We start from the raw sequence: 144179 nt of genomic DNA, 5'->3' as shown, positions 1-144179 counted from the left end.
TCTTTCTTTCTTTCTTTCTTTCTTTCTTTCTTTCTTTCTTTCTTTCTTTCTTTCTTTCTTTCTTTCTTTTTTCCCCTGGACCCCCAGCTGTCTTGATTATGACTCTCGTGTATGCTGGTCAGATCCCGGGATTAATGACGGCTAATTTGCCGGAGGTTGGCGAAGCCGAAGCAGCAGGCACCCTCCGCCACCAGCTTTCACTGCCATATGGGCTGAAGCAGCTGTTTCAATTAGTTTCCGTGCCCAGATGTGTCAGGCAAGACACCGACGCTCGGCAGGGGTACGCTCAGCCGCTTGGCAGCTAATTGCTTCTACCGCGTGTCGGAGCGCCAGTTCGGGATGCTTTAAGAAGGGGCCGTCGGAAAACAGGCGAATGCCAGCTGTCATGATGCCTAGGGTTGCCAACCTCCAGGTGGCGGCTGGAGATCTGCTATTACAGCTGATCTCCAGCCAGTAGAGATCAATTCCCCTGGAGAAAATGACCACTTTGGCAATTGGACACTATGGCATTGAAGTCTCTCTCCTCCCCAAACCCCGCCCTCCTCAGGCTCCACCCCCAAAGTCTCCAGGTATTTCCCAACCCAGAGCTGGCAACCCTAATGATGCCTCACCAGGGTTGCCAACTTCCAGGTGGTGGCTGGAGATCTGCTATTACAACTGATCTCTATCTGGTGGAGATCAGTCCCCCTGGAGAAAATGGCCGCTTTGGCAATTGGACTCTATGGCATTGAAGTCCCTCCCCTCCCCAAACCCCGCCCTCCTCAGGCTCCGCCTCAAAAACCTCCTGCCAGAGGCAAAGAGTTTGTGTTTTAGAGGGAGAGGGAGGGAGAAGCTAGGAAAAAGAAGGGGGCTAGGGAGGAAGGAAGGTCAGAAGGGAAAAGAAAACGAGCAGAGACGGATGCAAACATATAAGCCAGGCCTGCTACTGTTGCCAAGCCTCCCACCAATCGCTGCAAGCAGCAACGGGAGAAAAATAAAAACGCTGCCAGCCTCTGTGCCAGTACGTCATTTTCAAGTTCAAACCAAAAATTACAGTGCAAGGCTCTTGGCCGCTTTGGCGTGGCCCAGAAACTCTATGGTTTTTACTCTATGGTTTTACCATAGAGTTTCATGCAATTCCTAGAGCTACCTATTGTCCCTTCCAGGTTGTAGCCGGGAGCAATGTAGCGATGTCACCAACATCTCATGTGCCCCCCATGTCCCCACCCTCTAACTGGAGTTGCTAACCTCCAGGTGGTGGGTGGAGATCTCTTGCTATTACAACTGATCTCCAAGCGACAGATCAGTTCACCTGGAGAAAATGTCTGCCTTGGAAGATGGGTTCTATGGCATTGGAGTCCCTCCCCAAACCCCACCCTCCTCAGGCTCCACCCCCAAAATCTCCAGGTATTTCCCAACCTGGAGCTGGCACCCCTACCTCTAACCAAATGCATTCCTGTGAAGCTGAGAAAAGCCAGGATTGACTGTTTTATTTGGGGAAGATGCATTGGAGTTCCATCTCTGAGGACCATGACATCCAAAAGCATCATGTCAGGAGATATGGAGAAGACAGTACTGGGCTGAGGGTTGCCAGAACCGCCTCATCAAATACCTTGAGATTTTGAAGGTGATTCCTGGGAAGGGTGGGGTTTGGGGACGATGTGACGTCACTTCCAGAGAATGCCCTAGACGTTTTCCCTTAACCTCTGTAGTAAAGATCACAGAGACATGGAGAAATTCCTAGGTTGTTGCTATGGAGGCCATTTTCTGGCCATTTTGTTCTCTCACTCCTCTACTTCCAAAGGGTAGGGGACTGGGCCGGAGGGCAGGGGTTTCCTACCAGCAGACAGACTTGGTATAAGGCAACTTCATATAGTGTTTTGGGTGAATCCAAGAGTCTTGCACCAACATGGAGACATCTCTACTGGATTCATGCCAGTCAGATTAGGGTTGCAAACTCTCTTAAAAAGCTCCTGGAGATTTGCAGGTGGATCCAGGGAAGGGCAGATTTGGGGATGGGAGGGATCTCAGCAGCTTGTGATGCTATGGAGTCCTCCCTACAAAGCAGCCATGTTCTCCAGTGGCACTGATGTGTGCCCTCTGGAGAACAACTGTAATTCCAGAAGACCTCTAGGCCCCACCTGGAGGTTGGCAACCCTCCATCAGACGAAGCCCATTGGCCTTCACTGCAAACAGATGCTCCAAAGTAGCTATCGCATTTTCTATTTTATATGTTAATGTCCTTTTTCCCTCCTCTCTTTCCCAATCCTTGGTGTAGAAGAAGCATTATGAGGTCCCTTAGCATTCCCGCGATGGACTTGCAAAATCTATTTTTGGGCACGTGAGCATGTGACAAATCGCGAAATGGCTCAAAATCGATTTGTTGAGTTTAGATGAAAAAGCACCCGGGGTGGGGTGGGGGGAGGAGGAAGGAAGCTAAAATAAGACTGAAGACTGTTGAATCTTCCAGGGCATTAATAACCAAGAACCACTCGAAATAACCATGGCAACAAACAGTCTCTAAGTACAGTACAATCACCCTGATTACCATAGAATTAGCACAAAGCAAATGTTTATTTTCCTAAATATGTGTATTATGGAGGTGATGAGCACATTGGTAGCTCCCCCAAATTACAGAGCATTGGTGTTGCAGCAAAATCTTCTACTCGGCAACTTGTTCTGATTCCGTGTGAGGAAATGTATTTATAAATGAACCTTTCTGCTCCCGGAGAGCTCAGCTAATTTGACAGCTGAATCTCGGCTGTGTTTTGCCACTTTGCCTGGCAGACAACTGAGACCGGCGCGAGGCCCGTCGGCCTCAGCCATGACAGTAGCATTTCCGGTCAACCAAAGGCCTGAACCTACTTTGTGGTAAGGACATGGGGCAATGGGGCATCCTCAGGGCACACCCCCAGGGGAATCCTGCCTGGATTCCAGCCCTCTGGCCACCTAGTTGCTGGTTTGCTAGTAGGGTTTCCAACCTCCAGGTACTATCTGAAGATCTTCTGCTGTTACAACTGATCTCCAGCCAATAGAGATCAGTTCACCTGGAGAAAATGGCCGGCCCCGCTCTCAGAGGGTGCTGCCTTGGAGGGTGGTGGAGTCCCCGTCTTTGGAGGTCCTTAAGCAGAGGCTAGATGGCCATCTGTCCGGAGTGCTTTGATTGTGGGATCCTGCATGGTGGGGGGAGGGTTGGGGTCACTGGTGATGTGGGGGGAGGTGGTTGTTAATTTCCTTGCATTGTGCAAGGGGTTGGACTAGATGACCCTGGTGGTCCCTTCCAACTCTATGATTCTATGATTCCTCAGGCTCCGCTCCTAAAACCTCCCGCCAGTTTCCAAGAGGAACCTGGCAACCCTGTTTGCTAGCCATGGGTCACCAATAGCTAGGGTTGCCAGCCTCCAGGTAGTAGATGGCGATCTCCCACTATTACAACTGATCTCCAGCCAATAGAATCATAAAATCATAGAGTTGGAAGGGACCACCAGGATCATCTAGTCCAACCCTCTGCACAATGCAGGAAATTTACAACTACCCTCCCCCCACACCCTAGAAGCTGCTACTGTTGCCAAGCCTCCCGCCAATCGCTGCAAGCAGCCATGGGGGAAAAATCAAAATGCTGCCAGCCTCTGAGCCAGTACGTCATTTTCAAGAACAAACCAAAAATTACAGTGCATGGCTCTTGGCCGCTTTGGCAAGGCCCAGAAACTCTATGGTTTTTACTCTATGGTTTTACCTTAGAGTTTCATGCAATTCCTAGAGCTACCTATTGTCACTTCCAGGTTGTAGCGATGTCACCAACATCTCATGTGCAGCCCATGTCCCTACCCTCTAATTGGAGTTGCTAACCTCCAGGTGGTGGGTGGAGATCTCTTGCTATTACATCTGATCTCCAAGCAACAGATCAGTTCACCTGGAGAAAATGCCTGCCTTGGAAGAAGGATTCTATGGCATTGGAGCCCCTCCCCTCCCCAAACCCCACCCTCCTCAGGCTCCACCCCAGAAACCTCCTGCCGATGGTGAAGAGGGACCCTGCAACCCTAGCAATTGATGATAATGGGAAGACTTGCAGCTGCCCTCAAGTATAGGTCTGGTGGAACAGTTCTGTTTTGGCATTTGGAACAGTTCTGGTGGAACAGTTCTGTATGGCATTGAAGTCCCTCCCCTCTCCAAACCCCAACCTCCTCAGTCTCCACCCCTCAAATCTCCAGGTATCTCACAAACTGGAACTGGAAACCCTACCAACAGCTTGGCTGGGTCTGGCGCCCACCTGACCTGAAAGGTGTGACACATGAACACATGAAGCTGCCTTATACTGAACCAGACCCTCGGTCCATCAAAGTCAGTATTGTCTACTCAGACAGGCAGAGGATCTCCAGGGTCTCAGGCAGAGGACTTTCACATCACCTACTTGCCTAGTCCTTTAACTGGAGATGCCGGAGACTGAACCAGGGACCTTCTGCATGCCAAGCAAGTGCTCTACAAACTGAGCCACAGCTCCTTCCCTAGTTAATCAGCGCCTGGACCAGCCACAAGAAGTGAGCAAAAGTCAGATGTTCCCCGTCCTGTCCAGGGTAGGGTATAGAATAGAAACAATACAGCCCAAGACATCCAACAAACAGTGTAATTTCTCTCAGCCTGGCATCTATGGTGAGAAACTTATATACCTGACATGAGCATTTGACTGGATGTGCCAATAAGATTGTGGAGGTTGGGCGTCACTAATATTTTTCGATCTCTCGGGTCTCCTCTTCACACCAGTCCTATAAGATGGAGACCATCACAATGGCAATTACGCGAGGCTTAGTCATATGACTTACCAAAGCTCTCCGGTGATTTCCATGGGTGACTCAGAATTTCACCTTCGTTTCGTTTTGAGAGCCGCCGTGGTATAGTGGTTAAGAGTGGTGGACTCTAATCTGGAGAACCGGGTTTGATTCTCCACTACACCGTGTGAGTGGCGGACTCTAATCTGGAGAACCAGGTTGGTTTCCCCACTCCTACACATGAAGCCAGCTGGGTGACCTTGGGCTAGTCACAGTTCTCTCCCAACTCTCTCAGCCCCACCAACTTCACAAGGTGTCTGTTGTAAGGAGAGGAAGGGAAGGTGATTGCAAGCCAGTTTGAGACTCCTTAAAGGTAGAGAAAATCAGGATATAAAAACCAATTTTTCTTCTTCTTCTTCGTTGCCGTTCAATCTCTTCAGAGCTGTCCCAGTTCCTAGCTCCTTAGACATCCTTCATAAAATATGCAGTTTTCAGACAGGCAGCCGCTCATTCAGAACTCCTGCCGAACGTCAGTCTGTTCTTTCCAGTGGCTGCGGTTGACTGTGTTTCCTTCCAGGAAGCCAATTGTCTGCACAGCCATTTTGAGCAGAGTTCTAAGACGGCCACTACGACATCCTGGGCTGTACCGAAGAGGTGCTTTAATCATAAGTCTGGAAACCACGGCCCCAGCCAAGTCAAGGAGAAAAGGTCGCCTCCTTTACCTCAATCCACGTGCCAGTGATGGAATCAATTAAATTCTGAGAATGGAGGTTGGAGGCGGGTGGGATGAGGGGCACCTGGAGGTCATGCAGCAGAAAGCTGGCAAGGAAAATCGGAGTTAGTCGTTTGCTAAGGAAGAACACCCCCATGACCCTGAATTTCCTGGAAAAGGTTTTCTAGACACTGACATGTTTTTTTCTGAGCTAGATCTCTGTTTCATCCTCTCTTGGGCTGCCCGAGTTGGGCTGCATCTGTAATCCATCGAAACGAGACGTTGCTTTATCTCCCAGAGAAGCTATCCCTTTTCTGCTTCTTTTTTGTAACCCTACCTTGGAATGTCTTCAGATTTCTCAAGGTGTCATGGAAGAAGAGCTATGCAGGCCCTGATTTACGAGGTGAGGTCCTCAGACTTTACTACAGCAAGAGTATCAGAAAAGCTCTGCAGACAGACACACCTCTGGTTTGCAGGAATGTAGCCTATTAGTTCCTTTGATAGTTTCTCATTGTTCCAAACAGTATCATTCAAAAGGAGTTACAACAACGTCTGCATACAGAGCCCGATGAGGAGGAGTGGAAGAGGAAGAAGAAGAAGAAGAAGAAGAAGAGTTAGTTTTTATATGCCGACTTTCTCAACCACTTAAGGGAGAATCAGACTGACTTACAATCACCTTCTCTTCCCCTCCTCACAAAAGGCACCCTGTGAGGTGGGTGGGGCTGAGAGAGTGTGACTCGCCTAAGGTCACCCAGCTGGCTTCGTGTGCAGGTTTGGGGAAACTAGTTCACCAGATTAGCCTCTGCCACTCATGTGGAGGAGTGGGGTATCAAACCCAGTTCTCCAGATCAGACTCCACCGCTCCAAACCACCGCTCTTAACCACTACACCACACTGGCTCATGTTTTGGGATTTGCGAACGGCCACAACTATGAAAGTGGGTTATAGATCAAATCAAGCCTGAACTGACCCTAGAAGCTAAAATGACTAAACTGAGGCTGTCGTACTTTGGACATGTTATGAGAAGACAAGAGTCACTGGAAAAGATAATCATGCTAGGAAAAGTTGACGGCAGCAGGAAAAGAGGAAGACCCAACAGGAGATGGATTGACTCTATAAAGGATGCCATGGACCTCGGTTTGCAAGACCTGAGCAAAGCTGTTAAAGATAGGACGTTTTGGAGGACATTGATTCATAGGGTCGCCATGAGTCGGAAGTGACTTGACGGCACTTAACACACACAACTGCTAAAATTCAGCAAATGTGTGTGGTTAAAAATCTTTTTGCTCCCCTAAAAATCTCCCGGCTATCTTACCTGTGCAAATACATTACTTCAAATACTGCTTGAGGTGAACCCTGATGACTGCTGAGGGTGACTGGGAGGCACAGTTCAGTGGCAGATCATTGGCTTGGCATGCAGAAGGTCCCAGGTTCAATCCCTGGCACCTTCAGTTAAAAACGACCAGGCACTAGATGTGAAAGACCTCTACCTGAGACCATGGAGAGCTGCTGCCAGTCTGAGCAGATGATACTGACCCTGATGGATTGATACAGTATTAGACAGCTTCATGTGTATTCATGTGAATTTCTTCTCCATGCTGTACTGACCCCTGAACCCATGTTTTCTTCTCCCTTATGCAAATCAGCCCGGTGATTCTTTATTTTTCCACCATTTTCTTTTTCCTAACACTGGATTTTCCCCATTAAAAAATACCTAAATTCAGTTTATGCCATCAATACATCAGCTTTGCACATTACATGTATGAGTTAAAATGTTGTATGTTTGTTAGGGTTGCCAGCTCCAGATTGGGAAATACCTGGAGATTTGGGAGGTGGACCCTGAGGAAGGCCAGGATTGAGGAGGGGAGGGTCTTCAATGGGGTTTAATGCCATAGAATCCACCTTTGAAATTGACCTTTTCCTCCAGATGAACTGATCTCTGTTGTCTGGAGATCAGCTGTAATGGTGGGAGATCTCCAGCCACCACCTGGAGGTTGGCAGCCCTAATGATTGCAACACTGTATGCATACAAAATGCAAACAAACTACAAAAGGATGCTGAAAATTGAAACCTATACAAAATGTATATCCCACCTTGCCCAATCCCCCAAAAGGGGGAGCTAAGACTTATCACAAATATACCACCAAATATCCCAGTTCTGTAATATCAAAATAAAACAATCCATAATCAATCAATCTACTGACAATTAAAAGTCACTACAGACAGGAATCAACATCACACAGAAAACAACAATAATAATCTACAACTGCTGTTCCACCAAAGCCCTCTAAATTAAAACCACGTTGCATACGTTCCCGAATGTCATCTAGTCTGACAGACTCCTAAACTTTAGTAGGAAACAGTTCCATAAAGTTGGGATGTGAAAGGGCAGAAACCGTCCTAACCTGCCTGGGAGATGGGGTCACCAGAAGACGTTTTTGTGAGGAGCATCACCTCTATCATGATGGAACCTCTTCAGATTCCTTCTGCTACTCCTTTCCAATCCAGGGTTGGTGAGAAAGCACCATCCCAGATGAAGACTGAGTAGGGCTGCTAACCTCCAGGTGGTAACGGAGTCTCCAATATAAAAGTAGCAAACAAGTCTTATTAGTGCTTACACATAAATGACATCAACAGAACAGAGTGAAAAATACATATAGGAACAACCAAAGTTATATACAATATATACAGTTTAAATTAAGTGCAGTCTTTATGCACCAACTGCCATGTTCTTCCAAGTATGTATTAATTTTTCTTCAAAGAGTCCAATAACAGGTACAGTCCCAAAAGAAACGCTTTTTGGGAAAAGATGGGGGATGGCCGTTTCACGTCTTTTCTTCAGCCCCAATCAAAAAAGCATTTCCAAAAAGTGAACCCAATAATCAGTTCTTTCACTCAGTTCCACGAGGGATACTCAAAAGTGCAGCCGAGAACTGATTATTGGGTTCACTTTTTGGAAATGCTTTTTTGATTGGGACTGAAGAAAAGACTTGAAACGGCCATCCCCCATCTTTTCCCAAAAAGCGTTTCTTTTGGGACTGTACCTGTTATTGGACTCTTTGAAGAAAAATTAATACATACTTGGAAGAACATGGCAGTTGGTCCATAAAGACTGCACTTAATTTAAACTGTATATATTGTATATAACTTTGGTTGTTCCTATATGTATTTTTCACTCTGTTCTGTTGATGTCATTTATGTGTAAGCACTAATAAGACTTGTTTGCTACTTTTGTATTGGAGACTCCGTTGCAGTCTTACTAACCATTTGGTATTGGCACGGAGGTGCCTATTTTGTACTGTAACCTCCAGGTGGTGGCTGGAGATAAAATCACTAATACAACAGATCTCCAGGCGACAGAGATCAGTTCCCTTGGAGAAAATGGCCGCTTTGGCAATCGGACTCTAGGGCATTGAAGTCCCTCCTCTCTCCAAATCCCACCCTCCTCAGGCTCCACCCCCAAAATCTCCAGTTGTTTCCCAACCGGGAGCTGGCCACCCTAAGACTGAGGCATGGCCTGCTGATGGTCAAGGAGGACTTTCCCCTCAATTTCGTTAGCTCCCTCAGGAGAGGATCTAATCCTTTTCAGAGGTCCAAGACGGTGGGGAAACCCTGGTCAAACTGAAGCATAAAGCTACAAACTGAGAGTAGAAGGACTACCTTGTGAAAGAGGAGACAACCACTTGTATTTTATATCTTAAGAAAAACAGCTAGCAAGGATCTTTTTCCTTCCTTCCTTCCTTCCTTCCTTCCTTCCTTCCTTCCTTTCTTTCTTTCTTTCTTTCTTTCTTTCTTCCTTCCTTCCTTTCCTTCCTTCCTTCCTTCCTTCCTTCCTTCCTTCCTTCCTTTCTTTCTTTCTTTCTTTCTTTCTTTCTTCCTTCCTTCCTTCCTTCCTTCCTTCCTTCCTTCCTTCCTTCCTTCCTTTCCTTCCTTCCTTCCTTCCTTTCCTTCCTTCCTTCCTTCCTTCCTTTCTCTTTCTTCCTTCCTTCCTTCCTTCCTTCCTTCCTTCCTTTCTCTTTCTTTCTTTCTTTCTTTCTTTCTTTCTTTCTTTCTTTCTTTCTTTCTTTCTTTCTTTCCTTCCTTCCTTCCTTCCTTCCTTCCTTTCTTCCTTTCTTTCTTTCTTTCTTTCTTTCTTTCTTCCTTCCTTCCTTCCTTCCTTCTTTCCTTCCTTCCTTCCTTTCTTTCCACCCACTCTGAAGATTATGGACGAATAAATTATTTTCCAATTGCCCTTCCACAATTGTTGGTTGTCGGTTGTGTGTGTGTGTGTGTGTGTGTTTTTATATACAGCCGGAGAAGTTAAGAAGCTATCTCAGCAACCACATGCAGACGTCCTTTTCTGCACAGATCTCTTCCCCCCCCCCTCTTTGCCACATGGATGAACACAAAGAAATAATCAGATAGGAGATTTCTCCCCCCACCCCTTCTAAATTAGGCCTCTTGTTTGTAAACTGAAAGAGCGCTAATGTCGTTCAAAATCAGCTGCGTTACCGCAGAACGCATACTCGGCCTAGGAGTATTATGAAGTGTGGGAGAATGGGAGGTTTTGTTCTATTCTTCAGGGTCTTTCTAGATGAGAGGGCCGTTCATTCAGTCTCTTTGCTTCTCCCACTCTCTCCCTCTTTCTCTCTCCCTCTCTCTCTGTTTCTTCTCATAATGCCGGCATTAGCTACAAGCTGCTAGCTGTAAAAGGGCTTTGATGTTGACCTCCTCATACCAATGACAGACCTGAAATGGCGGGTGAGTGGTGGAGCAATAAGGGCATGTGTGGGAGAGATGAAAGCCCAGACGGCTCGGAAGGGATAATATGAACAGATCCGGCCTGTTCGCTTAGGTTCTTTCAAGGCGAAAGGAGAGGGGGGGAAACACCCCGCAACTGGATCTTCGGATTTCAGAGGTCACAGACCAATGAAACTTCTGAAGTGACCACTGAATCTTGCCCGACGGGAAGAATCGGATCATTGTTCCGGGTCCGGCTTTGTAAAATTAAACCAAGCCACAGGCTAGTTTCTTCGTCGTGCGTTGCCGTGTGCCTGTGAATGAGAACGTCGGCACCTACCGATGATTTTTGCTGTGCTCCATATTAGTGGAAGGCGTGTCTTTTTGGTTTGGAGCGGTGGATTCTGATCTGGAGAGCCGGGTTTGCTTCCCCACTCCTCCATATGAGCGGTGGAGGCTAATCTGGCGAACTGGATGTGTTTCCCCACTCCTCCACACGAAGCCAGCTGGGTGACCTTGGGCTAGTCACAGCTCTCTTAGAGCTCTCTCGGCCCCACCTACCTCACAGGGTGTCTGTTGTGGGGAGAGGAAGGGAAGGTGACCGTAAGCCGGTTTGATTCTTCCTGAAGTGATAGAGAATGTCAGCATATAAAAACCAACTCCTCCTCTTCTTCTTCTTCTTCTTCTTCTTCTTCTTCTTCTTCTTCTTCTTCTTCTTCTTCTTCTTCTTCTTGTTTCGTTTGAGCCCGGGTTCCCAATGCTGTCTTGGCAAACACTGGAGGATTTGGGGGGTGGGCAGTGCCTGGGGTGGGTGGAATTTCAGGAGGGTGTGATGCCTCTTCTAGATGATACTCCTTCGAGAGAGGGTTGCCAGCTCTGGGTTGAGAATTACCTGGAGATTTTGGGGGTGGAGCCTGAGGAGGGCGGGGTTTGGGGAGGGGGTATAATACCATAGAGTCCACCTTCCAAAGTGGCCATTTTCTCCAGGTCAACTGATCTCTGTCACCTGGAGATCAGTTATAATAGCGGGAGATCTCCGCCCATCACCTAGAGGTTGGCAACCCTGCTTCCAGACTGAGCATTCGCATGCTGTCTACCCATTTCTTGCTTTAACATTTACATGTACAATGCTTGATGCTTTGTTTTCATATTTCTGTAACCCTAGTTACATTACAATCATTGCTTATCAGATGTCTCATCCTATTGACTTCACTGATTTACACTGCATAATCCAGTTTGAGTCTCAGTGCGAAAGGCGGACTATAAGGGTTGCCAGGTCCCTCTTCGCCACTGGCGGGAGGTTTTTGGGGCAGAGTCTGAGGAGGGTAGGGTTTGGGGAGGGGAGGGACCTCAATGCCATAGAGTACAATTGCCAAAGCGGCCATTTTCTCCAGGGGAACTGATCTCTATTGGCTGGAGATCAGTTGTAATAGCGGGAAATTTCCAGCTAGTACTTGGAGGTTGTGTGTAAGAAAGTAACAGCAAAACACCAAAAGCCAGAAACCAATCCAATATTCAAGGTTTATTAAGCGTGCATACGCATATAGCACAAAACATAATGAAATAGTCTACATGAACTGAACAACAATTCCATAAAAGGGGAAGGACACACTTAGTCCAATGTCCCAATAGAGCCAATGGCCCCAAAGTCAACAAGAATGTTGTATATGCTCCATAATGATGGCAAGTAGTGAAGACTTGTAAAACATCTGGAGCAAGACAAGTGTGGTTCCTGTCGTCTGTATGTAGATAATCGGTACTACAGGGATCCGGTATTTTCACCTGTTTCGATCATAGGAAATCTTCCTCAGGAACAACATGGACTGCTCTCTAGCCTGTTCTCATGTTGTAAATGTGTTTCTCTCTGTTAGTACCTGGAGGTTGGCAACCCTACGGACTATAGATAACATCAATAAATTAAAATTCCTATCATAGTGGCAGTTGTTCTCTGAAGTCAGGAAGAACCCAGCCAATGAAAGGAGCCAAGTGCCATCTGTACCACTGAAGATCTGAAGAGATGTCAAGATGGGGGGAGTATGCTTGAGAGAGTGCCCAGCTTTGTATTTGAAAGTTCACAGATGGCAAAGTGTGGGAATGGCCTGGCTGGGACCCACAGACATTTGGCTTCTCCCTGCAGCAGCCACTCTGCCTGATTATTATATAACTATGAAAGACTATCTCATGAATAGGGTTGCCAAGCTCCAGGCAGTGGCTGGAGATCTCCCGCTATTACAACCAATCTCCAGGTGACAGAGATCAGTTCGCCTGGAGAAAATGGCTGTTTTGGAAGGTGGATTCTATGGCATTGTGCCCTGCTGAGGTCCCTGCCATCCTCAAATCCTGTCTTCCTCAGGCTCCACCCCCAAAATCTCCAGGTATTTCCCAACTAGGGTTGCCAACCTCCAGGTACTAGCTGGAGATCTCCTGCTATTACAACTGATCTCCAGCCGTTAGTGATCAGTTCCCCTGGAGAAAAGGGCCACTTTGGCAATTGGACTCTATGGCATTGAAGTCCCTCCCCTTCCCAAATCCCACCCTCCTCAGGCTCCACGCCAAAAACCTCCTGCTGATGGTGAAGAGGGACCTTGCAACCCTATTCCCAACCCGTAGCTGGCAACCCTATATACAAAGCATGGTCTGAGTTTCCTTATTTTCCTCTTCCCTCTACATCCTCCCACCCCCTTGTGTCATATAAGAACTGTCTGTTGATACTGTGATTTGCACACTTCCTTGAATGTGGAGGCAGAAAAGCAGAATATAAACAACAAGGGGATAGTAAGAACAGTGAGAATTACCCTCCCAAATCTTCTTGGAGGCCTAGCACCCTGTTTTCAAGAGCAGCCAACCATATGCCTCAAGGAAAAGCCTCACATGAAGACCATAGCCCTTCCTCCTGGTTGCCAGCTCCAGGTTGGGAAATACCTGGAGATTTTGCGGGGGCAGAGCCTGAGGAGGGTGGGGTTTGTGGAGGGGAGGGATTTCAAAGCAATAGAGTCCAATTGCGCAAGCTGCCATTTTCTCCAGGGGAACTGATTTCCATTGCCTGCAGATCAGTTGTAATAGCAGGAGATCTCCAGCCACCACCTGGAGGTTGGCAACCCTATCCTAGAATGTCTCGAGGGCTGGTTCAAGATATCTTGTTACCCCAAGCAAGATATTTTGACTGACTGATAGCTCTGACTGCTGAGGTTTGGGGCTTTAAAATGCTTTTAAAAATATCCTGTGGAGCCCTTCTTCAATGAACAAACCCAACTGGCCCCAAATTGGAATCAGAACTTCAGGCATGCACAATTTATAGGGTTGCCAACCTCCAGGTACTAGATGGAGATCTCCTGCTATTACAACTGATCTCCAGCTGATAGAGATCAGTTTGCCTGGAGAAAATGGCCAATTTGGCCATTGGACTCTAAGGCATTGAAGCCCCCTCCCTCCTCAACCCCTGCCCTACTCTGGCTCTACTCCAAAAACCTCCCACCGGTGTTAAAGAGAGACCTGGCAACTCCAGCGGATAGAGATCAGTTCACCTGGAGAAAATGGTCACTATGGCATTGAAGTCCGTACCCTCCCCCCAAACCCCACCCTCCTCAGGCTCTGCCCCAAAAACCTCCCTCCAGTAGTGAAGAGGGACCTGGCAACCCTAGACAGCACCCCACATGAACACATGATGCTGCCTTCTACTGAATCAGACACTGGGTCCATCCAAGTCAGTATTGTCTACTCAGACCAGCAGCGGCTCTCCAGGGTCTCAGGCAGGGGTCTTTCACATCACCTACTTGCCCAGTCCCTTTAACTGGAGATGCCGGGGATCGAACCTGGGGCCTTCTGCATGCCAAGCAGATGCTCTACCACTGAGCCAAGGCCCCTCTCCATGTTCCTGCTCCCCCAGACTCCTGCAAGTTGCTGTGCCTGGCAACCCTAGACGCCAACACCAGCACCAGTTGCCCAAACGCACAAAGCGCAGAGCAGCCCAAACGACATAAACAGGAGTATGCCAGAAGCGGAAATCGATCCATTTTCAAGACTGTTCCCCACCTTCCCTCACAGTTGGCCTGCTGTTCAGTCGCCAGAGGACCAGAGCCCCCTCCGCCGCCGGAGGTGTGCTACCCCGAGCATCGCAGCCTATTCTGAATCTGGGCTCTTCAGCATGTGGTGATTAAGGAACACACATCTTCCGGGGAAAACAGCAGATAGACGGTCGGCAGTTGCTTGCATTCCTCAGCTGAAAAGATGAGATGACTAGATCTCCTCGGGGGGGATCTAGAATCCTTGGCTAAGTTTGTGATTGTACAGGGGGGAAATCCCTCTGGCATTTTTAATTTACCACATTAGGGGACAGGGAGAAGCAAATCAAAGCTCCACCTGAGAAGTGTGCACGTGTGTTGCCACAGGTACATTTTGAGTAAGGGGGTTTCTATGTGGCCCTCTGAAATCTCAGCAGAATTATAGGCCTTTTATGCAGGGTCGTTTCCCTGCGGTCACCCGCACCGACTGCTTCGGGGCTTCCTTATGATTGTGCGTGCCTTTCCCGCCTGTCAGAAGTCGCCTCGTTTCCCCCCGCGTTTTGCAAGTGTTTCCCGGATGCTGTTTTAGCCAGAATCTTGACAACGCGGACAAAACGTGCAGGGAGAGCGAGGCGACCTCTGACGGGAGGGGAAAGGCACGCACAATCAAAAGAACGCCCCGAAGCAGTCGGTGGGGGTGACCGTGGGGAAACGTCCCTGCATAAAAGGCCAGAGAGTTGGAAGGGACCACCAGGGTTATCTTCTGCAAGGGCAGTGGTGAGCTCTCCTTCCCTGGAGGTTTTTAAGAGGCTAGATGGCTATCTGCCAGCAATGCTGATTCTATGACCTTAGGCCGATCATGAGAGGGAGGGCATCTTGGGCATCTTCTGGGCATGGAGTAGGGGTCACTGGGGGTGTGTGGGGTGTGTAGTTGTGAATTTCCTGCATTGTGCAGGGGGTTGGACTAGATGACCCTGGTGGTCCCTCTCATCTCTATGATTCTGTGATTCTACTATTCTAGGTGAAGACCCTTTTGTTCCATTTGGCCTTCCCAGCTTGACCCTTCTTCCCATTTATTTTTTTAATTGTGGGGGGTTTTAAACAGTTGTAAACTGTTCGCTGCCTCAAGGGCCCTGAAGGGGTGGAAAGGTGGGGTGAAAATGTTTGAAAGACACAAAAACTAGCTGGGAGGGGAGGGGAGGAATGCCCTTACCTGTACACATCACTCGACAGGGAAAATGGCAGCGCAACTCTAGAATGCCTCTAGAATGGCCAGCAATGGCCTCTAGAATGTAACAGAATCTGTAACAGATGGAAGTCATGATCCAGTGTCGATGCTGTAAGTTGCTGGCTGTTCATCAGGAGATCAAGGAAATTCATTGCCGATCAAGTTAAGGGGAGACTATATAGTGCCACAAATCAATTCCCACTGGTAAGGGGCCTGGGGTCTCCCTCCTTCTCAGCTCCCCCCTGCCCAGCCGCATCTACAGAAAACAAGAATAGCCAGGTACATTCAAGAAGCAAAATGGAAAAGCAGAAGCTCTTAGGCAAACCACTGGCAATATCTCCATAGGTAGGGTTGCCAGGTTGCTCTTCGCTACCAGCGAGAGGTTTTTTGGGCAGAGCCTGAGGAGGGTGGGGTTTGGGGAAGGGAGGAGAGGGGCTTCAATGCCATAGATTCCAATGGCCAAAGCAGCCATTTTCTCCAGGTGGGCTGATCTCTGTCGGCTGGAGATCAGTTGTAATAGCAGGAGATCTCCAGGTAGTACCTGCAGGTTGGCAACCCTATCCATAAGCCATGCTGGGAACATCAAGGGTTCCAAATACTGCCTCAGCAAATGCCAGGAGATTTGGGGCGCAGAGCTTGCGGAGGATGTGACATCAGTTCTTGGTGACACTCTAGGCCACTTTCCCTCATCATTATGGTTTTTTACCATAGAGACTACAGGGAATTCCTAGAACATCACTGTATGGGGGCCCTTGTTTCCTCCTTTACCTCAGGGGTGAGAAATTGGGGCTGTGGGCTGGTTATTCCCCATCTCACACAAGTAAATGTTAGGCCTAGGAACAGACTTTTGACTCCTCCCATCCCAGAACCGCGAAGCCTTGTGGGGCATTTGTCACAAGCATTGCCCATCAATGGCTTGTGGGCTTATTTCCTTCCATCTTTTCTAGGCTAGAGGAGCCTTTATGTGACAAAGAACCTTAAAGCAGCTGAGGAAGTCAAAATGCCCACAGACCTTCCTTGATGAACTGTGCCAGATATTTGCAAAGGACCAATTTCAAGCTTTATTATCTCGCTACAATGCCCACAACAGGGGCGGGTTTGCTGTCCAAACTGTAATGCAGACAAAGAAAGATGGATTTTTAAATTATCTACCTTTGCCTTTGCAACATGGATGTTTCAGGGCAATTATCCTGAGATAATGCCTTCCAATTGCTGTCGACTTTGGGTCTATAATTGCTGATGCTCATTTTAAGGTTCCCAGCAGACTAACGCAAGAGCTCCATTGCCAGTCAAACTAACGTGGATAATATACGGTAACTGGGGTTTATTTTGTAGAAGACAAGATACCCACATCAGCTTTAAAAAAAAAAGGGAAAAAAGAAAGAAAGTCACCAATCTAAATAGTTTGCTTGGCTTTGTCGCTTTTTGAGAGTACAAGATGAGAGGGGGGGGGGGTGATTCAGCCAGCCAAGAAGGAACAGTGGCGCTTCTCACCCGAGGAAGACCCTCAATAAGCAAGCCCTGCTGATTGGGCCAATTTCTCGGGATGCTTTAAAGTGGGGAGGAAATTACCGTCGCGCACTCTTTTTCAGATCCCCCGTACGGCGCATGAGAACCGGTGGCCCGTCAATTAATCCTTGCACGGCGAAGCGTTCAGCCAAACGGCAGGGAACAAAAAAAGCGGCTTCTAAATGACTGGCGGCATTCAGAAATCCGCCCGTCGCCTTCGATAGCGGTAGGGAGGTGGCCTGGTCGAAAGAAATGGAACGTCTCCAATTTGGCGCTCGGAATGTTGTCCTAAGCACTTTGCGGCGGGGGATTAAGAAAGAGGCTTGCCAGCTCAGCCGTGAAAACCGGCCTCCGAGGTTGAGCTGAAACTAAAATGCATTTGGTTGGAGAGAGAGAAAGACAGTTCTCTTAATTCCAACAGGCTTGCAAAAATTCAGAGCTGCAGTTAGCAGTCTTCAATGCTCAAAAAAAAAAGGTAAAGGTAAAGATCCCCTGTGCAAGCACCAGGTCATTACTGACCCACGGGGTGATGTCTCATCCTGACGTTTCCTAGGCAGACTATGTTTACGGGGTGGTTTGCCATTGCATTCCCCAGTCATCTACACTTTACCCCCAGCAAGCTGGGTACTCATTTCACCAACCTCGGAAGGATGGAAGGCCGAGTCAACCTTGAGCCGGCTACCTGAAACCGACTTCCGTTGGGATCGAACTCAGGTCATGAGCAGAGCTTGGACTGTAGTTCTGCAGCTTACCACTCTGCGCCATGGGGCTCAAAAGGGTTCCTTATTTCCTAGAGGCCATTTATGCAGGGCTGTTTCCCTTGTGGTCACCCTCGCCGACTGTTTCGGGGCTTCCTTTCGATTATGCGTGCCTTTCCCGACTGTCAGAGATAGCCTTGCTCTCCCCACGTATTTCTATGCGTTTTGCCTGTGTCTTCCAGATGCTGTTTTAGCCAGAATCCAGAAAATGCGGGCACAGGGTTTTTTTTCATAGTTTTGATATTTGCGGGGAATATTTGCATTTGTATTGTTTTCACTGACTTTTTCCAAAAAAAATTAATAAATAAACCTCCCCAAGGTTCTATATGAAAGCCAAAATACAGATGAAGCAAATAAAAATAAACACTATCTTGTTCAGCATGGTATAGTGGTTAAGAGCAGCAGACTCTAATCTGGAGAACTGGGTTTGATTCCCCACTCCTCCACATGAGTGGCAGCCTCTAATCTGGAGAACCGGGTTGGTCTCCCCACTCTGCCACATGAAGCCAGCTGGGTGATCTTGGGCTAGTCACAGTTCTCTCTGAACTCTATCAGCCCCACCTACCTCACAAGGTGTCTGTTGTGAGGAGAGGAAGGGAAGAAGAATGTAAGCCGGTTTGATGATGATGATGATGGTGATGATGATGATGATGATGATGATTCTTCTGCACAAGTTCATCATAAGTAGCATAGATAATTGAGTTGTAGATATTAAGGAAATCTCTTACAGCAGACCCTCGCCAGTTGCAGATTCATGACTCTCAGTTTCACTTACAGATTGCGATTTTATCACATGACAACTCAACCATACCACCATTCTAATCATGACGTCCTTAAATTTTGCAGGAAATGTGGGGAATTTTTGCAATTGAGAGACAGAAAAACCCTGCCCCTCCCTACACTCACGGATTTCCCAATTCACAGTGATCCGGAGAATTGATCCCCCTTCAATGGTGAGAATCTACTGTACTTCTTCAAATAGAGTGAACGTGTCAGGCCTTTGCTGGTTCAGGCCTGATCCCTTGACATGACTCTGTCAGACCATGGCTGGTTCTAGCCTGGCTCTGGCTCCGTGTCAAGCGACCTTGGTTCACATGCCTGTAAATACTGTGTATACTTCCCTTCCTGCAGCTGCCTAGTGGTTTGGTCTACGCTTCATGAGAATTCAAATCTCGGGTTTACCTCATTGTGTTTTCCTTGAGTGGCTAAAGTGCTTTTAAGCTAGAGCTTTCCCTGTTGTGGTCATTAGCAGCCTTCATCTGTTTCTATACAGTCAGTTCTTATATTTACCTTTTTGCTCCTAATAAAGTATGCTGCTTCAGCATCACCTGCCTGAGTGTGTTTGCTTATGGGATGCTACAGGCAAACGCCTGATTCTGACAGAACCGTTGTACTTAGACCAGAACATCCTAGGTCCTTTGTAGCTCTGCCAAGACACATATTTGGGTAAAGGGGATTATTAGTGGATAGGATCGCCAACTCTGGGCAGGGAAATTCCTGAAAAATTGGGGGCGGAGCCAGGGGAGGAAGGGAAAGCAGCAGGGATGTGCTACCATAGACTCCACCCTCCGGAGCTGCCATTTTCTGCAGGGGAACTGGTTTCTGTTATCCGGGGATCAATTGTAATTCCAGCATCGCTACTGGCAACCCAATTGGTGGAGCTTTCTTCTGATCTGCTTGAAGGGAAATGATGGAGGCGACGCCAACGAAGAATGGGTTAAAATTTCATGCCACTTGTTAGAAAGTCAGTCTTGGGGATTACAACTCGGCCTCCACGCTCGGAGTTATCAGGCAATGAGTATCAGAAGAGCTGAGCTCCGGATTCTCTGCAAAGAAGATAACAAGGCCTGCTGCTGGCTTTTCAGGCCCTGCACTCCAGCGATCCTCCCAGCAGAAGATGCTTTTTAATTATTCTCTTTCTCTAGTGCGCTCTTCCTCTCCCTCCCTCCCTTTCTTTCTCTCTCTCTCTCTCTTTCCCTCTTACTTTGGCCCCCAGTTGGATCAGCTGGGCTGTGCCTCCCCCTGTATCAGCCCGGCAGGCTGGTTGATTATTACGATGCAGTTTTGCTGGGGGAGATTACGTATTTATGAGACCCGTCTGGCAACCCTGAAGGCACAAATCCAGATGTGACGAACAGAAAGGGCATCCTGCTCATTTCGAAACGAGGAAGGTCATCTGTCCAGCTCTGGTCAGTTGTGAGCTTTTAACAAACGTCAAATGCACTTGGCTTGCATAACCCATTGGATTTTGGGGAGGATGTTTCTTTCCTCTTCTTGGCACTAACAACAGCCCCAATCAGTTTCCTAATCGCATTCAAACTGTGGGCAGGCTCTTCTTGCTGGGCATAGTGTTTAAGAGCGGTGGTTTGGAGTGGTGGACTCTGTTCTGGAGAACTGGGTTTGATTCCTCACTCCTCCACATGAGAGGCAGATGCTAATCTGGTGAACAGGATTGGTTTCCCCACTCCTCCACATGAAGCCAGCTGGGTGACCTTGGGCTAGTCACAGTTCTCTCTCAACTCTCTCAGCCCCACCTACCTCGCAGGGTGTCTTTGGTAGGGAGAGCAAAGGAAGGTGATTGTAAACTGGTTTGATTCTTCCTTAAGTGGTGAAGAAAGCACATAAAAACCAACTCTTCTTCTTTCACTACTACCTGAAGATAGAGAGGAATTTCCAAAGTGGTGGGGCCTTATAATCTAAGACCCCTGAATGCCACTTGGCAGGAGACCCTCAAGGATCCACTTTGAATTTGTGGGAACAACCACACTGCCAGTTTCCTCACCTTCCATCCTTCAGGTTGCCAACCTCCAGGTAATGGATATCTCCTGCTATTACAACTGATCTGCAGGCGACAGAGATCAGTGCACCTGGAGAAAAATGGCTGCTTTGGAAGGTGGACTCTATGGCATTATATTCCATTGAGGTCCCTCTCCTCCCAAGCCCCACCATCCTCAGGCTCCACCACCACCCCAAATCTCCAGGTATTTCCCAACATGGAGTTCGCAACCCTATCCATCCTTTGGTTCTCGTAGGTTATCTGGGCTGTGTAACCGTGGTCTTGGTATTTTCTTTCATGACGTTTCGCCAGCAGCTGTGGCCAGCATCTTCAGAGGAGTAACACTGAAGGACAGTGTCTCTCAGTGTCAAGTGGCTATTGTTGACTGTAGCCATGCAGATTAGCTTTGGATTTCACACATTAACAGATCACTTCAGGATACAATGGTTCCATATTAACATACCACACCCTCATTAGCACATTATCTTGATACTTACAGGACAATGGTTAGCACATTACCTTTGTTACTTTTTGCAGGACAATGATTCAGCTCAAACCCAACCCCTTTCTGACTATATATTACTCTTCCTACACACTTGACACTGAGAGACACTATCCTTCAGTATTACTCCTCTGAAGATGCCGGCCACAGCTGCTGGCGAAACGTCAGGAAAGAAAATACCAAGACCACGGTTACACAGCCCAGATAACCTACGAGAACCAATGAACTCTGACCGTGAAAGCCTTCGACAATACCTATCCATCCTGTTTCGGGAAGTCTTCAAAACAACTCTTACATTATTCTAATAAGAGTTTGCAGGAACAGATGGCACTGCCTTGAGCACACATGAAGCTGCCTTATACTGAATTGGTCCATTGGTCCATCATGGTCAGTGTTGTCTACTCAGAATGGCAACAACTCTCCAAAGTCTTAGCTAGAGGTCTTTTATATCACCAATCCTTTTGAATGAAGATGCTGGGGATTGAACTTGGGATACCAAGACCACAGTTACACAGCCCGGATAACCTACAAGAACCAATGAACTTGGGATGTTCTGCATGCAAAGCAGAGGCTCTTCCATTGAGCCACGGCCCCTCCCCACCTTTGCCTTATACCAAATCAGAACTTGAATCCTTCCAGCTTAGTGGGATGGGTCCAACCATTCTCCAGTGAGCCTTCCACCAGCTTCAGGAGGCTTTCTCCAATTTAAGTGACTCTGTCTCCAGTGGAGCCCTGACCTGGATAGCCCAGGCTAGCCTGCTCTTGACAGATCTTGGAAGCTAAGCAGGGTCAGCCCTGGTTAGTCCTTGGATGAGTGACAACCAGGGAAGTACAGGGTTGCCACACAGAGGCAGGCAATGGCAACCCACCTCTCTTGCCAAGAAGAAGAAGAGTTAGTTTTTATATGCCGACTTTCTCTACCACTTAAGGCAGAATCAAACTGACTTACAGTCACCTTCCCTTCCCCTCCCCACAAGAGACACCCTGTGTGGTAGGTGGGGCTTAGAGAGCTGTGACTAGCCCATGGTCACCCAGCTGATTTCATGTGTAGGAGTGGGGATCACCAGATTAGCCTCTGCTGCTCATGTGGAGGAATGGGGAATCAAACCTGGTTCTCCAGACCAGAGTCCACCCGGTTCTCCAGATCAGTGTCCACCCGGTTCTCCAGATTAGTCTCCGTCGCTCATGTGGAGGAGTGGGGAATCAAACCCAGTTCTCCAGATCAGAGTCCACCGCTCCAAACCCCTGCTCTTAACCACTACACCATGCTGGCTCCCTTAAGGGGTTGCCATAAGTTGGCAACCTTACGGGGTTACCATAAGTTGACTTCACAGCACTTTCCACCACCACCATCTCCAATGGAAGAACCACTTAAGTTGGAGGAAGTCTTTTTAAGCTGGAGCAAGGCTTCAAACTCTGTGCAGTGGATTGGTAGGATAGTGGTATGATCCACCCTTCTATTGTCTACTGTCTCAAGCACAGAAAAGTGTTTCCTCCGACTTATGCAACTTCTTTCCTCTTGAGGATTGAACCTGGGATCTCAGACATGCAACGTAGATGCTCTACCACTGAAGCACATGGTCCCTCCCCAAGCGTTCAGTTTAAGAAGTGAGATAGAGATGCCCTGTGCTATCCCTCTTCTGGGGCCCCAATATGTTTACTTGGTACCCTGATCCATAAATCACTGTAGGCAGCATTACCAAAGGATGCAAGTGTTGTGTTGTGGGAGAGCCAGCTTGGTGTAGCAACCGTGTTTGATTCCCTGCTCTTCCACTTGAAGCCTGCTGGGTGATCTTGGGTCAGTCACAGTTCTCTGCGAACTCTCTCAGCCCCATCTACCTCACAAGGTGTCTGTTGTGGGAAGGGAAAGGTGATTGTAAACCGCTTTGAGACTCCTTAGAGAAAAGTGGAGTATAAAAACCAACCCTTCTTCTTCTTCTTCTTCTTCGCTTCACAAGTATGTGGGAGGGTTTAAGTACAGTATTGTGCTATTCTTGAGCAGTGCTACCAGTTCACTAAAAACATTTTAAACATTTTGTGATCTCACTATGGTAATGAAGTAAATCTCTGAACTCACATGGATTGCAGGATGCAACTCAACTTCTTTATTGCAACTAAAATAAAAACTAAAACAGGAAACTAAAAGCAAGAAAAGAGAACAATCCAGGAGGTGGAGTTTTCCTCCAACTCATAATAAAGTTCCAATTAACTCTTTACTATCCATTTTACTACAAAAAGTGGGTGGGGAATCATAACAGTGGCATGACCATGGTGCGGGGGGGATGCAATCTGCATCTGGCATGAAAGGGGAAAACATGGCTAACACGGGTAAAAACCCAGATTACTCTGTGCCATGTGTTATCTCTGTTGCAAGTGGAGATTGCAACCAAGGGGAATGAATAAAGGGGAGATTGAAATGAAGGAGAACTAATAAATAGAATTATAAAAACAAAACAATAATGGAAGAAACAGGAATGAAACGAAACCATATTAAACAATCCGATAACAGAATAGTCCCTTTTGGAATTAATGACCAAAACTAAAGAAACAAAACAAAGTCCCATGCACAAATCTAATTTTCCAGACCAATCAGACTTCACGATAGGTTAATACAAGGAAAACAGTTCTTTAAACTTCAAGAATTAAACTCCTTATCTTCAGTGTTCATTGATTCTTATCTACATTCATGAAAACACACTCTTTTTTATTTATTTTTTTACTTTTTAGCCTGTGGTTAGTGCTGTAAATTTTTGACCATTTTGCCATTTCATTTTTTTTTCTTTTGCAGCAAGTATAACAACCTCAAATACCATTTCTTGGCAAAGGACCTTTCTTTCCCAAAAACATGAAGAAATTTGGGGCGATCGGTCATTTCTTTACATTTGGCATGTTGCGCGTACCACAAAAAAGCACGTGCATGTTAGTAATTCAAGCTTTTTTTTTTAATCAACGCTGTGCAGTAGATGTTAAAAGGGCCAGGAGTGTAAATTCACGTCGAAAAGCATTTATTTCAAAAGTGAGGAAGATTGACAAGAACAAGGGCTTCCGTGCATCTTAAAAACTCGCACAAATTTGGTAGCGAGAGTTCAGAGAGCAGAGTCTACATTTTTAGTTTTTCCAGAGAAGGGAAGGGGGGCATAGTGTAGCGCAGGGGACATGCACTGAATACAGAAAGTCTCCCAGTTCAGACACTGACTGGCACGCACCCACAATTTCCTCAGAAGGAAGGAGTTTTTTTCATCCACAGAGCTGGTCTTCCCCCCTCCCACTGCATCAGTACCCAACCAGATTTGATTCTGATTCAGATTTATTATTAATACAGCATAAGCCAGTAAAAACACATGTGTCATTTATACAATCAGATCTGGTTTATTTAAAAAGAACCTTTCTGTTATTTTCTCCCATGAACAGGGTGAATCAGAGTTAGGGTTGCCAATCTCAGTGGAGATCTCCTGCTGTTTCAACTGATCTCCAGGCAACAGAGATCAGTTCCCCTGGAGAAAATGGACGCTTTGGCAATTGGACTCTATGGCATTGAAGTCCCTCCCCTCCCCAAACCCCACCTTCCTCCAGCTCCACCCCAGAAACCTCCCTCCGGTGGCGAAGAGGGACCTGGCAACCCTAATCGGAGTACTGTTTTTAGTGGAAATTTAGTGGAAATTTCTCTCTGTCTTCAAGTACTTTGGTCACATTGTGAGAAGACAAGACTAACTAGAAGAGACAATCCTGCTAGGGAAAGTGGAAGGCCCCAGGAAAAGAGGAAGACCCAACATGAGACAGACTGACTCTATCAAGGAAGCCACGGCCCTCCGTTTGCAAGACCTGAGCAAGGCTGTTGACGAGGGGACGTTTTGGAGAATGTTGATTCATGGGGTCACCATGAGTCATAGGTGACTTGACGGCACTTAACACACACACATCCCCTCTGTCTGTCTGTCGGTCTGTTGGTCTGTCTGTCTGTCTTGCCCCGAGTGAAGAGATAACTTTTTTAGGTTTTTTTGCTTTCAAGTCACAACTGACTTTTGGCAACCCTCATGGGGTTTTCAAGGCAAGAGAAGTTCAAAGTTGGTTTGCCTGCCTCCGCATCATGACCCTGGTATTCCTTGGAGGTCTCCCATCCAAGTACTAACCAGGGTGGACCCTGCTTAGCTTCTGATAGCTGAGGAAATCAGACTAGCCTGGGCCATCCATAGAGTTGCCAACCTCCAAATGGTGGCTGGAGATCACCTGCTATTACAACTGATCTCCAGCCAATAGAGAACAGTTCACCTGGAGAAAATGGCCGCTTTGGTAATTGGACTCTATGGCTTTGAAGTCCCTCCCCTCCCCAAACCCCGCCCTCTTCAGGCTCCGCCCCAAAAATACCTGGGTATTTCCCAACCCAGAGCTGGCAACCCTAGCCATTCAGGTCAAGGCAGATATAATATTTAGCAAAGGGAAAGAGAAAAAGCTGCCAAGGCCAGCTGTGGCAGTTACAATGCAATCCCAGAAACAATTTCCTGGGAGTAAACCCCATTAAGTAGACTTGAGTAGGATTCCAAGGAGACTAGGGTTGTCAGCTCGGGGATGGGAAATACCTGGAGATTTTTGGGGCAGAGCTTGAGGAGGGTGACGTTTGGGGAGGGGAGGGACTTCAACGCCATAAGTATGTCCCTGTTTCGACCGCAAAAGGTCTTCATCAGCAGCCAACTCCGGCTGTATAGTAACAAGCTCCTGCGTTGGATAGGAACAAATGTCCTTACATTTGTTCCTATCCAATTCAGGAGCTTGTTACTATACAGCTTGTTACTATACAGCCCGAGTTAGCTGCTGATGAAGACCTTTTGCAGTCGAAACAGGGACATATCCGGCCCCCTGTATTTCTCTTATCTTATCGGCACGGTCCGCCATTGCCACTCACGTGAATTTTGAGTTATTATACTCTATGAAGCGGCTACAGAAGAAAATCATTACCTACACTTCAAACTACTTGACGCTTCGTGACTGCAACTGAACGTCTCCTTGTTGCAAGTTAGCGATATATTCGCAAAGACTTTCTTGTTACTTTCAATGTTTAATGCATGTGACTGAACAACGCATTTAACCATATGATTTTGACTTTCATGCATACTATTGTACACATAATTTATTCATAATTGTGTTTTTGTACATGCCTAAATTGAATAAGATTACCTGGAGGTTGGCAGCCCTAAGAGTCACACTCTTTGAGGAGCTGCTTTTGAGGCACAGAGAAGCCTCTGCTGAAAATGAAAGTAAAATTCAGGTGCAAACTGATATGTGCAGGATGTGATCGAGGGTGGGGGTGAGTACTCCCCAGTGGTGGTGCTCAGGGTTGCCAACCTCCACATGTGGCCTGGAGATTTCCTGAAATTACAATTGACCTTCAGAAGACAGAAATCTGGAGGAAATGGCTGCTTTGGAAGGTGGACTCTATGACATTATACTCCTGAGGTCCTTCCCCAGGCTCCAGCCCCAAAATCTCCAGGAATTTCCCAATCAAGAGTTGGCAACCCTATGTAACCTTATAATTGTCGCCAAACCCTGCCATCCTCAGGCTCCAACCCCCAAGGTTCCAGGGATTTCCAAGCTCACAATTGGCAACCCTAGGTACAGATAGGGTTGCTTGGTCCCTCTTTACCACTGGTGGGAGGTTTTGGGGGTGGAGCCTGAGGAGGGTGAGGTTTGGGGAGGGGAGGGACTTCAATGCCATAGAGTCCAATGGCCAAAGTGGCCTTTTTCTCCAGGTGAACTGATCTCTATCGGCTGGATATCAGTTGTAATAGCAGGAGATCTCTAGCCAATACCTGGAGGTTGGCAACCCTAGGCATGGATCTCCTACGAACTGGCCACAACCAGCATACTTGCTAGTTCATTGGGAGAAGGCCAAAGACTATGATAAGAACCAAAGGCGAACTATCTGTGGGGGGCTGAATTATCCAAACCTAACCTTAGGATCCAGTGAAAACATTACTTCAGTCTCCTGCTAACAAGGAAAAACCTTCTGAGTCATAAGCTAACAGACTCTTCAGACACCTTTGACCAGGATGGGCCCAGGGGCCTCAGATGTCAGTGATCCAATGTGAGCCATTGTGAAGTACCCCGATCCCCCAGAGCCAATCGAGGGCCACCCCCTCCCCCAAATCAGGCCCATTTCTTCCAAGTGTGCTGTTAAGACCAGGATCAAAATGCAACCCATCAATCTGTGCTGCCCCTAAGAGAGGAAGGAAGCTACGAAGGGGCAGGTGTGTGGACGGCTGCCCATCACGGGTTGCCTTGTTTGTGCAAACCTTAAATAATCCCTCTCCTCCATCCGTGCAGCGCCAGTCCCCGGCTTGACGCGAATGGACGCGTCTCCATGGCCCATTGTTGCAAAGCGCAGGATTGTGGAGCGAGCAGGAAAGATTGCGGTGACGGAGGGAGATACACGCAAGAAGGTGACCTTTCGCCGTGGTACCTAGAACCAATCTCATCAAATTAGCGCGCTGTATATTTTCCTTAATAATCTCTGATTAGGCTCGGGGTATGAGCGGACACGATCGTCCGCCATTGCTATGCAGCGGGAGGCCTCCTCACCACCGGCCGAGCGTTTGGGAATAAGTGAGCAAAATGGTTTAATTTGATAGGGTTAGAATCCTGCAGGCTCCGGGAGGAAAGGTCGCCCGCGGCCTCGCTCGCACTGAATATGCAGAAATTAAAAAAAAGTAAATTGCTTACATCTGCTGCCAGCGGCCAGGAAAACGATCTGATTGGACGGGCCGAGGGCTCTCCATCTCTTTTGGGGTTGGAGAGAAAGGTTTCTGAGCGTCAAAAGCTCGTAACTGGTGTAATTCTGAATTAATGGACACACACCGACCAGTTTGAAGCAGCTGTCTGTAGGCGACCGCATGTTTAGGAATGCTTGGGGATTGGAATGACACAGCTTAAATACTTTGATGCAAATGGTCCTTTATTCCTGAGCAATGATCCATGTGCCGCTTGAGAGAGCCAGCATGGTGTAGTGGTTAAGAGCGGCGGACTCTAATCTGGAGAACCGGGTTTGATTCCCCACTCCTCCACATGAAGGCTGCTGAGTGACCTTGGGCTAGTCACAGTTCTCTGAACTCTCTCAGCCCCACCTACCTCACAAGGTGTCTGTTGAGGGGAGAGGAAGGGAAGGAGATTGTAAACTGGTTTCAGACTCCTTAAAAGGTAGAGAAAGTTGGCATATAAAACCCAACTCTTCTTCTTCCTCTTCTTCTTTTTCTGTTCTATTTGCGGAATGTTACAGTCTGCTTTTCTTGACGCAGGACATTGGCTCTGACTTCACCCTGATCTGTAGGACAAGATTTGGCAAAAGGGGAAAATGCGCAAAGGTTAAAGTCAAATCCACCTTGAGAAAGAAATATCTGTTAATAAGCATGCTTCTGTTTGATGTGGCAGTGTTGTTTCACATTCATTTGTACCAGGTTAATGGGCTGCTTTTAATCTGCTCTCATATCTGTGTCTGCACAAGTCTGGTTTAGCCTGAGGCGCCTGGTCTTCCTTGGAGAATCACTGATGTGTTTTGGTTTCGTAGCCCTTCCCTTTTTCTCTCTTTTCTCACTCTCCATCTTTGATGGTCTCTGGTTACGACGGATGCCTTTGGACATTTCCACATGCCAATCCCACCTGCTGATCAATAAACCAACTCTGTATGTTTGATATTCGTTTCCTGATTGGGAAAACCTATCGGGCATGTCTAGTGAATGGCTTCAGTTGCAGAGAGACAGACACAGAGAGAGAGCACTAAAGTAAATGGATACTAGTAAAAATGCATACTAGTCATGATGCATACCTCTTCTCTCCAGGATCAGAGAAGCATACCTATTATATTAGGTGCTGTGGAACACAGGCAGGACAATAATGCTGCAATTGTCTTGTTTGTGGGCTTCTTAGCTGCACCCTGGTTGGTCACTGTGGGACAGACTGCTGGACTTGATGGGCCTTGGTCTGATCCAGCAGGGCTTTTCTTATGTGTGTGTTTGTGTGTGTGTGTCTGTGTGTGTGTGTGTGAGAGAGAGAGAGAGAGAGAGAGTTGAATTTTTATATGCTAATTTTCTCTGCCTTTTAAGGAGTCTTAAAAGTGACATGGCTGTCGCTCTAGCATTTTGGGAAAAAAATCTATGGTTTTAAACAGAAGCAACCTGAGTAGGTGGTATGACACTGGCGCATCAGGCCCCACCCCCTCACCCCCATTTTCCTCCCAGGAGTTGCCTACTGACTTGCAAAACGGACTCCAACGTTCATACACTAGACAGGGAGTGATTGAAAATACCATGACCCGTGCCGTGTTTTCAGGCAACAGATCTCTGTGTGCCTTATACTCATGCTGGACTCACCAGGGAGACCCTATTTGAGAAGAAAGGCAACAGGTAAATGCTTAAATAAATAAAATAGATGTATTTTCAAGATAGGGTTGCTAGGTCCCTCTTTGCCACCGGTGGGAGGTTTTTGGAGTGGAGCCTGAGGAGGGCGGGGTTTGGGGAGGGGAGGGACTTCAATGCCATAGAGTCCAATTGCCAAAGCGGCCGTTTTCTCCAGAGGAACTGATCTCTGTCGGCTGGAGATCAGTCCTAATAGCAGGAGATCTCCAGCTGGTACCTGGAGGCTGGTAACCTTCTGGTCACTAGGGGTGTGGAGGGGGCAGGTAGTTGTGAATTTCCTGCATTGTGCAGGGGGTTGGACTTGATGGCCCTGGTGGTCCCTTCCAACTCTATGGTTCCAACCCTATTTCAAGATGGCGTGTTAACATGCTTAGACCAGTCCAAGCGACACCCCTGCCTCCGGTTTAACACCATAAACAACCTTCAGTGCCCGAATAATGCTGGCGGAAGCTCCTGTTAACACATTTTTCACCTCTGTGTGTATTATATATAATATATATGGTGAGTCTTCTGAATTTGGTCCCCAGAACGAAAGGGTCATAGGATTAGGTGTTTGCCGCCGGCGTAGCAATGGCATCGTGCGACTTGCAGCCATGACCCTTCCTTGAAAAGAAGCCTGCCGTCTTTCTGAACTGTTTCCGATCGCCCCTGTCAAGAGAAGCCCTGCTCTGTCATCCTCCTGATGCCTGTCACAGTCTCTTGGAACGCATTTATGAACAATTATGGGTCTATTAAGGGCAAGTCAATCAGTCCATATGCAAATACTCAGGCCTCCAGAGTCTCCCAATTGATAGGGACCTGTCGATAGCCAATCCGGTCCCCCTTTCAAGTGCCAAGAAATTAAACCCTCGCCCAAATCTTTGCGGTCTCAGATCCCCCGAAGCCCATCCTAACACTTCAAATATGACCACCCCTTTTTTATGATCTCCTTTCTGGCCTGTGTCTATTTGGAAGGCGCTAAAGAAATGGGGGGAAAGGCAGATAGATCCCTAAGGAGAGTCTATTTTTATTTTGCGTGCAACCGTCAAAACCGTGTCCACGTCCTGCAATTAAGACGACTGCGCACGTCGGTGGCATGGAAGATAATCCTCGCGGCTGCGGCAGTAGGCAGGGAATTAATAACAGAAACTTTAAATTACCTTAAGCGTAATTAAATATGGCTTGGTGTGTAAATATCACTTTTCCCGCCGACACAAAACGCAGCCTCGCTTTCTTCACATGAGCAAGGGGGAAAGTAATCACATTTGATAGTAGTTTCCATGTGCAATTAGGCTTTTAATACATATATATTAATATATACACCCAGGCATATATATACATACACACACACAAGCTCAACCGTTGATTTTATAATGGCGATTACTGAATGCGAACACTTCTCTGTGCCGGCATGGACTGGGTGAATCAGACGGTTTGCTCACTTTCAACAAAGGCCTCTGGCGAAAGCAGCAACATGAAAAGGGGGGGAGAGAGGGAGGAACATGGGGCCGTTGCTTTTGAACCGGCACATCTCTTCCATATCACAGGAGACACTGGCTTTATACAACAAAAGGCCGCTTCAAACACCTTCGCGCACAAACCCTGAAAGGGCCACAAATATTTAAAGCAGATGTAATGCGTGGCGCCGACAGGAGACGTGAGACCCGCACGCGGGCGCAGAGAGAGAGAGAGAGAAGGCCTTTTTAGACACATCACAGCCGGTTTTGTTCCGAATTACAGAAACAAACAGCCTCTCCCGTAATGTTCGGCTGCTTTGCTCCCCATCTCTGCCTCTGTCTCTCTCTCCCTCTTGCGCCGATCTTCATCTGTCAGTCGATACCCCGCAAACAAGAGCTTGGACAATTGGTCAGAAAACACTAATGCGCGGGTGCTAAAAATGCAACGTTTCCTCCATGCTCTCCCGTAACGTACCCAAGGAGGATGCCCGTTTCCAACGGCAAATTCTCCGGCTTCATAACCACAAGCATCCTTTATTACTTATGAACAGGATTCGGCCACCCGAGACGTCTGATCCATTGTTTTGTGATGTGGCGGTTGTCAGAGGGAGGGGTCGTTTCTTTTGGCAAACGTGACAATCCTTGCAGATATTTTAAATCCTCTCTCTGATTTCATAATTTATTATTGTTCCTATTGTTACTCCATACCAACAACAGGAGGAATGGCCATTCTAAGGCCATGTTTTGGAACTTGCCTTGTCTTGCAGTATCAATGTGATGGAGTTTGACGTTGATAAGGCTGGGTTTAAATGATGATGGTCACTTTTCTTGGGGAACGCACACATACCCCACCCCTCAAGATCCATCCATTTCCTACCTATGTTCAGTTGGGAGGGGGCAGCAGACACCCATAATTATTCCATTATGATTTTTTTAATTGATATTGCAAATCCAATATACCGGTTAGTCAGTCAGTCATTTATTCATACAGCACATAGCCAGACATATACCCCCCCCCCAAAAAAAAAAACATTCAACATTAAAACCAGGAAATCCAAGTATAAAATATACTGGAGACTACATAAAATCCTAAGAGGACACTGCTATATACATTGGTAATAAGGAAGTCCATCCCAACAATTTGCCCCTAATTTTGGATGCAGCAGCAGAAAATTTAGCAGCGTCAACAGAAACCCTGATTTTAATCTGAGAGCAACTTCCTGGCCCTCTCCGACTCCGAGTTATCTGAGAGCCTGTTAGTCCAAGGCCGAATAAATTTGCCATGAATCTCTTCATAGTAAGGGCAGTGGATGAGAATATGCTCTGAAGTACCGGCTGCTTTTACAGTCGCAGAAACAAGATCCTGCCCTGAGGAGCTTACAATCACCATTGAAACTTTATTCGCCTCTCTCACTTCAGCTCTTTCTCTCTAAGAAAGGGAAGCTCTCATGACCCACCTCTTTGGGTGCGGTAAGATTTGGTAAGAGAGAAAGCAGGGCCTTCTCTGAGGTGGCTCTGATGCCCTGGAACATTTTTGCCTAGCATCTTTTTCAACGGTATCCCATGTGGGAAAGCTCCGCTGTCCCCTTTTCTTGAGCATCTGTGGTCACTTTGCCTGGGGAACCCAGGCCCTGTCCCGCATTTAGAAAGCCGGCAAAAAATGTTTGTATTCCATTTTCCTAGACCTGGATGGCCCAGGGTAGCCCGATCTCATCAGATCTCAGAAGCGAAGCAGGGTCAACCGTGGTTAGTACTTAGATGAGAGACCACCAAGGAAGTGCAGGGTTGCTATGCAGAGGAAGACAATGGCCAAACGCCTCTGTTTCTCTCTTGCCTAGAAAACCCTACGGGGTCATCATAAGATGACTGCCACCTGACGGCACTTTCCACCACCACAGATGCCTAGCTGAAAGCATTCCTCCCTGTTACAGCGTGGTGCCAGTGTGGTGTCGTGGTCAAGAGCAGACTCTGGTTTGGAGTGGTGGACTCTGATCTGGAGAACCAGATTTGATTCCCCACTCCTTCACACGAGCAGTGGTGGCTAATCTGGTGGACTGGATTTGTTTCCCCACTCCTCCACATGAAGCCAGCTTGGTACTTTGGGCAAGTCACAGCTTTATTAGAGCTCGCTCAGCCCCACCGACCTCACAGGGTGCCCGTTGTGGGGAGGGGAAGGTGATTGTAAGGCAGTTTGAGTCTCCCTTAAGGGGTAGAGAAAGTCGGCATGTAAAAACCAACTCTTCTTCTTCTGCAGTGATTAACGTTTGAAGGCAGATAGAATTAAAACTGGTTTAAACATTCCCTATGTGGAGGGAACGTTGGTAACTGGAGTTGTGTGAAGAAGATGAGAGATCGCTCACAGAGAAGTTTCAGTATCTTCTGCAAGTCTCTTCTGCAATTCCCAGGATCCTTTTGAGACAGTTAAACTGGCAGACGACTGATTTGACTTTGTAGTGCAAACCATGGCATGCGAAAGAGATCATTTTCCTTTACTGAACGTCAGGTATTTTATCACTACCCTTGCTTTGGTTATACAGAAATGATGGTTGCAGATTTGTGGTGTGGGAGATCCAAGGGACAATGCCACCTCCCAAAAGATCCCAAGGTGAAGAGCTACATGGGGGAAAAAATCAAACTGTTATTAAAAGCGCAGGGAACGTTCTTTTCTGTGGCAACAGGGCACCAAAATAGCAGGTGGTGGGTGCGGATGCTGGCTGCTTTGTATTGATAAGGGAGGTATTGATTAATTCAGTCTGTCCAAATGGTAAATAATCTCCTTCATTGTTCGTCTTCTGTGCAAAAGAATTCTGCTATCCATTGGGATTCTGTTTCTTATGGGGGAGTGAATACTGCTCGGAGACCAAAAAAAATCCAGACAATCTGTCCTGCGAAAGCAGATTCCTTGAGACGTGGGCACCTGAACTGTCACCCATTCATAAACATAGGAGGTTAGGGGGTTGAATCTGGCCGGCTTTTTTTGGGGGGGGGTCCAATCTTGCTTTTTTGGGTACAGCTCCCATTCCATGTGGCTTTTGTCTGCGCAGGACCCATGACCCCCGACAGAGCCTCTTTGGCAATCAAAGGGGATCCCGTCCTCCATTCTTCACTACTGGAAAAACGCAATGGATCCAACCTGGGGACCAGAGATCAATTCTGAAAACAAAGATGGTAGAGGGGGGAAAGATGGGGGGAAGAGAGAGTATTGAAGAGGTCTGAAGGGTTTTTGTTTCCTGTTTTGGAAGGAGGGAGTTGCCAAATTCATCCTGTCCGCACAGGTTGCCCGTAGGGTCACCTGCTCTTGCTGTGATTTTAAACTTTCGTCTGGGCAAAACTGCGCTTCTCCTCTCGACGAGTTTAGAAAGCATCGCCTTTGCTTTGCTTTCCTGAAAAGAATGGCGAGGACCTCTGGCCCTGACGGAGCGGAGCTTAAACCATTCTGCTTCTGGCGTGACACAGCTATCTCATCTCTCAAGGCCTCTCGCAGCATGCAATATAGCTAGGCCGTTTCATCCTCTTTCCCGGCATTGGAAAGCTTATTCACAAATCAAGCTGGACAGTGAGAGAAGGGGATGTAAGCCCGAGACTTATGGAGCCGTCCCTCCTCTGCATAAATAAATGACATATATACATCGAGGGACGAAGATGTTAATTTTGCAAATGATAATGCTGCCACCACACAGTTGCCCCTGTCGAAATCCCCATAAGGTACGCACACCGTCGTGGCGCTCACGGCCCGCTCTCCGGTTCTCAAACCTTATCTGCAGTCATCGAGACGTTTTAATTTTCAGGGACTTAGCCAAAGAATGATTTTTGCCTCGGTTCGTTTGACCGTGACGGGGCCCAGAAACTACCCCGAGACCTGATCAGACGATGTCATCCAACTGGAATTCCATTTTGCTGGTCCACTTTGCCGGCCTGTCCTATTCAGCCGTGTACAATGCAATCCTAAACACAGTTATACCCTGCTCTGGTCAACTAAGTGTGGGGGAAGCCCCCTAAAAGTTCTTCTCTGGCGCATTTTGCTTAAATAAATAAATCTGAACATTTTCTTTGGAGCTGAAGCCTTTCGAAATCTGGCAGCAGAGTGATAGTGAAGAATATAAGCTTTTTCTCATTGCTTCCCTTAAATGGTTGTTTGTGGTGGTTTTTAAATCTCTGGTGCTTTTAATGTATGTTAATTTTAGAAATTGGTTGCATTTTATACTGCGATTTTATATCCTTTTGCAAGCTATTTTGAGGGTCTCATTGGACTATTCAAATAATAAATAAACTTCGAGTAGATTCAGAATTCTCAATTTTATTCTTTCACTGTTTATACGTGTCCATATATTAAAAGGCCCTTTAGTAACCTAAGCTAGCAGTAGATATTGGTATGACAATATATCGTTTTGCATTTTCTCTCTGCCTGCCCATTGCATTTGCAGTAAAAATATTCTTCCTATCTGGTCTTGAATTTTAATTTCTCTTTTCACTCGGTAAGTAGCTATCTCTCCCCAGCTGTTCCCGAAAGGAAAAGTAGAAAGAAAACAATCCAGATAATTCTAATACCCCTTCTTTAAAAAAAAAAAAAACATCGTGAAATAACGAATGCTACTTTTTTCCTCCACCATACTTTTGAAAAGAGAAAAAATAAATGAAAACTTTGCATTCTGCTCTAGTTCTTATCCTCAGCTGAGTTTTGGTTCTTAAAATCAGTACAGTTATCTCTCAACAGAGATAAGAGAAAGGTATTTTGGATCTTGGCGGGGGGGAATCCTAAAGGCAGCCGTGATAAAAAAAAAATGTCTATGAAACTATATTGACAGTATCTGCAATCTCGCCTAATCCAAACTGTCTCCCCTCGCCTAGAGGTAAAACTATCTTCATCTTCCAAATGTTCCAAAATCTATGGAGAAAACTTCGAGAGTGACAACCCCCCCTGAGTAGTTTATGTTTGTGTTTGCTTGGGTACGTATGTTACCCCAAAAAGGATAACGATTTTTAACACACAAAAAAGACATAAACAATAATTCCTCCCCTGTTAAGTGGCTAAATTGATTTGGACGCAAACTGCATTTAAGATGTGTTCCATAAATATTTGGTGTGAAGTCAATGCCTTGGGTAATCTATTTTTTTCCATCCATATTCATATCTATACTAGTAGGAATTCCCACGAGGGTGTGTTTTTTTCCCCCTGAGATTTTTTATGGAAATCTGATTCTTTCATGTGTGTTATCTGGGATGCACTTTAAATAAGTTTTAAAAAAAACAGCATAAGGAAACAGAACTCCATCTCAATAAACTCAGTTGCCGACAAAGGCTGTTTTTTAAACTATCCTGCTGAACATGAAAATGTTCTTCAGGTTTGTGTTAATCAGGATCTACCCCACCTCCTGCCCTTACAAAAGATTGTAGGCCTTGCCAGCGAAGAACAGAAACTAGAAAGAAATCAGTTACTCTCAGCTTGTTCACAAAAGTTTTTTTTCTGGGCAAAATTACTTTTATAATGCTGCAGTGCCATCTGCTGCTCGATTTTGGAATTTACCTCTCCCTCCCCCATTTAAAGAGACAATTTTTATATAAATTAAACTGTAACCGGCAGGCTTGAGTTCTAGAGAACTCAAGCCTGGTGTGGTTACGAGCGGTGGTTTGGAGCGGTGGACTGTGATCTGGAGAACCGGGTTTGATTCCCCACTCCTCCACATGAGCGGCGGAGGCTAATTCTGGTGAACCGGGTTTGTTCCCCCACTCCTGCACATGAAGCCAGCTGGCTGACCTTGGGCTACTCACAGTTCTCTTAGAGCTCTCTCAGCTCCACCTAGCTCACAGGGTGTCTGTTGTGGGGAGGGAAAGGGAAGGTGATTGTCAGCTGGTTTGATTCTGCCTTAAGTGGTAGAGAAAGTCAGCATATTTTAAAAATAAAACCAACCAACCAACCCAAAAAACCAACAACTTGGGGGGGGGGGGGGTTAAAGGAGCTATTTGTTTATTTAAAATATGTGTGTGCCACCTATTAATTGGGGGAAGGAGTGATATCCAAAATACACAATTTCAAAGAATAAAAACACTGAGAAACACAAACAGCCGTGGGAAGCAAATTATCTAGGATTTTGCCATGAGGTAGCCAACTCTGGGTAGGGATATTACAAGAGATCTGGGAGTGGAGCCTGGGAAGTGTGGATTTTGGGGAGGAGAGGGACCTTAGTGGGATATAATGCCATAGAGTGTCCATTTTCTCCTGGGTAATTCATCTCTGTCGTCTGGATATAATTCCAGGAGATCTCCAGGCCCCACCTGAAGGTTAGCAACCCTAATTTTGCCAATATCCAAAGACTGATTTAATGCAAAGGTTCCCCACATCTTTCTCAATGCAGCTTGCAAGCAAACAGCCCTTTCTCACATTACGTCAAGGCAATCCCAGGTTTGTTACCCATAGGGTTGCCAACCTCCATGAACTAGCTGGAGATTTCCTGCTATTACAACTGATCGGAAGTCAATAGAGATCAGTTCCCTCCTTCATAAGGTGCCTGTTGTGGGAAGAGGAAGGGAAGGGGATTGTAAGCCACTTTGAGACTCCTTAAAAGGTACAGAAAGTTGGCATATAAAAACCAGCTCTTCTTCTTCTTCTTCTTCTTCTTCTTCTTCTTCTTCTTCTTCTTCTTCTTCTTTTCTACTCATTCACGGGAAAGGGCATTCAAAAGCAACAGGACCCAATCTGCCAAGTGTTTGAGTGGCGCTGAAGCTTGCTGGACATTTGGTCTGAGGGTAACCACTGAAAAACAGGCTGACTTTCGTGTGGCTTCCTCCCAAAGCCATGTGTTTGGGATTTTTTAAAAAAAAAATTGCCAAGCTACACTTGAAATGCATCCCAGACTTGATTGTTTTTTTTTAAAAAAATCACCAAAAGAACTCCCGATGAATCTGAATGAACCTTGCCAAACTTCGGAGTCTGTAGGGAAACACACATCCAGAGCAGGCAAAACAGATTTTGTTTTTCTGGGTTCACAGCTAGTTCTGCGCATTGCCTGTGCATGAATTTTCCCCTTTCCCCCCGGATCATTCACTGCGTGCTGGCGTCGACAAAAGATTTTTTTTCCAGCCTCTCCTATTCTTTCGGGTTGCTCTCCTGCTTCAGAGATCAAACCGAGAGCTGTTTGGAAATAAGGCTTTGGGCGCTGATGAGACGGTTCAACGGGGTATCATAAAAGATGGGGGGAGAGACCCAGAGGAAGCAGCCCATAAATATCTGCCCAGTTCCACAGAATCGTGAAACCCAAAAATGCTGCAATTCTTCTTGTGCGCTCTCTGCCAGGTGTTCTTTCTTCTCATTCAATGATGCCAGGCCAAAAAAAAAATGGATGTAATTCCCAATGCTGATAGGTAGACATGACTGGAATTCTAAGTGATCGAAACCACCAACTCCCCCAGTAACATCTAGTCAACTACTCAGCTTCCTAACAAGATCTTTAAAAGTGCACCGTGGCTCTACTATGTACGACAGAACCACATAGCCACAGCATTTTATATTTTATGGCCCAGAAGGAAAAGGTGGGAAGAACTAGTTGTCAAGAGAACATTGGTGTGGACTAGTTGTCAGGAGGAGAATGGTGTAAAGGACTAGTTGTCAAGAAAAGGATGGTGTGAAGGACGAGTTGTCAGGAGGAGAATGGTATAAAGGACTAGTTGTCAAGAAAAGGATGGTGTGAAGGACTAGTTGACAGGAGGAGGATGGCGTGAAGGACTAGTTGTCAAGAAAAGGATGGTGTGAAGGACTAGTTGACAGGAGGAGGATGGTGTGAAGGACGAGTTGTCAGGAGGAGAATGGTATAAAGGACTAGTTGTAAAGAAAAGGATGGTGTGAAGGACTAGTTGACAGGAGGAGGATGGTGTGAAGGACGAGTTGTCAGGAGGAGAATGGTATAAAGAACTAGTTGTCAAGAAAAGGACTAGTTGACAGGAGGAGGATGGCGTGAAGGACTAGTTGTCAAGAAAAGGATGGTGTGAAGGACTAGTTGACAGGAGGAGGATGGTGTGAAGGACGAGTTGTCAGGAGGAGAATGGTATAAAGGACTAGTTGTCAAGAAAAGGATGGCGTGAAGGACTAGTTGTCAGGGGAAAATTTATGTGAAGGACTAGTTGTCAGGAGGAAATTAGTGTGAAGGACTAGTTGTCAGGAGGAGGATGTTGTGAAGGACTAGTTGTTGTCAGGAGCACCACTGCTGAGGTTTAGCAGGGAGGAAACCCACAAACATTGTCCAACGAGAACAACCAAACTACAGTAGAACTGTAAGGGGGAAGAGATGGCAATAAATCAGGGGTCACCAACCTTTTGAGCCCGTGAGCACCTTTGGAATTCAGATACCGGGCACAGCCACAAAATGTCTGCCACAGGAGGTGGAGCCGGCCACAAAAAAAGGCTCCTGCAGCTTACTTTCAGTCACACAATAAAGATCCTTGTGCTGTGGTGGCCACTGTAGCCAAAGCAACATTTTTGCCAACCTCCAGGTGCTAGCTGGAGATCTCCCGCTATTACAACTGATCTCCAGCCGATAGAGATCAGTTCCCCTGGAGAAAATGGCCGCTTTGGCCATTGGACTCTATGGCATTGAAGTCCCTCCCCTCCTCAAGCCCTGCCCTCCTCAGGCTCCGCCCCCAAAACCTCCTACTGGTGGTGAAGAGGGACCTGGCAACCAAATGCACAGCCAATCAAATCTCCAATGATCAACCAGAAGCCTTGCTTGGCACAGCTCCATGTGGTCCCTGCCCACTTTCTTAAAACACTTGGCAGGCACCAGGAAAGGTGTTGGTGGGGACACCGGCACTGAACCCTTTCCTTTGAATCCATAACCTATTTCTGCTTTCTTCTCCAAGCATCAAAGGCAGCGCATGGAGTGTTTCCCTGCCAATGCAAATCCAGAATCCAGTCGCCTTCGTATCCCCAAAAACATTTCACACAGGGGTAGAAAGGCCCTCGGAAACATTTAAAGAGGAGGAGGAACACCTAATCAGAGGGAAGTGAAATCTTCGCCTTTGGAAACGCCATACCATCCTTGAAGGAGAGCGAAGAACACCAGTTCATACGCAGAGGAAGGCCGAGGCGTTTAAAAAACACACACACAAAAAAACCCAACCAAAGGCAAAAGACTTCTCAATGGCAATCCAAGTTGAAGAACTCAGCTGGGAGCCTCGCTGGGAACCTGAGAAATGCGACGGGAAATAACGGAGATCTTTAATACGCGCTCCTCTGGCAAAGATCACCGAACAATAATCATCAGCCTCCCACTAGGAAAAGTGTTCCTGTAAAAAAAAAAAAAAAATTACATCTCTTTGAGCCGGGGAGGAGGTGCGAACACACTGGGGCGGCTTAAAGCGCTCAAAATGGCTTTAAGTGCCTTAACGCCAGTGTTTACACTCCGAGCGCTTTCCGTTCGGCCCCCTTCCACGAACGTCGAACCCTGTCGATTTTGCAGACTGCACTCCGGGGACCTTGAGGGGGGCCCTCGGATGCCTGCTCTCTCCCTTTGCACTCTCTCACTCCTCTTCTCCTTTCGCCATTAACAAATTTAAGAAGAAAATGGCGGTGGCGCGGCAGGCGTGGACCCCCTGTGGTTCGGACGTGACCCAGGCAAAGGCAAAATGGTCGCGGATGCGCCAAGCCATCAAATTACCGGCGAGAGAAAAGGCAGTGGCTGAAATCTCTGAAAGGGGAAGGATGGAAGATCGGCCTGCCTGTCTCCTACCCCCAACTGGAGACAGATCCAGCTTAACCACTTGTCTGCAAGCCACCGCGTGCAAGAGCATTTGTCTTAAGCGCACATGAGGCATGATGGGGTTGCATGCCATTTGTCCCCACCCCCTCTGCGAAAGGCAGCCAATGAAGAGGGGAGGGGTGTGGAAATGCCAGGCACAATGACATAATGACAGCCAGTCACATTGTATAGTGGTTAGCATGTCAGATGAGGATTCGGGAAGCCAAATTTTTGAATCCCTGCTCTGTCTTGGAAGAAGAAAAGTTTGTTTTTATACGCCGACTTTCTCTACTACTTAAGGAAGAATCAAACTGGCTTACAATCACCTTCCCTTCCCCTCCCCACAACAGACACCCTGTGAGGGAGGTGGGGCTGAGAGTTCAGAAAGAACTGTGACTAGCCCAAGGTCACCCAGCTGGCTTTGTGTGTAGGAATGGGGAAACCAACCCAGTTCACCAGATTAAAGCCTGCCGCTTTTGTGGAGGAGTGGGGAATCAAACCCGGTTCTCTAGATTAGAGTCCACCGCTCCTAACCACCGCTCTTAACCACTACACCATACTGGCTCTCAATGGAATCGTATTGGCTGATATTAAGCCAGTTACTTTCTCTCCACTAAACCTACCTCACAGACAGGTGATCACGAGGAGAGAGTGGAGGAGGTTGGTAGAATGATGTTGAATTCTGCTTTGGGGACCCATTCAGGAAAAAAAGCATAGGTTGTGGCTCATTGGTAGTATGCTTGGCCCACAGAAGGTCCCGGGTTCAATCCTAAGCATCTCCAATTAAAAGATCAAGTAGTAGGTGATGTGAAAGGCCTCTGCCTAAGACCCCGGAGAGCTGCTGCCGGTCTGAGTAGACAATACTGAACTTGATGGACCAAGGGTCTGATTCGGTATGCAGCAGTTTCACACGTTCAAATAAATAGTCACACGACTGCTTTAACAAAATGCGACAGGATCCATGAGAAGATTTGAGGCAGCCACTCTGCTAAGATGAGGTTTGGGTCAAAGTTCTGTCTTCATGTTTGAGCCAATGTGGAAGACTCTACTTAAGATTGAATGAATGGGGCTGGGTCAGGGGGAAATCTCGCATGTATTTTCGAATACAAAAATACCTATAAATAATTAGTGATCAGGGCCCTCCTTTGCCTCCACTTTGAGGGTCTAATTTAGGTTCTTCATCAATATGATTTAAAATGACTCCGTCTCAAGGAAGCCATATTTCAGACCCTTTATTTATTGGACCCCTCCGAAAGTGTGCGCTTTAATGCACGTCCTGACTGTTTGCCAAACCTGTCTGTCGAAACACTTGAAACTGGAGCAGCCCTTTCCTGGAGAGTAATATTTATGTGATTTTTTTCCCGATGAATACAGGCCAATTCATCAAAATAAATCTTTCCCAGGGGTATATAAATCTCTCTCCTAGCACCCCAACTAACAATATCCCCCGCTGATATCACTGGACTGAATCTTTACCCAGCTAGATCTTGACCAAAGTCATAACCAGAAATGGTTCATTTCAAGAACAGAAGTTCTCAGGTGGAGTTTCTCCTCTTTTCGCCCTCCTAATTGTCCCGAGGTCCTTTTGACTCGGAATGTCATTTTTGCAACTGAATAATTTTTAAAAAACATGATGGTAACTTTACAGCGAATGTCCACAATTTTGGTGACTGTTTTGAACATTTGCATATGAAAGCAGATGACCTCTGGAGCCAAACCTGCCATTAGGCAGGGTGAAGAGGGCCAGAATTTGGGCTCAGAATATTGTCAGGGGTTTTTATTGCAATCCTAAACAGAATTAGGTAAAGGTCCCCTGTGCAAGCACCGGGTCATTCCTGACCCATGGGGTGACGTCACATCCCGACGTTTCCTAGGCAGACTTTGTTTACGGGGTGGTTTGCCAGTGCCTTCCCCAGTCATCTTCCCTTTACCCCCAGCAAGCTGGGTACTCATTTTACCGACCTCAGAAGGATGGAAGGCTGAGTCAACCTTGAGCTGGCTACCTGAAACCAACTTCCGTCATGATCGAACTCACGCCCTTCTAAATCCATGGTATTAGAATGATTTTTTTTTTGGATGTCAAGTCACAGCTGACTTATAGCAACCCTGTAGGGTTTTCAAGGCAACAGACGTTTGGAGGTAACCAAACTGCCATTGCCTGCCTCTGCACCACACCCCTGCTATTCCTTGGAGGTCTCCCATCCAAGTACTTGCCAGGGTCTCCCATCCAAGTACTTGCCAGGGTCGAGGCTGAGAGTGTGTGACTGGCCCAAGGTCATCCAAGCTTCCATGGCATGAGTGGGGATTCGAACCTGGATTTCCCAGATCTTAGTCCATCCAACACCTTAACCACCACCCCACACTGATTCTCCAACACTTGACAGGTGCAAGGAAAGGTGTGAATGGGTGCCACACTGAGGATCTCTGGACTGGTGCTGTCAAGTCACAGCTGACTTATGACAACCCCATAGGGTTTCCAAGGCAAGAGGCATTCAGAGGTGGTCTGCCATTGCCTGCCTCCGCATCACACCCCTGGTATTCCTTGGAGATCGCCCATCCAAATACTGACCAAGGCCAACCCTGCTTAGCTTCTGAGATCTGATGAGATCAAGCTTGCTTGGGGCTTTCGAGGTCTGATCTAGGGAGATGAGGACTGTCTGATCTTACTGGTAGCTGCTCTCCAGGGTCCTGAGATTCTGAGACATTTCACATCACCCATAGCCTGATCTCATCAGATCTCAGAAGCTAAGCAGGGTCAGCCCTGGTTAGTATTTGCATGGGAGACCACCAAGGAAGGCCAAGGTTGCTATACAGAGGAAGGCACTGGCAAACCACCTCTGTTAGTCTCTTGCCTTGAAAACCCCATAAGGGGTTGCCATAAGTCGGCTGCGACTTGACGGCACTTTACACACACACACAGTACCTTACCATCTTCTACATTCCAAGTGGATGCTCTGCCACTGAACCCGTAGTGCCTCCTTAAATGATATACGTTATATGTATTCATACCATATTACTTGAGCATAAGAACCATACAGCTTGCATACGCAACATGAACAAATCAATCCATGTAAAGCAGAAAGTGAAATTGTTACCCAAAAGGTTAATGAATATAAAAGTTACTGGAATACATAACATTTGTGTATACCTCTGATATTGTAAGGAAATATATTTAGGGGGGGTGTATATTAATTTGTGCCCTTCACCCAAACAATTCCAATTTTTTAGGCCAAGCATGTAAATCACAAGAATGCGCTAAATAAAACTCCCAACTCAGAAATTAATTTTTATTCTAGTTCATTATTGGATTACATAACATTTGCTCATATCGCTGATATGGTAGGGAAATATATTTATAGGGACTGGATATTAATATGTGCCCTCCACCCAAACAATTCCATTTTTTTATGCCAGGCACAGAAACCACCAGAATTTTCTAAATAAAACTCCCCATTAAGATAGCCATTTTTTACTCTAGTTCATTATTTGACCAAAGTCATTGTGAACAACCGAATAGGTCCTCGTGGACTTTCAAAAGCAGATGAAGCATCCGTAGGGGAAAAAAGAAACTAACAGGTTTTCTGGCCCTGAATGGCATGAGCTGAATTATCCATTTTACGCAAAGGTGGCATAAAAGACTTCCCTTACATTGAGCGACGGATCAAACAGGAGGGCGATAACTTGTCCCCACGAACAAGCCACACCTCTCGAATCCTGAGAACAAGAACGAGCGGTCTGCATTGTAACTCCCTCTCCGAGAACTTTAAACAGTAGTTGCCAGTCTCCTACTGAGGCAGCCTCAAGAGTACTTCAAGCTACAAAGATCGCCCGTTTCGTTCCCTGCCCTCTCTGCTTCTTCTCGCACCCAAATGACTTCTTTCCTCACCGGTTTCCGGTTAATTGAAACTGGCTTTATTTGTTCAAAAAATAAGCCAGGCTGAAATTCTGCTCACCTCTTCCCAGATAAGCGCATAGGGAGTATGGGTTTTCAGCAAGATTTCGTGGCAAATTTGCCCCCCCCCCCCCGGGAGGATTCAGAGGCTGCAGAACATCAAACTGGACCCTTCTCCACCTCCAGACTAGCCACAGTTTCCCTCCCACTGAGAAGTCCAGATTCCCTGCCCCTGAAGTCCCATTGGCCTACTGGACTGACCCAGCAGGGCTCTTTTAATAAGTATAGTGTCCAGATCACGCGAAGTGATGGTATCGCTTTACTCTGCTCTGGTTAGACCTCACCTAGAGTACTGTGTTCAGTTTTGGGTACCCGCAATTTAAGAAAGATGTAGACAAGCTGGATCGTGTCCAGAGGAGGGCAACAAAGATGGTGAAGGGTCTGGAGACCAAGTTCTATGAGGAAAGGTTGAAGGAGCTGGGTATGTTTAGCCTGAAGAGGAGAAGACTGAGAGGGGATATGATAACCATCTTCAAGTACTTGAAGGGATGTCATATAGAGGATGGTGCTGAGTTGTTTTCTGTTGCCCAAGAAGACCGGACCAGAACCAACGGGTTGAAATTTAATCAAAAGAGTTTTCGTCTATACATTCTAACAGTTAGAGCGGTTCCTCAGTGGAACAGGCTTCCTCAGGAGGTGGTAAGCTCTCCTTCCCTGGAGGTTTTTAAGCAGAGGTTAGACGGCCATCTGTCAGCAATGCTGATTCTGTGACCTTAGGCAGATGATGAGAGGGAGGGCATCTTGGACATCTTCTGGTCACTAGGGGTGTGTGGGGGGGAGGTAGTTGTGAATTTCCTGCATTGTGCAGGGGGTTGGACTTGATGACCCTGGTGGTCCCTTTCAACTCTATGATTCTATGATTCTTCCCAGGGCTCACCTTGATTGGCACTGGCCAAAACACCGCCCCACTGTTAAAGTGCCAATTTGCCCCCTGCAGAGTTGCCAGGTCCGGGTCAGGAAATACCTGGTGATTTTAGGGGTGGAGCCTGAGGAGGGCAGAGTGTGGGGAGGGGAGAGTCCCACAGAGCCCACCTTCCAAAGCGGCCATTTTCTCCAGGGGAACTGATCTCTATACCCCTGGAAATCAGTTGTAATAGTGGGAGAGCTCTTGCCACCACCTGGGGGTTGGCAACCCTAGAGCCCTGCTTGGCTCCTTCCTTCTTCCTAATGGGCCTGGATTTGTGGACCTAAAGATGAGCAGTTTAAGCATTCTCAGATTGGCATGCTATCATATTTTGTATGCTGGCAGTTTTTTTTAGACATTAGTACAACATAGAGTATTCTTGAGTTTGTTTTATGCTATCATAAGGACAACAATAAAGCAATGTTGGGGGATCAGCTGTTGTAGGGGCCAGCGTGGTGTAGTGGTTAAGAATGTCGGACTCTAATGTGGAGAACCGGGTTCGATTCCCCACTCCTCCACATGAAGCCTGCTGGGTGCCCTTGGGCCAGTCACAGTTCTCTCTGAACACTCTCAGCCCCACCTACCTCACAAGGCATCTGTTGTGGGGAGAGGAAGGGAAGATGATTGTAAGCTGGTTTGTATTGCACAAAATAAATATGTCACTCCCTGGAAAAAATGCTTTCTGAGACGCAGATACTGCGTTATCTGCTGTCACATAGATCAGTCAACTGCGTGAGAGATGTGGCAACTTTTCTCTTTATAGTGTCAAGGAAAAGTTAAATTTCATCTCCCCTTTTTTGTGGCTGATGGAGAGCCAGTGGCTGTTAAATCTAAGGAAAGGATTGTAAGCTGGTTTGAGACTCCTTAAAGGTCAATAAAAACCAACTCTTCTTCTTTGTGTGTGGTACAATCTAAGTGTTTAGGTCAGGGCCACCAACCTTGGTGAGCCTGAGGGATTTGGGGAGGAGGGATTCCGAGAATGGGTAGAGGGCACCACCATAGAATGGCTGCCTGTCTATGTGCCCCAATCACAAACTGTTGGGAGGCTGACTGGGGGGGTGGCCTGCCTTGGCTGGTGAAACCGCAGTGGGCCCCTCCAACCCAGATCGAGAGTGAGGGGGCGGCTGCCTCGTCTGGCTCGTGGGCCGGATAAGAGCTCTCAAGGGCCGGATCCGGCCCCCGGGCCATATGTTTGACAAGACATAGACCTTCTTCTGTTTCTTGAGATGGGGTGCGCCACTGCGCCTGCCCCCAGCCTGGCATTGACAACGAGGAATAAGAGGCCCCCAATTGCAAGGCAGGTGAGCCAATGGAAGGAAAAACACACGAAAGAAAACCTTGACATTTTGAGAGTGAAAAATGTCGAAAAGCTCTGCCTTGATCGTTTCTGACAACCTCATTGCGGCTCTCCCACAATTGGAACCACTTGTGTAGCTTTATTAATGTAATGAAACCTATCCTCCAGCAAAAACAGAACCCAAAGGTTGACATGAGAGCTGCAGGGCAAAGTGAAACCAGATCGGCTCAGGGAGCTCTTAAAGGAGATGGGAAGCTAATAAAATCCAGCCTTCCCTCCACCCCACACTTACTCCCTCCCTCCCTTCTGTCCATGATTTTGTACCAGCTATCGGAAAATATTGCCATATCTACTCAAAAGAAAGATAACCTGGGATGTAAAAGAACCCCTCTATACACAGAACTTTTTTTTATTAATGTATATAACTGTATATATAACTGTATATACTGTATCTTGCATGCAAATTTAAGATGAACCCCTACTTCAGGGGGCTCCAACGTAGTACCCGTGGGAGCCACGGCACTCACTGACACCTTTTCTGGTGCTCGCCTCGTGTTTTTGGAAAGTGGGCAGGGCCCGGTAGGACATTTCCCCTGCAAGGCTCCTGATTGGCCATCGGAGATCTGATTTGGCTGTGCAGATGTTTAAAACCATTGCTTTGGCAGTGGCTACCGCCACTGCTTATCTTATCCCGGCAGCATTTGATGGCTGGCTCCGCCTCCTGCGACAGCCATTTTGTGGCAACTGTTTTGCAGCTGCGGTGACCCCGCATTGCCACAATTCGAAAGGTGCCCGAGGCTCAAAAAGGTTGGGGATCTCTGCCCTATTTTTGTAACGGCGCTCCTAGAGAAAATAAATCGGTCTTTCTTAAAGGTAAATAGGGGTGAAAACTATCCCCGAGTAACTAACTCTGCACAAAATTATACGTTGGGCACTTTTTTCTTATTTCAAGAAACTGTTCCATATTTAGCTTCTCTCCTGCTGCTACACTCCACTGATCCCCCTGGAATTTTCCCCTTGGGGGTCACGGGACTCGCAGGGACAGTGTGGGGACCAAAGAGGGAACCTCCACTTGGAGCAGGGGGTCAGCTAAAATCGCCTTTCCTGCCTGCATCAACGGAACTGCCTTTTCCCTCACAAAATGGCACCTTTGGATGCAGCCCCTAAATGTAGTAAGGCCTCATCATGTGACCTAACCTGTTCTACATGTACCTGACGCTGTTTTTTACAGCTTAACCGTGACACAGAGAGACTAGCAGCCCAATTTTTATGGGAGCCTAAAACAACCTATGTAAAAATACTAAAAATTGCAAAAGTTGAAATAATAAGAAAAATTCTTTGCTGGAATTGATTTTGTATGAAACGGTTTATAACGCTCCCTATTCGTATGCTTCTAACACAATTGAGGCTGATGAAGCTATGCGTTGGTGAAAGCGCTACAGAATATCCGGAATAGCGTTTCCTCCTTTGATGGACTTCTTTCAGACTTTGTGCCATTTGATTTGATATTGCTGTCCACACTTGGATCTGAAGAAAAGTTTTTGCCTTGGATATAGACTGTTGCCTGGTTATTTGGAGTTTGCTGTTATGCTCGTGATAACTATCCGGTAAATAACTATATCTGTATATATTTGTGTGTAATTTTTTTGTAATCCTGCACTTTGTTGTGGTCGTCTTATTGTTAGCACTTTGTTAATGAATTTCTGTGAAGTAGGCTATTTTTGCCACCACCATTCCACATTTTCAGAGGTTTCGGAAATGGCAGCTTTCCCGAAGCCCCCCATCGAGTTGTGGGCTGCGGGTAAATCCAAATGGCAGACTTCCTCGCGTAGCCACTCCACCGGCTGTAATCTGTCCCACCGCTTCATTCCCTGGTGCCCTAGCGTTTGGTAATCGGTTCCGTCTTTACTCCAGCGATTCAGATAAATGTACATATTTGGATTCCCTTGGCTAGTTCCATCTGAGCCCGATTCAACATGCTGATTATTACCTTTCAAGCCGGCTGCTCCCGCGTGCGTGTGTCCATCAGTTAAGATCATCTACTGAGAGCAACTGGGAACAAACCAAACGTTTATTTAAATCTTGTAGCGTCTCAGGGGGCTGGATGCGGCCCCTAGGCAATCAATGGCCCATCTCCGGCTTAAATGGTTCCTCAATAATAGTGATGTTTGGATTTGCTCTTTTTTGTTTCGTCTTTTGTTTTCACATGCTTTTGTTTTGTCAATTTGTGGGTCTTCTTTAATGGGATTTTAAAGCTATTTTTCATTATACGCCATTTGTGTAGCGGTTAGAGTGACGGACGAGGATCAGGGACACCCAAGTCTGAATCTCCCCAGGGCCATGCAAGCGTTGTTGCATGAAGGTAAAATGGGGGAGAGGAAGAAAACTTTGTAGGTTCCTTTGGGTCCCTATCAAAGAGAAAAGCACGTCTAAATAAATAAAAATCAGCACCCCTTTGCACAAAAGCAGACATCCCTTTCAACAGCAATATTTCTGTCAAATTCAGGAAGTAGGCTGAGGAACAAGACAACTGCCATTTTGTCCCAAGTGGGCACTGGATCTTTTGAACCGAAACACTACGCTCCCAAAATTTTGCAATAAGCCACGACATTACGTTGGTGAAGGAAAACTAAGCCCACGATTCCAACTGCAACTCTACAGTGAGTAAAGTAAAAAAAAATCTTTTCACTCTTACTTTCAAAATGGAGCTTCAAAGCTTGCTCAAATTTAGTTTCCACACACATGGGGAAGAAAATCACACAGGGGGAAAAATCACTTGGTTCTTTCAGGAGTTCCCCCCCCCCTTCTTTTTAAAACAGCCTTCTAACTTCTAAAGGAGCAGGTGGGAAAGGCGGCTAAACAGACCTCCGGGGTCAGCAAGAAGGAATTTCAGAGTCCAGTTAACTCATTAACTTTAAGTGGAAAATAGGGGATGAAAGATTCGTTTAGGAAGAATTAAGGAAATACCTAGGAATGGGTTTACAAAGTGAAATATTTTCTCTCAAAGCCAAAAGGTTAGCAGGTTGGTCTTTACCATCTGTGACTGATTAAATGTGTTTGAGGGGGACAGGTGGCTTTTGGAAATGGAATCCTGAAAGAGCTTTTAAGATTTTTTTTTTTTCCCCTTGGCACTCGAGTAGGGTTATTGGATTCATTCGCGCTCACTCCTGTTCGGCAAGTAGGTGGCTTGGAAAATGACACCTGGAGCTGTGTTTTCTCAAAATTACCTCATGAGCCAAAAAAAAGAGAGGGCAAATCTTACAATTAGCATGTCCCCCAGACAGGCTAACTTTGCTTAGGCCCTGCTAAACATTTGCAGAAGCACTTCCCATTTACATTATCATTTCACTTAGGGTTGCCAGCCTCCAGGTGGTGTTGGGAGATCTCATAGAATCATAGAATCATAGAGTCGGAAGGGACCACCAGGGTCATCTAGTCCAACCCCCTGCACAATGCAGGAAATTCACAACTACCTCCCCCACACACACACACACACACAGTGACCCCTACTCCATGCCCAGAAGATGGCCAAGGTTACCTCCCTCTCATGATCTGCCTAAGGTCATAGAATCAGCATTGCTGACAGATGGCCATCTAGCCTCTGTTTAAAAATCTCCAGAGAAGGAGAGCTCACCACCTCCCAAGGAAGCCTGTTCCAATGAGGAACCGCTCTAACTGTTAGAAAATTCTTCCTAAAATCTCGACGAAAACTCTTTGGATTTAATTTCAACCCGTTGGTTCTGGTCCAGCCTTCTGGAGCAACAGAAAACAACTCGGCACCATCCTCTCTATGACAGCCCCTCAAGTATTTGAAGATGGTTATCATATCACCTCTCAGTCTTCTCCTCTTCCGGCTAAACATACCCAGCTCCTTCAACCTTTCCTCATAGGACTTGGTCTCCAGACCTCTCACCATCTTTGTTGCCCTCCTCTGGACACGTTCCAGCTGGTCTACATCTTTCTTAAATTGCGGTGCCCAAAACTGAACACAGTACTCTAGGTGAGGTCTAACCAGAGCAGAGTAAAGTGATACCATCATGTTGTGTGATCCGGACTCTATCCTGGGATTACAACTGATCTCCAGGCAACAGAGATCCTGTCAGGCCTGCTTTCCACTGCTCTCAGCAGCCTGTCAGACTCTGACTGTTTTAGTTTCGATTCCACCAGGTGCCTCTCAAGGTCGAACTTGCTAACTGCTGAATTCCTGTTCCAGTGCTATCTCCCGTGGGAACGGCTCCTCGGTAGAGGGGGGGGCTGCTTTGACCATTGTGACTAATACTTTCCCTTATAGGCCTGCACTGTGCTCCCAATTGCCATTTGTGCCAATGTACCTGTAAGCTCTGCATACCTGTATGTTTTCCAATAAATCAGCTCTCTTTTGGACTCCTTGTCTGTGGATGCTGTTTGTGGAAATACCACGGGGACAAGTGCTTACATTTTAGCACGAATCCCTTCTCTATTTTTTCCCTACCTGGCTGGAGCCCTGAAGGGTTCGCCGGGGCCTCGGATTGGAGCAGGGGATGTGCTCTCCGAGTGAATTGCCTGTGGCTGGAGCCCCGGAGGGTTCGCCTAGGCCCCGGGTGGGAGTAGAGGCGACCCTCCCCGAGTAGGGGGTTTCTGGCCGAAACCCTGGAGGGTCCTGAACCTTGGTACCCTCCGTTGGAAGCGTCGGACGAGTACCCCGACGACCCTTCTTTGCTAGACGACATTCTTGCTGAGGCGCTGCGGACGGATGCGGAGATCAATCGCCTGATTGTACTCCTTCGAGTTCAGTGGTGTCGCCTAGCTGACATGACCCCCTAAACGGACCCTGACGCAGTGGTGGCCAGTGCCCATTGCCAACCCGCGAGTGCGACAATCCACTGGACCCCCTTTAAAGTTGCTGCCATTTATTTGGGTGAATTGGATGGGAGCTGGCAGGGGCTTTGACTTGGCTTTGAGCGCTTTGAAAGTGGTTTCGTTGATTAGGGAGCGGGCACACCCAGAGTCTATGAGTGCTTTAACTTGTAATTGAGGGCCCCCTTTATGGCGTTGTAACACTACGTCCACATGCACAGTTTTTTCGACCTCACTCACCTTCACTGGAGCTTTGGGTTTTGCAGGAACAGCTGCGAGGGTTCGTGGTGTCGCTCCACTCACCGCAGACCCTGCCCGTTTTTTTGACAGATTCAGAGGAGATTCGAGATTTAAAGCAGGGGAGTCCCAGTCCCTGTCTTCATCCAAAGATGGTGAGTTGTCCCCAAGTGGGGCACTTGTAATCCGGGACCCCGATGGGTTCGCTGGTGCAGGATCGTGTGGCGCTTCTCCGACATGGAGAGCCAATGGCGCGGTCCGTCCAGGAGCAGAGCTACGGTTGGCCGTGGTGCCTCTGCGTTGAGGTCACCCCTGATTCTGGGGCGGTCTATCCTGTTGAGAAGGGACCAACCGGTCCGGCCAAAGTGGGCAGGCGGCTGCAAAGTGGCCCATGGTTCCGCAAACGAGACAGGCTCCCCTCTGAAACCGAAACGTGTGGTTTTGCGAGGGTAGAGCAGGTTTCCGCGGTGTAGGAGCTGCGACCTTAGTTGGGGGCTTTTGGTTGCTCCCCTCCCTGGCTCGATGGCGGGCCAGCGAAATGAATTGGTGACGACTCTCCACTTCCTTGGCTAATAAGATCCATTCTTCAAGAGTGTTTGGGTTTCGTTGCATATAAGTCCAGTTCAGTATCTCAGGATGTAGCTAAATTGTGGAACTCCCTGCCCCAGGATGTGGTGATGGCTGCCAGCTTGGAGGGCTTTAAGAGGGGAGTGGACATATTCATGGAGGAGAGGGGTATTCATGGCTATTAGTTAGAATGGATACTAGTCATGCTGCATACCTATTCTCTCTAGTATCAAAGGAGCATGCCTATAATTTTGGGTGCGGTGGAACACAGGCAGGATGGTGCTGCTGCAGTCATCTTGTTTGTGGCTTCCTAGAGGCACCTGGTTGGCCACTTTGTGAACAGACTGCTGGCAGCCATCACCACATCCTGGGGCAGGGAGTTCCACAATTTAGCTATACATTGTGTGAAAAAATACTTCCTTTTATCTGTTTTGAATATCTCGCCCTCCAGCTTTAGCAGATGACCCCGTGTTCTAGTATTATGGGAGAGGGAGAAAAACTTCTCCCTGTCCACTCTTTCCAAACCATGCATAATTTTATAGACCTCTATCATGTCTCCCCTTAGCCACCTTCTTTCCAAGCTAAACAGCCCTAAGCATCCTAACCGCTCCCCATAGGACAGTTGCTCTAGTCCCCTAATGATTTTGATTGCTCTTTTCTGCACCTTCTCAAGCTCTGTAATATCCTTTTTTAGGTGTGGTGACCAGAACTGTACACAATATTCCAAGTGTGGTCTCACCATAGATTTGTACAAGGGCAGTATGATATCAGCAGTTTCCTACTCCTAATATAGTTAAAGAATTTCTTATTGTTTGTTTTGATGTGTTTAGCAATAAGCCCCTCAAAATCTTTTTTTGCATCTCTAATTATCTGCTTGCATTTCCTTTGGGCAAGTTTGTGTTTGCTTCTGTTCGCCTCGTTTGGGCAAACCTTCCAGTCTCTGAAGGAAGAGTTTTTTTCTCTCTAATTGCTTCCTTCACCTTACCCGTTAGCCATGGTGGTGACTTCTTGGTCTTCCTCTGGTGGGTCTTCCTCTTTTCCTACTGCCTTCAGCTTTTCCTAGCGTTATTGTCTTTTCCAGTGACTCTTGTCTTCTCATAATGTGGCCAAAGTATGATAGCCTCAGTTTGGTCCTTTTAGCTTCTAGGGACAGATCAGGCTTGATTTGATCTAGAACCCACTGATTTGTCTTTTTAGCGGTCCACAGTGTTTGTAAAACTCTCCTTCAACACCACAGTTCAAAGGAATCTACTGTCTTCCTATCAGCTTTCTTCATTGTCCAGATTTCACTCCCATACATAGTAACAGGGAATATGATGACATGAATTAACTTGATGACAAATGATACGTAACTCTAAGAAAGTTTTCAATTAACCAAAATCCATTTACTAAAGTACTAGGCCAAACCATCTCAAGTTAAACTCTGAACTCAGGAAAACCAACAATGGCCAAGGAAAGAGTTACTCAGATTTATCTAAATTAAGGCAGCTTTATCTCATGCATCCCAATCCTGGTAACTGTCCAGATATATTTCCAGCAAAGATCTCACCCCCTTCCCCCTTTGATGCTTCATCACACTTTCTTTTAAAGCTGAAGCACGTGTTGATTTATGGGACTATACTAAGATTCAAGTTCCCTTTCCATTCTTTTTGTTAAGTTGTGTTTTGCTCCTCTGTGCTATTAAAGAAAAGAAATTGATTCTGTTGAAGGAGGGCCGCACAAATGATGGACTTAACAGAGTTTCACGTAAACCACTTTAAAACTCTCGTAGGTTTAGAAAACCACAGAAACCCCAAGAATGATACGTCTTTTGTCTCGCGTGGCATTAGTTTGATGGAGCACGATAAAATAACAACGTTGCCTGTCTACCCATTTTGAATACAAAAGCAGATGGCGACGAATTCACTCACTCAGATCGGCAACACAGATAAGGAAACTAGAATGATCCAGAGAAGATCAGAGAAACAGAAATATGTGTATGCGGTACATTTGCGGTACATTTGCGGTACAGTGGAAGTAGCCTGCAGAATCTTCCCGTCCAAGTACTGACTCTCCTTAGCTTCTGAGATCTGATGAGTTCAGGCTATACCATGCCGCCATCCCTCCCCCTTGAGACTTAACCAATTTTTATCCCGGCATAAAGTTTTTTAGATGTGCTTCAATGTATCAGGTCAGATTTTGTCATGTACCTGAGGTCGATGAACCGTAGAGTGCACTTCCACTGAAGCATACTTCCTAGGATAGATCAAATCAGACTTTCTCAGAGAGTCAGTGTCGTGTAGTGGTGAAGAGCGGTAGTTTGGAGCAGTGGACTCTGACCTGGAGAACCGGGTTTGATTCCCCATTCCTCCACATGAGCGGTGGAGGCTAATCTGGTGAACTGGATTTGTTTCCTCACTCCTAGACACAAAGCCAGCTGGATGATCTTGGGCTAGTCACACTCTCCACCCCACCTACCTCACAGGGTGTCTGTTGTGGGGAGGGGAAGGGATGGTGATTGTAAGCTAGTTTGATTCTTCCTTAAGTGGTAGAGAAGGTCAGCATATAAAAACCAACTCTTCTTCTTCTTCAAGAGGTGGGCTCAAGTCCACAAAAGCTTATGCTGAAATAGAGATTTGTTAGCCATTAAGGTTCCGCTCCTCAGGCCCCGGGGAAGCCAGCTCTACCTCCACCAGACCAAGCATTGCAGTTTCAAAGGGGAGCCTGCCTCGTTTGCGGGGGCATGGGTCACTTTGCTGCCACTTGTCCATCACATCCGGGGCTGCCGAGTCCCACTCCCCAGCCAGATGGGACTCCTCGCAGGAGAGGACGCACCCGGGGGAAAGGCACCGCAGCTGAGCGGAGCATCCCTCCAAGACGAACAGCGTCCCCAGCTCTACACGCCGGAGAAGTGATGACGGACCTTTCGCCAGCAGACCCGTCGGGGTCCAGGATTACAATTACTACTCCTGGGGAGAGTAGCCCCGCATCTTCAGAGGAGAGCGACCACTGGAACTCCCCAGCCCTTACCTTGGAGTCTCCTCTCGACCAGCCAAAAAACGGACTGGGTCTGCAGTAGAGGGAGCGATACCACAAACCTCCACAGGTGTTCCTGCGAAACCCAAGGCTCCTGTCATGGTGAGTGAAGTAGAAGAGACTGTGTACGTAGATGTGATATTACGACATTATAGAAAAGGTCCTCAATTACAAGTTAAAGCCTTAATAGACTCAGGGTGTGCCCGCTCATTAATTAACGAAACCACCTTTAAGGCACTCCAAGTGAAGTCAGTCCCTTTACTGACATATGTTCACTTTGCTCAAATGGATGGCAGTGATTTCAGGGGGGGGGGGCAGTCGACCGTCGCAGTCACGGAGTGGCAATGGGAATCGGCCACCATTGGCAACAAATCAACTTCAATATTGTGCCCAATGTTCGATATGCTGTGGTGTTGGGAGCAAATTGGCTCAAAGGGCACAGTCCCACCATAGACTGGGAAGCTGAGACCTTAACGTTCAATAACCCGCTATGTGAATTGCACCGATACGAAGTGGCTGTTAAAACCGTAATCAAACCAACTCCTGCTCTGGTCTCGGACACCTCCAGTCCGACCCAATTGCCACTCGACTATCAGGACTTTGCAGATGTATTTAATGTGCAGGAGTGTGATGTGTTACCTCCCCATCGCCGAACGGACTGTGCTATTGAAGTGGTGGGGGATGGAAAACTGCCAAAGAGTAAAATCTACCCAAGGAGTCCTACGGAATGGGCGGTGCTCCACGAATTCTTAGACAAGAACTTGGCTCGTGGTTTCATCCAACCCTCTACCGCGCCCTATTCGGCATCGGCTTTCTTCGTACGTAAGAAAACAGGGGATTTACGTTTGTGTATTGACTTTCGAAAACTCAATGCTGTTACTCAAACAAATGCTTATCTCATCCCCCTCATTTCTGATCTCTTGGGACAGTTGAAAGAGGGACACATTTTCACCAAATTGGATTTAGTTGAGGCTTATTACAGAATCAGAATCCGGGAGGGGGATGAATTTCTGACAGCCTTTTCTAGTTGCTTTGGAATGTTCGAATTTATGGTGATGCCTTTTGGATTAAAAGGGTCTCCGGGGGTCTTCATGCAACTCATTAATGAGATCCTCCATGATCTACTGTTCAAAGGAGTGGTGGTCTAGTTAGATGATATTCTCATTTACTCTAAAACCATGGATGAGCACATTGCCTTGGTTCGAGAGGTGTTGCAACGTCTCAGAGACAATCAGCTGTATGGTAAAGTGTCTAAGTGCGAATTCCATAAGAAGCAATTGACTTTCCTAGGATATATAATCTCACACCAGGGACTGACTATGGATCCTGAAAAGGTGCAAGCAGTACTCGATTGGGAACCACCCTCTACTCATAAACAGGTCCAAAGATTCCTCGGGTTCGCAAATTTTTACAGGGCGTTCCTCCCACATTTCACTCAGATTGCGCTACCCATCACGAACCTCCTTAAGACTAAGGGAAAGGGGAATACAGCCACCTTACCCAACACCCGGGTGGAGTGGACCACCCAGTGTCAAGCCGCCTTCGATAGTCTTAAGCAGCTTTTTACATCCGAACCTGTTTTGCAGCACCCGGACTGCAATCAACCATTCGTAGTGCATGTAGACGCTTCTGACGTAGAGATGAGGGATGCACTCCTGCAGCGGGGGGAGGATGGGCACCTGCATCCGTGCGCTTATTTTTCTAAAAAGTTCACTCAATCCGAACTCAACTGGGCCGTTTGGGGAAAGGAAGCCGCTGCGGTGAAGCATGCCCTGACAGTGTGGAGGCAGTTTTTAGAAGGTTCCAAGGTGCCCTTTGAAGTGAGGTCCGATCACAAAAACCTAGAGGCCCTAACGGGGGCTCGCAAGCTGTCTGCAAAGCATGTGCGCTGGGCGGACTTCTTCGCCCAGTTTCGATTCGTCCTAAAATATGTACCAGGGAAGCAAAACCTTCTGGCTGACGTTTTATCCAGAGTTCCCCAATATCCCACCAAGGTTGATCGGCCCACAGAGTCACACTTCACCCCTGCCCAACGAGGTCTGTTGCCCACTTTGGCCGTACAAACCCGGCTGTCTGATTCCTTTAAGGAGACTCTCCTTCGCAGTTGTCAAGCGGAACTGTCCTCGCAGACCCTTCCAGCTACTCTAATTAAACGTGGGGGGGGGGTACAAAGATTCTAAATTGTATGTTCTGAAAGGGTTGCGGGGGGAGGTTTTGGGTTTGGTTCATGACCGCCGGACATTTCGGATTCCTCAAAACATTGCATTTGCTACGGAGACAGTTTTGGTGGGCAGGCATGCGATCAGATGTGGACTCCTTCATCCTCAGCTGCCCCATATGTGCAGTGGCCAAACGATCATAGGGCAAACTGCCCGGACCTTTATAACCATTAGAGACTCCCTCGAAACCGTGGGAAGTGATTGCAATGGACTTCACGATGGACCTACCCCCTAGTGGGGGAAAGACAGTTTTTGGGGTAATTACTGATCTGTTTTCGAAACAGGTGCATCTTGTACCCTGTGCTGGTATCCCTTCCGCCCCGAAATTGGCCCGCCTCTTTGTGTCACATGTCTTCCGTCTACATTCCTTTCCACGCAAGATAGTGATGGACAGGGGGTCAACTTTCATGGCCAAATTCTAGAAGGCTTTTCTCAAACTGGTCAGAGTAGAACAAGGACTGTCTAGTGCCTTCCATCCCCAAACGGACGGTCAGACTGAAAGGGTAAATGCGGTGTTGGAATGCTATTTGCACTGTTACATTAATTACCATCAAGATGATTGGGTAGACCTGTTGCCTTTTCCTGAATATGCTTATAATAATGTGGTTCAGCAATCCACAGGATTCAGCCCATTCCAGGTTGTCCATGGTAAAGAGTTTGGCCCCGCTGGTCATATTGATGTTTCTGAGGAGGGGGGGGGAGTGGATGTGGCCAGATGGGTACATTCTATTCAAACAACCTGGCCATGGCTGGTTAAAAATCTAGAGCTGGCCAAACGACTTTACAAGGTTCAGGCTGACAAACATCACTCCCCCAGTATGGAATGCAAAGTGGGGGATCTTGTCTGTTTGTCCACCAAGAACCTATGATCCACCCACCCGTGTGATAAGCTCAGTGCCAAGTATGTAGGTCCGTTCCCCATTTCCCGGATTATTAATCTAATGGTGGTGGAACTTTCCTTGCCCAAGTCCCTACGATGAATCCATCCTGTGTTCCATGTCAGTCTTTTAAAACCATTTGTTCCTTCCCAAAAATGGCATCCTGAACCACAACCTGAAGTGCCTGAAATGGTGGGGGGGAGGAGCATTTTGAAGTGGCTAAAATACTGGATTCTCGCATTCGCTACGGTGCCCTTCAGTACCTGATCCGCTAGACACATTTTGGTCCCGCCCAGGATGAATGGGTGTGCGCCAGTGATGTCTCCGCCCCCCGCTTAGTACAAGAATTTCATGCAGCCTATGCTCACAAACCCATGGTGGGAGGGTGAGGGAGGGGATCTTTATGGGGGCAGAATGTCAGGAGCAAGCCAGGAGGATGGTATGCAGTAGTGCGATTGTGCTGCTCCCAGGTGCTGTTGTGCTGTTCTGTCCAAGGCCAGTCTGTGCCCCGTGTTTAGTCTTCATAGATTCCCATACTGTGGGAATCGCCAAGTGCTCCTTCCTGCCTCTGGGAGGGGGGGTTGCCTAGGTTACCAGTTATCTCCTTTTGCTTTTCCATTTATGCTGTGCACCTTGCCTTTACCCCGTACTAGTGTCCTTTTGAATATGGCTTCTGAAACCTGTCGATTCTAACCAATAAAACTGCTTTCGTGGATTTGCCGTCTGCTGAACTCTGTTTATGGGTTCGCCGCAGGGCTAGAGCTTACACAAGGCCTGACCTGGATAGCCCCAAGCTAGCATGATCTCGTCAGATCTCAGAAGCTCAGCAGGGTCGACCCTGGTTAGTATTTGGATGGGAGACCTCCAAGGAACACCAGGGTTGTGACACAGAGACAGGCAATGGCAAACTGCTTCTGGATGCCTCTTGCCTTGAAAATCCCACCATGGGTTGCCATAAGCCAGATGTGACTTGACAACAACAACAACAAAAACAAAAAAGGTTCCACAAGGCATTAATTCATGTTGACTAAACAAAAAGAGGGGGGAGATCCAACCTGAAAAACCAAAAGCTGGGTACCCAAAGGTTGGGTGGAGAAAGGTAAAATAGAATCATACAGTTGGAAGGGACCACCAGGGTCATCTATGCAGGAAATTCACAACTACCTCCCCCCCACACACACACACACACCCAGTGACCCCTACTCCACGCCCAGAAGATGTCCAAGAAACCCTCCCTCTCATGATCTGCCCAAGGTCATAGAATCAGCATTGCTGACAGATGGCCATCTAGCCTCTGCTTAAAAACCTCCAGGGAAGGAGCACGTACCACCTCTAGAGGAAATCTGTTCCACCGCTCTAACTGTTAGAGGAACCGCTCTAACTGTTAGAAAATTCTTCCTAATGTCTAGACGAAAACTCTTTGGATTTAATTTCAACCCATTGGTTCTGGTCCTACTTTCTGGGGCAACAGAAAACAACTCCGCACCCACCTCTATATGACAGCCCTTCAAGTACTTGAAGATGGTTATCATATCCCCTCTCAGTCTTCTCCTTCATAACCAGCTCCTTCAACTTTTCCTCATAGGACTTGGTCTCCAGATCCCTCACCATCTTTGTTGCCCTCCTCTGGACACGTTCCAGCTTGTCTACATCTTTCTTAAATTGTGGTGCCCAAAACTGAATCCAGTAATGTTATGTAAAAATATATTTATTTTAGGGCACTTATATCAGGGTTAAAAACATTAAAAAAGATAAAGCACAATAGCAACTATTAAGATTCATAAACTTAAACCACACACCATACACATTTCAGCCAACTGGCCCTCATCAGTGGTCAGATAAAATCCCATATAATGCACACACAAACAATATACAAATCTATCACGATATATAAAAGCCCAGGTATGTGTGTAGGGGTGTATATCAATTTTCAAATTTGAAAACCCACTAAGGTGAAATACCTGCAAGTTGTTCTACTCTAGGCTATATCAGTCTTCCATACAGAGTGTGCATGCTCATATCAACCCGATAAAACGGGTTGGATTCATGTTGTGCATGAATATTTCAATTCAAAGATCCATGCAGATTTGGACATTTGATGTGATGGGGAACCAGGCCTGAGCTTTGTAAGAAAACTTGGAAGAGAGCCCAGAATGAACATAGCACGAGGTGTCGTTCAGGAATACCTACCGCTGTATTGATTAAATCACTGGGAGTTTCTACAGGGCTGCCACAGATATTCAGGAAAATAATCGACGCAGTCAGCAGAATGTTGTTAGTTGCACATTTCAGTAGCAGCGCTAGCTAGCTGCTCCTTACTTTTAAGATTGATTTTCCTTTCCAAATCTTGGGATTCTCCACTCTGCTATTTTCTCTGCTCTGCCTTCTTTCCGTAATCACAAGCAATCTCATCTTTCTGTTCTGCGTGTTGCAATCCGGGAGATGGGTTGCAGAGGGACGCGTCATGTGTCAGCATCGGTGAAAATGACTTCTGACGAATACTCCCATGTCCCATCCTCGCACAAGTGTGGAATCCAAATCACTCTGCAGCCTATGCAGACGCATTCCCCACCCAGATAATATATTCCTTTGCCTCTGGCAGGGAAAAACAAATCAGAGAATCTCTATCGAATACTGATATAAGCGGGGAGGGGGAATCCACAATTATGAATATTCAAATGATGAATCACCACCCTTACAAGTATATTGGCAATGCCATCCTGAGCAGACCTCAATGACTGTAATGGACCTAAAAGCACGTAACTCTAAAGGTCCAAATAACGGTAAAAGCAGCTTTATTGGGGCCAACTGAAAGTCAGAGTAATGCCTGTGATCCTTTAGGGTCCCACAGAACTCTTCTTCACGTTAGATATTAAAGCAAAAAAAGAGAGAGAGAGAGTGGGGAGAAAGAGGAAAAGATTTTGCTGGCATCAGGCATTTTGAAAGTGTGTGTGCAATATGAGACAGCCTTAAAATGAATTCCAAAGGTCTGGCTTGGTTCATCTGTGGCAGCTGAAATAATGGAGAGTCTTGTGTCATCTTAACCAACATATGCATCGCGGCAGAAGCTTTTCTGAGCCACAATCCACTTCAGCCAATGCAAGAAGTGTAACATGTTGTGGACATAATTATATGCATAGAAGGGTTCAGACAGAAGAAAGGGAATTATTCGAAGAAGAACAAGAACAAGAAGAACAAGAACAAGAAGAACTAGAGTTTTTATATGCCGACTTTCTCTACCACTGAAGGAAGAATCAAACTGGCTTACAATCACCTTCCCTTCCCCTCCCCACAATAGACACCCTGTGAGGTAAGTGGAGTTGAGAGAGGTTGACTAGCCCAAGCTGACTTCATGTGTAAGAGTGGGGAAACAAAGCCAGGTCACCATATTAGCCTCTGCCACTCATGTAAAGGAGTGAGGAATCAAACCCAGTTCTCGAGATCAGAGTCCACCACTCCAAACCCCCATTCTTAACCACTATACCACACTGGCTTGAAATGCTAAGGGTTTCCATTTTTAACACCTGATTTGCGTTCATTTGACTCAGGGAGGATAGTGCAGTTTGCCGTATGTCAGAAGGACATACCTGGCAAATCTGAAAAAGAAATCTGTGACTCACGAAAGCTCACACCCTGCCAGAAATTTTGTTCACCTTTAAGGTCCTACCCGACTCTTGCTCTTTTCTACTGCTACATACAGACTAACACAACTACCAGTTGTAGAATCATAGAATCACAGAGTTGGAAGGGACCACCAGGGTCATCTAGTCCAACCCCCTGCAAAATGCAGGAAATTCACAACTACCTCCCCCCCCACCCCCAGTGACCCCTACTCAATGCCCAGAAAATGGCCAAGATGCCCTCCCTCTTATAATCTGCCTAAGGTCATAGAATCAGCATTGCTGACAGATGGCCATCTAACCTCTTCTTAAAAACCTCCAGGGAAGGTGAGCTTACCACCTCCCGAGGAAGCCTGTTCCACTGAGGAACCACTCTGTTAGAAAATTCTTCCTAATGTCTAGACGGAAACTCTATACCTGGTAGATATTGGCTTGTCATGCAAGGACAGATTGGCCATTAAGGCTATTGGGGAAAACCCTGGGGCCACCTCCATGCCGGGGCCACCCTGGCCATAAGGGAGGCGATGTGAGCCGCCACTGCAAAGCAGCAACTCCCACTCAGTGTGAGCAGGTGCATACACTGGTGGACCCTGATCTGGAGAACCGGGTTCGATTCCCCACTCCTCCACATCAGTGGTGGACACTGATCTGGTGAACCAGATTAGTTTCCCCACTCCTACACATGAAGCCAGCTGGATGACCTTTGGCTAGTCACAGCTCTCTCAGCCCCACCTACCTCACAGGGTGTCTGTTGTGGGGAAGAGAAGGCGATTGTAAGCCAGTTTGATTCTTCCTTAAATGGTAGAGAAAGTCGGCATATAAAAATCAATTCTTCTTCTTCCTTCCTCCCTCTCCCCAGGAGCGTGGGGCTGGGGGTGGTACAGAGTCAGGTCCCATTTCCAGCGCCGTTTTTGTCCCCCCATCCGCCCCAGATATCACATTGGCAGATGTGCAGGTGGAATGAGCCCTCGACGGCCTTGCGCATGATGTATTGGTGAGGCGACAGCATTGGTTGATGCTTGGCGGTTTCTGAGAAGCAGCTTCCTGCCCACCGCTGGAAACGGGACTCTGAACTAGATGGCCTGATGCACATGCCTCTTATGTGTTCGTTAATTGACCCCAATGCCCATGAACCCCTGTTTCCCTGCTTGTAACCACTAACATGGATTAAATCAGGGAAATCCACCCTTTAAGCATTTTACATCCATGCTGGCAGACGATTCCTGCACTTCCCGTAGCTCAAGGAAGCAGAGGAATGAATTCCATGCACACAAAACCCACGGTGATTCGTTCACCTCGGCGAAGTGTAAATCTTTTCAAGCCATGAACTGATCCTACTTTTATGAACGCGGGCACCGTTCTCGTCCGCCAGAGACATCTGCCATTCAGCACGCGCCACCCTATAAAAGTAAGCTAAAATGTTCCGCTCCTCTATTAAAGTATAAAAACAGAGCCGTTTGGGGAGGTTTACAAGGTGTGTATTTCTATTTACCTGACAGATTTCTGCGCTGGTTGTAATACAGTGCCAGATTTCATCATTTTACTGGGAACAATTGTTTTGTGAGAACCCTATCTATGGAAGTATGTGTGTATGTGTGTGCGTGTGTATACACACACTCATGCACTATGTCACTACTAAAAGTCTGCTTTACCCCCGCCCCACAAAAAAGGGGCCAGAAGCTTAGGAGATAGTTTGTGGATGGGCTTTGTCTAAACCCATTTTCTCCACATTGCAACCCGTGAGAGATGATCGATCAGCCGCAAGGGCCTCGTTTCAGAGTTTTTCGAGAGAGGGAAGGCACGTGGAAACCAGAACAGATCTGTAGTGCCGGGTTCGACACCTGCCTCATTATTCATTCCAATTTTAGCAGAGACGCATACGGGAGAGGGGAGTCCATTTCTTTCTGGTGTTAGGAGACCCTCAATGGAAAGAAAAGAAAATGGGTCTGGATAAAATATGTTATTCATTAATTGTTACTTCTTCTTTTTTTAAAAGTGTTTCCCCACCTTTCTTGGGCATTATCATTGGCCATTTACGCAGGGCTGTTTCCCTCGCGGTCACCCTGCCAACTGTTCCAGTGCTTCGTTTTGTGTATGCATGCATTTCCTGACCATCAGAGGTTGTACCGCTCTCCCTGTGTGTTTCCTCGCATTTTGCCCATGTTTTCCAGATGCTGTTTTAGTGAGAATTCAGAATACACAGGCAAAATGCACAGAAACATGCAGGGAGAATTAGGCGACCTCTGACGGCAGAAGTGACCGTGGAGAAACAGCTCTGCATTATCAAGTGGATGGATTTTGGCTTGAGTCAGCATAGCACTTCTGGTTTTGGTGCTTGCCTCGGTGAGCCTGGATTTATTCTGGGTCCTTCGCTCTCATTCCAGGCCTACAAAACTGTCTTTGCCTTTTTTACAGTCAGGGGATGAGAAAGTGTTGAGATCTGTGAACAGATTTTTCCTAATAACAGCCAAGTGAAGCCCTGCCTTTAGAGTTTCCAACCCTGTCTTAGTTAAATTGTGGAACTCCCTGCCCCAGGATGTGCTGATGGCTGCTGACTTGGAAAGCTTTAAGAAGGGAGTGGACATGTTCATGGAGGAGGAGGAAGAGGAGGAGGAGGAGAAGAAGAAGAGTTGGTTTTTATATGCCGACTTTACCACTTAAGGGAGAATCAAACTGGCTTACAATCACCTTCCCTTCCCCTCCCCACAACAGACACCCTGTGAGGTAGGTGAAGCGGAGAGAGTGTGACTAACCCAAGGTCACCCAGCTGGCTTCGTGTGTAGGAGTGGGGAAACAAATCCAGTTCACCAGATTAGCCTCCACCACTCGTGTGGAGGAGTGGGGAATCAAACCCGGTTCTCCAGATCAGACTCCATCACTCCAAACCCCTGCTCTTAATCACTACACAACGCTGGCTCCCCATAGTATCCATGGCTACTAGTAAAAATAGCATACCTGTTCTCTACAGGAGCAGAGGAGCATGCCTATTATATTAGGTGCTGTGGAACTCAGGCAGGATGGTGCTGCTGCAATCGTCTTGCTTGTGGGCTTCCTAGAGGCACCTGGTTGGCCTCTGTGTGAACAGACTGGTGGACTTGATGGGCCTTGGTGTGATCCAGCATGGCCTTCCTTATGTTCTTATGTCTTAGGAAATCCTAGGAGATTTGGGGGTGGTGCTTGGGGAAGGCAGAGTTTGGGAAGGGGAGGGAGCTCAGCAAGGAGAGGATATAACTCTAGGGCTTCTGTTTCTCTTAGACTCTTTGGTATACTATAGAGTCTGCCTTTCAAAGTCCATTTCCTCAAGGGCAACTGATCTCCTGGCTTCGGAACTGAGGTCAGAACTGGGCTTCTCCTTAGGGTTGCCAAGTCCCTCTTCACCACCGGTGGGATGTTTTTAGGGCGAAGCCTGAGGAGGGTGGGATTTGGAGAGGGGAGGGGCCTCAATGTCATAGAGTCCAGTGGCCAAAGCACCCATTTTCTCCAGGTGAAGCGATCTCTATCGGCGGGAGATAGTTGTAATAGCAGGAGATCTCCAGCTAGTACCTGGAGGTGGGCAACCCTACTCCTCCTACCTCCCTTCCTACCTACCTCCGTAACCATTCCCCTTCATCTGTATCATTCTGTGTATCTTGGTCAAGCAACAGTGGAGCAAAATGTTGGGGAATGGATGCATGGTTGGGGAATGGAGAGGAAGAGATCCCGAGGCTGCATTGATACATGAGCCGGTGCCCCTTCCGTGCGGTCCTCTTTGCCTCGGAGCTCTTCCATCGTAGAGTTAATGTTCTGATTGAAGCTGAGAAGCAACAGCTAGTAGTCAGGTGCCAATTATTTCTCTGAGCATCGGGTGCATTACAGGCTGGTCTTACCACCACCACCCCATTAAATAGCACTGCTCTAAAAGATACAAGCTGCCTAGACAGTGGCCCTCTGCTCGGATCACGAGGCTTTTAGCTCAGTTCCCTTCCTTTCTCTCTTTGGCCTGCCCTGAAGCTCTCTGCTGAACCACTGAGTTTTATTCTCCATCTCATCACCCACGATGAGGACAGCAACTGACCAGACCTTTTCATGTTTGTTGAACAGGTGAAAACCCCAGACGCACGATATTACTGGTGTTTAATGACCAATTGTATATTGTAAGTATTACACTTGGGGAGGGGCCGTGGCTAAGTGGTAGAGCATCTGCTTGGCATGCAGAAGGCCCCAGGTTCAGTCCCCGGCATCTGCAGGCAAGTAGGTGACATGAAAGACCTCTACCTGACCCCCTGGAGAGCCGCTGCCGGTCTGAGTAGACAATACTGACTTTGATGATCCAAGGGTCTGATTCAGTAGAAGGCAGCGTCATGTGTTCATGTGACATTTTGGAGGTCATTCATTCACAGGGTCACCATAAGTCCAAATGGTCTTGACAGCACATAACTTTGACAGCACATAATATGCACAAAGTTCTGTATTTTCTGCCACAAACACCTTTTGCGTTCCAAAATCCATTTGTATTCAAAGGCGAATTCTGTTTACAAGGCAAACCTATCCCAGGAGTATTGTTACCACTGCCCGCCGATTTTGAGTGCATAGTTAGGGTTGCCAACCTCCAGGTACTAAAAACAAGGGGAACCTGTGCTGAAAGATAATAAAACCCGAAACAACTGATCTCCAGCTGATAGAGATCAGTTCACCTGGAGAAAATGGCCGCTTTGGCAATTGGACTCTATGGTACTGAAGTCCCTCCCCTCCCCAAACCCCGCCCTCCTCAGGCTCTGCCCAAAAACCTCCCGCTAGTGGCGAAGAGGGACTTGGCTACCCTAGGCATAGTAGATAGGGTTGACAGGTCCGTCTTCGCCACTGACGGGAGATTTTTGGGGCGGAGCCTGAGGAAGGCGGGGTTTGGGGAGGGGAGGGACTTCAATGCCATAGAGTCCAATTGCCAAAGCTGCCATTTTTCTCCAGGGGAACTGATCTCTATCGGCTGGAGATCAGTTGAATTAGCAGATCACCTGCTACTACCTGGCAGTTGGCATTGGCAACCCTAATAGTAGATCATTTTGTCATGATCCCCAAATCCAGTTTCTCCCTCCTTCATTAGGAATTCAGAGGAGGGAAACCGGGCCGTTTCACAGGAGGGTTGGTATCACAGCAAGCGAGCTGTTGATCTTTGAATGCCTCCGGGCCAAAAATCTGTGCTACAAGTTACCCTGCTTACCAAAAAAAAAAATTAGGGAAGACGATAATACTGCTGCAAGCATCTGTAACTAGCTAATGAGGCCCTTGTGGGCAACGCAGCAGATAGGGGGGGAAATGGAAACAAACAAATCTCTCTTTGTACAATTGTACTTTAAAAGGCCGTCGTCGCCACAAAGAGGACACCAGTAAATCGGGGACTGTTTTCTTCTAAAGGAACTAATTGTGGCCTGCGTTACAGTATCACAAACGGGGGGGCTTTTTTTTTTTTCATCTGGAAAAAAAAATGGCGTGGGTTTTTTCCCCCCGCCTCCAAACCCGAGAAACCTGTTAGAAGTTGGTAATTAGTATGAGCCGTTAATCTAGTTTGGCTGTGATGAAGCTGCGAGGGAACACGTGTTCGGTTCCTGCCGGGGAACAGCGCTCGGGAGCCGGAGGTTTAATGACATGCCAAGCGTCTGGGAGCCCACCGGGCATTGCGGCAGGCAGCGGATCGGAATTCACAGCAGCACGGCTCGGAAGGAGTCCGGGGAGGGGTCCGTGGCTCAGTGGTAGAGCGCCTTTCTCACATCGCTTATTTATTACCTGATGCCTTTAACTGGAGATGCCGGGGATTGAACCTGGGACCTTCTGCATGCCGAGCAGATGCTCTACCACTGAGCCACGGCCCCTCTCTGATGTGTACTGCTTCTTTCTGTAGTGATGACCGTCAACCTGCACATGAATAGGGTTGCCACCTCCGGGTTAGGAAATACCTGGAGATTTGGGGGGGGGTGGAGGGCAGGGTTTGGGGAGGGGAGAGACTTCAATGGGGTATGATACCATAGCAGCCATTTTCTCCAGGTGAACTGATGTCTCACCTGGAGATCAGTTGTAATAGTGGGAGATCTCCAGCTACTACATGGAAGTTGACAAGCCTACACATGAAGCTGCCTTCTACTGATCAGGCCCTTGGTGCATCTACTCTGACTGGCAGCAGCTCCCCAGGGTCTCAGGTGGGAGTCCTTCACATCACCTACCACCTTTCAACTGGAGATGGTGGGGATTGAACCTGGGACCTTCTGCAAGCCAAGCAGAAGCTCTACCACTGAGCCACAACCCCAGATTAATAGGGGCCCTTGTCTGCATGATTTTTATCAGCAGCAGAGACCAGGCAGGTAGGTGATGTGAAAGACCTCTGCCTGAGGCCCTGAAGAGGGGCCATGGCTCAGGGGTAGGGCATCTGATTGGAATGCAAAAGGCCCCAGGTTCAATCCCTGGCATTTCCAGTTAAAGGGACTAGGCAAGTAGGTGATGTGAAAGGCCTCTGCCTGAGACCCTGGAGAGCCTTTGCCGGTCTGAGTAGACAATACTGACTTTGATGGACCGAGAGTCTAATTCAGTATAAGGCAGCTTCATGTGTTCATGTGTTCATGTTGGGGGACACGTTTTTCATGCCAGGCCAAAAGCAAGTGGATATATGTTGGGATACACAAATTACTACATTTCATCCCCCCACCCCCGTCCCCGCCCAAGGCCAGTTTCAAAGGGGAAAGGATGTCGGGAATGGGTGGGAAGACCGAAAGAGACGCCATGAGTGTAATTTTGCAATCGGAAAGGAGCCTTCTGGCGAGAGACTCGCGAAAGTCAAGCCGCTTAGCTTATCAAGAAGAAGGATAAGAGGTGACTTGATTATGGCATCTAAGTGCCTTAGCTAAAGGACTCTTCAAACAGCCGCGGAGAGCTGCTGATAACGAGAATCAATGGACAAATTCAAATGAGAAATAAGCCCGAGCGCGCGGCGGTGGAGCAGGCCGCCGGAGAGGAGTGAGAGGGCCTTGCGGTTGCTAGCTGCATATTTATCGGATCAGGACTCATCACCTTCCCATAAAACACGGTTCACTAAGCTAGCCAAACATGGGGAACTGGGATTGCTTCAAAGCAAGACACTGCTGAAAGAGAATGCTGAACAAAAAAGCTTTTGTGCCACTAAGGACTCTTCTTTAGAGAGCCAGCGTGGTGTAGTGGTTAAGAGCGGTGGTTTGGAGCAGTGGGCTCTGATCTGGAGAACCGGGTTCAATTCCCCTCTCCTCCACGTGAGCGGCGGAGGCTAATCTGGTGAACTGGATTTGTTTCCCCACTTCTACTCATGAAGCCAGCTGGGTGACCTTGGGCAAGTCACTGCTCTGTTAGAGCTCTCTCAACCCTACCTACTTCACAAGGTGTCTGTTGTGGGGAGGGGAAGGAAAGGAGATTGTAAGCAGGTTTGAGTCTCCCTTAAGTGGTAGAGAAAGTCGGCATATAAAAACCAACTCTTCTTCTTCTTTACAGTCTTTACATAGGAGGCTGGAGAGCTGGCGTGGCATAGTGGTTCAACTAAGACCTGCAACAACCAGGTTTGAATCCCATTCTGCCATGGTGACCCTAAGCTCATCACAATTTCTCAGCCTAACCTACCTTGTGGGTGTGTTGCTGTGAGGAAGAAGTGGAATACGGTGGGGACAACATGATAATGGCTAGATGGCCATCTGTCAGCAATGCTGATTCGATGACCTTAGGCAGACCATGAGAGGGAGGGCATCTTGGACATCTTCTGGTCATGGAATAGGGGGTCACTGGGGGTGTGGGGGAGGAGGCAGTTGTGAATTCCCTGCATTGTGCATGGGGTTGGACTAGATGACCCTGGTGGTCCCTTCCAACTCAGTGATTCTATAAAGTGTTTAGGGTCTAGGGTTGCCAACCTCCAGGTACTGACAATAGAATATTGAATGTAACAATGTGCTACCAAGCCAATTGTATATATATAAAACAACGTATTTCTCAGTCCTGGGTATATAAAACATGCTAACAAACCAATTGCATATATATAACAAAGTATTTCACAGTCCTGGTACAGTAGCAATCAATCCGAGGTCGATGTCTTCAAGTGAATGATGTTGGAATAGATAAGTTAAAAAGTACACATGGTTGCAAATTTATCCCTAAAAGGGTGGTGCTTTAAAGTCTAAAGAAAAATTTTTTGGAAGCTACAGAAGCTTACATTGAAATGAGTACATTTTGACACCAATATATAAACGGGACTGAGGAAAAATTGAAACGATCGTATCCCTTTCTACCCTTCTTCACTTGAAGACATCAAGCTCAGATTGATTGTTACTGTACCAGGACTGTGAAATACTTTGTTATATATATGCAATTGGTTTGTTAGCACGTTGTTATATACCCAGGACTGAGAAATACTTAGTTATATATATATACAATTGGCTTGGTAGCACATTGTTACATTCAACATACTATTGTCATTACACATTGTTATCAGCCTGTTTCTGTACTAATTTTCTAACCTTAGGTAATGGTGCAGAGGTGTTGATTTTTGATTGCAACCTCCAGGTACTAGCTGGAGATTTCCCGCTATTACAACTGATCTCCAGCCGATAGAGATCAGTTCCCCTGGAGAAAATGGCTGCTTTGGCAATTGGACTCTATGGCATTGAAGTCCCTCCCCAGACCCTGCTGTCCTCAGGCTCAACCCCAAAAACCTCCCACCAATGGCAAAGAGAGACCTGGCAACCCTAGGAAGACCCCCACCCCGCCCCCATCCTGGTTTGCAGGGCTGCCTGGCCGACCAGAGCGTTATTTGAATTTCTCCAGGCGAATAGGGGTGACGTCCCAGATTTTCATTTACGGTGTATACTTAGAGCAGGTTAAAAAGGGGGGGGAAGAGTGACAGGCTGCACAGGCAAATGAACACATAGCTGAAAAAACAAAGCCTCACTTTCTGTGATGGGCCCGAGTAACCACTGGATGGCACCGTGTTCCATTCTTGTACCTGGGAGCAAGTTTTCGAGGAGGGTGGGAAACCTGCTTCTGCCAGATTAACCCAACCCTATGGAGATTTGGGTCAACATGATCTTGCCCTCCTTTTTGATAATGCACAACTCTTTCTCGGCTCTCCGGTTACTTTGCAATTTGCCCAAAATTGGAGCAGGGTGGATGACGGGGGAGGAACAGATTTACCGAAGCAAACTTATTAGCCATCTAAAGGGGTTCTCCCCACTCCGTTTTTTTTTCTAACACTGACTAAATTGCCATCAATCCATTTGGATGAGACTTTTTCCCTGGAAGGGTTGCCAACCTCCTGGCGGTGGTTGGCACACTCTCCGAATTACACCTGGTCTCCAGATGACAGAGGTCAGTTCCCCTGGAGAAAAAGGCTGCTTTGGAAGGTGGGCTATATGGAATTATACCCTTCTGAGGTCCCTCCCCTCTCCTCAAAACCCAGCCTCCCCAGGTTCCACCCCTCCAAATCTCTAGAAATTTCCTAACCTGGAGTTGGCAACCCTATCTCCTTCCCAACAGCCAACTCCAGACACAGAGATCTGCCCCCCTGGAGAAACTGATCACTTTGGAGGGTAGACTCTAAGGCATTATATTTGGCTGAGGCCTCCCTGTCCTCCTCAGACTCCACCACATAATCTCCATGAATTTTCCAACCAAAAGCTGGCAATCCTAGCCCAATGGGTCTTCACTCAAAAGGTAGGGTTGCCAACCACCAGGTACTAGCTGGAGATCTCCTGCTATTACAACTGATCTCCAGCCGATAGAGAACAGCTCACTTGGAGAAAATGGCCACCTTGGCAACTGGACTCTACGGCATTGAAGTCCCTCCCCTCCCCACACCCCGCCCTCCTCAGGCTCCACCCCAAAAACCTCTCGCTGGTGGCAAAGAGGGACCTGACAACCCTACTCAAAGGCCAAAACAGGGCTGGAAAGGACCCTTCCCTTTCCCCCTCACAGAAACCCAGCCTAAAATACTGTGGTTTCCCAGCAACAGGCACTGAGGGAATCCGTTGCTTAAAGCTACAGGCACTGCTTTTATCATTTTCAGTTTTTAAAAACCCAATGTTGGAGTTTTTTTAGATTCCATGTTTTTCTGCAAATCTGGGGCCCTTTTCAGGTTTGTAGAAAGATATGTCTTGCCCATTCACAGCTCCAGTCACCAGATTTAAGTAACCTCAGATTTGGCCATCTTCGCTATTAGAATATAAGATGATGATATCTAGCCATTTATATATAGTTCTGAAATGTTTTAATGTTTGAAATGTTTCAATGTTTCTTGCTTTGGGGACCATGAATTAGGTAAAAAGGCAGCATAGAAATGTTTTTTTTTTTAAATAAATAAACTGTGGCAAATTGGGGTTCAGATTGGGGCTAAGGTGCCGAGACAGTACAGAGGGGACAGAATTCTGGCTTCTGACTGCTTTTGTGTCTGTCATATTATTTGACTGGAGGTAAATTCAGGACAGATGCAAGAAAATAGTTCTTCCCACAATGCATAATTAAGTAACAGAATTCACCATACCAGAATAATCCTCAGAGCTGAACATTTCCGATTATTATTGAATGTCTGAAATCACTGCAGTCAAATTAGTCATGTTAACTGCATTAAAGAATGGGGATAATTTGACTCGGATTTTTGATTAGTTATTGTTCAATTGCACATGCCAATTCCACATTGCCTTTATTTTAACAAAGAAAGGTCACCGTGAGGCGACAGATCCCTGTGAATCAGGATTGTACGAGCTTTGACTTTAGAACCAAATATGGCTCAGCGCTGAGCCAAATATGGATCTTTTAAAAAGAAAATGACATCTTTAAGTTAAGGCAGAAGTGGGAAGCTTGAATAGCTGGTACGTGAAGGGAATGGCAGGCAGAGATCTTTATGGGACTATGTTTTATAGGCAAGGAAATGATCAGACGTAAACCATTGCCAGTAATCCAAGTGCCAACCATGCGCAGATTTATGCAAGGACGCTAAAACAAGTGTGCAAGACACTACCATATGCATTTATTACTTGTTGTGAGACCTTGTGGATAGCCACTTTGATTAGAAAAGGTTGCTGACCCCAGATGTAAATCAATGTACAACCCTAATTATTGATCCAGAGATAATGACTATGTAAAGAGATGTGGTTTTCACAAGATTTTATATTAACAGTTTGAATAGTCATTCCCTGAGAATGAACACCAGGGATTTTAGCTTTCTGCTAGGGGTCTAACATAAAATTCTCAGCAGTCTCACCAAACTTAAGTTACCAGAATTCTTTGGGGGGAAGCCTTGACAGTAAAACTAAGATAAAACCAATATAAGTTGGTAGTATTCCCATCTTTTTGTTTTGTTTTGTTCATATAGGAATGTATTTGTAAGAATTAGGCGATTCAGAAAACTTACCTTGTGGCGATATTTCCCTGTAAGAATATGTTGCCTATGTTCATGCTGATTTTTTTTAAAGCTCTCTTAGTTGTGGGGAAATCCCTAAAAACAAGGCACTGGTAACAAGTCACTACTTTATCAGAAATATTAGAAACGAGGAATGATTTGTGTGGGGATCCCAGCTGGGAATGTTGAGATCCTTTTGATGAATAATAGGATCCCTATTATTTCCTATCAGCTCTGTGACCATTAATCTCCAACTGTAGCTATTAAGTCTGTCCCAAAGATTTTAGACACCAACATGTATATATTCCCCAAAGCTCTTGGTAGCCACGTGCATCTTAAAAGGTAAAGATAGTCACTTGTGCAAGCACCCGGTCATTCCTGACCCATGGGGTGATGTCACATCCCGACGTTTACTAGGCAGACTTTGTTTACGGGGTGGTTTGCCAGTGCCTTCCCCCAGTCATCTACACTTTACCCCCAGCAGCAAGCTGGGTACTCATTTGACCGACCTCGGAAGGATGGAAGGCTGAGTCAACCTTGAGCCGGCTACCTGAAACCGACTTCCGCTGGGATCGAACTCCGGTCGGGAGCAGAGCTTGGACTGCAGTTCTGCAGCTGACCACTCTGCGCCGCAGGGCTCCCTACGTGTATCTTGCCCCCTCCCAATAAAATGAAACAAGAAAGAAAACGGGGGGAGCGGAGAGATCTGCAATTTGTTGTCCCGCGGGTGATTTAACAGCAGTAACAAGAAAGGGAAAGTGTACGCGACATTTTAGATAGATAGATAGATAGATAGATAGATAGATAGATAGATAGATAGATAGATAGATAGATAGATAGATAGATAGATAGATAGATAGATATAGATATATAGATATAGATATATAATTCCCCCTTCCCACTTGTTGTTTCACTCGAGGCGAGCTCGGGTACCCTACATCAGAGATATTATTCAAAACAGGCGACCGGGATTTGTTTCAGAGGCATCTGCCCATGGCGCAGCCTCCGGGAATGCCATGGAAACCGGATTTGGAGGGGCTCGCGGGGACCCGCTGCATGTGAGCGCCTGATGAAGACTTCACAGACCAAACGGAACATGAAAACACCCTCGACTGTCTGGTGCCTCGCTTCGAATGCAAATCTCTTTGTTCCGCCCTCTTCGCCTCCTCGACGAGGAATCGCGGCTACCCTCAAACGTGGATTTGTCAATCTTTTTATTATTATTATTACGGTCGTTGCTGGTGGTGCTTTGAAGCGCAGATGAGAAAGGGTGAAAAATTTCATCAAATACACTCGCGGCTGTAATTGACGCTCTCGTTTAAAATATCATTGATGTGGGCGCCAGGGGAAATATTGCGATTTAAATGGCAACTTTTCGGCAAGGAGCTCGTGCTGGTATGGAGGGGGTTTCCGTGTTTCATCCCCACAGCAACCCTGTGAGGGAGGCCATGCTGAGAGACAAGGGACTGCCCCACCACATTAGCCAATAGTCTGGATGGTTGAGCAGGAGTCTGATTCAGTAGAAGGCAGCTGCCTGTGTTCAGATGTTCAAGATCACTGTTCCACACCCCCATATTCCCTTTGCCATCCCACTGAGTACCAGGGGGGATGAGGGAGCGCCATTGAGGTAGTGGGCAAAGGCCAACCCTGCTCTTTGGGCCAGAGGAAAGTACCACTGTTAGCAGAAAGTAGGATCCAACCCATTCCTGGGCCACGGACCTATGCCTCCTGAAAAGGCAAGGCCTGAGATTAGGGTTTCCAGCTCTGGGTTGGGAAATACCTGGAGATTATGGGGGTGGAGCCTGAGGAGAGTAGGGTTTGAGGAGGGGAAGGACCTCAGTGGGGAGCAATACCATCGAACCCGCCCTCAAAAGCAGCCATTTTCTCCAGGAGAACTGATCTTGGTCATGTGGAGATCGCTGTAATAGAGGGAGATCTCCTAGAGGTTGGCAACCCTACCTGAGACTACAGCTCCTCCTCACCCACCAGAGACCTTTTCTTCTTACTACTTAGGGTTGCTAGCTCTGGGTTGGGAAATACCTGGAGATTTTTGAGGTGGAGAGAGTGGGATTTGGGGAGGGGAGGGACTTCAATGCCATAGAGTCCAATTGCCAAAGCGGCCATTTTCTCCAGGGGAACTGATTTCTGTCTCCTGGAGATCAGTTGTAATAGCAGGAGATCTCCAGCCACCACCTGGAGGTTAGCAACCCTATTACTACTTCTGTGCTCAATCGAGAACACCCGGGTTTGCAATTAGCAGCTTGAATGAATCATGCTAAACTTTCCTACTATACAAGCTAGCAATGCACAATCACCGTGTAATGAAGAAGCACATGTAAGTTAATTAACTTGCCAGTTTAACAAGCTTTTTACTGTAAGCTGTACTATCCACAAAAATTATCAGTGTATCATCCACATTAATTGTTGCATATTCCCAAAATCCGGAGTAACAGCAACAAAGTATTGTATAAATTTAACAGTCTTATTCTGAATGATATGGCTGTACATCCTTATGATTCTCAAAGTTCTAAATAATATGGCTTATAAATAACACATCATAAACATGTAACAATCTTGTCCTAAATTCTGCTAGGTGAGGAGATGCCCGGCTTTGGTAACTTTTGGAAGCTTTTCTCCCTCTCTCATAATACTGGAACGGGGGGGGGGGGCATCTGCTGAAGCTGGAGGGTGAGAGATTCAAAACAGAGAAAAGGAAGTATTTCTGCACACAACGCATAGTGAAACTGTGGAACTCCCTGCCCCAGGATGTGGCAATGGCTGCCAACTTGGAAGGCTTGAAGAGGGGAGTGGACATGTTCGTGGAGGAGAGAGCTATCCATGGCTGCTGGTAAAAAGTAGATACTAGTCACGATGCATACCTCTTCTTTCCAGGATCAGAGGAGCACGCCTAATATATTAGGTGCTGTGGAACACAGGCAGAATAAATGCTGCTGCAGTCGTCTTGTTTGTGGGCTTCCTAGAGGCACCTGGTTGGCCACTGTGTGAACAGACTGCTGGACTTGATGAGCCCCGGTCTGATCCAGCATGGCCTTTCTTATGTTCTTATGAGCATACCTATTATATTAGGTGCTGTGGAACACAGGTAGGATGGTGCTGCTGCAGTCGTCTTGTTTGTGGGCTTCCTAGAGGCATCTGGTTGGCTGCTGTGTGAACAGACTGCTGGACTTGATGGGCCTTGGTCTGATCCAGCAGGGCTTTTCTTATGTTGTTATGTTCTAAGGCTTTAAGAGTGGATAGGACATGTTCATGGAGGATGGGGCTATCCATGACTGCTAGTCAAAATGGATACTGGTCATGATGCATACCTATTCTCTCCAGGATCAGAGGAGAATGCCTATTATCTTAGGTGCTGTGGAACAGAGGCAGGACAATGCTGCTGCAGTCATCCTGTTTGTGGGCTTCCTAGAGGCACCTGGTTGGCCACTGTGGGAACAGACTGCTGGACTTGATGGGCCCGGGTCTGATTCAGCATGGCCTTTCTTATGTTCTTATGTTCTTTTGGTAACTCTGGTAACTCGTTTCGCAAATGCTTTGTCAAAGTGGCATCTATATTTATCTGCTTTCCTGCAAGAGTATCAAAAACAGCACCGTGTTGGTTTTTCTATGAGCGGCCCTCTACATAGAAACTGCCAATCTGCCAGCGCTGGCTTCAAAGAATGCCTCCCAGCCCTGCCAGCTTCTCAGGTGGAATCCTGGCTCCCTCGAAAGCCGCGCAGAAGTTTTGCCCAGTCCTTTCTCAACCGCCCCTTGCCTGACCGACAGGCGGCTCTGACGAACAGGCTGCAGCGACTCATTAGACAGACAACGTTCACACTCCCAGCTTCACGTCGAGAGCGGCCCAACTGTTGCCAGTCTGCGTACGTGGCAACAAACGAGACCTACTGCGAGCACACACTGTACTGCTTGGGCATATGCTGTTCCTTTGCTGTAGCTTTTCTAGGCACGGCAAAGAGAGGGAGCGCAGTGGCAGAACGTTCTTTGAGGCCTTGGGTCTGTCTCTCCCAGGACTAGCAGCACAAATAGGGTTAGAATCATAGAGTTGGAAGGGACCACCAGGGTCATCTAGTCCAACCCCCTGCACAATGCAGGAAATTCACAACTACCTCCCCCCACACACCCCCAGTGACCCCTACTCCATGCCCAAAAGGTGGCCAAATTGCCCTCCCTCTCATCATCTGCTTAAGGTCATAGAATCAGCACTGCTGACAGATGGCCATCTAGCCTCTGCTTAAAAACCTCCAGGGAAGGCGAGCTCACCACCTCCCGAGGAAGCCTGTTCCACTGAGGAACTGCTCTGGCTGTTAGAAAATCCTTCCTAATGTCTAGATGGAAACTCTTTTGATTTAATTTCAACCTGCTGGTTCTGGTCCGGGCTTCTTGTTGGCAGCCTCCAAGCAGAGCAAGAACATCTCCTGGAAAGACCTCAGCCTGAGACCCTGGCAACCCGCTGCCAGTCTGAGTAGACAATACTCACCTTAAGAGACCGAGGGTCTGACTCAGTATAAGAGAGCTGCGTGTGTGTGTTCATGTGTGCGTACCCGACTGCTTCAATCATCTTCTGAGGCCCCTGAAGGGTTGCCAACCTCCAGGTATTAGCTGGAGATCTCCTGCTATTACAACTGATCTCCAGCCGATAGAGATCAGTTCCCCTGAAGAAAATGGCTATTTTGGCAATTGGACTCTATGGCGTTGAAGTCCCTCCCCTCCCCAAACCCCGCCCTCCTCAGGCTCCACCCCAAAAACTTCCCACTGGTGGCAAAGAGGGACCTGGCAACCCTAGGCGCCTACTTTGGCCACCCCCCGCCTTCTGAAGTTAGATGGTGACAACCTAGGAAAGGGCCTTCTCGGTCACGGCACCAAAAATGTGATAGTCCCTCCACAGGGACATTTGTTTGTCCCCTTCTATCCCTGTCTTCCTCCAGCAGGTGAAGACATCCTTGTTTTGCCTGGCATTCCCTCAATGACCTCTCCTTCCTACCCTATGCTTCAATTGTTGTTTTTATGCTTTTCTGTATGTATTTTACTTTTGGTAGAGAAGGCAGCATGGTATAGCCCTAGGGTTGCCAGATCCGATGAACGCACATATGTTAGGAGGGGAGCTTGTTCCCATGATCCTGTCCTACCAGGAGGGCAGGGTTTGGTGAGGGGAGGGACTTCAGTGCCATAGAGTTCAATTGTCAAAGAAGCCATTTTCTCCTGGTGAACTGATCTCTATCGGCTGGAGAATAGTTGTAATAGCAGGAGATCTCCAGCTGGTACCCGGAGGTTGGCAACCCTATATAGCCCGATCTTGTCAAATCTCGGAAGCTAAGCAAGGTCAGCCCTGGTTAGTATTTGGATGGGACACCACTAAGGAATACCAGGGTTACTATGCAGAGTAAGGTTGCCAACCTCCAGGTGGTGGCTGGAGATCTCCCGCTATTACAACTGATCTCCAGCCAACAGAGATCAGTTCACCTGGAGAAAACGGCCACTTTGGCAATTGGACTCTATGGCAATGAAGTCCCTCCCTTCCTCAGGCTCTGCCCCAAAAACCTCCTGCCAGTGGCAAAAAGGGACCTCGCAACCCTATTGCTTACATTTCTGGATGATTGCTTAAAGGTAGAGTAGGTGGCAACCCTAGTCTAACATGCTAAATGCTTAGGGTTGCCAACCTCCAGGTACTAGCTGGAGATCTCCTGCTATTACAACTGATCTCCAGCCGATCGGGATCAGTTCACCTGGAGAAAGTGGCTGCTTTGGCTCTTCGACTCTATGGCATCGAAGTCCCTCCCCTCCCCAAACCCCGCCCTCCTCAGACTCCACCCCCCAAAATCTCCAGGTATTTCCCAACCCGGAGCTGGCAACCCTAATACAGAGGAAGGCACTGGCAAACCACCCCCCTGTTAGTCTCTTGCCTTGAAAACCCCATAAGGGGTTGCCATAAGTCAGCTGCGACTCGACAGCACTTCACACACACACACACACATTTTACTTTTGCTTTTCCGGCACTCTGTTCGAATTGTTAGCTGCCTTGGTGGCCCTGATAGGGCAGAAATGGCAGGCTATAAATTTTATAAATAAATGAATGAATAGAAAGAACACAAGTGGGAGGACAGGATCATGGGAACAAGCTCCCCTCCTAACATATGTGCGTTCACCGGAATGCATGCGTCAAATCTGTCATGCCGGCAAATGAGTCCTCTGTCTGCATGACTGGGGATTCCTGCAAAAGCCGGCTTTTATCCTTACATTTATCCATTTCTTCCATCATTGCCTCGCAGCATTCAGAGAAGCATTTCCCAAACCTCGGAGAGCTGAGTGCACTTTACGTCAATTAAAACCGGAGGCCCACCTGCATGCCATGTTTCCCTCACACTTTAGTTTGCTTCGAGAGAGAGGAATGAAGCTCCTCCCTTGTGACTGTGTACCAGACAGTCTGGGTATGCCTCCTGACTGGAAGAAAGCCAACTCACAGCGGGTACTCATGCAGAGATGCAACAGGCCGCCCCCCTCTGAGGGCAGGTAAATGCAACTCTACCTTGGTGGAGGAGGAGTGATTCACATGCAACAGAGACCCGGGAGAATTACCCACACATATCAGCAGATTGGAAGGAGTGTAGACTGAATTATGGGAAGATGGAGCAGGCACCTCATCAGCGCATGAATATTTTGGCTCATGGGAGCTTTTAATTATTGAATTATAACACGCTAGGGTGCTGTGAGAGAAGCCCTAGAGCGTATTTGTCAGCACAGAGTTTAGGAAACCCAGTTTTGAAAGAGAACCATCTCAGAGTTGAGGCCTGACAGCCTATCCAGAATGGAATCTTTGCCATTCACCCCACAAATTAGGGTTCAGCTTTATTTTATTCATAGGGTTGCCAACCTCCAGGTACTAGCTGGAGCTCTCCTGCTGTTACAACTGATCTCCAGCTGATAGAGATCTGTTCCCCAGGAGAAAATGGCTGCTTTGGCAATTGGACTCTATGGCAATGAAGTATCTCCCCTCCCCAAACCGCACCCTCCTCAGGCTCTGCCCCAAAAATCTCCCGCTGGTGGCGAAGAGGGACCTGGCAACCCTACTTCCAAAGCTGCCCTTCCTCCAGGGAAATGTTCTCTGTTATCAGTTGTAATTCTGGGAGATGCCCAGACCCTGCCTGGGGGTTGGCAACCCCAATTACTGGATATGTTTGATGGCACTAGGGTTTCCAGGTCCCTTTTCCCCACCGGTGGGAGATTTTTGGGGAGGAGTCTAAGGAGGGCGGGGTTTGGGGAGGGGAGGGACTTTAATGCCATAGAGTCCAATTGCCAAAGTGGCCATTTTCTCCAGGGGAACTGATCTCTATCACCTGGAGATCAGTTGTAACAGCGGGAGATCGCCAGCTAGTACCTGGAACTTGGCAACCCTAGATGGCACACACATCGGTTTTCATGACAAATTGCCCGTCCAGGCCTTTCCACACAGCTTTGCGCAGGGAAGGACTGAAAACCTACAAAAACATGACATTTCCTTGGCAAGCTGCTTTTCATGAGGTCGAGCTGAGCGGAATAACCTCGCCACCGACCAAAAGGCACGGCTCCCTGCGAGCGCTAGATGGCGCTTCCTAGCAAGGAAGATCAGGGCCTAGATTATGCAACCGAATTCAAGGGATGCTTGGCCGATAGGGTTCCTAAGAAAAGGTTGACCCGGTTTTCGAGAGCCTTCACACCCACCCCCAAGCTTGTGGGGTATACCACCAACCGCAACAGAAGGATCACACTCAGGCGCTCAGCTCTGGTTTATAAAAATCTGCTTTTATCAGGGTTTGCCTACCCACAAAAAAAGAAAAAGACAAAACACAACACCTATTTTCCTCTTCAGCCCCAATTTCGGCTAGTGGTTGCCTCGGGAGAGAGAGAAAACCGAGAACAATGCTCCCAGCTTATAGATTTGTTCCCCCCTTTCCCTCTGCCTCTCACACAGGGCTGCGTAATGTGGATAATTTCAAAATGCCATATGGTGCCCTCAATCCGCACACAGATTTTCCGCGGTGATGTGTGTGGGAACGGCGCGTACAGATCAGAGCTAAGCGATTGCTCCGAGTGCCTCGGCAATTTAAGGCGCGCCAGGGAATCTGGAGTCTTTTTTGATCCTGGGATATTTCGAGAGGGTCTTTGATTTCCTCTCGCGCTTCCTCCGGTCCTTACCGAGCTGGCCACAGAATAAGAATCGCACAAAGCGGAAAAGGGGATTTGGGCAATCGGAACCCGCTGAAGGTTCTTTGTGAAGCAAATGGTTCCCAACGTAGGGATTGCCAGCTTTCAGGTGGGGCCTGCAGATCTCCCAGAATTACAAGTGATCTCCAGATAACAGAGATCAGCTAGGGTTCCCAAGTCCCTCTTTGCAACTGGCGGGAGGTTTTTGGGGCAGAGCCTTAGGAGGATGGGGTTTGGGTAGGGGAGGGACTTCAATGCCATAGAGTCCAATGGCCAAAGTGGCCATTTTCTCTAGGCGAACTGATCTCTATCGGCTGGAGAACAGTTGTACTAGCAGGAGATCTCCAGCTACTACCTGGAGGTTGAGCTGAGATAAATATGCACAAGTACTAACAAAGTATGGCTGAGTAAACAATAGTACAAGGCTCAAACACTCAAATAGCAAAGACGTATATTTGAAAGTTACAATAGTGAAAGTGCAGGAAGTGACAAAAAGGAAACTTAACACAAAATCTATTCACTAAGATCTAAAGGTCGATAAATATGATAAAGTCAATAATTATGTCTCGATAGAATCTTTAAAAGTTCATAATAAATATATTCAAATCCTTGTGGAGACAGAAGTCAGGAGAAGACGGAACGCGGTCCGGATGCCTTGTGTTTTCGCCGCCCCTCAGGCCCCTTAGGGTTGCCAACGTCAAGGGGGTAGATGGAGATCTCCTGCTAGATGGGGGGTAGATGGAGATCTCCTGCTATGATAACTGATCTCCAGGCGGCGGAGATCAGTTCCCCTGGAGGAAATGGCCGCTTTGGCAATTGAAGTCCATCCCTTCTCCAAACTCCGCCCTCCCCAGGCTCCACCCCCAAAATCTCCAGGTATTTCCCAACTTGGAGCTGGCAACCCTAGTTCCCCTGGATATAATGGCTGCTTTGGAGCATGGACTGTATGGCATTATACCTAGGGTTGCCAGCTCTAGCTTGGGAAATACTTGGAGATTTTGGGGGTGGAGCCTGAGGAGGGGGGTCGGAGAGGGGAGGGACTTCAATGCTATAGAGTTCAATTGCCATCGTGGCCATTTTCTCCAGGCAAACTGATCTCTGTTGCCTGGAGATCCGTTGTAATAGAGGGAGATCTCCAGCTACCACCTGGAAGTTGGCAACCCTAATTATACCCCACCCCATTGCCATAGAGTCCACCCTCCAAAGCATCCATTTTCTCCAAGGGAGCTGATCTCTGTAGTCTGGAGATGAGCTGTAATTCCGGGGGATCCCCAGGTCCCACCTGGAGGCTGGCATCCCTAAATTCAGGGCAAGTTTTGGCCTAGCCTCGGTTTTTGTTAAAAACACAAGGTACAGCATTTAGCATGTTGGACTAGGGTTGCCACCCACTGTGCCTTTAAACATTCACCCAGAAATGTAAGTGATAGGGTTGCCAGGTCCCTCTTTGCCACCGGCGGGAGGTTTTTGGGGCGGAGCCTGAGGAGGGGAGGGACTTCATTGCCATAGAGTCCGATTGCCACATGCAGCCATTTTCTCCAGGTGAAGTGATCTCTATTGGCTGGAGATCAGTTGTAATAGCGGGAGATCTCCAGCTAGTACTTGGAGGTTGGCAACCCTAGAATCATAGAATCAAAGAGTTGGAAGGGACCACCAGGGTCATCAAGTCCAACCCCCTGCACAATGCAGGAAATTCACAACTACCTCCCCCACACACACATCCCTAGTGACCAGAAGATGGCCAAGATGCCCTCCTTCTCATCATCTGCATAAGGTCACAGAATCCGCATTGCTGACAGATGGCCATCTAACCTCTTCTTAAAAACCTCCATGGAAGGAGAGCTTACCACCTCCCAAGGAAGCCTGTTCCACTGAGGAACCGCTCTAAATGTTAGAAAATTCTTCCTAATGTCTAGACGGAAACTCTTTTGATTTAATTTCAACCCGTTGGTTCTGGTCCAGCCTTCTGGGGCAACAGAAAACAACTCAGCACCATCCTCTCTCTGACAGCCCTTCAAGTACTTGAAGATGGTTATCATATCCCCTCTCAGTCTTCTCCTCTTCAGGCTGAACATACCCAGCTCCTTCAACCTTTCCTCATAGGACTCGGTCTCCAGACCCCTCACCATCTTTGTTGCCCTCCTCTGGACACGTTCCGGCTTGTCTACATCCTTCTTAAATTGTGATGCCCAAAACTGAACATAATACTCTAGGTGAGGTCCAACCAGAGCAGAGTAAAGCGATACCCTAGTAAGCAAGCATAGCTATTCCTCCAGGGAGTTCAAGTGAAATGAAAAGTTGCACTTGTTTAAGAGTCAGGGTGCTGCTTAGGGCACAAGAGCAGACCTAGGGCGAACATGTGGCAGCCCTCCCTTCCAGTCACATGGCTTGCAGACGCAAGCCCCCCAGAGGGCTTCAGAGAATCACTACATCGAGTTGGGAAAGGGATGATTTGTTCCCCTTTTGAGTCCAATCTTTACCGAGCAGGGCGGTGATCTAGTGTCATTTAGCACCGGCGATTGAAGAGGAACCCTTTGCAGAGCGTGCGGGGAGGGGGGGGGAGAGAGACACAGATGAGGTGTAATATGCCATCAGACGGAGGCAAGCCAAAATTGCTTTCAATGAGATTGCGTGTCAGCACGGCGGCTCCGGCGATGGAAATGCGAGGTCACCCCCTATTAAAAATAAAAGCAGGGACGTTATTATTTTATTTAATGGAACAGGCCTTCCTTGCCTCGCCTTCTGAACGGACCGGGGGTAGGGAGTTGATTAAAATGTGTGAGAGGACCGGGGGCCGGGGGGGGGGGCAGAACAATTGGGCCATTAAAATGGACGAGCAAAAAGCCACCAATTTTCAGTAATCCCTTGGGTGGCGAATTGAAGGGTTTTGTTCGTCTGCCAGGGCACGGACATGGAAGCGTCGTACAACGTCCCCCAACCCACCCCCTTCTACATTTGGTATACCACCTCTGAACATCGAGGTAGTGATTCTGTTATCGTGGCTGGTAAATGACTGTGCCCTCTGTGGTTTTTTGTAAAAAAAATCCTTTATTTTTTAAAAAAAGAGCCAAACGCTGGCCACCTGTGGGACTGAGTGGCGTAGGTTAATTGCATTTTATTTCAAGGAGTACTTTCTTTGAAAGAGACGATCGATATCAGTGTTAGGAGCAGGATCCATCAGTAGGGTTGCCAACTGCCAGGGGGTGGCTGACCTCCAGGCGATAGAAATCCGTTCCCCTGGAGAAAATGGCAGCTTTGGCAATTGGACTCTATGGCATTAAAGTCCCTCCTCTCTCCAAACCCTGCCCTCCTCAGACTCCACCCCCCAAATCTCCAGGTATTTCCCAACCAGGAACTGGCAATCCTATCCATCAGGGATAGACACAATATTTTAAGTAGTAGTAGTAGTAGCAGTAGTAGTAGTAGTAGTAGTAATAATAATAATTGTATCTGAAGATAAGCTGACCAGAACATAGGGTTGCCTACCTCCAGGTACTAGCTGCAGATCTCCTGCTTTAACAACTGATCTCCAGCTGATAGAGATCAGTTCACCTGGAGAAAGTGGCTGCTTTGGCAAGTGGACTCTATAGCATCAAATTCCATCTTCGCCACTAGCAGGAGGTTTTTGAGGTGGAGCCTGAGGAGGGTTGGGTTTGGGGAGGGACTTCAATGCCATAGAGTCCAATTGCTAAAGAAGCCATTTTCTCCAGGGGAACTGATCTCTATCAGCTGGAGACCAGTTGTAATCCCAGATCTCCAGCTGCTACCAGGAGGTTGGCAACCTTATGTAGAGTCTGTCCTCCAAAGCAGCCATTTGGTCCAGGGGAACTAAATTCTGTTGTCTGGAGATCAGTGGTAATTCTGGGAAGTCCGTACCTGGAGGCTGGCAACCCTATATTTTGCCCTCAACAAGCACAGCAGGTAGGGTTGCCAAGTCCCTCTTCACCAACGGTGGGAGGTTTTTGGAACTGAGCCCAATTAAAGCAGGGTTTGGGAGGGAGGGACTTCAATGCCATAGAGTCCAATTGTCAAAGCAGCCATTTTCTCCAGGCGAACTGATCTCGATCGGATGGAGATCAGTTGTAATAGCAGATCTCCAGCTAGTACCTGGAGGTTGGCAACCTTACTAACAGAGCCATTTCGTGGCGTGATTGGGCGATACAGAGACTGCTCGCTGCCTTTTGATGTATGGGGCCATTGTAACACGGCAATAGCAGCCAAATAACACCAGCCTAAAGTATTCTGAGTTTCGGTGCTGTGTGAGGGAGGGGACGTTCATTCATCTCAAGCACCCTCTAGGCACAGCCCCGTCCTTCTGCAAACGGTTAAGGAATCTTGCATAAATGAGTTTGGGCAAGTTCTGCAGTTGGATCCACCTTCCGAGAACTTCCCGTTCAAGCAAGAGGAGAACTGGGCCTCAGGGGCGTTCCGCCTCATCTAAAGGACATAAATTCCTGGAGCCAGAAGTACATCTGCGCTCAATTCCTCCTAGAGGAATGTCTTTATCGTACGAAATGATCCGGGATTGAAGCTTCTATGAGAAGCAGTTCTTCGGTCGCAGATGGAAAATTGGGATTTGTGCTAAATCACAGATGGTATGTATTTTTCCCCCCACTATAATTCACAAAATGGGTAATTTACATCACTTCTTTTATTCATAGGTTTTGCTCATGATAATAGCGGAGATAAATGCGGGGGACGGCAAACTATGCTGCCCCTTAGCATTCTGCTAATGGTGCTTTTCATAGGTATGGGTGGGTTTTTTTAAAAAAAGCACTGAGGGGGGGGGTTCACCCAGATGTAACCCTACTTTCAGAGATTCTGCACCTAACACAGTACCAGCTCTCTCTGGTATTAAACTCGTTTCTGTCCACAATAGCAGGTTGTTTCCCTTCTGGGCCTGTCCTGCAAAAGGTGAACGGCAGGTTGCACTTCTCCAGGTGGGTCCGGTAGTTTTAGGAATGCCTGGTGTGGATCCTGCAAGTGTCTGTCCCTGCCCCCCATCCCACCCACCCTCCAAAAAACTGGCACAGTTGCAGGTGTAGGCTTGGGAGTAGGGTGGCCAACCTCCAGGTACTAGCCAGAGATCTCCTGCTATTGCAACTGATCTCCAGCTGATAGAGATCAGTTCCCCTGGAGAAGATGCCCCCTTTGGCAATTGGACTCTGTGGCATTGAAATCCCTCCCCTCCCCAAACCCCACCCTCCTCAGGCTCAGACCCTATGAGGAGCGGTTAAAACGCTTAGGGCTGTTTAGCTTGGAAAGAAGGCGGTTGAGGGGAGACATGATAGAGGTCTATAAAATTATGCATGGTTTGCAGAGACTGGACAGGGAGAAGCTTTTCTCTCTCTCTCATAATACTAGAACGCGGGGTCATCTGCTGAAACTGGAGGGTGGTTCAAAACTGATAAAAGGAAGTATTTCTACACACAACGCGTAGTTAAATGGTGGAACCCCCTGCCCCAGGATGTGGGGATGGCTGCCAACTTGGAAGGCTTGAAGAGGGGAGTGGAGAGGGCTATCCATGGCTACTAGTTAAAATGGATACTGGTCATGATGCATACCTATCCTCTCCAGGATCAGATGAGCATGCCTATTATATTAGGTGCTTTGGAACACAGGCAGGATAATGCTGCTGCAGTCGTCTTGCTTGTGGCCTTACCATAGGCACCTTGTTGGCCCCAGTGTGAACAGACTGCTGGACCTGATAGGCCTTGGCCTGATCCAGCAGGGCTTTTCTTATGTTCTTATGTTCTCTACCCCCCAAATCTCCAGGTATTTCCCAACTGGAAAGTCCAAGGTTTTAGCATAGAATTTCCAGCGATTCCAGGTGTGGTGTCACTTTCAGATTCTCCCCAGAAGCGACGCCACCCCATTGCAGATGGCACCCTTCCATGTCGCCACCTTTCCAGACTCCTGCAGGTTTCCAGCCATAGCCTGGAAACCCTACAAACACACCAATACTCCAGAGGAGGCAGAACTAGTAGGGTGGATAGGTCAGTTTCCTCTCTATCTTTCTTCTCTGTTCCGCTGCTGTCTCTGTTTACCCAGAATGATATTCTCAGGGACTTCCTTTCCTTCCAGCTGCCTCCTGCTCTTGCTGCTTCTTTGTCTAAATTCCATGAGGGCAAGAGGTGATCTGACCCTGCCCAGGCTAGCCAGACCTCGTCAGATCTCAGAAGCTAAGCAGGGTCAGCCTTGGTCAGTATTTGGATGGGAGACCACCAAGGAATACCAGCTTCGTGACGCAGAGGCAGGCAACGGCAGACCACCTCTGAACATCTCTTGCCTTGAAAACCCTAAGGGGCCGTTGCCATAAATTAGCTGTGATTTGATTCCAAAAAAAACCAAAAAAAAGTGGTCTACTACAATCTCTCACCTTCTTTGCCTAGACTGGGGCTGTGGCTCAGTTTGTAGAGCATCTACTTGGCATGCAGAAGGCCCCAGGTTCAATTCCTGGCACCTCCAGTTAAAAGGACTAGGCGAGTAGGTGATGTGAAGGACCTCAGCCTGAGACCCTAGAGAACCGCTGCCGGTCTGAATAGACAATATGGATGGACCAAGGGTCTGATTCGGTATAAGGCAGCTTCATGTGTTACTTTCCTATCATGGTATGGAGTTCCTTAGCAATAAAGGACATCCATTTTTTTAATAAAGTAACTGACCCTTGCGTGGACTTTATTCCTAAAGCAGCCTCCCCTTGCTGCTGTGCAAACCAACTCTAAGCTAACAGGATGGAGGTCTTGATGGAATTTTTCAAGGACTCCCTTTCCATGGGTCCAGAGAATTTCCCCTGATTCGGTGGTTTTTAGTTCGGGAGGAACCGAACTCAAAACTGACGGGCAACCGGGGGGGCCGAATTCAGCGAGTTCGGGAGTTCGCGAATAAATTCGGCAAATTCGGCCGTCAGTAAGCAGCATAACCGTCAGTAAGCAGCATTCTCCTCCCCCGGCCAATCGGTGGGCAAGCTGGGTCTTCTTCTGGCCAATCAGTCAGGATTGAGTACTGGAGGAATCAGCTGATGTGCGGCCCGGCCAGGGAGAGAGAGAGAGAGAGCGAAATCCTCGTGTGTGTGAGGGGGGGGTACTTGTGCACATTCGCTCCTTTCTGTGGCTGCAGGGGGCGTATTTTTTGGGGTACAGACACAAAACTTTCACTGGAGTTTCAGACCAGTGTTCTTAAGATACCCCCCAAGTTTTGCAAACATTGGGTCAGGGGGTCCCGAGATATGGGCTCCCCCCTTTTTCTTTCCATGGCTGCAGGGGGCGCATTTTTGGGGGTACAGATCCCAAACTTTGAGCGGAGTTTCAGACCAGTGTTCTTAAGATACCCCCCAAGTTTTGTAAACATTGGGTCAGGGGGTCTCGAGATATGGGCTCTCCCCCTTTTCCCTCCCCCCCTTTTTCCATTTATGTGGCTGCAGGGGGCGCTTTTTGGGGGATATAGCCCCCAAACTTTTAGCATAGCTTCAGTGAATTATTCTTAAGATACTACCCAAGTTTTGTAAAGATGGGTTCAGTGGAGGCAGAAATATCGCCTCCCCCCCTTTTCTCTTTCCATGGCTGCAGGGGGTGCATTTTTGGGGGTGCAGATCCCAAACTTTGAGCGGAGTTTCAGACCAGTGTTCTTAAGATACCCCCCAAGTTTTGTGAACATTGGGTCAGGGGGTCCTGAGATATGGGCTTTCCCCTTTCCCCTTTCCCCTTTTCCCTATTGGGATGAATGGATCCGATCCTGTGCATCTTCTCCAGAGCAAAACGTTCCGTGCCTAATTGGAATCATCTTGGATTATTTACAAGTCCTCTCTTCAGCCCCTCTTGATGGAACAAAAGACAGCCACAGTAAGACCCCTTTGGGGGCTTTAATCTATAATTTTTCTCCTGTGTATGTCTGTGTGTGGGGGGGAAAGTAGAGTCTGTGTGTGTGTGGGGAGGGAGCAGTTTCTGTGGGTGGGGGGGAAGCCAAAGGGGGCTTTCGTCGGTTCTGCCTGGGGTGTGTGTTCCCCCTCGAGTCTCTCGCTCCCTGGTTTGAGGGGGGAGGTTTCAGTTGTGTGTTGCAAAGGTGTTGTTTAACAAGGTTGTGTTGTTTTGCAAACTTGTCAGCTGTTGTCGGGGCTGGGAGCTTTGTGCGTGGGCGGCAAGCTCTGCTGAGAGATGCACATTAAGGGTGGGGAGACCCCTTTCAGGGCCCATATCTCAGCCCCCCCTGACCCAATCTTTACAAAACTTGGGGAGTCTTTCAATAAACGTCCTTTGAAGCTCTGCCAAAAGTTTGGGACCTCTAACCCCAAAAATGCCCCCCCAGAGCCGCAGAAAGGAGCGATTGTGTTTTTAATGGCTTTATTCAGCCGAATTTTTATCCGAACTTTGAATTCCCGCCGAATTGAACGGATCCGATGTGGGGGAGTTCGGACTTCGGCACGTACCGAACCCACAAGGGCCAAATTCGGCCGAATCCAAACTGTACCGAATTTTTTTTTTTTTTACAGCCCTACCTCCAGGTACTAGCAGATCTCCTGCTATTACAACTGATCTCCAGCCGATAGAGATCAGTTCACCTGGAAAAAATGGCCACTTTGGCAATTGGACTCTATGGCATTTAAGTCCCTCCCCAAACTCCACCTTCCTCAGGCTCCACCCCCCAAAACCTCCCACCGGTGGTGAAGAGGGACCTGAAAACCCTATGTGAAGTAAGTAGGACTGAGAGAGCTGTGATTAGCCCAAGGTCACCCAGCTGGCTTCCTTTCTGTCCCTCCTCTTGTTCGTTTGTTGTTCTCCCATTATTAGCAGCGGCGCCACTTGGAATTTTTAAAGTACTATTAGAAATGATTTTTAAATTTGTTTAAGTATTTATTTAAACGGTATTTTATTGATTGTTAGCCATCTTGAGCCCAACCTTGGTTGGGAAAGGTGAGGTAGAAGTCTAAATGATGATGATGATGATGATGATGACGACGACAATAACAATAACAACAATAATAATAATAATAATAACCCAGTTCTCCAGGTCACTGTCCACCGCTCCAAACCACCGCTCTTAACCACTACACCACGCTGGCTCGCCTGGTCTCCCTATCACCAACACAGTCATCATTTTCCTGCTATTTTTCCTCCTGCTTCTCATTTTTTTGTGAGTGGGGGGAATTTAGGCTGGGGGGTGGGTGGGTGTTACCTGCTGGAGGCCGGCAAATGGCAAGCCAAGCTCAAATCTGAGCGCCGTATGATTTCGCCCGCACCAACTCTACAACGAAGCGTCGCAAACGGTCTCCTAATACAAATCCAAGCGTACGCATTTCCCATAATTTAGGACTTGATAGATGCAAGGCAGGGAGACGAACGTGCGCCCGGATTCTAACAGCTGCACAAACAAGTTAGTAAGTTTAAAATTCACACTGCTATGTCTTCAGGGAGGGGGGAGGGGGGGAAACATTTTATTTTTGTTTTTAAATCTGCCATAACACAGCTGGGTGGCATCAAATTGTCATTAAAACATGGTATTTAAGATGATTTAATGGCTAGATTGCCAGGCAGGAACCATGGCAGTTTACTCAAATGACTGAGCATGAAAACGGATGTAACTATTTAAGTGGCAGTAGGAAAGGGTGGAGGGGGGGTTACTGATTGTTTCAGTGAGCAAATGCTGGGACCTACTTGTAATGCGTGCGGGGTTTCTGCCGGGAGGGAAGGGGTTTATTGTACACAGTTGGGCAACATTAGAGCCTTACAATGCTTATTTATTTACACTCCCAATTAATGAACATGGAATCCTTGCAGAGTAATGTCAGGCCAAGGAAAAGAAGGGGGGTCTGCCCCAAGGAGATTACAATCTATGGCAGGTAGGTCCCCTGGAGAAAATGGTCATTGGACTCTATGGCATTGAAGTCCCTCCCCTCCCCAAACCCCACCTTCCTCAAGCTCTGCCCCCAAAACCTCCCGCCAGTGGCGAAGAGGGACCTAACAACCCCAACGGCAGGGGTGTCGAACGCATTTGTAATGAGGGCTGGATATGACATAAATGTCACTTGATTGGGCCGGGCCATCACCATGCCTCGCCAGCCTAGATCGGGAGCGGGGTGGATGCCTCAACTGGCTAGTGGGCTGGATCCGGCCCCTGGGCTGTATGTTTGCCGCTTTGGCAATTGGACTCTGTGGCATTGAAGTCCCTCCCCAAACCCCACCCTCCTCAGACTCCACCCCAAAAACCTCCCACCGGTGGCAAAGAGGGACCTGGCAACCCTAATTATACCCCATTGAAGTCCCTCCCCAAACCTCTCCAAATCACAGTAAGCACTACAGCCACTTACAAAGCAGTGTTTCCAAGGGGCGGGGACTCAGATGCGCTTGGATTTCTGCTGGTCGTTATGCAGAGCTCCTGATACTCCCAGGACTTTCTTCACAACAAACCACACCACGCTTAAGGTTTTCAGATCTCAGGATAGAAAAGTGTGAGACAAGAGAGGGACGAACCAGGGACAGACTACCCGTGCATAAAAAAAACTATGTGTGACTGGCCCAAGGTCACCAAGTGCGTTTCCATGGCAGAGCAGGGATTCGAACCTGGGTCTCTTAGATCCTTGTTTGGCACTTTAACCTCTATGCCAAAGTGGCTCTTATCCCTCATGAAAAGGCCAACGTGTGTTCAACGGATCCTCTGGGTTGTTCCATCTCCAGAAGGTCAACCCTCCAGATGGGAACAGGGTTTTCAGCCACTCTGAAAAATCCACATGACCTTGGAACGACCCTCTGGGTCCATGCGATGAATTAGCCAATCTATATTTATTAAATCATTGTAAAGCGCGGGAAAAAGAATATACCCATGGGCTTGAGCACGCACCATTCACCTGAAAGAAAGGTGTGATTTGAATAGCGCATCGACACAGCTGGCTCGCATCTGCTTCATTCATGCTCTTCCAAACACAAACCCACTTTGAATGATACCTTTTATTTCGTGTGTTTTTTTAAAAAAAGACGCCTCTTTCAAGACCGTGTCTTTCACTTCCTTTGCGAAGGCCCCTTCTCACAAAACGGTTCACCGCACATTCGCCAAGCCTCTTGGTCAGTGATCAGAATAAGTTTGATTCCTTTCCCCTCCCTCAAAATGAGAGCAGGGGAAAGAGTTTTGAAAGTAAGTCAAGGGGCTTCTTTTTAACAGACCGATTTGATAGCGCTGTTTCTTTTGCCAGCTTTTGATCGGGGGGGGGGAACCCTTAAAAGGGGTGAAAAATTGAATATTGGCTTATAGTGCTCTGCTACCATTCGTTGCGATGCTTTGATTAGTTTTCTTAAAAGACTGCATACTCAATAATTTGAAGCAAGAGGTTAATGGTGTTATTACAACTATTATCCCTTTTAAAATCATTATCCTCTTGTTTTTCATGTCTATATTACCCTCACCTTTTCATGAACCCATTTTCCCAGCTGTTTCGCTCCGTCGTAAAGTTTGCTGCACACCATCCCAGGAAAAGACTAAATGGTATGTTTTATCAGACAGGCCTAAGGGAATTCACAGATTCCCGTAACTCAATCTATACAGGGAGATTGGAACAAAATGTTCTATATACCTTTTCCCCCCTCTGTTTTCATTTGACTATGATTGAAACGTAGACCTTCAAAAGTTAAAGAGGTGAAATTATTTGGAAAAGGCTAATCTCGTTCAGGAAATTTAAAAGATTGGATATCATGTCAAAATGGTGAGCGTACATGATCTGTGTTTACAGGGAAATGTCACCTTGGGGGGAAATATCCATCTAACTTTGCGGCGGTTATTAAAAATTAGCCAAATGCCCATCATTTTTTTATGATGGACAGAGGGGAAAGGGAAGATTGGGAGATCACATGCTTTGTCTACCAAAGGTCCCGGTTTCAGTCCTAAGCATATCTGGTAAAAGAATCTCAGGTGTTGGAGAAGATCTCTTTCAGCCCTCAGACCCTGGAGATGGTGGGAAATTAGGGTTTCCAACCTCCAGGTGGTGGCTGCTGGAGATCTCCTGGGATTACAACTGATCTCCAGGTGACAAGAGATCAGTTCATCTGGATAAAATGGCCTATTTGGAAAATGGACTCTATGGCATTGGACCAAATTGAAGTCCCTCCCCTCCCCCAACCCCACCCTCCTTAGGCCCCACCCCCAAAACCTCCTAGTATTTCCCAACCCAGAGCTGGCAACCTTATGGAAAGTGCTATCAAGTTGCAGCTGAGTTGGCAACCCCTTGTGGGGTTTTCAAGATAAGAGACATGCAGAGGTGGCTTGCCATTGTCTTCCTCTGCATAGCAACCCTGGTATTTCTTGATGGTCTCCCCTCCAAGTTCTAACCAGGGCCGACACTGCCTAGCTTCCAAGATCTGATGACATCAGGCTAGCCTGGGCCATCCAAGTCAGGGACCAGGAGAGCTGCTGTCAACCAGACAACGCCGATCTACATGGACCAAGGGTCTGACCTAAGAAGGCAGTTTCATATCCACACAAGGGAGGGCCGGTCAACAGATTGCATTGTACTCCAAAAACGATACTGTTGTCTCCCCAAGGAATCCTTTATGTTCTCCTTAAAAACAAATGGCAGCCGTTCCCTTATATGTTCAATAATATTCAAATATGGACATTACACGAACAAACCATTCCAACCTCTGCAGAGGAAGGCAATGGCAAACCACCTCTCCTTCTCGTTTGACTTGAAAGCCCTTCGCTGGGTGGCCGTAAGTCGGTTGAGACTTATGTACGGACGTCGGAGGCAACATCCGGCAGGGCTAGACGCCTGGACCACTGGTCTGAACCAGCAGGGCTCTCCTCCTGTTCTTACAAGTTGTCGTGTTCAGCCACCCTGACTCTTAACCTTGTACTAACATTGGGGTGATGTTGTTTTGGAGGGGTTTTCGGTTCAAAAAAATTGGCACGTTTTTTGTCACGAGCCGCGAGAACAAAGACCTGCACGGATGAAAAGGGGCCCAATTAAGTTCCCCAGCCACTCGGTCAATATTTGCCTTTCAAAAGATACTGGGCACTGCATACCACTTAGCAACATAATCGCTGATATCCGAGGGTAGTTGGTGGGCAGAGATCAGGTTCCCCGGGTACGGTGTGTTTGCCTCGTTTTGTGAAAAAGCCGCTTCGTGTCTCTGCTTTAACCGCCTGCCGCATTCAAATGTCACCTTCTTTCCCGGAGAAATGCTAACAGCCCATCCTAAAGACTTTCAGCCCAAATTTTCAGGAGTGGGCTGTTACGCAGCCGTTCAATCGCTCAGGGCCACGAGAGGGCTGAAATGAATTACCCGCGTTGCCCAGTGGCTCGTCCTCTTCCGCTCGTGCCTCAGAGGGGGGTTGATGGCAGGGACAACCGGTACTTCATTTGAGGAAGGGTTTGCTAGCTAGAATTCGTAAGAACATATGAACATAAGGAAAGCCATGCTGGGTCAGACCAAGGCCCTGTTCACACCGTGGCCGATTCCGAAGTGCCGCCCCCAAAAAAGGCCAGATCATACTACGAGAAAGCCCCAGATTCTGTGATCGAAAGCCATTTGTCAAAGTAACACATCTTCATATAAAATGTTTAATTTGGGTCTGTAACCGTGTAAACATTGGGAGATCACATGCATTTGCCTACCAAGCCAGTGTGGGGTAGTGGTTAAGAGCGGTGGTTTGGAGCGGTGGACTCTAATCTGGAGAACCAGGTTGGATTCCCCGCTCCTACACATGAAACCAGCTGGTTGACCTTGGGCTAGTCACAACTCTCTTAGAGCTCTCTCAGCCCCACCTACTTCACAGGGTATCTCTTGGGGAGAGGGGAAGGGAAGGCGCTTGTAAGCTGGTTTGATGCTTCCTTAAGTGGTAGAGAGTCAGCATATAAAAACCAACTTCTTCTTCTTCTTCTAATGGCCAGGAAGAAAGTGGGGTATAAGTTGAATAAAATAATAAAGTAATAACAATAATCATTTACCACACATACATCAGCACACAGTGATGTATGATAAAAACCCTCTTCATCCCTAGGAGGGGTGATACAAAACTACCTATGAGTGATAATTTGGCCATTTATACATTCTCTATGTTTCGGGTTGCCAGCTCCAGGTTGGGAAATACCTGGAGATTTTTGGGATGGAGCCTGAAGAGGGCGGGGTTTGGGGAGGGGAGGGACTTCAATGCCATAGAGTCCAACTGCCAAAGTGGCCATTTTCTCCAGGTGAACTGATCTCTATCGGTTGGAGATCAGTTGTAATAGCAGGAGATCTCCAGTCACCACCTGGCAACCCTGTCTATGTTTCAACATGAATCATGTGTTCACAGGTCAGGATCATCTGTTCTGCACTGTGATTTTAAAAGCACTGTTAACTTCCTTTCTTTAAAAACAAAAGTAGTTTGAGAAGGCTCTTATTGCTGTATGTGCAGATAAACCTATGAGTACAGAGAAGTGGAAGATACTGAAGAATATGTACGTGACTATATGTGTTTATTGACCCAGCAAAAGAACTGATCTATCCAGTTTTGTGAAACTCTGAAGTTTTATTGGCCCAATAAGCAATATTGTTTTATCCAGCCTGGCCCCAGAGTGGCCATTTTCTCCAGGTGAACTGATCTCTATCGGTTGGAGATCAGTTGTAATAGCAGGAGATCTTCAGTCACCACCTGGCAACCCTGTCTGTGTTTCAACATGAATCATGTGTTCACAGGTCAGGATCATCTCTTCTGCACTGTGATTTTAAAAGCACTGTTAACTTCCTTTCTTTAAAAGCAAAAGTAGTTTGAGAAGGCTCTTATTGCTGTATGTGCAGATAAGCCTATGAGTACAGAGAAGTGGAAGATACTGAAGAATATGTACGTGACTATATGTGTTTATTGACTCTGCAAAAGAACTGATCTATCCAGTTTTGTGAAACTCTAAAGTTTTATTGGCCCAATAAGCAATATTGTTTTATCCAGCCTGGTCCCAGAGTAATTGCTGTCCAAATGAGAATGCCAAACATTTCCCCATTTTCCCTACAATAAAAGCTCATGACTGAATCTTTCACAATGATTATCAACCATGTGATGAAAAATTATAATACCTATGTAATATTGTGCTTTAAACATGTAGGGGAAAGTTATCTACCTCCAGCAGCAGATTTTGAAGAACCGTTCAAAGCTTGTCTAAAGCGAAGAAGAAGAAGAAGAAGAAGAAGAAGAAGAAGAAGAAGAAGAAGAAGAAGAAGAAGAAGAAGAAGAAGAAGAAGAAGAAGAAGAAGAAGAAGAAGAAGAAGAAGAAGAATCAAACTGGCTTACAATTACCTTCCCTTCCCCTCCCCACAACAGACACTCTGTGTGGTAGAGCTGAGGCTGAGAGAGTGTGACTAGTCCAAGGTCACCCAGCTGGCTTCATGTGTAGGAGTGGGGAAACAAATCCAATTCACCAGATTTGCATCTGCCGCTCATGTGGAGGAGTGGGGAATCAAACCCGGTTCTCCAGATCAGAGTCCACCACTCCAATCACCGCTCTTAACCACTACACCATGCTGGCTCTCACTGACCATCAACCATGTGATAAAAAATTATAATACCTATGTAATATTGTGTTGGAAATGTATAGGTAGGGTCGCCAACCTCCAGGTACTAGCTGGAGATCTCCTGCTATTGCAACTGATCTCCAGCAGATAATCAGTTCACCGGAGAAAATGTCCGCTTTGGCAGTTGGACTCTATGGCATTGAAGTCCCTCCCTTCCCCAAACTCCGCCCCAAAAACCTCCCACCGGTGGCAAAGAGGGGCCAACCCTACGTATAGGGCAAAGTTATCTACCTCCAGCAGCATATTTTGAAGAACCGTTCAAAGCACAATATAACATAGTTGTTACAATTTTTTATCATCAAGAGAGAAGGACCATTTAGAGCAGCGGTATTCAGTCCGCAGCTCGCAAAGAACCACGTTCGCAATTACCACAGTTACCAAGATCCCATTTACTTCCATCCCCAGGGAGACTCGCGGCTTACCCGTTCAGCAGCAGCTATTTTAAGGGGGGAATCAACTGACAGCCATAATCCACACCAGGCAAAGGGCCTTGCCCATTTTCCTGAAATACGGGGTAGATGCCACATTGTGGAACAGTGCCCAGAAGAGCCACATGTGGTATGTCAAAGAGCCACATGTTGGCTACTGAACTGCCACTGGTTTACAGTGTTTATTTACTTCAGGCATGAATCACTAGCCTCAGACAGTGGTTAGGGCAGGGGTGTAAAACATACGGCCCGCGGGCTGGATCCGGCCCCTTGAGAGTTCCCATCCGGCCCGCGAGGCAGCCAAGGCAGCCACCAACACACACACCCACACACACACACACTCTCTATCTAGGCTGGCGAGGCATAGCCCAGCCTGACCAAGTGACATTTATGTCATATCCAGCCCTTGTAACAAATGAGTTCAACACCCCTGGGTTAGGGTATCAGACTAACATCTGAGACCCAGGTTCAAATCCCCATTCTGCCATGGAAGTTTGCAGGGTGACCTTGAACCCAGTGTTAGCCTAAGTTACCTCAGAGGGTTGTTGGAACGCACATAGAGCTACCTTGTACAGAATTAGATCATCGGTCGTCAAAATTAGTTTTGTCTACTCAGACTGGCAGTGGCTCTCCAGGGTCTCAGGCAGAGGTCTTTCGCATCAACTAATGCCTGGAATGTGAGGGTTCCCAACCTTCCTGTGCAAACTCCATAAAACCACTTGCTCAGACTGTCATGCAGAAACAAGGAACTTTATTGGAAGCTTCAGGTAGTACAGGCCTTACACTGGTAAAGTTGCAAGTGAATACAGTTTCACAAAGACAGAATTATAACCCCTACAGGAAAGCAGATGTCAAACGTACGTTATGGGAATCTACAAGATAATTGTGCATGGTACAAGAACATCAAAGACCTCAGGGAACTCGTTAGGCTATCTACCCGCCAAGGCCACAGCTGGCGGGAGGGAGTCAGAGAGAGCAAGGAAGGCGGACGTGGGAAGAGACACTCCAACCTGGGGCCTGTCAGACCCAGCGCCTGAACCAAGGAAAGGCAAAAGGCCTGGACTGCTTTTACGAGTCCGGGGGGGGGGGGGAACCACACCAGGCAAAGGCATACAGACCCTCACATGGACCTTTCAACTGGCGATGCCGGGGATTGAACCTGGGACCTTCTGCATGCCGAGCAGAGGCTCTCCCACTGAGCCACAGCCCCTCCCTGTTGTGAATATAAAAGGAAGGAGGGAAGAAGGAGGAAGAATTGGTTTTTATATGCCAATTTTCTCTACCTTTTAAGGAGTATCAAACCGGCTTACAATCTCCTTCCCTTCCTCTCCCCACAACAGACACCATGTGAGGTAGGTGGGGCTGAGAGAGTACGGAGAGAACTGTGACTAGCCCAAGGCCACCCAGCTGGAAGGTCACCCAGCTGGTTCATGTGTAAGCGTGGGGAAACCAACCCGGTTCACCAGATTAGAATCTGCCGTTCACGTGGAGGAGTGGGGACTCAAACCCTGTTCTCCAGAGCAGATTCCACCACCCTTAACTGCTACACCATGCTGGCTATCTGTTGTAAGTCGTTTTGGGTTACTACTGGCAAGTAAAGTGGGGTTGTAAATACCTAATCTAAATAAATACAATACAATATTGGGCCACCTCTGTTCAATATTTTCAGCTGCTCTATCACAGGGAGCTGAAATAGTTCCCGTGTGGCACTTCTGTTAAGTGGCAGCCATAAGGTACAGTCTGTTTTGCCACATGGGGTCGCGCCAGTTGCGCGGAGTCTCCATGCCGCTTTGGCTTTTGCTGATGTTGTAGTGGCAGCTGATGGTCTCAGTAGGGTTGCCAGCTCCGGGTTGAGTAATACCTGGAAAAATTGAGGGTGGAGCCTGGGGAGGGCGGGGTTTGGGGAAGGACTTCAATGGGATATAATGCCATAGAGTCCAGCTTCCGTAGCGGCCATTTTCTCCAGGTAAACTGCTCTCTGTCACCTGGAGATCAGTTGTAATACCGGGAGATCTCCGGCTACCTCCTTGAGGTTGGCAACCCTAGGCGTCAGGGAGACTCACGACACACTCCAGCTGATCCAAGCCACAGATTTAAGGTGACAGCTTGAGTTGGTGGTGCTCCAGAAATTTTTCTGCTGCCCTGTGGCTCTAAAACATAACAAAGCAAAAAATGGAAGGTGTACAGTTCCTTAGGAGGAGATGTCAGTATCCACGCCTGTTGACTCAGCTGCTACCAATGAAAAATGGCTTACAGGTTTGGGGCAGGGTTTCGATGCAAAGCATGGGATCAGGCATAGATGAAGAAATACCAGAGTTACTGGTTCCCCGTGTTGTTTACACTCCTATTAGAGCACATCGTCACGGTCTTGCGGGTATGTCTTGTGTGTATGTCTGTGCTATGTGCCATCAAGTTGCTTCTGATTTATGTCCTCCAAAACATCCTCTTGTTAACAGCCTTGTTCAGCTCTTGCAACTGAGAGCTGTGGCTTCCTTGAAGGAGTCAATCCATCTCATGTTGGGTCTTCCTCTTTTCCTGCTGCCTTCCACTTTTCCTAGCATGGTTGTCTTTTCCAGTGACTCTTGTCTTCTCATAATGTGACCAAAGTACCATAGTCTCAGTTTAGTTGCCCCCCAGAAAAAAGTATTTTATGGATTTTACTTCTTTTTAGTTGGGTACCCAAAAGAATATATTTACTACAAAGCACTCATGCATATATTAAAATCAAGCCCTTATGGCAACAGAGGGCTTGTTTTTAAGACATGCATTAGCGTTTTATAATAAGTATAATACAATATAATTTAATATTTATTATAATAATATTATAATAAATATATTTCTTTGTTTAATTGAATTTTATTTCCCCCAATCTTTTGGGTACCCAATTTTGTTTTTACATTGGGTCATCTCCCCCTTCTGTTTTGCCCCTTTGCTTCTTTTTACACACAAACATCCCAGCATTAGAGTCCAGTGGTATTATAATAAATATATTTCTCTGTTTAATTGAATTTTATTTAACCCAACCTTTTGGGTACCCAACTTTGTTTTTTGGATGGGTCATATTCCCTATCTGTTTTGCCCCTTTAATTCTTTTTACACACACACCTCCCAGAATTAGAGTCCAGCACCATTACAATAAATATATTTATCTGTTTAATTGAATTTTATTTTCCCCAACCTTTTGGCAACCCAAATGTTTTTAGGTTGGGTCATTTTCCCTATCCGTTTTGTCCTTTTGTTTCTTGTTACATACACACACCCCAGAATTAGAGTTCAGCAGTATCTTTCTTTTATATATACAACATTTCATTATTGTATATTTCTTTGTTTAATTGAATTTTATTTCCCCAAACCTTTTGGGTACCCAACTTTGGTTTTCGGTTGGGGTCATATTCCCTATCTGTTTTGCTCCTTTTTACAGACACACAGAATTAGAACCCAGCATTATAATACATATATTTCTTCGTTTAATTGAATTTTATTTCCCCCCAACTTTTTGGGTACCCAACTTTGTTTTTCGGTTGGGGTCATATTCCCTATCTGTTTTGCTCCTTTTTACAGACACACAGAATTAGAATCCAGCATTACAATAAATGTATTTCTTCGTTTAATTGAATTTTATTTCCCCCCAATCTTTTGGGTACCCAACTTTGTTTTTCGGTTGGGGTCATATTCCCTATTTGTTTTGCTCCTTTTTACAGACACACAGAATCAGAATCCAGCATTACAATAAATATATTTTTTTTGTTTAATTGAATTTTATTTCCCCCAAAACCTTTGGGTACCCAACTTTGTTTTTCGGTTGGGGTCATATTCCCTATCTGTTTTGCTCCTTTTTACACACACACAGAATTAGAATCCAGCATTACAATAAATATATTTCTTCGTTTAATTGAATTTTATTTCCCCCAAAACCTTTGGATACCCAACTTTGTTTTGAGGTTGAGTCATATTCCTCATCTGTTTTGTCAATTTGGCTTCTGTTTACAGTGTAAAACTTACACCCGCCCATCCCTCCCAGAATCAGAGACCAGGGCATCTGAAAGAGCGACAACGCATCCCTCTTTCGATGACTCCCAGGTATCACCGCCACACTCCCTGCGCCTCTGCCTGTTTACGCACACACCCCGTCCACATGGCCTCGCCTCCCCTCCGATTGGCCGCCGACCTCCGGCCGGCCGCCGCGCGCCCAATCGCCGCCCTGTCCACGCGCCGCCCGGGCGGCCGCCATTGGACGCGGCGCCGCGATCACGCCAACGGCCCGCGCGGCCCGCAGCCAATGGGGAGGGGAGCGGGGCGGCGCCCTCGCCCCCCTCAACGGTCTCAACGGACTTCGCTCCCCAGTCGCCGCCGGGACGGGCCGGCCGAGGGGGGCGATGGCGGCGGCCGGGGCGGCCGCGTCGCCGCCTCCGGCGCTGGCCTTGGCCCTGCTGGAGCCGGCGGGCGGCGCGTACGGCGGGGGCGAGGCGGTGTCCGGGCGGGTGTCGCTGGAGCTGGCGGCGCCGCTGCCCGTGCGCGCCCTCCGCCTCGACGCCGCCGGCCGCGCCAGGGCCGCTTGGGGCGAGGGCGCCGACGCCGACGCCCGGCGGGAGGCCGAAGTGACCTACCTGGACGTCCGGCAGGAGCTGCTCGGGCGAGGCGGTGAGGCGGAGGGGGCGGGGCTTGGAGGGGGCGGGGCTTGGGGGAGGCGGGGGTCACCACTGGGGGGGGGGTCCCTGGCTCAGGGGTCGAGCGCCTGCTTGGGTCGCAGGAGGTCTCCCCACCCCACACCCCAATCCGCAGCAGGGATGGGAAAGGTCTCCGCCCTGAGACCCTGGAGAGCAGCTGCCGGTCAGAGTAGGCAATGCTGGCCTTGATGGGACTGACGTGTTATATATATATATATATGTATATCGTATAACAATGTTATTGAATGATGCAAATTATTGTGATATAAAAAAACTATATCTATCTATCTATATACACACACACACGTGTGTGTGTGTGTGTGTGTGTATATATATATATATATATATATATATATATATATATATATATATATATACATACACACACACACATATTATATATATATACATATATACATACATATATATTTATATGTGTGTGTGTGTATATAGATATATATATATACATACACACACACACATATTATATATATATACATATATACATACATATATATTTATATATGTGTGTGTGTGTATATAGATATATATATATACACACACACACACACGTGTGTGTGTGTGTGTATATAGATAGATTATAGTTTTTTTATAACACAATAATTTGCATCATTCAATAACATCGTTATACGATATAAACATTTATTTTTCTTAACCAAATAACTAATTAATGCTAGTATTTCATTGCCTTCCCCTCTCCCCCTCCTCTATCTATTTGAGAACTTAATTGTCCCCTTTGCATTTAAATTCTAATTCGTTATAATATATGGGACTGGCGGGTTGAGTCGGTATAAGGCAGCTTCATGCAGAAGGCCCCAGCTTCGGTCCCCGGCGTCTCACGTTCAAGGAACAAGGCGGGTAGGTGATGTGAAAGGCCTCTGCCTGGGACCCTGGAGAGCAGCTGCCGGTCCGAGTAGGCAATGCTGGCCTTGATGGTCCGGGGATCTGACTCGGTATAAGGCAGCGTCATGCAAAAGGTCCCAGTTTCAATCTCCAGCATTTCCATTTAAAAGGACCGGGTAATACATAGGTGATGGGAAAGATCACAGCCTGAGACCTTTTAGCAGCTTCCAGTCAGTGTGGACAATTCTGGCCTTGATAGAGCTCATGGTCTGACTCGGTATAAGGCTGCTTCATGCAGAGGGACCCAGCTTCGGTCTCCAGCATCTCACGTTCAAGGAACTAGGCAAGTAGATGATGTGAAAGACCTCAGCCTGAGACCCTGGAGAGCAGCTGCCGGTCAGAGTAGGCAATGCTGGCTTTGATGGTCCGGGGATCTGACTCAGTATAAGGCAGCGTCATGCAGAAGGTCCCAGTTTCAGCATTTCCAGCTAAAAGGACCAGGTAATAAATAGGTGATGTGAAAGACCTCAGCCTGAGACCCTGGAGAGCAGCTGCCGGTCAGAGTAGGCAATACTGGCCTTGACTCAAGGCGGCTTCATGCAGAAGGTCCCAGCTTTGGTCTCCAGCGTCTCAAGTTCAAGGAACTAGGCAAGTAGGTGATGTGAAAGACCTCTGCCTGAGACCCTGGAGAGCAGCTGCTGGTCAGAATAGGCAGTACTGGCCTTGATAGGACTGACGGTCTGAGTCAGTATAAGGCAGCTTCATGCAGAAGGTACTAGCCTCAGTCACCAGCATCTTCACTTAAGGGCAGAAGGTAATAAATAAGCGACATTGAAAACCTCGTCCTGAGACCCTGCAGAGCAGCTGCCGGTCCAAGGATGGACCAAGGATGTGACTCCATATAAGGCAGCTTCATGCAGAAGGTCCCAGCTTCAATCCCCAGCATTTCTAGTTAAAAGGACCTGGTAATAAATAGGTGATGGGAAAACCTCAGTCTGAGACCCTGGAGAGAAGCTGTTGGTCAGAGTAGGCAATACTGGCCTTGGTAGGACTGATGGTCTGACTCAATATAAGGCAGCTTCAGAGAAGATCCTAATCTTCTCTAAATTTTGGAGACATCACAGTTGGACAATTAAGGGGCGCGAAATTGAACAAGTGAAACAATTCAGATACTTGGGCCTGAATTTCCAATACAACAGCAATTGAACAACTCACAGGAACTATGCTGTGTCCTCAGCTACACGTAATAACGAGGCCACAATTCGCTTCTTTTATATCTAGTGGCCAATTAGTTCCTGCTGCCTTACGAGTGTTTAAGGATAAATCCATCTCCCAACTCCATATAGGAGTTCCTATTTGGGTAAGTGCCTTTAATCAGGACATTGAGAGGATTCAGTCCACTTTCTTACGCCGTATTCTTGGTGTCCCCAATTGCGTAAGGTATGCAGCACTGTGCCTTGAGACGGGATAGGGGTTTTTGGAGACTAGAGCTTGGATCCAGACTATTAAATTCTGGTTACGTCTGCACTTTCTAACTGAATATCCTGGTTATATTCCTGCACAGCTGGGAGATTCTTACATAAGCCAGTGGTCGAAATTAATTATCAGGAAAATCAAGTCTGTCGGTATTCCATTTGATTCTCTTTTGATGCTTGGGAAAGAGCAAGCATTTAGATTGATATGTCAGCACCTACTAGATATAGAAATGCAGACCCTAACCTCCCTAGGTAATAGACACTGTTCCCCCATGTTTCATGGTATTATTCCGACATGGAGCTGCAGTTTCCTACTTGTCTTATTTGGAGTCACCGGATATTCGCAAGAGTTTTCATGCTTGCTAGACTTAACATTCTTCCTTCAGCTATTCTACAATGAAGATACAAAGGAATCCCTTTTATTGATAGGTATTGTCCATGTAAGACTGGGGATCCTGAACACTTAACCCATGTGCTGTTGTACTCCCAGCTTTACATGAGGCCGAGGAACACCTATATTAAACCCCTACTGCCCAGTAATCAGAGTCTTTCAGATCAGCAGTTGGTGATGTACCTTTTATCTGATAGAAACCCCTCTGTCACCCAACAAGTAGCTAGTTTTCTTCTATCTGCACAAAGGATTCGTGAGCAGTTTGTTCATACTTCCAAGTAATGTCATTTTAATGTAACCTATTTTAACCGTGGTTTCGCAACTCTTATTGTATGCTGATGTAAATGCCTAATAAAGGTAATGATGATGATGATGAGTTTCATGTGTTTGTTTGGCTTGGGGGGTGGGGGGACTGTGGGAAGGTCACCCTTCAGCCTCCAGCATTTCCAGTTAAAAGGACCAGGTAATAAATAGGCGGTGTGAAAGATCTCAGCCTGAGACCTTTTAGCAGTTTCCAGTCAGTGTGGACAATACTGGCCTTGATAGAGCTCATGGTCTGACGCGGTATAAGGCTGCTTCCTGTGTTTGTTTGGCTTTTGGGGAGGGGCTGTGGCTCAGTGGTAGAGCATGCAGAAGGTGTCTGCTTCAGTCCCCAGTATTTCCAGTTAGAAGGACCAGGCAATAAATAGGTGATAGGAAAGAACTCAGCCTGAGACCCTGGAGAGCAGCTGCCAGTCAGAGTAGGCAATACTAGCCTTGGTAGGACTGATGGTCTGACTCCGTAGAAAAGAACAGCAGCACCTTAAAGACTAACAAAATTTCTAACTTCTGTTAGTCTTTAAGGTGCTGCTGGACTCTTGCTCTTTTCTACTGCTACAGAGAGGCTAATATAGCTACCAATCGTGATCAGTCTGACTCAGTATAAGTCACCTTTGTGTGTTCATTTGGCTTTTGGGGACGGGCTGTGGCTCAGTGGTAGAGCCTATCCTTAGTATGCAGAAGGTCCCTACTTTAATCCCCAGCAAGGTAATAAATAGGTGATGTGAAAGACCTCAGCTTGAGACCCTGGAGAGCAGCTGCCAGTCAGAGTTGACAATACTGGCCTTGGTGGACTGATGGCTTGACTCATGCAGAAGGTCCCAGCTTCAGCATCTCCAGTTAAAGACACCAGGTAATAAATAAGTGACATTAAAGACCTCGTCCTGAGACCCCGGAGAGCCAGTCAGAGTAGACAACATTGTCCTTGATGGACCAAGGCTCTGACTCAGTATAAGGCAGGTTTGTGCGTTTGTATCACTTTATGTGGCTTTTGGGGTAGAGCATTTCCTTGGCACGCAGAAGGTCCCTGCTCCAGTCCCTGGCATTTCCAGTTGAAAGCATCAAGTAATAAATAGGTGATGTGAAAGACCTCCACCTGAGACCCTGGAGGGCTGCTTCCAGTCAGACTCGGCAATACTGACTTTGAAGGTCTGACTCAGTGTACAGCAGCTTGATGTGTTTATGTATTCATGTGGCTTTTGGGTTTTCAAGGCAAGAGCCGTTCAGAGGTGGTTTGCCATTGCCTGCCTCTGCATCACAACCCTGGTATTCCTTGGTGGTCTCCCATCCAAATACTTGCCAGGGTCAACCCTGCTTAGCTTAGATCTGACAAGATCATGCTAGCCTGGGCTATCCGAGTCAGGGCAGGGCAGTTGGTTATATGTGTTTAAATGGCTTTTCTAATACAGTGTGCCTGGGAAGGGTCAGTTGGTCAGTGGGGTAAGCGTCTGCTGTGTATACTGAACGTCCCAGGTTCAGTGCTTGACTTCTCCACGTAAAGGGATCTGGAAATAGGTGATATGAAATCCTTCTGCCTGAGACCCTAGTTTGGTACGAAAGAGGCCTACCTGAGACCCGGGAGAGCTGCTGCCAGTCAGAGTAGGCAAGCCTAACCTTGATGGTATAAGGTGCTGTGGCACAGTGGTAGGGCACTTAAATTGCATGCAAAAGGTTCAGTCCTCAGCATGTCCCGTTGAAAGATCTCAGAAGCAGATGTTGGGAGAGATTTTTCTCTGCCTGAGATCCTGAAGAGCTGCTGCCATGCTCAGCTAGATGAGTTGGTGATGCTTGGTGTGAGATATGTTTAGATGAAGTGGAAGAGCTGGTTTTTATACCCTGCTTTTCTCTACCTTTAAGGAGCCTCAAACTGGCTTACAATCACCTTCTTCTCCCCACAACAGACACCTTATGAGGTAGGTGCGGCTGAGGGAGTCCAGAGAGAATTGTGACTAGCCCAAGGTCACCCAGCAGGCTTCGTGTGGAGGAGTGGGGAAACCAAACCCGGTTCTCCAGATTAGAGTCCACCGCTCATGCGGAGAATCAAACCCATTTCTCCAGATTAGTCCACCGCTCTTAACCACTACATCACCCTGGCTCACAGTACAGCATTCAAAGTACAGCATTTATGAGAAGGGAGAGAGCCTGGTTTGCATTTAGAAGGTCCCGGGTTCAGACCTTTGGCATCTCTGGCGAAACAGTTTTGAGCAACAGGTGTTGGGGAACTCTGTTCACTGCATGAGACTCGAGAGCTACTACCAGTCAGAGCTGACAATTCTCAGTAGATGGACTGGTGGAATGTCTTCATAGAAGGTGCTTGTAAGGCTGAAATTGTTTTGTGGTGTTTGCAAGAGGGTACAGTGGCTCAGTGGCAAAGCCCCTTCATGGCACGCAAAAGATCTTGGGTTCAGTCATTGATGTTTCTGCCTCAGACCCTTGAAGAGCTCCCGTCTGGTCAAAGCAGGCCATATAGAATCATATAATAGAATCATAGATTCATAGAGTTAGAAGGGACAACCAGGGTCATCTAGTCCAACCCCTTGCATGGTGCAGGAAATTCACAATTACCTTCTCCCCCCCCCCACACACACACACACCAGGTGACCCCTACTCCATGCCCAGAAGATGGCCAAGATGCCCTCCCTCTCATAATCTGCCTGAGGTCATAGAATCAGCATTGCTGATGGATGACCATCTAGCCTCTGCTTAAAAACCTCCCGGGAAGGAGAGCTCACCACCTCCTGAGGAAGCCTGTTCCACTGAGGAACCGCTCTAAGTGTTAGAAAATTCTTCTTAATGTCTAGACGGAAACTCTTTTGATCTAATTTCAACCCGTTGGTTCTGGTCCGACCTTCTGGGGCAACAGAAAACAACTCAGCACCATCCTCTATATGACATCCCTTCAAGTACTTGAAGATGGTTATCAGGCTTCTGGCCTGGTATGGGGCACCTTCATTTGTGTTAATTACTTTGTAATACAGTTTGTGTTGGGGGGTAAAAAAAAAGACAGGAAAGCACCTGCCTTTTATGCAGAAGATTCTCAGTAGTATGTCCTGTTTGTGATTCAGGGTTGGGGGTAGGTGCCTGGCTGTGATTGGGAAAGGGTCTGGGGTAATAAGGGACCAATGGATGTCTTAACTGAGTAGAAACAGTGCCTGGAACCAGTTTTGTGTGGTTTCGTGGTTGATATGGCCATTGGCCAAGCATTACAATTGTGTTCAGTTCTGAGCTGGGTTGCTAGCAGTTAGTTGGTTTTTTTGTGAATTTCTGAGACAAGGTTTCTTCTCCCTTAACCTTAACCTCCCTTTAGCTTGGGATAGCTCTAATTAGTCAAATTAGAATAGGGTCAGATTGACTTTTTTTTTTTAGATTGGACAGGAGCATGTTAGGTTTTTCAACAGTCAAGGTGGCTTGAAAGAGGGCCTGGTGGGAGCCTATATATCATTTTGGCCTCTTGAAAGCACGCTTGCGGGAGGGAAGGAAGGAAGTATAGTATAGCCCGATCTCGGAAGCTAAGCAGGATCAGCCCTGGTTAATATTTGGATGGGAGACCACCAAGGAATGCCAGGCTCGTGCTTTGCAGAGGAAGGCAATGGCGAACCAGCTCTGTACGTCTCTTGCCTTGAAAACCCCATAAGGGGTCACCATGAGTCAGCTGCGATTTGACGGCACTTTACACACACACACACACACACACACACACACACACATATGCAAGCTTGCGGGAGTCTTGTATTTTTCAAAAATCCGCTTTGGACCAAGAGGAATGTGGGTCAACAGATTTCTGTCTTCATGGTGTCCATGAATCCCAAACCACTTCCAGCTCCCTAAAATGGTATGCTGTTTTCAGCCACTAGCTGCCTTTAATTCAGGGGCAGCTATGGGCCTGTGTGAACCCGCTAGCGATAGGTGCTACCAATTTCAGTCTCTGCTTCCGTCACTGTCGTGGCTTGTGGGCTCAGTCAATAAAACACCCTTTGCTTTCTCCTGCAGGTGAGGAGGGCTTAATCCTGTTAGAAGCTGGAAAACACGAGTTCCCTTTCAGCTTTCAACTCCCCCAGCAGTAAGTGAAGTCCATACAGTTTGGGATGCTGATTTTAATTACAGGTGTTTTATTATATACTTTACAGGCCACTTTCTACCTGTGACTCAAGGTAGATTACAAAATCTAGAACTAATGCAATGGAAACAGCATAAGCTATGTAATAAACGAGCTAATAAGACTGCAGAAGTTGAAGAAGAGTCGGTTTTTATATGCCGACATTCTCTACCACTTAAAGCAGAATCAAACTGGCTTACAATCACCTTCCCCTCCCCACAACAGACACCCAGTGAGGTAGGTGGGGCTGAGAGAGCTCTTAAGAGAACTGTGACTGGACCAAGGTCACCCAGCTGACTTCATGTGGAGGAGTGGGGAATCAAACCCGGTTCTCCAGATCAGAGGCCACTGCTCTTAACCACTACACCACGCTGGAAAACAGTGCAGTCAAAACAAGATAATGAACGCCACAAACAACAGCCCTTTTCCTTCAGCGGAAGTGTTCTTAACAATTCCATTACAATGCAACAAAATTTCCTTTTATTTAAAAACAAAATGGTTTAAAACAGGGGTGGGGAACCTCAGGCCCGGGGGCCGTATGCGGCCCCCGAGGACATTTTTGTGGCCCTCGGGAGCTCCGGGAACCCTGAGGCGGGGCACAGGGCTGCCCTCCCCTAAGGTGTTCCTGGGGCCACGGCTTACAGCGCCCTTGTAGCGCCCTTTGGACCTCCTCTCACCGACTGTTGGTTGTTGGTCGGCGAGAGGGGAGCGGGAGGGACGCTTCCCCCAAGGCTGCCCCCTACAGCTGCGGCATGCAAGAACGCTGCGGCACATTGTAAGCCCCTCTCGCTGCCTGTCGACTGTTGAGCAGCGGGGGGGGGGGAAGAGGCCGGTGGCTCCCGGTGGCAGAGCATGCATGCGGGAGCCGATTGGGCTTTTTTTTTTTTAATGGACTCTGGGGGGGAGGGCATGGAGACTGGGGCCCGGTTGCTTGGGGCTCCGTGTGCCGCCGGGTGTGTGTGTGGGCGGGGGAGGCTGGGGCCCGGTCGCGCAGGCCGGCATGCGCGGGTGTGTGTGGGGGGAGGCTTTTCTCTCTTTTCTTCCTCTTTTTCTGTCACTTTCTCCTTTCTCTCCCTCTTTTTCTGTCTCTTTCTTTGTCTCCCTCCGTCCTTTTTTTCTTTCCCTCTGTCCTTTTCTTTCTTTCTCCCCCTCTCTCCATTTCTTTCTCCCTTTCTCTCTCTTCCTCCCTCCCTTTTCCTCTTTCTCTGTTTTCCTTCCTCCCTTGCCAATCGACTGTGGGCTGCGCCCCCCTGGTGCCTTGTTTTCTGGGGCTCACCGCTGGCTGCCCTCCCACCTGGGAGGGGGGAGCGGGGGCACCCTGCAGGCCTTCTCTGTGTGGCCTCTCCTGGGGTTGCCATCCTCCAGGTGGTGGCTGGAGACCTAGCAACCCTAGCCTCTCCCCCCCCCACCGGGAGACTACACCTGGTATGGCCCCCGAAAGATGTTATAAATGTGCGAATGGCCCTTGGCAGAAAAAAGGTTCCCCACCCCTGGTTTAAAAGAATGTTATGGGAAATGCTCTTTAAAAACAATGAACAGATACAACCAGAATGGATTACATTTAGTTCCCCAAAATCCAAATTCTGACTCCTGTCTTGTCGCTATTGTTTTGCTTTGTATTCATAGTTTGAAGAAGTATTTTATTTGCCCATAGAGAAGGATTTGAGCTTTGGGAGCCCACTGTCCTGGCTCTTGCTGACCGTGAGAAGCAGGGTTCCTATGGAACACAGCAGCACCATGGTGGGAAACCTAGTGGGAACAGTGTCTTCTGTCTGGCTGTTGTGGTCTTCTCTTCCCCACCAGCTGTGAGTTGTTCTAACTGGTAGAAGAGGAGGAGAAGGAGAAGAAGAGTTAGTTTTTATATGCTGACTTCCTCTATGACTTAAGGAAGAATCAAACTGGCTTACAACCACCTTTCCTTCCCCTCACCACAACAGACACCCTGTGAGGTAGGTGGGGCTGAGAGCGCTCTTAATAGAACTGTAACTTCCCAAGGTCACCCAGCTGGCTTCCTGCGGAGGAGTGGAGAAACAAATCCAGTTCACCAGATTAGCCTCCACCTCTCATGTGGAGGAGTGGGGAATCAAACCCGGTTTTCCAGATCAGAATCCACCGCCCCAAACCACCGCTCTTAACCGCTACACCATGCTGGATGGGTGAAGGATGGTTTTTTTTGGGGGGGGGCTGTTTTTGCACAGAGGGCTTGATAGAAGGAACATATGGCCTTCTGTGTAACAGGTATAACGAAGAAAGACAGGTATGGAGAAGGAAGGCAGCAGCACTCCCTGAGCAGTGGAATCTTCTGCCCTACCCTTGTACCAGCGTGGTGTAGTGGTTAAGAGTGGTGGTTTGGAACAGTGAACTCTGATCTGGAGAACCGGGTTTTATTCCCCACTCCTCCACATGAGCGGCGGAGGCTAATCTGGTGAACTAGATTTCTTTCCCCACTCTTACACATGAAGCCAGCTGGGTGACGTTGGGCTAGTCACACTCTCTCAGCCTCACCTACCTCACAGGGCATCTGTTGTGGGGAGGGGAAGGTGATTGTAAGCCAGTTTGATTCTTAAGTCATAGAGGAAGTCGGCATATAAAAACCAACTCTTCTTCTTCTTCTCCACCATCACAAGGGCAGCCATTTTAATAACACCTGATCCACGCAGAAAGCCAAACAGTGCTCCTCATAAACCACAGATGCGGAATGCACATGGAATGTCACAAGCCCCGTCCGGCATGACCTCACCACCTGACAAATGTGCCTGGCTAGTTATTATTTCCCTCAGGGTAGCAAGATGGCGTGGTAAACAGCTGTGTGTCTTGAGAAATGTGCCAACCTTGTAAACGGGAATCTCCTTTGCCTTGTGCGCAGGCCCCTGGCGACCTCTTTCATGGGAAAGTATGGCAGCATTCAGTACTGCGTGACGGCCACCCTGGAAAGGCCGGTGGCCCCCAATCAGACTGTACAGAGAGAGTTCCAGGTTATCAACCACATTGATGTCAATTCGCCAGCTTTACTGGTAAGGGCAGCTCCTGTTGTGCTTCGTCTGTCCTCTCCCAGCCATGACCCTGTCTGATAGTCTGGTCTGTCACTTTTCTGACTTCTTCATGCTTCCTTCTAAGTGTTTGGAGGGGCCGTGGCTCAGTAGTAGAGCCTCTGCTTGGCACGCAGAAGATCCCAGGTTCAGTCCCTGGCATCGCCAGTTAAAGGGACTAGGCAAGTAGGTGATATGAAAGATCTCTGCCTGAGACCCTGGAGAACCGTGGAGAGGGGCTGTGGCTCAGTGGGAAAGCATCTGCTTGGCACGCAGAAGATCCCAGGTTCAGTCCCCGGCATCTCCAGTTAAAGGGAGTAGGCAGGTAGGTGATATGAAAGACCCTTTTCTGCCTGAGACTCTGGAGAGCTGCTGCCGGTTTGAGTAGATGATACTGACTTCGATGGACCAAGTATCTGATTCAGTATAAGGCAGCTTCATGTGTTCTCTATAAATAGCCTTAGGTTGCTGAATTGCATCTGCTGACTTTATTGTTTAATACTGTTGATATGCATCCCCGGCTAGCACAGCTGTTCTTGCTAAAAGGTTGGAGCAGGATTGTCCTGATAGGCAATCATGGAAACTGGAAAGAACGTACTTTGACCAGGCTAGCTACAGTCATAGGGCACAACAGCCCCCTCCCCCCTTTATAATAGTGAGCTATTAAAAAATAACTAAAGAGAACTATTACTCATTCCCAGCTTGTGATTTAAGCTCTGGCAACTGTTATGTGTCTTTTCATTTTTGCATGCCATTTTCCAGTATTAAATGCATGTACGTATGAATGCTGGGGGTAAAGTGTAGATGACTGGTGAAGGCAATGGCAAACCACCCCGTAAAATCATAGTCTGCCTAGTAAACGTCGGGATGTGACGTCACCCCATGGGTCAGTAATGACCTGGTGCTAGCACCTTCACCGTTTTACATATGGATGGACCTGCCTCGGATCCCTTTCAAATGTTACTTTCTTACAGTGGGCTTGCTTACCTTGAAACGTAGGACTTCTAATCATTGGGAATACTGTGCTGTGGAGAAGATCAGGCTAGGCACTGCAGAGAAAGTATGGTGAAAGTTAATCACATCAGATCTCGAAAGCTAAGAAGGGTTGGACGTAGGTGTCACTCATTTGTTACAAGGACCAGATATAACAAATGTCATTTGGCTGGGCCGGGCCTTGTCATCCCAGATCGGGCGCGGGGGTGTGGCTGCCTTGGCTGGTGATCCCAGAATGGGCTTGCCACCCCAGATTGGGACTGGGGGGCCTTGGCTGGCTCGCGGGCCAAATAAGAGCTCTCAAGGAGCCGGATCCAGCCCGTGGGCCATAAGGACCACTTGATGGCCCTTTCCACCACCAACAAACTAGATTCTTCCTTGCATTCTCGTTATGGTGCCTGAGGATGAATACTTAAATCTAATGGTGTGGTATTATTGTATTTCATAATCTTGGTGAAGCAAGGATGTATTCTTAGCATTCAGTGATGTTTTCCCTAGTAGCAGTTGTCTCTTTTCTTTCTAAACATCAGAAGTAAAGCTTAAATTGCTTGTTGGCCAGTATTAAAGATACCATTCTTGCTTGCATACAGGTCTGTGTGAATGATTCTAACCTTGTCAGATCTTCAGCAGAATTTGATATTTAAGTCTTTTCTGCACCTGAGCCTTGCAGACAAGCTTCTAGCCTCCAGAAAAATGTATAAACCTTCTTACCAATATAAACAAGGACTTTAAAAGCTTTTTGGGGATGGGGTGGGAGGAATCTCTAATGCATACTTGCTGTTTCTCATATTAAGTGCCAGTTTTGGCAAACATAGTTACATCAAACCTGTACAGGGTTGGAAGGGAACATGTTTCTTCTCTTCCTTTACCCCATTCCATTAAATCCAACTCAGAATTTGCTAAAACCAAGCCCAGAACTTGTTTTGGTCAGTTGAAGAACATGTGGAATAATAGATTATCTCTTGAGTCTTAGTAAAATGCTTTACTTTTACTCAGCCTTTAAGTAAGCCCCTTATAAAAGCAGTTTCCATGCTGTTTTAGTGTGGCTGCCTCTTCTTTAGCAACAGCCGGCAACCATATAGGGTTCGCGTACACATGTCTTGTATCACTGCCTCTGGACAAGGGAAACGTAAAGAAGAAGAAGAGTTGGTTTTTATATGCCGACTTTCTCTACCACTTAAGGAAGAATCAAAGTGGCTTACAATCACCTTCCTTTTCCCTCCCCACACCCTGTGAGGTAAAGTGGGGCTGAGAGAGTGTGACTAGCCCACTGTCACCCAGCTGGCTTCATGTGGCGGAGCGGGGAAACCAACCCAGTTCTCCAGATTAGCGTCCGCCGCTCACGTGGAGGAGTGGGGAGTCAAACCTGGTTCTCCAGATCAGACTCCACCACTCCAAACCACCACTCTTAACCACTACACCTTCTGAATCCCAAAGCCCCACTCTGAAAGCAGGCAGTCAACGAATTGTATCTTAATTTAGCAGATCTTGATTTGCACCAAAATGGCACACAGTGGCGCATTTGCAAGAGGTAGCAGGAGGCTTCTAGCGTGACATAGCAGCTGACTAACGTTCAGTCAGCAGAGAACTGAGGTGTGCAGTAGGATTCTCTTCTTTCTATTCATGCTGGACAATGTTTTGCAAATCAGAGAGAGACTCTTAAGTTGCCACTTGGGATCATTTCTAATGACCAGGGGTGAGCAGGTAGTGTGTGAGTGATAAGCCCACAGTAATGTCAGGTAATAGGCATGAACACTCAAACATGAATTTGAGTTCGTCATCACTCTTCAGTGTATGACTGAATCCAAATTAACAAATCCACAGCAACGCCACAGGAAACCCAAGTAATGTCTCAAACGGAAGATAAAGAGGGCCATGTTTTCAAACCAGGTTCTGTCTGGACTGGAGTCCAGAAAGCTTCCATAGATGTGACCAATGACTTGGACAGGGCCATTGAATTTGGTTTGGGACAGCTGACCACTACCCTCCCGAATCCTGTCTTGCCAATTAATTCTAAAACTCTTGTTTGAAATGTGGCTTCCAAGTGGCCTGTTAAAGAAGCCCAAGTTCAGAGTTCCCTTGAGCATGTGAAACTAGTTTTTGGATCTTGACCCTGCTCTCTTAATCACTATTGAAACGCTTGCTTGTTTTTATGGGTGGCTTAGTGGGAACGTGGGCTGATTCTCGTATAGCTACTGTATCCAGTAGAATAACTCTGCATTTTACTCAAAATGTTCACTATGTGGAAAATGGCAAACCACCAGGAAGAGCAATGTTTTTTAGAAAAAGTTAGAGAAAACCTGAAGTTCCTCTTTCGGCAAGAGATCTCAAATAGGCTGGACAAATATATAGGGATGAAAGAGCTCAGGAGAGGCTTAAAATGGGGGAAGGGCTTAAATTATCTGGCCAGGAACTTTTTGGTTCGGTTAAATTTCTCCAAACTTGGTTTGATGGTTGTTGAAGAGTAACTTGAGTTACACAATCCTTTTTGTAATTTTCAGTTTCACACTCGACATGGTGTTTCCTGATCCAGTACAGGAGAAAGCACCCAGAAAGCAATTCATTAGGTCCTTTCTCTGGCTTGTCGCAAGAAACAATGCTGTGCCTTTTTGTAAGATACCTTCTCAGATCACTTGACAGAGCTCTAAAATAGTGGAAACAAAATGTGAGATTTTGCCTCTCCGTGGATGCCCTAGGCCTGGTAGCTGTCATATTTTCAATAGTAATTTAAATATTAGTTGACTTTATTCTCCAAAGTGTGGTTAATTTAGCCCTTAAAATATTGCTGTGGAAAACCTGGTTGCTCAGGCATACCTTACCTGCTTGGCGAGTAATTTCTTTGCGAAATTCCAAAATTTGTGAATTCCAAAATTTCCCGCAGGCTCCGAAGGATTGGGGACCCTTGCCTAAGTGGTGCTCCAGCGAATGCTTAGGCTAACAGCAAGCACATAGAGTGCAGATAATTGGCAGTGCCTTCTTTCTTTGTGCGTATGGACTGTATCGTAATAATTGCCGTGAACATCTTGATAAGTTTCACTAGTCGACTTGGGATGTCACGTCACTGCAGCAGGGAAAAATGAGGAAGTGACTCACATTGGGCAATAATCTGTACAGTGTTGGGCGTCTGAACTTACAGTGACTCTCTGAAAAAGAGATTGTGGTGGATAATGCAACTAAAACACCACTTCTGTGCAGCAGTCCTGGGGAGGAATCCAGTGTTAAACTAGAGATTAGAGGGAAAGGATAAAAATTAACCTGCCAGTAGCAATAATGCCTTTGTATGGCTTTATTTTGAGGTTGCATCTAGAATACCTTGTGGGGCTCCAATCACTTGGTCTCAAAAAGGCTGTTGTAGAACTGAGGAAAAAACAGTTCAGAAAAAAGGCAGCTACATGAAGCTGTCTTATACTGAATCAGACCCTTGGTCCATCAAAGTCAGTATTGCCTGCTCAGACCGGCAGCGGCTCTCCAGGGTCTCAGGCAGTGGTCTTTCTCATCACTTACTTGCCTAGTCCCTTTATTTGGAGATGTAAGGGGTTGAACCTGGGACCTTCTGTATGCCAAGCAGAGGCTCTGCCACTGAGCCACAGCCCCTCGCCGGGGGCAAAGCTAAAATTGTCAAAGGCTTGAGTATCTTGAGGATGATGTTAATCTTTAAAGCATGCCACTGGACTTTTGTTTTATTTTGCTACAAGAGTCAAACACAGCTACCTCTCTGCAATTATCACATATCCAGTCCTTTCTGCTCTTAGACAACTAAGGAGGAACAGGACAGACGTATAAAATTATGCATGTCTTGAGGAAGTGGAGAGATGGAACTTCTTCCTCTCCCAAAATAATAGGCTGCATGAGAATGATGGACAGTAGATTCAGGACATACAAATTGAAATTCTTCTTCACATAACATGTAATTAACTTATGTAATTCACTGGCGTAGGATGTACTCATGACGTGAAAAGTGAATTAATGCAGCACATTTATTAAGGGGAAGTCCATGGCTAAACGGGGCCTTCATATTCAGAGGCAAACTGCCTCTGAATACCAGTGGTGGGGGAAGAAGAAAAGTTGGTTTTTATATGCCGACTTTCTTGAGAAGGGCTGTGGCTCAGTGGTAGAACATCTGCTTGGAATGCAGAAGGTCCCAGGTTCAATCCTTGGCATCTCCAGTTAAAGGAACTAGGCCTGAGACCCTGGAGAGCCGCTGCTGGTCAGAGTAGACAATACTGACTTTGATGGACCAAGTGTCTGATTCAGTATAAGGCAGCTTCATGTGTTCATGTGTTCTACCACTTAAGGAAGAATCAAACCAGCTTACAATCACCTTCCCATCCCCTCCCCACAACAGACATCCTGTGAAGTAGGTGGGGCTGAGAGAGCTCTATGAATAGCCCAAGGCCACCCAGCTGGCTTCATGTGGAGGAGTGGGAAAACCAACCTGGTTCTCCAGATTAGAGTCCACCACTCCTAACCACCGCTCTTAACCACTACACCACGCTGGCTCTCAGGGTTAACAAGGAGGGGCAACAAGGAGATGTTTGTGGACCTCTCAGGGGTATCTGGTTGTCTAGTGTGGGGGAAATAGATGCTGGACTAGATGGACCTTTAGCAATCTATCTAACAGGGCTTGTTGTCATCTACCATTCTCCAGGTAGTTTCAGAGGGTAGCCATGTTGGACTCAAATCAGAGGGTAGCTACTGGACTCGAATCTAAGTAGAAGACTTAGTTTTGAGTCCAGTAGCACCTTAGAGACCAACAAGATTTTCAGGATATAAGCTTTCGAGAGTCCATGGTCCCTTCATCAGATACAAATAGGAATGGAAGTCTCCGAGTCTTCGAATCTCAATGCGAAGGTGGGAGGGGTGTTGTAAAGAAGGAACTCAGGATGAAAAGATACAATGTCTATTGTAATCAGCTTGATTAGAGCAGAAGGGAAATGCTTGGGGTAGAAAATTAGCATCTGTGGTGAAATAACAATTGTATGTCCCTATTCAGTCCTGGAGAGTCTATTGTTTTGAACTTGTGAATGAGCTCAAGTTCAGCAGTCTCACGTTGTAATCTTCCCTTGAATTTTCTTTGTTGATGTAGCTGTTCTGTCATTCAGTAAGAAATGAGGTCGCTTGTACATAGGATGTCTTTAATTCAGGAAGCTCTGTATAAATATTTAAAACCAATTTTATGAAATGCTAATGTTACCAGTCTGACCCTTGTTTTGTTTTGGTATGTTGGTTATCAGTGGCTTGCTCCTACTTGCAAGGTTGAAAATGGCTATTTTATTTGTGGGACTTTATTTTCAGTGTGGTTGTCTTTTTTGCAGACCCCTGTAGTACGAAGCCAAGAGAAGATGGTCGGCTGCTGGTTTTTTACTTCTGGCCCGGTGTCTCTGAGTGCCAAAATCGAGAGGAAGGGGTACTGTAATGGTAAGCGTGTCCTTTTCAGTTTATTAGGTTCAGCACAGAATTAGATATTACATTGGCAAACACAGTGTGCTTGCTGAGACGGTGGAAAATGCATTGGCATCGTTACGGCGGGGGAGGGGAACCTTGAATGCTTCTACCAGTTCTTTCCTGCAAATCTTCCCTCGGCTTTACCCCCCCCCCCAATTTCAGAGAAGAAGGAGTTGGTTTGAGAGCCAGCGCGGTGTAGCAGTTAGGAATGGTGGACCCTCATCTGGAGAACCAGGTGGGTTTCCCCACCCCTTCACGTGAAGCCAGCTGGGTGACCTTGGGCTAGTCACAGTTTGCTCTGAACTCCCTCAGCCTCGCCTACCTCACAAGATGTCTGTTATGGGGAGAGGAAGGGAAGGGGATTGGAAACCGGCTAGATTCTCCTTAAAAGGTAGGAAAAAATTGGGTATAAAAACCAGCTCTTCTTCTTCTCCTTCTCCTCCTCCCTGCTTTATTTTTACCTTTAAGGAATCTCAAAGTGGCTTACAATTGCTTCCCCCTCCCTACCACAGTCACCTTGTGAGGTAGGTGAGGCTGAGAGAGTTCAGAGAGAACTGTGACTGGCCCAAGGTCACCCAGCAGGCTTCATGTGGAGGAGTGGGGAAACCAACCCAGTTCTCCAGATTAGAGTCTACCATTCACGTGGAGGAGCGGAGAATCAAACCCGGTCCTTCAGATTAGAGTCCCACCGCTCATGTGGAAGAGTGGGGAATCAAACCCGGTCCTCCACATTAGAGTCCGCCGCTCTTAATCACTACACAATGCTGGGTCAGAGGCCACCTGAGGAAGAGGTGGGGAGTTGACTTTTCCAAACTGTCTGTCACTACTGTAAACTCTGGATGTATGAAGTCGAGTTTCTCCAAGTCAGACCATCTAACTCAGTATTGTATGCTCTGTGGTACTCCTGAGCCCTAGATGAAAAGAATCAGGGAAACACCTGCTACCCGAAAACTTTAGCTGTAGAGGAGAAGCTTGAGACCAAATCACATGTTCTGCTGCTGAGCTGTGGAATTAAAAAAGGGGTGGGGACTGTTTCACCATTATAACGATAACAATTATGTAGCTGATAGCAATCAGTGATAGCAATCAGTGATAGCAATCAGTATCCAAGTGCTTCACTTTATTGTATTGCAATCCTTACACAATAGTCCTATAAGGTAGGCCGGTATGGGTGCCGCCCATATTGCAGATTTAAGGAGCCCCGTGGCGCAGAGTGGTAAGCTGCGGTACTGCAGTCCAAGCTCTGCTTACTATCTTAGTTCGATTCCGACGGAAGTTGGTTCCAGGTAGCTGGCTCAAGGTTGACTCAGCCTTCCATCCTTCCAAGGTCGGTAAAATGAGTACCCAGCTTGCTGGGGGTAAAGGGAAGTTGACTGGGGAAGGCACTGGCAAAACACCCCATAAAACAAAGTCTGCCTAGTAAACATCGGGATGTGACTTCACCCCAGGGGCAGGAATGACCCGGTGCTTGCACAGGGGACCTTTACCTTTTATATTGCAGATTGGGGTTGTGGGGGAGGCTGCAAGCCTTTAGTAACCAAGATGAGGCTTGAATTGGCAACTGCCTGGGTCACAGCTCTTTTCTTAGTCACTCCACATCAGCTCCCGCAATGCCTGTTTCCAGCTATATCACACATACTGCTTATGTGCTAAAGCACATTGAGCTAAGAATTCCGGTAAGCTGTCTGACGTGGCTTAACAGATTTATGGTCCAATTAGCCAAGCGAAGCAATAAATATTTTAAATCGTGCATTGGACGAAGCTCTCCGATGGTCGCAAGGTGCAGTATAGCGTGCCTGATTTAATAATTTATTCTTTTCGGCGGCTTTTCCCCCATCTAGGTGAAGCTATACCCATTTATGCCGAAATTGAGAACTGTTCCTCCCGTTTAATTGTTCCGAAAGCTGCCATTTTCCAAACACAGACGTACTTGGCAAGCGGAAAAACAAAGACTTTCCGTCAGATGGTGGCCAACGTACGAGGAAATCATGTCGCCTCCGGGAGTACCGATACCTGGAACGGGAAAACATTGAAGATTCCACCCGTCACTCCTTCTATCCTCGACTGCTGTATTATCAGAGTTGAATATTCCTTAGCTGTGAGTATGGCTTTTCACCAGGAATTGAACTCAGAAAAAAGCATATCGTTGCGCACCTAATGGCGCATCCAAACAAACGTGTCCACAGGTTTCTTCATCACACCTTTTTATGTTCTTTTTCAGCCCAACCTACCTCACAGGGTTGTTGTTGTGTGTGTATTTATTGTGCATGGCCATAGGCCTTTACAGTCTAGACAATATTACAACATTGCCATATTTTGTAAAGACACTGTATCACCAAGCAACGGGCTGCGCTTCGGGCTGGTTTTTAACTCGTTATTCACAGGCAAACCCAGCTGTGCCATTGGTCTTCCCACAGCCATTTCTCAGTTTGCCCTTTTCCCCCCTCCTCCATCCCAGCCTCGTAACCCCCTCAAAAAAAAAAGAGAGTCATGGGCCACTTCCGGGTCCCGACCCACAATTTGGGAATTACGTCCTTACTGTAAGTCCAACACTCATGCGCCTATCCAGAACCCGTGGATTCGCGAGGCGGCAACAGCAGCCCAAAACATTTTGCGGCAAGAGTGTCTCCGTTTTCCTTCTGCTTCCTATCCCGACACAGTCTGTGTAATCTCGGGAAAGAGCCATGGCTCAGTGGTAGAGCATCTGCTTGGCATGCAGAGGGTCCCAGGTTCAATCCCCGGCATCTCCAGTTAAAGGGACTAGGCAAGTAGGTGATGCTAAAGACCTCTGCCTGAGACCCTGGAGAGCCACTGCCTGTCTGAGTAGACAAAGCTGACTTTGATGGACCAAGGGTCTAATTCAGTAAAAGGCAGCTTTGTGCGTTCATGTATTCTCTCTCCTGTCGCAGGTGTACATTCATATTCCTGGTGCTAAGAAGCTGATGCTCGAGCTGCCGCTGGTGATCGGCACAATCCCCTGCACAGCGTTTTCCAGCAGAAACTCCAGCCTCGCTAGCCAGTTCGGGATGGACATGAGCTGGCTGGCACTGACCATGCCGGAACATCCAGAAGGTTCGTACTATGTGTATTATAATTAGCTCGATTAGAGCAGAGGGGAAATGCTTGGGGGAAGAAAACTAGCATCCGTAGTAAGATAAAAATCCTATGTACCTATTCAGCTCGGGGGGGGGGGCATTATTTTGAACTTGTGAATGAACTCAGGTTCAGCAATCTCACCTCACAATGAAATTTCCCTTTGAAATTTCTTTGTTTGAGGACTGCAGCTCCTAGGTCAGCAATGGAATTACCGGGATGTACACATGACAATAGAGTACACATCACTGAGAGGTCTTTTATGCATGGCTGTTTCACTCGTCCGTCACCGCTCCAGCGCCTTTGGGTCGTTGTTTGGATTATGCATGCCATGTCCAACCCTCAGAGGTTGCGCCTCGCTTTCTCCCCTGCGTTTCCCCGCGTTTTGTCCACGTTTTGAGGGACCTGTTTTTATCTTGAATTTGAAAACACGGGAAAAACACGGGGAGACACAGGGGGAGAGTCAGGCGACCTCTGACAGTCGAAAACGGCATACATAACCAAACCGAAGCCCCGAAACACAGGGGGGTGACGACGAGGGAAAGAGCCTTGCATAAAAGGCCGAATATACTAATATAACAAGTTGTATACACTCTTTAGATTCCAATACTGCTTATATGTACCATTACTTATCTTAAGATCTTAAATGCAGGCATTAACATTTACTGTAGTTATAACTTGGGACATGGGAGAGAACGAAGAAATTAGTTACTAAGGTAGCTTGTTTGGTGCTTTTTGTCCCCTTTGTAGCACCACCTAATTATGCTGATGTTGTATCGGAGGAAGAGTTCTCGAGGCATGTCCCAGCATACCCTCAGCCAATTGACTGTGAAGAACAGCTGTGTTGTCCAATGTTTGCCTACATACAGGAGTTCCGGTTCCAGCCCCCTCCTCTATATTCAGAGGTAATTTCAAATGCATGATTGCCTCTTGTACCACTCATATAGAAAGAAAGGAGAGAGGGAGGGAAGAAAAGAAGGAAAGAGAGCGAGAAGGAGAGAGAGAGAAAGGGAGGTAAGGAAGGAAGGAAGGAAGAGGGAAGGAAAGAAAATGTACTTCAGAATCTCTGGTACTGAGTTGTTTTTTTCTGTTCTATGCAGGTCGATCCACATCCTGTAGAAGACCGTCAGCCGGTTTCGTTCATGGTTTAATGAGAATTTGGGGGCAGTGGCGTCTTAATTCAGGGGAATGTCTTAATTTTTTTCCCTACCACCTCTGCTTGTAACCCAGCTTTTCAAAACTATAAAGAGAAAACATTTTCCTTAGAAACCGGCAGGCATCGAGGACAGCGAACTCCTTCAGTCAGAATGTGCCGTGCCTCTTTTCTGCGAGAGAAGGCACAACGGAGAGCCTTTTGGACTCATTGAGATGGAAGAAGCCACTGTGGTCAGATCGCTGGGTGGAGTGAACTCCGCCATGCCCTGCGGCAAATCGAACACGTCTGAGAAGAAAGAAGGTCTATAAGTTGGTGCAGACAGTACACCAAAGAAGCTGAGGAGAGGTCTCTGAATTTCCGATGTAGTTCAGCATCAAAAATAAGCTTTTGGTTTTGTTTTGTTTTTAAAAACACATGCACACAAACCCGGACCCTCTAACATCCATCAAGTGGTACTATTTAAATTCATTCTGATTCTGATGGGTGGTAGATATTCCACGGAGAGCCGGCGTGGCGGTTTAGAGCGGCGGACTCTAATCTAGAGGACCGGGTTCGATTCCCCCGCTCCTCCACGTGAAGCCTGCTGGGTGACCTCGGGCCAGTCACGGTTCTCTCCGAACTCTCTCAGCCCGCGCGGAGGCAGGCGATGGCCAAGCACCTCCGAACGCCTCATGCCTTGAAAACCCTCCGGGGTCGCCATAAGTCGGCGGCAACTCGACAGCACTTACCACCACCATGGATACTCCGTATCACATTATGAAGGCACAATCTTTTTACTTAGAAATGGCCATAAGTTCATTTCTGTGATAAAGCTTGATTTTTTTTTAATGTAGCTGCTCTGCACTTCTTTTTTTCCAAGAAGGGAATCGGATTAGTTTTTCTACTGGTCTGCAGTCATTTTACCTCCTACGTCTTCAGCTACTGGGCAGGATCGGTCACTTCACGCGGCTTTGAGCCACTGCCACAAAAGTGCTTAAGTCCGGTATCTGCTTGTTGAACTTGGCCGGAGCGCCCAGCACTTGGGAGGAGTGTATATGCGGACCCCTAGTTGCCAGCAATTGATTTGTGTCTAAAAGCCTTTAAAAAAACACCTACCTCTCTTTAAAAATGGAAACCAGGAAGCATAATTCTGCAGGTTTGGATTTGCCCCGGTTTGGTTCCTCAGATTAATCAATAAAAAAGGTAAAGGAAGAATTGTAAATACGCCTAGCTCGGCTGCAGGTTTGCGTGTGAAGATCTGGAGGGCAGGGGTGCGCGGAGGGAGGGAATGCACTTTGAAGAATCATCATTTGTCAGGGAGAGTTCTCTGTAAAGGCAAAAACCCTCGTGCTCTGTGGAGCAATATGATTCATCAGGGCATTGTTCTTTGCTATCTCTTTTTTGTTTTCAGAATTGAGCCAGCGTGGTTTGGTTAAGAGCAGTGGTTTGGAGTGGCGGACTCAAATCTGCAGAACCAGGCTTGATTCCCCACTCCTCCACGTGAGCGGCGAACGCTGATCTGGTGAACCGGGTTGGTTTCCCCACTCCTACACATGAAGCCAGCTGGGTGACCTTGGGCTAGTCGCAGCTCTCTTTGAGCTCTGTCAGCCCCACCTACCTCACAGGGTGTCAGTTGTGAGGAGGGGAAGGGAAGGTGATTGTAAGCCGGTTGGATTCTTCCTTAGGTGGTAGAGAAAGTCGGCATAAAAAGCAACTTTTCTTCTTGTTTTGGTGCAATATACTTTTTTTTTGTTCCCTCCATTAGCCTGGTGCAACTTTGCCATTGAGGGCGAAGGCGTGGCAACGTTGGGGTGGCTTCACCCCTCTCAGCAAACCCTAGAACACAACTGCTTTTCAAGTGCATTCGCACATTCAGGAAATCTTAGTTGACAGTACAACAGCTGATAGCGATAGTTCAGCAGTTACTCCAGTCTAAGCCCAAGGCTGTTAATTCGGCATTGGCTTGCACTGTAACTGTCTGAGATTGAATCTGCATAGAAGTATGTGTTAAAAAAAATGCCCTCTGAGGTCATTTACACGATGCACGCACACGTTTTGCATTCTCTTTGCTCTTCCTATCCTCCTTGGAGCTACAAAGAATGCATCTCCTAAGATGGCGACCGCCACCTATACTTTTTGAGAGTACTTACCGTATATTTCTTTTAAAAAGATTAAATATTTTTCCCATTAGCCCAGTTAATGTGGGGCATGGGTTTGGTTCAGTTAGTGGGTAATTAAAAGATTGAGGGAACTCGAATGGTGAAGCCCTAATATGGTGAAGCCCAGCTTGTGAGACTGTCTATACCAAAGCTTCTTAAACTGTGGGTCGCGACCTCATATGGGGTCACAAAACTGAATGTGGGGGGTCACAAAAAATTTGATTTATTATAAGTAAATGTTTGATTTATATACCTGTATGCCCCTGTTTTATATACCTGTATACCCCGGGTCGCGTAAAACTTTCTCAGGCGCAAAGGGGCTGCGAGTGGAAAAGGTTTAAGAAACCCTGGTCTATACTCTGCCCTGTCGTCTTTCCTGTAGACTAGATTTGTTTTCCGTCGATTGGGCCATTCTGCTCGCAATGAGACATAATTTACTGGGGCACAGAAGGAAGAAACTGTGTGCATCTTCTGGTGGAACAATACATTTATAGAGAGTGATGGATTCATTTGTGTGGCTATCAGTCACTGGGGGTGCGGGAGAGCATCTCCTTGGCTCACAGAGCTTCAATCTGCCACTAAGCAATGCCTTCTTCTGGGCATAGAGCAGGGTTGACGGGGGAAGTGGGGGGGAGGAGGTTGTGAATTTCTTGCGTTGTGCAGGGGGTTGGACTAGATGACCCCCGTGGTACCTTCCAGCTCTATGCTTCTAAATTCTTGTGCCTGGGTTGCACTGACTGCAGCCAAAATCCTAAATACCTGGGATATTTTTTAGTATATTTTGCTTTTGCGTGAACGTGTACATAATGTCTGTTCAGAGCTTTAGGCATCAGCCAACCAGGCTGGAACGTGGTGAAGGAAACGGGTCACGGCTGTGCAGTTACATCTGGGCAGAGTTGTGAGATTTGCGGCTTAAAATGGGGCAGGGCCGTCTCTTGAGACCGAAGCTGCCAGTCTCTTGTCTAGGAGCAGGCGAATTTTCCCCTACTCGCAGCGAACGGTGGATTTTTCACCGATGGGAAACAGAGCACTTTTTATTTCATGTGATAACTGGCAACGTGTCCACTATCGCTGTGGAGAAGGAGAAGGACACTCCTACCTTGGTAGAATACGGTTCGGGTGTCTGGATGTGTACAGGGAGGCGGAGTAGATTGTGGCCGTGGTGAAGGGCAGGTTTTGTTTGGTCCCCGTCCCCCCCCCGAGTCCTAGCATGGCATGTTGCTTTCTGTTCTCTTCCCCTGCCTCCTTTTTCAATGGTTTTGCTGGGCAGTATGCTAAAGATCCCTTTTTCATACCAGCTGTCTCCTTGCCCTCAGTGGACTCGGTGCAAATCCTTTTGTATAGTCCTTACATGTACCAACTTAGGCTAAAATGGATTATACCGGGTTTTAACAAATGGTGCACATCTTCTCGAGCAACTTTGAAGCAAAAGGTTCAGTTCCTCTTAGAGGACTCTGACCCTCAGCGTACTTATTTAGTTGCTCGTTTTCTGGAGGCTGCAGAGAAGAGACGAAGGGAGATCTTTCCAGAGTTGGGTCTTATTTAAGCTTTATTGTTCAAGACCTTGGTCTAAGAACACGGGAAAAGAAAGAAATTAAAACATAAGTTTGGGCCTTAAAAAAAAAGGAGGCTGGTGAACTAAACTCTTCCCCTGCCGCCAACAACAATGAACAGAAACCTATTCATTTGTACGAGAGGAGAAAGGGTAGCTCTCTGGACCCGTTAGGGGGGCTAAAACTGCACTATATAGGGATGAATCCATTTGCTTAAGGGATAAACCTCCTCCTGCCTCCTCCTCGGTTCCGTTTCTCGGTTCCGTTGCGCATCTACAGCTACTTGCTCGACGTGACAAGCTAGCGAAATATCGGCTGCCCTGTCTGTCCCGGTGGGGGAAGCTGCTCTTAAACTCCCTTTCAGAATCGTAAAGCGAAAGGCTTCAACCAAAAACTGCATTGTAGGTTGCGTGTGTGTTTGTAAATGGCGTTCTGGAAAGTAGCAGTTGTCTTAAAACCAAATCCCTGGTGGGGTGGGGTATTTCACGCCTTTTTGTTGTTGTAAGTAATAGGATGTCTGTTGTTGTTTTTTAAAAAAAAAATCAGTGCAGGATTGTTTTCCCCCCCAAAGGGAACAGAATAACCTTTAATCACTACTTTACTTGAATAGCAATAACGTGGCTGTAACTCGCATGAAGCACTAGAATGAGAATGGCTGTTAGGTGCTTCCCATGATAAGACGGTCATACCAATAAGGGCTGGCCGTTTGTATCGCTGCTGTCATGCGCTACAAGGGCATGTGTCAGGATGCAAAGAATCGAGATGCTCTTATTTGTAAAATCTCAGATCGTCGCTGGCTTTCTTGCGGATAAACCGTGGCCTTAAGTTGTTTGCAACAACAACAACAACAAAAACCTCCCAAAAATGTTTCTTCAGAAGCATGACATACCTTTTGAAGAGCGAGACTATATATAGCCAGCATGTTTAAGAGCGGCGGACTCTAATCTGGAGAGCTGGGTCCGGTTCCCCGCTCCTCCACATGAGCGGCAGACTAATCTGCTGAACCGGGTTGGTTTCCCCACTCCTCCCCGTGAAGCCTGCTGGGTGACCTTGGGCTAGTCACAGTTCTCTCCGAACTCTCTCAGCCCCACCTACCTCACAAGGAGTCTGTTTTGGGGAGAGGAAGGGAAGGCGATTGTAAGCCAGTTTGAGATAGAAAGGTAGAAAAAATTTGGGGATAAAAACCAACTCTCCTCCTCCTCCTTGTAAAAGAGCAGGAAGGTAAAAGGTTAAGAATATCTCCCCCCCCCCCCCCTATGCCAGTCTTCCATTTCAGACTGGGGCCTCAAGGGTTGCATTGCATTGAAAAAGGGTCCAAAAAATTCCAGAAGTTGCACATGTTTGAACCTGGAAAAGCAAAGCTCTTCTTCCCCCTCCTTACCTAGTTTTATAGGGCAGAATTTGCCCCGTCACTGACTGTATTGCACAATAAGTTCAGTCTGCAGGGGTGGTTGTGTTCTCATCTACTGTAAAACAGTTTAAAAACAAAGCAAAAAATGGAAAATGATTGTATTTTATATCAATGTACGAACCCTGTGGGTTCTGTTTTTCTTAATAAAATTACTAAAGTGTTATCTTGGTCTTGGTTTGTATGTTTTTAGATGTCAGAACTTAAGATGGTACTATTTGTTTAAAGAAGCATGTACCGCCTGGAGCCTCCCAACCAGTCTTGGCTCTCAAGATGACTGATCATAAGAACCCCCTTAATTACAGGATTTCGATTTGAAAGAAAATCATTAAAATGCTGAAAGCGCAGAGCAAAAAACCCCACAAATTTTGGAAATGGCAGCCAACATAAATCTCAAGGAGTTTCTGAGCCGTTTAAACCAGCCAATGTATCCAGTAAAATCTAGATAGTAAAAAGCAGACTTTGAAAAAAGCCATCTCTTAAAAGTCAGCAAGGAGTAGGCACAAATTGAATTGGTGAAAAGCGTGGGAGGAGAAATGAGCCTCCCAGCCAGTTCCAAAACCGTAAAAGATTGCATCCCCTGTGAATATGATTGCTAATTTCCAGGCAGGGCATGGAGCGCTCTCAGAGCTTACGCTGTCTGCATTCTACAGGGATGAGCTGCCCTGGAGGAAATGGCAACCTCAGGGGGCGGACTGTACGACATCCCTTCCGCACTGGACTTCCTCTCTTCCCCAAACTCCGCCCTCTCCAGGCACCACCCACAAATCACAAATTCCCCAAGCTGGAGTTGGCTACCCAACCTGGGAACTTCCATGTGTCATTGCCGAAACTCAAAGTCCTTAGGAACAGACCTCCAGGGGGTGGCTGGAGAGCTGCTATTACAACTGATCTTCAGGTGACAGATCAGTTCCCCTGGAGAAAATGGCCACCTTGGCAATTGGACTCTGTGGCATTGAAGCCCTTCCCCTCTCCAACTCCGGTTTTCCTTACGCTCCACCCCCCAAAATCTCCAGGTATTTCCCAACCCAGAACTGGCAACCTTAGCAATAGGGTTACCAGCTCCAAGTTGGGGGTTGGGGAGGGAAGGGACTTCAATGGAGTATAATGCCATACTGTTCACCTTCCAAAGTGGCCATTTTCTCCAGCTAAGCTGATCCCTGTCACCTGGAGATCAGTTCTAATTCTGGGAGATCGCCAGTTACCACCTGGAGGCTGGCAACCCTACCCTGCAATCTTAACAACTTGCCCTGGTAAAAGATTTGCAGTGACAACTGGGTTTGCAGTCCTATCCTGCTTCCCCAGCAAAGAGCAGGCCCTCCCGTGAACAGGGTGTAGTCTTGCCAACCTCCAGGTGGGACCTGGAGATTTCCCAAAATTAGGACTGATCGCTAGACTACAAAGATAGTTCCCCTGGAGAATGTGGCTGTTTTAGAGGGAGGGCTTTACAGCATTATACCCCACTGAGGCCCCCTTTCAAACCTCACCCCAGGCTGCACGCCAGACTTTGCAGATATTTCCCAACCCAGAGTTGGCAACATTACCATAGTCCTGCCCAATCTTCTCTCCTTCAGACAGGCCCTAGTGAATGAATGAACAGTTTTATTTGCATATAGCCTTAGGCCATTACAAACATGCCAACAATACCACAAATAATAAAAGGAAAATACTAGGTTGAAAAAATGCTAGATTGGTAATAAATATACATCATAAAACTATGCTAAATTGATGCATACAGAGCAATAATAGGTAAAAATTGTGGTGTCCCAATCGGCCGATGAGTCCTAGCAACCATTAAAATCAACTTGCAGGATCAGCTCTCTTAGCAACCATATTTGACCTTATTTTCTTTGCCGCTAGAGCATACTGGGAGGTCCTGTAAGAAATGAACCCATCAGAGTCTTTTAACAAAAATACTAATTTCTCAGCACTAGGACAAGTGTTCAGGCCAGACAAGTCCTAGTAGGAGCCGCCTATTAATCCCTCTTTCCACCTTTTGACCTCGTAAACCTGATTTCTGGAGCTACCTGTCTCCCAAGCGGCTGCCTACAGCTTGTCTTCCTGGTGGTTGATCCCTGGCGGATGAGCTGGAAATAGAAAATTAATGCCTGTCGGAGGAGGCTGACCGGCGGAATGAGATTAGGGACGAGCCTGCTCTCTTCTGCTGGTCCAGCTGTTTACTATGGAAATTTGCAGTAGGTTGTGATAATAGAAGGTAAGCATAGAGGTATATGTCTTGCAGCCCATTCCTGAAAATGGGGCCGAAAGTTGTTAGGAGGTGGCGTGACCTTGCCGGTGGCGTAAATGTGTGTAATCACGTGTTTACACGCATTTACGCCGGCGGCGAGGCCACTCCCAGCGGTGGCCGAGCACCGCGGGACCATGCCTCCCCCCTCCACCGGCACGGCCTCTCCGTGGCGCTGGCAACAGCTTGGAGAGGCCATGCTGGCACAGGGGGGCATTCGGGGGGTGGGCTGGGGGGAGGAGCCGCCAGCTAGGCAGCTCCCTATCTCCTTTCGGCCACTTGCGCCGGTGCCAGGAATGGCAATGCTGCACCTGCTTTTCAGCAGGCGCAGTCTCACTATTCCCTATGGGGTGAAAGGTCCAGGTTAAACAAAAAAAAGCCGCGGAATGGCTTTTTTGTTTGTTTGTTTGTTTGTTTAATGGCGTACGGGGAGTGGCTTAGGAAGAGGCGCCGCCGCGCCTCTTCCCCGCCGTCCCCATATGCCTCAGCTCAGGAATGGGCTGTTAGAGTTACTTAACACAGAATCCTTGTTGCAATTCAACAAAGATAAGTGCCGAGTTCTACATTTGGGTAACAGAAATGACATGCATACTGGATGGGGAAAACACTTCTGGGCAGCAGTGGGTGTGAACAAGATCTTGGGGTACGGGTGGCCCGTAAGTTAAATATGAGCAGCCAGTGTGATGCAGTGACAAAAAAAACCCTAATGTTATCTTGGGGTGTATCAACAGAGGCGCAAAATCCGGATCATAAGATGTCATAGTTCTGCTGTACACTGCATTGGTCAGGTCGCACCTGGAGTATTGTGTGCAGTTCTGGAGGCCTCGCTTCAGAAAGGAAGTAGACAGAATCGAGTGGGTACAGAGGAGAGCGACAAGGATGATCAGGGGCCTGGAGACCGAGCCCTATGAGGAAAGGCTGAAGGAGCTGGGAATGTTTAGTCTGGAGAAGAGGAGGTTGAGGGGAGGGGGACAGGATTGCTCTCTTGAAGTATTTGAAGGGCTGTCATTTAGAGGAGGGCAGGGAGCTGTTCCTGTAGGCAACAGAGGACAGGACTCACAATAATGGGTTTAAATTGCAGGCGGAAAGGTACCAGCTGGATATTAGGAAAACGTTTTTTATAGTAAGAGTTGTTCGACAGTGGAATCGGCTACCTAGGGAGGTGGTGAGCTCCCCCTCACTGGCCGTCTTCCAGCAGAGGCTGGACAAGCACTTGTCAGGGATGCTCTAGGCCCGTGTTGGCGAACCTATGGCACGGGTGCCACTTCCGGCACGCGTAGCCCTTTCTGCCGGCACGCACGGTTCCTCCAAGCCGCTGGCCTTTCCGTCTCTGCCCCGCCCCGGATGGGGGAGGCTGTAGCCCAGGGGTGGGGAACCTCCGACATCATTGGCGGTGGCCCCCGGACTCTCCCACAGAAGCTGCCGCCATTGCCGCCGCTGGAGCGTGCGCGGCCGGCCAGGCGGGTGGGAGAGCGGGGAACAGAAGCCGAGCGCTCACACTCGGCATGGCCAGCGGCTTCTCCGGCGCCCTCTGGGCCTGTGCGGGCGGAGGGGCATGGCTGGTCGGTGGGTGCGAAGGAGGCGCCCTCTGCCCCACCCTGCTCGCCTCTCACAAGCCTGCCACTGCGCCCCACCGAGTGGCAAATCCAAGGCAAAACCTCCCATGCATAAATGGCCTCTTTCTTTTTCTGTCTCCCTCTGTCCTTTTCTTTCTCTCCCTTGCTCCATTTCTTTCTCCCTTTCTCTCTCTTTTTCTTTCTTTCTCTCCCTCCCTTCCTTCCCTTTCCCCCTCCCTTCCCTTCTTTCCTTCCTTCCTTCCTTCCTTCCTTCCTTCCTTCCTTCTTTCCCTCCAGCGGCTTCTCCGGCACCCTCTGGGTCTGTGCGGGCGGAGGGGCGTGCAGTCCTATTCCACCTTTGAAGTGCCCACAAGCTATCCTCCAAACACCTTTCCATTTGTCTTGATATGTAGAGAGAAAACACTAAGGAACTAGTTGCCAATCTCCAGGTACTAGCTGGAGATCTGCTATTACAGGTGATCTCCAACCAATAGAGATCAGTTCCCCTGGAAAAAATTGCCACTTTGGCAATTGGACTCTATGGCACTGAAGTCCTTCCCCAAACCCCGCCCTCCTCAAGCGCCACCCCAAAACCTCCCACTCATGGTGAAGAGGAACTTGGCAACCCTAGCCTCTCCCTCTGGGCCCCCTCTGGGGGTGGCATTCAGGTTAAATTGCCGCATTGGCACTCGGCGATAAATAAGTGGGTTTTTGGTTGCAGTTTGGGCACTCGGTCTCTAAAAGGTTCGCCATCACTGCTCTAGGCTGATCCTGCATTGAGCAGGGGGCTGGAGTAGATGGCCTCTATGGCACCTTCCAACTCTATGATTCTATGATTCTATTTTATATCCCTCCCCCCCCACCCTGAGAGGTGTGCAGCGAGGGTTGCCAACTCCAGGTTGGGGGATTCCTGGAAACATGGGGTGGGAGCATGAGAAGGGTAAGGTATAATGCCACAGAGCTAGGGTTGTCAACCTCCAGGCGGTGGCTAAAGATCTAAAGAGCAGTCTAAATTGATATCCATAAAACAGTCATCAGGGCTATGAGCAGACCATAGCAATTTTTTAAAGATGTTAAAAAGATGGCACCTCTTAGTTAAAAGCCTGTGTCAACAGAAATGTTTTGGCCTCAAGGGGGAGGGTATTCCACAGTCTGGGGGCCACCACTGGAAAGGCTTGGCAGCTCTGATAGTGGCAAATCTCCTGGTATCAGCCCCCAATTGCCGCTGCTGCTCTAGAATTCAGTGGCATGATGTCACTTCTGGGTTTGCCCCATAAATGATGTCATGCTGTCAAAAACCATAGAGTTACAACTGAATCATAGAGTGGCGTGGCGTCGCTTCCAAGATCACCCTAGAAATGACGTCATGCTGTCATCATTACAGTGCCCCCATGTCCCCACCCCCCCTGCCTCCCCTAGTTCTAATCCCCATTCAGCTGTGAACCTCTTTCAGCCAATCATTCTCTTGGTCTGATCTACCTCACAGGGTTGTTGTGAAGATAAAACAGACCGTGAGAAGTGCATCTGAAGAAGTGAGTTGTGGCTCAAGCTATGACTTACCCCATCTTCCAAAACAGCCATTTTCTCCCGGGGAACTGATCTCTGTCGCCTGGAGATCAGTTGTAATAGCGGGAGATCTCCAGCCACCACCTGGACTTTGGCAACCCTATGTGTTTGGTTGTTTTTTCCTGCATTGTGAAGATTATATACGAGCATACTTTATTGCCAAAAGGAAGGCTGGCTTTGGCTGTAGGTCAGTTTTTAAAGTAATCTGCACAGCAGTTCAACATGCATTTTTTATGACAAGCGACTGGGTCGATGTGCCATTTTCCTTGAATGTTTGTGTGGGTGATTAATGTTTTTCCTACATTTTTACGACAGCTGCTGGTAAAGATTTTGTTTCAGAACAAAGTCTGTTTTCAAGTCAAAAGAGAAGCCAAACAAACAAGGCATGAGAACATAATTCGTCTCGACGTATCCAACATGTGCAAAAATAATCTCTCAACAACCATAGAGTCAATATTAAGTAAATTTTGATAATGTGGTCACTCTGGAGTATCACATTCTGCAGGTAGGGTTGCCAGATCCCTCTTCGCTACCGCTGGGAGATTTTGGGGGCAGTGCCTGAAGAGGGCAGGGTTTGGGGAGGGACTTCAATGCCATAGAGTCCAATGGCCAAAGTGGCCATTTTCTCCAGGGGAACAACAAGGGGACTCTTCTTTTTGAAAATGGTGGCGGAGGGTGCCGTCAAGTTGCAGCCAGCTTTTGGCGACCCCATAGGGTTTTCAAGGCAAGAGAGTAACAGAGATTGAGCTAGCCTGGGCCATCCAGGTCAGGGCAGAGACAGGCAGAGTGGTTTGCCATTGCCTGCTTCTGCATAGTGACCCTGGACTTCTTTGCTGGGCTCCCATCCAAGTGCTAACCTGGGCTGACCCTGCTTAGCTTCTGAGATCTGATGAGATTGGGCTAGCCTGGGCCATCCAGGGCAGGGCAGAAATGGGCAAAGGACTGGTTTCCCATTGCCTGCCTCTACGTAGCAACCCTGGATTTCCCTGGTGGTCTCCCATCCAGGTACTAACCTGGGCCGACCCTGCTTAGCTTCTGAGGTCTGACAAGATCAGCCTAGCCTGGGCCATCCAGGTCAGGGTTTTTGTAAATGGACCCAATAGCATTTCATTTATTTATTAGATTTATATCCCTCCCCTTTCCTGGCAGAAGGAAAAATATCCAGTTATCTAGTTGCGTTCTTGAGCATGCAATAGCCTGTACATTGGGAAGCGGGTGGCAGGCACATCATGCTGTTAAAATCCTGGTCCCCCTGGGGTTGCCGGGTCCCTCTTTGCCACCGGTGGGAGGTTTTTGGGGCGGACCCTGAGGAGGGCTGGGTTTGGGGAGGGGAGAGACTTCAATGCCATAGAGTCCCAATTGCCAAAGTGGCCATTTTCTCCAGGGAAACTGATATCTATCAGCTGGAGATCAGTTGTAATAGCAGATCTCCAGCCACCACCTGGAGGTTGGCAACCCTACCCCCCCTTAGCTGAACATATCTAGGGGACTTTTAACCCTGAAGAGAACAGCACGACAATATTTGCAGGCCTTCGGCTAACAAACCCAAAAGTTTGCCAAGGGCAATCTTTTTTCTCCCACGCCACCGTAGACGGTTATCAACAGTCTGGCCGTCGGCATCTGCAATCCTTGGCCGCTTGGAATTCGAGCCACCCCAAACCATTTGCTGCAGTTTTGAAGGAGACAGCTCTCTGGGCACTCGATATAAGGAACACCCCGTTTCTAACGCAGTAGCTCCACATGGCCCAAACCCAACCTGTTCCATAATGAATTCCTCCTGGATTTCCAGCACCTCTCTTGCAGAGGGTGTGAATTAATTTTCGGATTGCCTCATTTTCGTCTGCAGCGTCTTCCCACTGGAGACTTACTGAGCCTAAGAATTTGTTTCTTCTGTGCATTCCCCATTCCGGGGCCGTTCTTAGGCAAACCCCCTAATTGCAACCTCTGTATTTTAAAACACGTTCATCATCAACTGCTATCTGGTGTTGTTTAAGACGCAGCTCCTGCATCCATCACAATGTGTATTCGGTCTTGTGTATTCGGGGCTCCTCAGGGAGTCAATTAGATTTTTGTTGCCGATGGGAACAGGTGTTTGCTGCTAATTCCCAACTCCGGCCTTGTAGCGGAAAAAGTTCTGGCTGTTCCACTCCAGCCAAAAGAAATCTCTTAATCATAGTTACTTGCAAAAACCATATTGTGAGAAGCTGCTGTTCTTATTTCCTATATACATGCCGCCTCTTCAGGGGGTCCCCAGAGACTGCGTCCAGCTTCCACATTGCAGAATAAACTGAATCAGCCAGGTGACACTGGCAGCCGTTTTAGGGCAACGTAACAGAAAGCTTACCACTAGAGCTGCCAGACCTGGAACTGTCAATCCCAGAAGCTCTTGGGGGCAGGGACTAGCTAAGGGGAACAGCATGGCAGCTGTGATGTCACTTTCGGGCTCTTGGAATGCCCCCAATCTCTATGGTAAAAGCCATAGAGATTTAGGACATTCCTAGAGCACCGTGGATGTGGTGACATCTTCCCTCCCCCGTTTTTTCTCCCACCGAGGGTGAGGGAGGGCAGGGGCAGAAGTGGGCAAAAAAATGTACTACCACATCAGCTTCCCTTATGAACATTAAGGTAAAGGTTACTGACCCATGGGGTGATGTCAGTCTCAGGCGTTTGCCTCTAGCATCCCTCAAGCATACTCATCCAGACAGGTAGATCTGAAGCAGTAAAACTGTATTAGGAACTAAAAAGCAAATTAAAAGAACTAACTGCACGGGGGAAGGCAAGGATAGCAATGGAAAGCAAGTACAGGCTACCTGCTTAAAAACATTAGGACAAGAGAGTAAGATGAACATTGCTAGGCAACAGCGAGATAGGCATTTCCCATGAATGAACACACAACATGCCACAGCTGTGATAACATGCACTAACAAAGTATACACAGGAGCTTCCAAGCCCTGGGAGCCAAGGACTTGACTTGTGGCCAGAACTTGGCCTGAACTCATATCAAGAGCCCGTCTGGATCTTGCGTTCAGTGAAGAACCTGACAGGTGACATCCCAACTTTTACTAGGCAGACTATGTTTATGGGGTGGTTTGCTATTGTCTTCCCCAGTCATCTATGCTTTACCCCCCAGCAAGCTGGGTACTCATTTTACTGACCTTGAAATGATGGAAGGCTGAGTCAACCTTGAGCCGGTTACCTGAAGCCGACTTCCGCCGGGATCGAACTCAGGTCGTGAGCAGAGCTTTGGACTGCAGTACTGCAGCTGACCACTCTGCACCATAGGGCTCCCTCCCTTATGAACATAGTGCACTCCAAAATCCTCAGTGATGCCCCAAGCGTTTTGGAGCACATCCTCTGTGGCTCCATAGATGTATCTTTGTTTTGCTCCACCCAGGGAGAAAATAAGCTCATGTGGACCAGTGCAGAATAATAGGCAAGAATGTCATCAAGTATTAAACACAGGACCTTCTGCATGCAAAGCATGTGCATCTTTGGTGAAATATGGACTCTTGCTTTCCTATGAGGTTCTTCCACCCAGTCCTTTAGAGAGCCAGAACGTCTGGTGAGCTTTCCCCTATCAAAAGAAGGAATGAGAACACCCTTTTCTCCTGAGAATTCAGAATGTACCCATTCAGAAAGGAGCAATATGGCAGTGGACTAGGATTGCCAACCTCCAGGTAGTGGCTGGAGATCTCCCGCTATTACAACTGATCTCCAGGCAGTAGAGATCCATTCACCTGGAGAAAACGGCTGCTTTGGAAAGTGGACTCTATGGCATTATACCCCGTTGAAACCTCTCCCCTCCCCAACACACCCTCCTCAGGCTCCACCCCCAAAATCTCCAGGTAGTTGCCAGCCCAGAGCTGGCAACCCTACAGTGGATGGCAGGAAGGGACATGATCTCTGTAGCCATGCCTCTTTGTGTTTTCTTCTTCTCGTGGGAACGTATACAGCAATTATACAATAAATGCTGCACCATCTCTCCCTGCTCCCATGGGAACAACCTAACCATGGCAAGGGAAGGGAGAGAGAAGTGATGGTATCACTTTACTCTGCTCTGGTTAGACCTCAACTAGAGTACTGTGTTCAGTTCTGGGCACCGCAATTTAAGAAAGATGTAGACAAGCTGGAACGTGTCCAGAGGAGGGCAACAAAGATGGTGAGAAATCTGGAGACCAAGTCCTATGAGGAAAGGTTGAAGGAGCTGGGTATGTTTAGCCTGAAGAGAAGAAGACTGAGAAAGGACATGATAACCATCTTCAAGCACTTGAAGGGCTGTCATATAGAGGATGGTGCCAAGTTGTTTTCTGTTGCCCCAGAAGGTCGGACCAGAACCAACGGATTGAAATTAAATCAAAAGACTTTCCGTCTAGACATTAGGAAGAATTTTCGAACAGTTAGAGCAGTACCTCAGTGGAACAGGCTTCCTCGGGAGGTGGTGAGCTCTCCTTCCCTGGAGGTTTTTAAGCAGAGGCTAGATGGCCATCTGTCAGCAATGCTGATTCTGTGACCTTAAGCAGATGATGAGAGGGAGGGAATCTTGGCCATCTTCTGGGCACGGAGTAGGGGTCACTGGGGGTAGTGTGGGGGAGGTAGTTGTGAATTTCCTGCATTGTGCAGGGGGTTGGACTAGATGACCCTGGTGGTCCCTTCCAACTCTATGATTCTAGAGGGGAAGGCAAAGATGATGATGGTGATGATGATGATACTTTATTTACGGCTATTTTCCAGCTAAAACAGAGACAAGAATAAGAAGAAATGACTTTCACTTTTTTTTTCTTTTACAAAATTCTGTGTATTGCCCCCTTTTTCTCCCCCGCCCTTTGTCACAGCTGGATTCTTTCCCCACAGTGTCAGAAAGCAACACCATCGTCCCTTTAAACAACACACTCAGATAAGACCGGCTACCTGTCTGGATTTACATGTGAAAATTACCCATTTTCGTTCCTGGAAATTATGCTTGCCGTTGCAAGGAGAATAGCCTCCCGCTCTGAAGTCGGAGAGCGAAGGTACAAATTAGCTCCCTGCCCGATATCACTCTCCATCTTCGACACTTCTAGCTCTTGTGTGTGAAATAGAAGCCCATTGAATACACGTAGATGTGTTTCCCCTTTTACTGACGTTCTCAAGGGCACAAATGCAAATCACATATAAAGGAACTTGGGAAGAGGTGGGTGTCCCCCCTGCGGAAAGGTAGCACATAGCAGCTTGTTTGCACAATGAACGTTCAAGTCCTGTTCACAAGTTACAGCGAATGCATGTACAATTCATGTAGAGGGTACACTTGATTCTTCTCTACACGCACATGGAGTCATTCTTGAGTTACGTGCAACGCCCGTATAGCTCAATGTGTGGCTTAAACCCCACACTTAGCCAGGTACTGGTCCCTGATTTCATTTAGCAATCTCAAGGGTTGGCTGGGGATCTCATAAGAATATAAGAAAGGCCATGCTGGATCAGGCCCATCAAGTCCCGCAGTCTGTTCACCCAGTGGCCAACCAGGTGCCTCTAGGATGCCCACAAACAAGACAACTGCAACAGCATTATCCCGCCTGTCTTCCAAAGCACCTAATATAATAGGCAATTAGGCATGCTCCTCTGATCCTGGAGAGCACCTCCTGGAATTACAAATGATCTCCAGGCAAAAGAGAGCAGTTCGCCTGGAAGAAATGGCCGACTTGGAAGGTGGACTCTATGGCATTTTTACCCGGCTGAAGTCCCTCCCCATCCCAAACCCGACCCTCCTCAGTCTCCACCCCAAAAATTTCCAGGTATTTCGCAGCCCGGAGCTGGCAACCCTAACTAACTCACTGGAGCTCGATTGATGGTCTTGGAGTGTTTATGGCAGAGGGCCAGCACCACCCCGCAAGCGCCCGTCCTCTCTGATGAGATGTCAGGCGATGGCATTTTATCGTAAGCGTTCGACAGACTTAACACTACATTGGCTAGCTTTCTGCTCCGACTCCTGGAGTTTAATGCCCATCATCGTCTTATGTTCTGGAAACCACATTAGGGGCATAATGGGACTTGCCAGCCATTATTTGTCAAACCTAATTGTGCCTTTGAATACGGCCTTCAGCCCTTAAGATGCAGAGCGCCGGACTTTAATTCCACCATAGGGTATACATATATCTCTATATATTTTTCTTGGTCTGGAGGAAGCGTCTTCAATATTGAGCAGTGCTTTATGTTTCTCGAGACTCCAAGTGAGATCCTTATGGGGCAGGTGAAGGTGGGGGTATTTTGCTTTATTTTTCAGGGGCTCGTTCGAAGGATTCTTAGTACTTGTACAAGCCTGTAGCTGTCCCAATTGCCAGTTCTGGTTTATTTTCCATTCAGTTGAGCAGAGCGATTTTATTACAGTCTACAATTTACTAGAGATCCCTTTTAAAAAACACAAAAGCACCGAAGTCGCCTTCAGAGGTCCCTGTTGGACTGCTGCCTACCTAAGGGGTGGTTCTGCATCACAAACCAACAGCAGGAAGCTGTTTTGGTAACACTTATGGGACAATCTTGGATTAGCCAAACTGCAGAAAGACATTGGTCGTTTATGCAGGGTAGTTTCCCCACGGTCACCCCTGTTGACTGCTCTGGCGCTTCATTTTGATTATGCATGACTTTCCCGATCGTCAGAGGTCGCGTCGCTCTCCCCTCGCATTTCTGCGGGTTTTGCCTACGTTTTCCAAATTCTCGCTAGAACAGCATCCGTAAAACATGGGCAAAATGCACAGAAATGTGCGGGGAGAACGAGGTGACCTTGGACGGTCAGGGAAGAAGGAGGAGGCGGAGGAGTTGGTTTTTATATGCCGACTTTCTCTACCACTTAAGGAAGAATCAAACCGGCTTACAATCACCTTCCCTTCCCCTCCCCACAACAGACACCCTGTGAGGTGGGTGGGGCTGAGTGAGTGTGACTTGCCCAAGGTCACCCAGCCGGCTTCATGTGTAGGAGTGGAGAAACAAACTCAGTTCACCAGATTAGCGTCCGCCGCTCATGTGGAGGAGAGGGGAATCAAACCCGGTTCTCCAGATCAGAGTCCACCGCTCCAAACCTCCGCTTTCTTACCACTACACCACGCTGGCTCCCAAAAAGGCATGCGTAATCAAAAGAAAGCAGTCGGCGGGGTGACCATGAAGGAAACAGCCCTGCTTAAATGGCCATTCTGAAAAATGAACAACCAAAGAGGGTTTTGGTCAAAGGTGCCGCTAGGCTGAGGAGATGGAGACACACATCAACGAAAAATTAATCCATACATTGGCTTAATCCACGAAAAATTAATCCACGAAAACAAAAACTTAATCCACTAAAATTTAATCCATGAAAACGAAAACTTAATCCAATCATAGTCTGCCAGCAGTTGTTAAATTATCGTTATGGTATGCATTTTATGACATAGGGTGACAAAATTAGGGGTGTTTTCACATTGGTAGCCGTAACCTGGATGGCCCAGGCTAGCCTGGCCTTGTCAGGTCTCTGAAGCTAAGCAAGGTTGGCCTTGGTAAGTGTTTGGATGGGAGCCCCCCCCCAAAGGAAGACCAGGGTCACTCCGCAGTGGTAGATGATGGGAAACCACCTCTGAATTACTTTGAACAACATCCCTGTGAGTAGGATTGCCGGCTCTGAGTAGGGAAATACCTGGAGATTCTGGAGGTGGAGCCTGAGGAGTAGGGTTGCCAACCTCCAGGTGGTGGCTGTAGATCTCCTGCTATTATGACTGATCTGCCGACAGAGATCAGTTCACCTGGAGAAAATGGCCACTTTGGCAATTGGACTCTATGGCATTGAAGTCCCTCCCCTCTCCAAACCCCGCCCTCCTTAGGGTCCGCCTCCAAAATCTGGTATTTCCCAACCTGGAGCTGGCAATGCTACTGAGGAGGCAGGGTTTGGGGAGGGAAGGGACTTCAATGGGATATAATGCCTTAGAGTTTACCTTCCAAAGTGTCCATTTTCTCTAGGGGAACTGATCTCTATTGCCTGGAGATCAGTTGTAACAGCAGGAGATCTCCAGCCACCACCTGGAGGTTGGCAAGCCTAGCGTGCCCCTTTTTCAGACAGCATCCAATCTCCAATCACCAGCTTCTTTTGTGTCCTCCCTGCAGGCTCAAAATCTCTCTTCTTTGATTTTTTTTTTCAGCAGCAGAGAAGGGACATAGGTGTTACATATGAGATTGCCTAAATTAATTCACACTTCCCTTCCTAGCCGGCGTACGCCGCCCCATCTCTTCGATTGATGTGTTCGGCACCTTCGAGAAGAAAACATGTACAATTGCAGAAGTTCTGCTTGAATGGATACCTGGGACAAGTCCTCTGTGCACACGCACACCCAACCCCGCCACGGGAATTTTACACGTAAGGTAAATAATATCGTTGAATTTTCTGGGCAAGTTTAAAGGAACACAGGAGAGAGGCCTGTCCAAGACTGACTGTAACTCCCAAGTGGGGAATGGGGCTGTGGCTCAGTGGCAGAGCATCTGCTTGGCATGCAGAAGGTCCCAGGTTCAATCCCTGGCATCTCCAGTTAAAAAGGATCAGGCAGAAGGTGCTGTGAAAGACCTCTGCCTGAGACCCTGGAGAGCTGCGGCGCGTCAGAGTAGGGAATAATGGCCTTGACAGAGCAAAGTTCGGATCCAGCAGAAGTCAGCTTCATTCAGCGTGGTATAGTGCTTAAGAGCGCTGGACTCCAATCTGGAGAACCGGGTTTGGTTCCCCACTCCTCCACATGAAGCTTGCTGGGTGACCTTGGGCTGGTCACAGTTCTCTCTGAACTCTCTCTGCCCCACCTACCTTACAGGGTGTCTGTTGTGGGGAAGGGAAGGGAAGGCGATTGTAAGCCAGTTTGATTCTCCTTCAAAGGTAGTGAAAGTCAGCATATAAAACCCAACCCTTCTTCTTCTGAGGAGGAAGGCTGTGGCTCATTGGTAGAGCATCTGCTTTGCACACAGGAGGATCCCAGTTCAATCTCCCTGCATCTCCAATTAAAAGGTGGTGATATGAAAGACTTCTACCTGAGGACCTGTGAAACTAAATGCAAGGATTGGTCTCTTTCAATCTCTCGCTCTCTCTTTTGCGTGGCTTTGGTTTTGTTTCGCAGGGAAAATCAAGACAAACGGATTAGCCAGTATTTCAAAAAGCCAGCCACGGTCAAAAGCCCTCTGTGTTCCAGCTGCTACTCAGAGGATACGGTCAGGGTTAAGGTGTTGTAAGTAACAGCCATTGCATACAGGCAACCCAAAATAGACTCTCATCCTCAGCTATTCAGTGGGGGGTTTTCCCTGGCGCCACCTAGTGGATAAAGCAAGGACATTTGCCCACTGGAGCGCTCTCACAATTGCCGCACAACAAAACCATGCTCAAAATCTGTTTCCGGGACGTTTCGCTTGCTTTCTGCTGCGTGTATTGTGTCTCCTTACCAGCTTCCTATCTGGGGTGGATTGGCCTTTTGACTTGCAGGGAAAGGGGGGTCCTGTAAGCACTTGCCCTATTCGGAACCACAAACCACAGCAGGAGACCAAGTTGTCCAAAGAAGCTGGTTTACTGGTCGCATAGGTTAACAGAGCCAAAGAACCCAAGACAGCAATGGAGCAAACTGGCTTGCACTTGATAATATAAAAGCAGTGAAAAAAGCATTCAACAGTACAGTACAGCTACATGAGATTACAGATTACAAACTGTACAGAGGCGCCGCAGTTCTCACGGGTTACTGCCGGCTTCAAAGAGACCAAAAATGCAAAACAATCCTTGAAGGCAAGCTGGTGGGGAGACGAAACTAACAGTCCTGACAGGTCCCTGCAGTTAGGGTTGCCAGCTCCAGGTTGGGGAGATACCTGGAGATTTGGGGGGTGGAGTCTGAGGAGGGTGGGGTTTGGAGAAGGGAGGGACTTCAATGCCATAGAGTCCAGTTGTCAAAGCGGCCATATTTTCCAGGGGAACTGATTTCTATTGCCTGGAGATCAGTTGTAATAGCGGGAGATCTCCAGCCACCACCTGGAGGTTGGCAACCCTACCTGCAGTGTAAGCGGAGTCACAAGAGCCAGTCGGCTTTGGCCCCCAGTCATGGTAACTATGACAAAAGAGGGTCGCCCCGCCAGCCTGCTAGGGTTGCCAACCTCCAGGTAATAGCTGGAGATCTCCTGCTATTACAACTGATCTCCAGCCGATAGAGGTCAGTTCCCCTGGAGAAAATGGTCGCTTTGGCAATTGGACTCCATGGCACTGAAGTCCCTCCCCTCCCCAAACCCCGCCCTCCTCAGGCTTTGCCCCAAAAACCTCCCACCAATGGCAAAGAGGGACCTGGCAACCCTATAGCCTGCTCAGGGACTATTTTCATTCCTGTCCTTCCCTGCCACCTATTTCTAGATATTTGCTTGATGTTTGCAGTTCTGTGCCATTAGGCAAAAAGAACCCAAGCAGTGTGTATAAAGGAGATCAGGATAACTTAAGGGATATGTTACTTGCTCACGGACGGCATTCATTAAAACAATTTTTGCAAATGGCTGCTGAGAGAACATGAGGGTCAGCCCACCCCCCCACCCCCCGTGCTTTGGCTTGTCTGTCTCCAACCATTTCTCAAATTCCTTTGCTCCAAGGGAAACATACGTTTATATTTTAAAGAGGCCAGG

At 47.5% G+C, this 144179-nt stretch overlaps 1 protein-coding gene across 1 annotated transcript; it reads left to right on the top strand.

The window, feature by feature from the left end:
* The first annotated feature begins 51939 nt into the window (after positions 1-51939).
* On the top strand, positions 51940-123116 carry ARRDC4 (arrestin domain containing 4). Its single transcript, XM_056866105.1, has 9 exons — positions 51940-52021; positions 101647-102207; positions 109272-109341; positions 112244-112391; positions 118715-118817; positions 120686-120942; positions 121754-121916; positions 122688-122842; positions 123038-123116. The coding sequence occupies exons 1-9, from the start codon at positions 51940-51942 to the stop codon at positions 123086-123088; spliced, it is 1590 nt and encodes a 529-aa protein (XP_056722083.1). The 3' UTR covers positions 123089-123116.
* Positions 123117-144179: the final 21063 nt, after the last annotated feature.

This window comes from Euleptes europaea, chromosome 20 (genome assembly GCF_029931775.1).
Source record: "Euleptes europaea isolate rEulEur1 chromosome 20, rEulEur1.hap1, whole genome shotgun sequence".
Classification (NCBI taxonomy): Eukaryota; Metazoa; Chordata; class Lepidosauria; order Squamata; family Sphaerodactylidae; genus Euleptes; species Euleptes europaea.
The sequence above is the reverse complement of the archived record's forward strand: the minus strand, read 5'-3'. Positions and strand labels throughout refer to the sequence as shown.

Bases quoted from the DNA above. Each gene is read 5' to 3' on its own strand.
- ARRDC4 (XM_056866105.1), top strand. From the start codon at position 51,940: ATGGGTTCGCTGGTGCAGGATCGTGTGGCGCTTCTCCGACATGGAGAG. The intron at 118,818-120,685 runs GTAAGCGTGTCC...TCCCCCATCTAG, and splicing joins GAGGAAGGGGTACTGTAATG to GTGAAGCTATACCCATTTAT. The intron at 122,843-123,037 runs GTAATTTCAAAT...TGTTCTATGCAG, and splicing joins CCCCTCCTCTATATTCAGAG to GTCGATCCACATCCTGTAGA.